The sequence below is a fragment of the Oncorhynchus mykiss genome, chromosome 13 (genome assembly GCF_057628025.1).
Source record: "Oncorhynchus mykiss isolate SJ-2025 chromosome 13, ASM5762802v1, whole genome shotgun sequence".
Lineage (NCBI taxonomy): Eukaryota > Metazoa > Chordata > Actinopteri > Salmoniformes > Salmonidae > Oncorhynchus > Oncorhynchus mykiss.
This window is the reverse complement of record NC_143034.1, coordinates 7,213,622-7,347,500: the sequence shown is the minus strand read 5'-3', so window position 1 is coordinate 7,347,500 and position 133,879 is coordinate 7,213,622. Positions and strand designations below refer to the sequence as shown.

At 42.5% G+C, this 133,879-nt stretch overlaps 9 protein-coding genes across 25 annotated transcripts in view; 5 read left to right on the top strand and 4 right to left on the bottom strand.

Moving 5' to 3' along the window:
- LOC110493365 (vascular cell adhesion protein 1) overlaps nt 1-1,286 on the top strand; it is a 5,440-nt gene extending 4,154 nt beyond the window's left edge. The window contains exons 4-5 of the mRNA XM_036942291.2: nt 1-71; nt 434-1,286. The exon at nt 1-71 is cut by the window's left edge and continues 169 nt beyond it. Coding sequence (XP_036798186.2) covers nt 1-71; nt 434-507 — 145 coding nt within the window. The 3' untranslated portion in view covers nt 508-1,286. The remainder of the gene's footprint in view (nt 72-433) is intronic.
- A 5,691-nt stretch (nt 1,287-6,977) lies between these two features.
- Nucleotides 6,978-11,161, top strand: LOC110493344 (uncharacterized). Of its 6 annotated transcripts, none has more exons than XM_090194896.1 (3): nt 6,978-7,187; nt 8,592-8,687; nt 8,796-11,161. In XM_090194896.1, exon 3 carries the CDS (start codon nt 8,870-8,872, stop codon nt 10,448-10,450), a length of 1,581 nt encoding a protein of 526 aa, XP_090051022.1. In that variant the 5' UTR covers nt 6,978-7,187; nt 8,592-8,687; nt 8,796-8,869; the 3' UTR covers nt 10,451-11,161. The 6 variants fall into 6 exon arrangements, with proteins under 6 accessions (XP_090051022.1, XP_021423287.3, XP_090051026.1 ...); XM_090194897.1 differs by having other exon boundaries at nt 6,998-7,187; nt 8,634-8,687; nt 8,751-11,161; XM_090194899.1 differs by having other exon boundaries at nt 7,006-7,187; nt 8,751-11,161.
- An 895-nt stretch (nt 11,162-12,056) lies between these two features.
- On the top strand, nt 12,057-44,928 carry LOC118938394 (uncharacterized). 7 transcript variants are annotated; one of them, XM_090194822.1, is made up of 5 exons: nt 37,249-37,477; nt 38,316-38,767; nt 40,399-40,815; nt 41,072-41,273; nt 41,477-44,928. In XM_090194822.1, exons 3-5 carry the CDS (start codon nt 40,405-40,407, stop codon nt 43,084-43,086), a joined length of 2,223 nt encoding a protein of 740 aa, XP_090050948.1. In that variant the 5' UTR covers nt 37,249-37,477; nt 38,316-38,767; nt 40,399-40,404; the 3' UTR covers nt 43,087-44,928. The 7 variants fall into 7 exon arrangements, with proteins under 7 accessions (XP_036798172.2, XP_036798173.2, XP_090050950.1 ...); XM_090194824.1 differs by lacking the exons at nt 37,249-37,477; nt 38,316-38,767 and adding an exon at nt 12,225-12,341; XM_090194821.1 differs by lacking the exons at nt 37,249-37,477; nt 38,316-38,767 and adding an exon at nt 12,228-12,341 and having other exon boundaries at nt 40,396-40,815.
- Nucleotides 24,330-34,366, top strand: LOC110495010 (uncharacterized). 2 transcript variants are annotated; one of them, XM_090194795.1, is made up of 5 exons: nt 24,330-24,564; nt 30,524-30,956; nt 31,633-32,657; nt 32,917-33,121; nt 33,307-34,366. In XM_090194795.1, the coding sequence occupies exons 2-5, from the start codon at nt 30,533-30,535 to the stop codon at nt 34,062-34,064; spliced, it is 2,412 nt and encodes an 803-aa protein (XP_090050921.1). In that variant the 5' UTR covers nt 24,330-24,564; nt 30,524-30,532; the 3' UTR covers nt 34,065-34,366. The 2 variants fall into 2 exon arrangements, with proteins under 2 accessions (XP_090050921.1, XP_090050922.1); XM_090194796.1 differs by having other exon boundaries at nt 24,333-24,564; nt 30,527-30,956.
- A 3,968-nt stretch (nt 44,929-48,896) lies between the features above and the next one.
- On the top strand, nt 48,897-55,940 carry LOC110495017 (uncharacterized). Of its 2 annotated transcripts, XM_036942210.2 has the most exons (4): nt 48,897-49,171; nt 52,470-53,301; nt 54,032-54,197; nt 54,437-55,940. In XM_036942210.2, the coding sequence occupies exons 2-4, from the start codon at nt 52,888-52,890 to the stop codon at nt 55,867-55,869; spliced, it is 2,013 nt and encodes a 670-aa protein (XP_036798105.2). In that variant the 5' UTR covers nt 48,897-49,171; nt 52,470-52,887; the 3' UTR covers nt 55,870-55,940. The 2 variants fall into 2 exon arrangements, with proteins under 2 accessions (XP_036798105.2, XP_090050974.1); XM_090194848.1 differs by lacking the exon at nt 48,897-49,171 and having other exon boundaries at nt 52,470-53,299.
- A 9,027-nt stretch (nt 55,941-64,967) lies between these two features.
- Nucleotides 64,968-68,396, bottom strand: LOC118938424 (uncharacterized). Of its 3 annotated transcripts, XM_090194964.1 has the most exons (4): nt 68,209-68,396; nt 67,471-67,530; nt 67,234-67,295; nt 64,968-66,370 (listed from the first exon to the last, which is right to left on the bottom strand). In XM_090194964.1, exons 3-4 carry the CDS (start codon nt 67,240-67,242, stop codon nt 66,074-66,076), a joined length of 306 nt encoding a protein of 101 aa, XP_090051090.1. In that variant the 5' UTR covers nt 67,243-67,295; nt 67,471-67,530; nt 68,209-68,396; the 3' UTR covers nt 64,968-66,073. The 3 variants fall into 3 exon arrangements, with proteins under 3 accessions (XP_090051090.1, XP_090051089.1, XP_090051091.1); XM_090194963.1 differs by lacking the exon at nt 67,234-67,295 and having other exon boundaries at nt 68,209-68,299; XM_090194965.1 differs by lacking the exons at nt 67,234-67,295; nt 67,471-67,530 and having other exon boundaries at nt 68,209-68,299.
- Nucleotides 68,397-76,264: 7,868 nt separating this feature from the next.
- On the bottom strand, nt 76,265-96,151 carry LOC110495385 (uncharacterized). Its single transcript, XM_090194582.1, has 7 exons — nt 95,606-96,151; nt 95,117-95,364; nt 94,127-94,313; nt 84,433-85,530; nt 81,783-82,171; nt 80,669-80,993; nt 76,265-77,351 (listed from the first exon to the last, which is right to left on the bottom strand). The coding sequence occupies exons 1-7, from the start codon at nt 95,889-95,891 to the stop codon at nt 76,402-76,404; spliced, it is 3,483 nt and encodes a 1,160-aa protein (XP_090050708.1). The 5' UTR covers nt 95,892-96,151; the 3' UTR covers nt 76,265-76,401.
- A 3,936-nt stretch (nt 96,152-100,087) lies between these two features.
- LOC110495386 (uncharacterized) lies at nt 100,088-105,056 on the bottom strand. Of its 2 annotated transcripts, XM_090194937.1 has the most exons (3): nt 104,980-105,056; nt 104,348-104,734; nt 100,088-101,507 (listed from the first exon to the last, which is right to left on the bottom strand). In XM_090194937.1, exons 2-3 carry the CDS (start codon nt 104,421-104,423, stop codon nt 100,732-100,734), a joined length of 852 nt encoding a protein of 283 aa, XP_090051063.1. In that variant the 5' UTR covers nt 104,424-104,734; nt 104,980-105,056; the 3' UTR covers nt 100,088-100,731. The 2 variants fall into 2 exon arrangements, with proteins under 2 accessions (XP_090051063.1, XP_036804469.2); XM_036948574.2 differs by lacking the exon at nt 104,980-105,056 and having other exon boundaries at nt 104,348-104,912.
- A 17,359-nt stretch (nt 105,057-122,415) lies between these two features.
- On the bottom strand, nt 122,416-127,988 carry LOC110495011 (uncharacterized). Its single transcript, XM_090194850.1, has 2 exons — nt 126,667-127,988; nt 122,416-124,147 (listed from the first exon to the last, which is right to left on the bottom strand). Exons 1-2 carry the CDS (start codon nt 127,448-127,450, stop codon nt 122,985-122,987), a joined length of 1,947 nt encoding a protein of 648 aa, XP_090050976.1. The 5' UTR covers nt 127,451-127,988; the 3' UTR covers nt 122,416-122,984.
- Between the last annotated feature and the right edge of the window lie 5,891 nt (nt 127,989-133,879).

Below are 133,879 nucleotides of genomic sequence, written 5' to 3'. Positions count from 1 at the left end.
GGCTTTGAACCGTATCGGAAGAGCCAATCACACAGTGGAGGTGGAGATCCTACATGGCCGTGCTGCTAGAGGTCTGTCTGTCTGTCTGTCTGTCTGTCTGTCTGTCTGTCTGTCTGCCTGCCTGCCTGCCTGCCTGTCTGTCTGTCTGTCTGTCTGTCTGTCTGTCTGTCTGTCTGTCTGTCTGTCTGTCTGTCTGTCTGTCTGTCTGTCTGCCTGCCTGCCTGCCTGCCTGCCTGCCTGCCTGCCTGCCTGCCTGCCTGCCTGTCTGCCTGCCTGTCTGTCTGTCTGTCTGTCTGTCTGTCTGTCTGCCTGCCTGCCTGCCTGCCTGCCTGCCTGCCTGCCTGTCTGCCTGCCTGTCTGTCTGTCTGTCTGTCTGTCTGTCTGTCTGTAATGGATTTTTAAGGTGTTGTTCAACTTCAGTTTCCCTCCACAGGAGCTTCCTGTCAGGCTGCTGGGAGTGCCACGGTGGCTGTGCTGCTCCACCAGCTCATTCATTGGCTATATTGAATGATTATTTTATTGATTGAACGGTTGAGTTATTCATTGACCAATCAGGATACCGATCTCTGTGCTGGAGCTTTGTGATTTGACAGTGATCTGTGAGGGCAGTCTTCAATAGATCTGAAATCAGAGTTAATAGAAAACCCTTTTTGCCTAAATGTGAAATGAGCTGTTTTGAAATGTGTTATTTTGAAGTAGTGCTATTGAACAGGTCTGTAATTAAGCAATAAGGCCCGAGGGGGTGTGGTATATGGCCAATATACCACGGCTATGGGCTGTTCTTATGCACAACACAACGGTATAAATGTTTATTTCAAATCCTAACCTTAAATGTTTATTACTAATAAACTATATAAATGTTTCGGCCTAATCCTAACCCAGTCTCTAGCAACAGATCTACCATAATCCTAACCCTAATCCTAACCCAGTCTCTAGCAACAGATCTACCATAATCCTAACCCTAATCCTAACCCTAATCCTAACCCTAATCCTAACCCAGGCTCTAACAACAGATCTACCATAATCCTAATCCTAACCCTAATCCTAACCCAGTCTCTAACAACAGATCTACCATAATCCTAACCCTAATCCTAACCCTAATTCTAACCCTAATCCTAACCCAGTCTCTAGCAACAGATCTACCATAATCCTAACCCTAATCCTAACCCTAATCCTAACCCTAATCCTCACCCAGTCTCTAGCAACAGATCTACCATAATCCTTATTGCAATGTGTTTGTTGTCCATGTCTTTTGTGACGAATACAAGTTGACCCATAAACTGTCATTGGTTTAACATATTTGTTATCAGGTTGGCTGCGATGATGATGATGATGATGATGATGATGATGATGATGAGTGTGGGTGGATGTGTTTGTGTGTAGGTGACGTAGCCGCGCCATGTTATGCATTTTCAAACCAGATCCACAGGAGAAGAGTCGTCACGAGATACCACAGGGTTTGTGCTAACCGGGATCCTTGGGATGTCACTAACCTAAATCCTAAAACCTAACCACTACCATTTGAAATGTCGACTTCAATGTGGTAGTGCGGTATGGACGTCCCAGTGATCCCGGATAGCATGGATCGTTACCACAGCCGTAAAGTAAAAAACCCTGCATATATTGTTACAATTCTCTTCTTAAAATCAGATGTTAAACCCCAACCACACAGAACGCACACTGCAACTGCCTCTGCAACGCAATGCTGCAAGGCGCAAGGCAGCGTTCCATTGGAAATGAATGTAATTCTGGTGTACCAAAATGCTATGACGCTGTCGGCGTGTGATGGAAGCGCTCGGCAGAATGATGGAGACGACGGGGTCAGTCCTGGTATAAGTAGAGCTACTCTCGGCGTGTGATGGAAGCGCTCGGCAGAATGATGGAGACGACGGGGTCAGTCCTGGTATAAGTAGAGCTACTCTCGGCGTGTGATGGAAGCGCTCGGCAGAATGATGGAGACGACGGGGTCAGTCCTGGTATAAGTAGAGCTACTCTCGGCGTGTGATGGAAGCGCTCGGCAGAATGATGGAGACGACGGGGTCCGTCCTGGTATAAGTAGAGCTACTGTCGGCGTGTGATGGAAGCGCTCGGCAGAATGATGGAGACGACGGGGTCCGTCCTGGTATAAGTAGAGCTACTGTCGGCGTGTGATGGAAGCGCTCGGCAGAATGATGGAGACGACGGGGTCCGTCCTGGTATAAGTAGAGCTACTGTCGGCGTGTGATGGAAGCGCTCGGCAGAATGATGGAGACGACGGGGTCCGTCCTGGTATAAGTAGAGCTACTGTCGGCGTGTGATGGAAGCGCTCGGCAGAATGATGGAGACGACGGGGTCCGTCCTGGTATAAGTAGAGCTACTGTCGGCGTGTGATGGAAGCGCTCGGCAGAATGATGGAGACGACGGGGTCAGTCCTGGTATAAGTAGAGCTACTGTCGGCGTGTGATGGAAGCGCTCGGCAGAATGATGGAGACGACGGGGTCCGTCCTGGTATAAGTAGAGCTACTGTCGGCGTGTGATGGAAGCGCTCGGCAGAATGATGGAGACGACGGGGTCAGTCCTGGTATAAGTAGAGCTACTGTCGGCGTGTGATGGAAGCGCTCGGCAGAATGATGGAGACGACGGGGTCCGTCCTGGTATAAGTAGAGCTACTGTCGGCGTGTGATGGAAGCGCTCGGCAGAATGATGGAGACGACGGGGTCAGTCCTGGTATAAGTAGAGCTACTGTCGGCGTGTGATGGAAGCGCTCGGCAGAATGATGGAGACGACGGGGTCCGTCCTGGTATAAGTAGAGCTACTGTCGGCGTGTGATGGAAGCGCTCGGCAGAATGATGGAGACGACGGGGTCAGTCCTGGTATAAGTAGAGCTACTGTCGGCGTGTGATGGAAGCGCTCGGCAGAATGATGGAGACGACGGGGTCAGTCCTGGTATAAGTAGAGCTACTGTCGGCGTGTGATGGAAGCGCTCGGCAGAATGATGGAGACGACGGGGTCCGTCCTGGTATAAGTAGAGCTACTGTCGGCGTGTGATGGAAGCGCTCGGCAGAATGATGGAGACGACGGGGTCCGTCCTGGTATAAGTAGAGCTACTGTCGGCGTGTGATGGAAGCGCTCGGCAGAATGATGGAGACGACGGGGTCCGTCCTGGTATAAGTAGAGCTACTGTCGGCGTGTGATGGAAGCGCTCGGCAGAATGATGGAGACGACGGGGTCCGTCCTGGTATAAGTAGAGCTACTGTCGGCGTGTGATGGAAGCGCTCGGCAGAATGATGGAGACGACGGGGTCCGTCCTGGTATAAGTAGAGCTACTGTCGGCGTGTGATGGAAGCGCTCGGCAGAATGATGGAGACGACGGGGTCCGTCCTGGTATAAGTAGAGCTACTGTCGGCGTGTGATGGAAGCGCTCGGCAGAATGATGGAGACGACGGGGTCCGTCCTGGTATAAGTAGAGCTACTGTCGGCGTGTGATGGAAGCGCTCGGCAGAATGATGGAGACGACGGGGTCCGTCCTGGTATAAGTAGAGCTACTGTCGGCGTGTGATGGAAGCGCTCGGCAGAATGATGGAGACGACGGGGTCCGTCCTGGTATAAGTAGAGCTACTGTCGGCGTGTGATGGAAGCGCTTGGCAGAATGATGGAGACGACGGGGTCCGTCCTGGTATAAGTAGAGCTACTGTCGGCGTGTGATGGAAGCGCTCGGCAGAATGATGGAGACGACGGGGTCCGTCCTGGTATAAGTAGAGCTACTGTCGGCGTGTGATGGAAGCGCTCGGCAGAATGATGGAGACGACGGGGTCCGTCCTGGTATAAGTAGAGCTACTGTCGGCGTGTGATGGAAGCGCTCGGCAGAATGATGGAGACGACGGGGTCAGTCCTGGTATAAGTAGAGCTACTGTCGGCGTGTGATGGAAGCGCTCGGCAGAATGATGGAGACGACGGGGTCCGTCCTGGTATAAGTAGAGCTACTGTCGGCGTGTGATGGAAGCGCTCGGCAGAATGATGGAGACGACGGGGTCAGTCCTGGTATAAGTAGAGCTACTGTCGGCGTGTGATGGAAGCGCTCGGCAGAATGATGGAGACGACGGGGTCCGTCCTGGTATAAGTAGAGCTACTGTCGGCGTGTGATGGAAGCGCTCGGCAGAATGATGGAGACGACGGGGTCAGTCCTGGTATAAGTAGAGCTACTGTCGGCGTGTGATGGAAGCGCTCGGCAGAATGATGGAGACGACGGGGTCAGTCCTGGTATAAGTAGAGCTACTGTCGGCGTGTGATGGAAGCGCTCGGCAGAATGATGGAGACGACGGGGTCAGTCCTGGTATAAGTAGAGCTACTGTCGGCGTGTGATGGAAGCGCTCGGCAGAATGATGGAGACGACGGGGTCAGTCCTGGTATAAGTAGAGCTACTGTCGGCGTGTGATGGAAGCGCTCGGCAGAATGATGGAGACGACGGGGTCAGTCCTGGTATAAGTAGAGCTACTGTCGGCGTGTGATGGAAGCGCTCGGCAGAATGATGGAGACGACGGGGTCAGTCCTGGTATAAGTAGAGCTACTGTCGGCGTGTGATGGAAGCGCTCGGCAGAATGATGGAGACGACGGGGTCCGTCCTGGTATAAGTAGAGCTACTGTCGGCGTGTGATGGAAGCGCTCGGCAGAATGATGGAGACGACGGGGTCCGTCCTGGTATAAGTAGAGCTACTGTCGGCGTGTGATGGAAGCGCTCGGCAGAATGATGGAGACGACGGGGTCCGTCCTGGTATAAGTAGAGCTACTGTCGGCGTGTGATGGAAGCGCTCGGCAGAATGATGGAGACGACGGGGTCAGTCCTGGTATAAGTAGAGCTACTGTCGGCGTGTGATGGAAGCGCTCGGCAGAATGATGGAGACGACGGGGTCCGTCCTGGTATAAGTAGAGCTACTGTCGGCGTGTGATGGAAGCGCTCGGCAGAATGATGGAGACGACGGGGTCAGTCCTGGTATAAGTAGAGCTACTGTCGGCGTGTGATGGAAGCGCTCGGCAGAATGATGGAGACGACGGGGTCCGTCCTGGTATAAGTAGAGCTACTGTCGGCGTGTGATGGAAGCGCTCGGCAGAATGATGGAGACGACGGGGTCCGTCCTGGTATAAGTAGAGCTACTGTCGGCGTGTGATGGAGACGACGGGGTCCGTCCTGGTATAAGTAGAGCTACTGCAGGACATGTTGTTAATGTTGTGGCTCCAGACACTGATACCAGACCTGTTCAGAAATCTTGTTCTCACACACAAATGTGTCACGCAAAAAAAATAGTTAATCCGATGGACTTGATAACCTTTCTAATGAAGGCTAGGTCAAAGGTCATCAACCTGGCTGCGTTTGTGGAAAGAAAAACGACCATGTTGAAGGTCATTGTGGAAGCTGCAACAGAGTTTTTAGGAGTAAACAGATGTTACTGTCTCCGTGATTGTTGATATGTAATACCAATGATGGAATGTCTCAGTATGATGATAATTAGAGTTGTGGTTTTTTTTTTGTTATCCTTCAGTGGAATACCAGAAGCCTTTTTGCTAACTGGCCAAAAGCCTTTTTGCTAACTGGCCAGAAGCCTTTTTGCTAACTGGCCAGGAGTTTAAGAAATGTGTAATAGATCTAGAGATCCAACCTGATGTGTTCAAGAAACATGGCTTAGACCACGTCTTGAATGTATTGTTCCTGGTTACTGTCCAATCAGATCTGATATATCATCTGGACATTGTGGTGGCTGTGCTACGTTCCTAAGGGAAGGTCTTGTATATATTGTAATATAACTGTCCCATCTGAATATCAATGATGTGATGGTGGAAATCTACAGTGCAGTTACAACCCCATGTCGTCGACTATCTGTAGCGATGTTTGATGAAATATCAGGAGGATTGGGCTATCTGTAGCGATATGGTGTGGCGACTAGTAGTTTATGGGAAAGCACACATACAGATGCTAATGCTCTTTCATTATTTGTTACTTTTATTTCTTATTTATCTATTTTTTTTACTTAACACAGTTTTTCTTAACTGCATTGTTGGTGAAGGGCTTGTAAGTAAGCATTTCACTGTAAAGGATCGACACCTGTTGTATTCGGCGCTTGCGACAAATTTGATGGTAATGGTATTATTGTGGAAGATACGATGGAAACAAGATCATTAGTGTGTCATGACGATGGATGTGGTGCAAGAGTTGATGTCGTTACAGGGTTTTTATTTTTTTAATTTGACCTTTATTTAAATAGGCAACAAATTCTTATTTTCAATGACGGCCTAGGAACAGTGGGTTAACTGCCTTGTTCAGGGGCAGAACGCCAGATTTGTACCTCGTCAGCTCGGGGATTTGAACTTGCAACCTTCCGATTACTAGTCCAACGCTCTAACCACTAGGCTACCCTGCCACCCCGGGTGCGGAAGGAAATGACATTGTAGACCAGTTAGCCAAAAGAGTTTTGAAATGAGATATAATTGATATTAATGTTCCACTGGGTAGAGATGAGGCCAAATGTAGGTAGGATGAGAACCATTTTGATAGATGTGTGACAGAAGAGATGGGACTCTGAGCCCAAGGCCTGGGATTTATATGCCCTCTAAAGAAAGGTTGTGGACCAAGATGCAAAGGAAGAGGTGGTGTTTGCTCGATTGCGCTTTGGACATTGTACATTGAACTCGTCATTACATCTGTTTGGCAAGCATGTGAATGGCTTGTGTCTCGAGTGTATGGCCGATGAAACGATGGAGTATGTGTTGTTATATTGTTGTAAGTGTGTTTTAAGAGAGGGACAGATTGAAGTATAGGGTCATTGAGGTTGGAAGGTATTTTGAGGATGGGGGAGGGTCTGTTAGAAGTTAGTAGGCTTTTTTTTCTCAGAAATACTGAGTTAGGTAGGATGATTTAGAGATGTAAACCGGGATTGTGCACCCACTCCAGCACAGTAGGTGGCGGCATGCACCTTTAACGTTGGTTTGCGGACCGCCGTTATATCATAGAAGAAGAAGTGGCCATAGGAAAGCGGAAGTCATTTCGCTTCCGGCCTACACTGGCGAGTCTTCACCAAATATTCCGTGCTTGGCATACTTTATACACTCGATCTATAAAGTACATCGACAAACTGACCTCAGAGCAACGACAATTCAATCTCAATGTCAACGAAAGTAACGGTCGTGGAAACTTTGGACTTGTCCTTTTACCGCTGGTGAGTTAGCATGCTATCGTTAGCTAACTGTAAGCTAAATAGGCAGCGCCAACTCAATGAATATGTGCGGTAAATGCATGTCTTTATAGAATAGTGGAAGGTTTATTTGTGTACATTTATTTGTGTCTTATTCAATCAAGGTTAACGTTAATTAAGGTTAACGTTTTTTAATGTATACACGTATGATATAGTCATGTTCTAGAGACGATTTGGTGAATTACGTCACGAAATGAGATGCGTTCCCTTAAAATGGTTCTCTCCACACACAACTTTTTAAATATTAGAATATACGATTACAACATAGCTTCACAGAATACAGTAGATGGTATTATATAAATAACATCTATGGTCCTCTCTTTATAACATCCTAAAATACACTGGAGACATTCAGAAACATAATTAGAATGCATCAATTTAACTTTTTTTTTATTTTTTGTTGTAAAAATGAGTTTTGTCTGATATGAAAGAAGAAGGTCCTTATGCTTCCTAACCTTACCACACGTGTTGTGTGTTAATGTTCTGACCAAGCATCGGGGCTATTAACAAAACTCCCCTGTACAGAAGATGCCTTCATCCAATTACTCGTATGTGTATTGCAACAGAGTCAGGATCAAGGGCTTGGGAGGGTGCAACTAAGACCCCAGAAATGACAAGGGTTTCAGTGAGAGGACTAACTGGTGTCTGTCTCCAAGTGGCCACACACCTCTTCAATGTGTGTTCTGATACTAAGTCATCTCATTGCACTTTGACACAGCGAAAGAGCCATCATCTTTAAGGTGTTTTTAAAAAAAAAAACTCTCCTAGCTTTGCCATTGAGGAACTGAAGATAGCACTTGTCGTTTTTTGGGGTTTGGAACCCAGTCCTGCATCTCCATCTCTACCCTGCATCTCCAAGATGCTTATATGAATGACATCAGAGTGGAATTTATTCTAATCCTTAACTCAGAACACATCGAGTCCTCTCTTACTCAGACAACACAATGCGCAGAAGTCCCAATTAGCAGGAGGGATGGGTGTGAGATCTTGTTGTGTGTGTGTGTGTGGTGCTCACGTTTTTAGAGCATCTATCAGTTGACTCTCATACAGCTCTGAGCTCTGACATCATGTGTAGAATGTTACTGTACAGCCACTGTGTTCCAATGTAATTCCCTTATCAGTGACCTAATCAGACATTTTCAACCCGTTTACGGGCTAGAGTGTAAAGTGTTGATTAATAGCCTCTAAATACTAATGTTAAATAAACATACAATGTACATAAAAAGCATTCATTGATATTACAACAGCATGTCGGTTTCACATCAAAAGTTGAAATGCCATGGAAATATTCAATCGGTAACATGTGAGCAGTAAACATCAAAGTATTGGATATATATATATTTTGACACTATCCTTCTACTACTACAGATCATCTAAAGTGTATGGACTTCCTGCTGTCTTCTACTACAGATCATCTAAAGTGTATGGACTTCCTGCTGTCTTCTACTACAGATCATCTAAAGTGTATGGACTTCCTGCTGTTTTTTTTACAGTTAATTTACTTCCTGCTCTCTTCTTCTACTACAGGTCATCTAAAGTGTATGGACTTCCTGCTCTCTTCTTCTTCTACAGGTCATCTAAAGTGTATGGACTTCCTGCTGGCTTGCCATTGACTGCATTGTTGTTGTTCCCAACAGCAGGACAACATGAGTCGGAAGAGGGACAAGCTGTTGGATGGACTGGAACAGAGTTTATACACTCTAACCAAGGACAACTTATGTTACCTGTGCGTTCGTTGTGGAATAGGCTCCGAGGATCGGTTCAAAGGTAAAGAAAACAGTGAACGCACGCTGCGGCGTCAAATCATGGAGGAAATCTGGGAAAATGAGGATTCAAAGTCTTGGTTACTCCGACTGAAAGAGGACATCCGAGGTATACAGGAGGATGGTAGACATGTAACCGTGAGCTCCAGTGCATCAAGCATCGTGTCCTCGAGTCCCAGCCAGTCTGATGGTGATGGGGACGCTGCAGACTGCCGTGAAGCTGGGAAGCCTCGACAGTCGGAAGTGACTCAGCGAACACACACTGGAGAGAAGCCTTACAGTTGTACTCAGTGTGGGAAGACATTCACACAGTCAGGAAGCCTGGCAACTCATCTGAGAACACACACTGGAGAGAAACCGCATAGCTGTGATGTATGTGGGAAGACTTTTAACGTAGCCTTCAATCTGAACCGACACCAGCGAACACACACTGGAGAGAAACCCTACAGCTGTGAGAAGTGTGGGAAGAGCTTTTCTCAGTCAGGCCTACTGGCCAGCCACCGTCGTTCGCACACAGGAGAGAAACCGTATGTCTGTGATCAGTGTGGGCAGAGCTTTGTCAATCCAGGATCCCTGGCAAAGCACAAGCGAAAACAACATGCAGGAGAGAAGCCTTATAGCTGTGCGGATTGTGGGAAGAGTTTCTTTGAATCACATACCCTGGCTAACCATCGGAGGACACACACAGGAGAGAAGCCTTACAGCTGTGATCTATGTGGGAAAAGTTTTGCTCTGTCAGGAACCCTGATTAAACATAAGCTGACTCATACAGGAGAGAAACCGTACAGCTGTGACCGGTGTGGGAAGAGCTTCCGTGAATCAGGCAGGTTGAAAGTTCACCAGAGAATGCACACTGGAGAGAAACCTTACGGCTGTGATCAATGTGGGAAGAAATTTGGTCATTCGCAACACCTGAAAGAACACCTGCGAACGCACACAGGAGAGAAGCCATTTAGCTGTGATCAGTGTGAGAGGAAATTCACTCAACCACAACACCTGAAATCACACATGAGAACACACACTGGAGAGAAGCCGTTTGTCTGTGATCAGTGTGAGAAGAGATTCGCTCATTCACAACAGCTCAAAGCACACCTGCGAATGCACACTGGAGAGAAACCTCATATCTGCGATCAGTGTGAGAAGAAATTTGCTCATTCACAACACCTGAAAGATCACATGCGAACACACACAGGAGAGAAGCCGTACATCTGTGGAGAATGTGGAAAGAGCTTTGCTAGAACGGGAACATTGAAAGTGCACCAGAAATCACACGCAGCAGGTGAAGTGTGTACAGATCTGCCTCCCCAGGATCAGTTCCAGAACCCTCAAATAAATCTGAACAGCACCAAGTTCCAGATCCATCTCCCTCCCCAGGATCAGTTCCAGAACCCTCAAATAAATCTGAACAGCACCAAGTTCCAGATCCATCTCCCTCCCCAGGATCAGTTCCAGAACCTTCCATGAACTCAGAAAAGTCCAAAGTTCCGCTGCTGGACTCCTCTAGCACTAGGCATTATGACACCTATCTGTTCTATATATATATATATATATATATGCGGTAAAGAGGTCAATGGAACTCGACCAAAACAATAGAAATGCCATGGACACAGGTGGGAGAAAGATCCCGAATCTCCTCATGGTCCCCTCACTACATGTTGAGGTAAGAATCAGAGTATAATGCTTGTATGGATGTCAACCCCCTAACACATGTTCATGTCATCATCATCACCAAATCAACTGCATTATAGTAACAAAAGGACTTTGACTAACACAAATAGTTGCTGGATGCTACAAGCTCATAAGAGCAGGATGTTAGCGTTTAGCAGTTACTTCTTCTCCACAGGGAAAGGGACAACTTCAAAAATGTGTCATGCAGAGGAAACAGACAAATATTTTGAAACCGGACTTCAGTAACCACTTTGTGGGCCTGTTACAGCCCATAAATCACACGGCGGATTTGACGAATATATCCACTTGGTTGGATCAGATTTGTTGAATGTGAGCCAACGACGCCGTCACAGCTTCCTGCGTTCCAGTGACCTCTTTTCCCGCATCTGTGCTTGAATCCAGTTCTACAGATTCTGAATTCGGGTTTTAATTGATTAAATATTAACCCCCCACCCATCCAAATTCACTGTGTACAGAAACATTGGTTCATTAAAATCATTGAGTTACGTGGTGTGTGCGTGACCTTTTTTAAAATTGTTTTGACTCCTCAGTTCAGTCACAGTTCAATCTTGGTACCACACCTAATATCATTAATGCATTTTATACTTGTACATTTCCTATGTGAATCACACCGTTGTTGTTGTAAAGAACCACACCATTCTATGTGAAGACTAGATACCCGTTAGAGATGACATCATCAACTACCATCACCCTGAGGCATATACACAGAGAGAGAGAGACCAGGTCAGGTTTTAGAACGGCTGCCATGTTGGTGCCTTTATTCAGCTATGGAGAATGTATGCAGACCGGAAGAATATCGTGTGCCAGCTGAGGTTATGCTGCAACTGTAAGTGGCGAACATGCGCCTTCATTTCCCGGATTGTCCAGTTAGGGGGAAGGAGACAGAGGTGGCAAGAGTGAGGGCTGTCCAGTGTGTCTCCTATCTGGAGGCGAGTGGAAGGGGCGAGTGGCGTTGAAGACGCCATGGTAATAGAGCCTGCGCCAGTGAATGTTTCTCGGCAACCAAGGAATCCTGATATATTGCACGTGAAAAAAAGTTGGTCTTTGTTGCATTTAGTGCCTCGTCATAAACTACGCAGCACATAACAAAGAAGAAATCAGAGAACATTTTAGTATTTTTTTAGTGCATACAGAACGCTCTTTTGTGACTGAGTTTACAGCCGAGGCCTTGCAAGAAATCCTGTCACAGAATGTTCTGTCCTCACGGGCCACTGAGCCGTTGTCAGGATGTGACTTGAATTGGACTGTGACAGACGGAGTAGGATAGGTTTTTAATGTTTATTTCCAACAATTTAGTTTTTTTCTTCTTCTATCGTTTACCACTTGTACAGGTGGCGGCGGAATGCACCCAACACTTGTTTGCGGACCGCAAAAATACCGTAGAAGAAGAAGAACAACAATGCCAGTCAAAGCGGAAGTTGCTACCTTGCAAGATAGTAGCTGAAACGTTCGTGCTTGGAGCCAACTATAAATATATCCTATTTTCAATCTCCGAAATGCAACAGCCACAGGACAACTTTGTTTGAAAGTCATAAAGGATCCTTAGCCAAAACTGACGAGATAAAGCTAGCTAGCTACCTCATTTTCCACGTGGAAAAAAAGGGAGGACAGGGACTTGCTAGCTACGTTAGCTTGCTAGCTAGCTGTCTTTTCTACAAGGGATTTGGTGAGTTAAATAGCTAGTTTATGTTCAACAACAGCTGTAGGTGGATTAATATTTTTGTGCATTTAAGAACGACGAATGTTGACAGTCTAGATATGACGATATCGTCAATAATTCCAGTTTAGTGGTTCGTGAACAAACACCGCAGTGCAGGCCCGGTCCTGGCCGTTCTTCCGCCCTGGACGAGACAACAACAACTAAATCCGCCCTACACAACTAGAATAGTGTAGCCAGTGTCTGCGTGGTACCGTTTGTAAAAACATACATTTGCATTGTGTTATTAGTCTTGATTCCTGTGACTAATCATTTTGGCTGTTTAAGCTCTGAATATCAGCTACCCAACTTGATCAGTGAGCCTATTTGCAATGAGTCAATGTATTTACACAGCAGGAAATGCTGAAGTATTGTATTTTTTGTTGTTGCTATGATCAGTTAGTCAAAAACCATTAAGGAATATAAACGTGTAATCACTGATTATCATGATTTAGCCCGCAGAGTGAAACTCCTGGACAGCAAGTGTGGGTAGCCTGGTTTTTAGGATGTCATATTTGTTAACATGTCATTCACATCGAATAGCTTTTTTTTTATGGCCTTCATTTTGTTTAGTCTATTTGATCGGAGAAGCGTGCTTGTATGATGTAAAAAGTGTCTGTTTCACGACATTGTCATAGATGATGTAGCCTACCGTAGGCTACATGATTTATGTAGATTATTTTTTGACCGGACGTTGATGGAGCGCCATAGCGGTTCATCTCTCCAACAGCACCCCGGAGAAACACGGACCAGCTAAATATTTTGCGAAAGTAATGAATTAGTTTGTCTGCCACCAATTAAGAATCATAAATGACTTAAAATGACTCCTTATAAATCGTAAAACTTCGATGTCCCAGTACCATGGCAACGGGTTTGAGCTGTTATACAAAACAACAGATGCATCAATTTGTTCTTTTAAATTTAAGCTATTCAATAAAATTCTCTCCAGAAATAATGCTCAGTATATATTGGGTATTGAACAGACAGACCGGTGCAGAATCAATAGCTTGTCTCTTTGGTACTGTTCTTTAGGGCTGGGCAGTATGGCTCAATAGCGTGTCTCTTTGGTACTGTCCTGTAGGGCTGGGTGATATGACTCAATAGCATGTCTCTCTGGTACTGTCCTTTAGGGCTGGGTGATATGACTCAATAGCATGTCTCTCTGGTACTGTCCTTTAGGGCTGGGTGATATGACTCAATAGCATGTCTCTCTGGTACTGTCCTGTAGGGCTGGGTGATATGACTCAATAGCATGTCTCTCTGGTACTGTCCTGTAGGGCTGGGTGATATGGCTCAATACTCATATCTCCGTTTATGTTCAAATTTTTTGCCAATTCACGATATGTCTTGATATTTTAAAAATGTTATTCTCTAAATAAACTTTGTTGTACAATTTAAGGTAAAATACACTTCATTTTTAAAAACGGTCAGCAATAATCTAATGGATTCAGAGCTTGTGAAATTATACCAAGGCTGATTATATGCCTTCCACAACCATAAGACCCACTAATAATTTAATAAAAATAGTTGTACCCCCTTTTTAATTATTATTATTATTTTTTACTATCACTGATCTGTCTTTCAGGTCTGTCTGTACAAATGCCCTTTTTGTTACAGCTTTAACCAGAACCATGCATGATGCACATTCACTAACAATGTAGCAGTCATTATAGGACATTTAACCCTGGTCTCATAAACAATCTCTCCAGCACAAGCCCACGTGCTAGTGAGTAGCCAGCTCATATTTTATATTTCAAGTTTAGAATCTATTTGCTAGCTAACAAGGCAGAACAGTTGAATTGTTATAAAAAAACACACCTTTCTGTCAGTCTCCAGCTGTTTGAACAGCAGGCTAGCCTGTACACTTTGTTCACATGTTGAAATCAAGTGGCCTACCTTATTTCTCAGAATGAGAACGATTTGCCAATTCCTTATATAATCGTTTTATGCTTATTGCACATTTTATAAAACACAGACTAAACAGTCTTTATTTGACTAAAATGCTGCTAGCGGTACGTGGTACTGTAATGCGCTCGCCACAAAATGAGCATTCATTTAGCATCTGTTTGAGTGGTGTCTGCTCTGTGTGTATAGTGTGTATAGTGTGTATAGTGTGGGTAGTGTGTATAGTGTGCATAGTGTAGTGTGTGTGGGTAGTGTGTGTGTGGGTAGTGTGTGTAGTGTGTGTATAGTGTGTGTGAGTGTGGGTAGTGTGTATAGTGTGTAGTGTGTGTGTGTGTATAGTGTAGTGTGTGTGGGTAGTGTGTGTAGTGTAGTGTGTGTGGGTAGTGTGTATAGTGTGGGTAGTGTGTATAGTGTGTGTAGTGTGTGTATAGTGTGTGTGCTCGGTTTGAAATGTGAGGAGTTGAAACATAGACAGGGATTGGTTAGAGAGGTTAACTTCTCTATTACAGTTACATAATGTCTCCATGTGTTTCAGGGTCCATGTGACCGAGTGTTAGATCAAACCTCAAATGAAAATAGCGAGTTGAACCTGCTTGTCAGTGACGAAGACGTGATCTCTCATCTTTGTTGTGAGTGGTAGGGACTTGGGAGAAAAAGAGGCCAAGAGAGAGAGGTTTCACTCTCGCCGAAATAAGCCCAATCTGTTTCATTGTGCTTATTTTGAACCTAAACTTGTCGCCTGCCTTCACTTTGGGACGACAACTCCTGTTGTTAGGGAGGAGACATGAGCATTTTGTCGTCATATACAGATATCTGATGTAAAATGGGGAAAGTGCACACAGCACAGAAGGAGCAAAGGAGACCAAAAAGACAACAGGGCGGCAGGGTAGCCGAGTGGTTAGACTAGTAACCGGAAGGTTGCAAGTTCAAATCCCCGAGCTGACAAGGTACCAATCTGTCGTTCTGCCCCTGAACAGGCAGTTAACCCACTGTTCCTAGGCCGTCATTGAAAATAAGAATTTGTTCTTAACTGACTTGCCCAGTTAAATAAAGGTAAAATAAATAAAAATAAAAAACATGAGAGCAAGTGGACATAAACCCTCATTAAAAACAAAAAACAAACAAAAAAACTTGATTCTGCAATACAGGCATTTTAATTTTTTTGCAAAAACATACATTCAAATTAATCAAATGTGTGTGTCTGCTGGTCCTGGTGGATTCATGCTGTGTGTCTGCTGGTCCTGGTAGATTCATGCTGTGTGTCTGCTGGTCCTGGTAGATTCATGCTGTGTGTCTGCTGGTCCTGGTAGATTCATGCTGTGTGTCTGCTGGTCCTGGTAGATTCATGCTGTGTGTCTGCTGGTCCTGGTGGATTCATGCTGTGTGTCTGCTGGTCCTGGTAGATTCATGCTGTGTGTCTGCTGGTCCTGGTAGATTCATGCTGTGTGTCTGCTGGTCCTGGTAGATTCATGCTGTGTGTCTGCTGGTCCTGGTAGATTCATGCTGTGTGTCTGCTGGTCCTGGTAGATTCATGCTGTGTGTCTGCTGGTCCTGGTAGATTCATGCTGTGTGTCTGCTGGTCCTGGTAGATTCATGCTGTGTGTCTGCTGGTCCTGGTAGATTCATGCTGTGTGTCTGCTGGTCCTGGTAGATTCATGCTGTGTGTCTGCTGGTCCTGGTAGATTCATGCTGTGTGTCTGCTGGTCCTGGTAGATTCATGCTGTGTGTCTGCTGGTCCTGGTAGATTCATGCTGTGTGTCTGCTGGTCCTGGTAGATTCATGCTGTGTGTCTGCTGGTCCTGGTAGATTCATGCTGTGTGTCTGCTGGTCCTGGTAGATTCATGCTGTGTGTCTGCTGGTCCTGGTAGATTCATGCTGTGTGTCTGCTGGTCCTGGTAGATTCATGCTGTGTGTCTGCTGGTCCTGGTGGATTCATGCGGTGAGCGGTGTGTCTGTTGGTCCTGATATGGGTGTGCTCACTTCCATGCCCGCCTGGGCGTACCACGTCCTGCCCTTGAAAAATCCCTTTGGGCCTGGGTGGGGCCTTGCCGAATGTCTCTGGGCGAGTGGGGGCACGAGCACCCTCTGACCAGAACACCCTCTGACCAGAACACCCACTGACCAGAACACCCTCTGACCAGAACACCCTCTGATGTGTGCGGCCATTGGTATTGTCTGTGTTTTGTTATTTTAAAGAAAATAAGAAAATCAATCTACATACAGTATCAGTCCTAAAGTTTGGACACACCAACCCATTCCAGGGTTTTTCTTTATTTGGACTATTTTCTACATTATAGAATAATAGTGAAGTCATCAAAACTATGAAATAACACATACAGTGGGGCAGAAAAAGTATTTAGTCAGCCACCAATTGTGCAAGTTCTCCCACTTAAAAAGATGAGAGACCTGTAATTTTCAGCATAGGTACACTTCAACTATGACAGACAAAATGAGAAAAAAAAATCCAGAAAATCACATTGTAGGATTTTTAATGAATTTATTTGCAAATTATGGTGGAAAATAAGTATTTGGTCACCTACAAACAAGCAAGATTTCTGGCTCTCACAAACCTGTAGCTTCTTCTTTAAGAGGCTCCTCTGTCCTCCACTCGTTACCTGTATTAATGTCTCGTTAATTAATCATTAATCAGAATGTCCAAATTCAAATTGAATGTCCAAATTCATCAATATGCTGAAATAATTTGTGATTTTGTTGAAGACCAAGACATACAAATTCCTCTCTACACACACACACACACGTGTCACACTTTGCTAAAATACTACCTTTTAAAAACTGCTCACACACCAATATTTACCAAGCGGTCACTCCAGACTGAAATAGATTAGTTTGTTCTACTGTAATAAATAGCATATTAATCACTCACATCGAAATCAATGAAAATGGGACAATAGCCGCGGAAACATCCGCCTTTTGTCCTCTTCTAAAAAAAAAACAACCACAAAGAACTTGGGAATACTTCCATACCTGTTGATAGATGGCAACCTGTAGTAGCCATTTATCAACTGGACTTCCTGCTGTCTTCTTCTTCTACTACAGGTCATCTAAAGTGTATGGACTTCCTGCTGTCTTCTACTACTACAGGTCATCTAAAGTGTATGGACTTCCTGCTGTCTTCTTCTTCTTCTACAGGTCATCTAAAGTGTATGGACTTCCTGCTGTCTTGCCATTGACTGCATTGTTGTTGTTCCCACCAGCAGGACAACATGAGTGGAGAGAAGGAGGCATTGCTGGAAGAAATAGAACAGAGTTTACACCCTCTAACGGAGGATAATTTACGACACCTGTGTGAACGCTGTGGAATAGATGGCTCCCAAGCTAAAGGAAAGAACCATCGCTCGTTGCGACGTAAAATCATGGAGGAAATGTGGGAAAATGCAGATTCAGTCAAATCGGAGGAGCAGGGAATGTCTTGGTTACTCCGACTGAAAGATGACATCAGAAAAATACAGGAAGAATCTAGCGTGGCACCCATGAGTCCCAGCCAGTCTGATGATGATGATGGAGCTACAGACTGCGACGAAGAATGGAACGTGGAGGACAACGATGGAGATTCAGATTCGATGTCATCAAGTAGGAACAATGGTGTGTATTAGACTACAATCTGCTTTTGTAACAGTTCATTGATCGATCAATATTTATTAATTGACCCATATTTGCTAAATTGAACTATTCAGTGTTGTATAGCAGCTCATCTGTGTTGTATGTGGAAGATACTTCAACACTAGGTCATTAAGTACTTTGGTGCATGTGAGGAACCTTAACTTCACGTCTTTGTTTCACAGGGGACAACCCTAACGGTCGCTCGCTCAGTGGGAGGGTCTTATCATCTGGGAAGGCTCCAGGGTTGAAAGTGATCCAGCGACCTTACAACTGTGATGTATGTGAGAAAAGTTTCCCACATTTAGGAGATCTAAAGAGACACCAGAGAATACACACAGGAGAGAAACCATATGGTTGTGATCAATGTGGGAAGAGTTTTCGTCAGCCAGGGCAACTGACGAAACACAAGCTAACACACACTGGAGAGAAATCTTATCGCTGTGATCAATGCGGGAAGAGTTTTGCTCGAGCTGATACCAGGACTGAACACAAGCGAACACACACAGGAAGGAAATCTTATGTCTGTGATCAATGTGGAAAGGGTTTCACTACCTTAGGAGCACTGACTATACACCAGAGAATACACACAGGAGAGAAACCATATGTCTGCGCTGTATGTGAAAAGAGATTCCGTCAGTCAGGACAACTGACTATACACAAGCGAACACACACGGGAGAGAAACCATATAACTGTGATCAATGTGAGAAGAGTTTTGCCGAAGCTGGTTCCCTGACTGAACACAGACGAACACATACAGGAGAGAAACCATATGTCTGTGATCAATGTGGGAAGAGTTTCACTACCTTAGGAACACTGACTATACACCAGAGAATTCACACAGGAGAGAAACCTTTTGTTTGTGCTATATGTGGAAAGAGTTTCCGTCAAACGGTACAACTGACAAGGCACAAGAGAACACACGCGGGAGAGAAATCTTATAGAAGCTTTGATCAATGAGGGGATTCGATCATCTCGCCTGGGTTGCACACAAACTCACAGTTGAAGATGCATCAGCGAACACACACTGGAGAGAGACATTACAGATGTGTGGTCTGCTGTGAGTTTTTAGTTTATTAGGATCCCCATTAGCTACAGGATTTTGGATCCCCATTCTTCACGGTTTTGGTACCGTGATGAAACTTGGTGGTGTGTCTGGTGGGGTATCTGCAGTCTATTCGGAAAGTATTCAGACCCCGGGGTAGAAGGACCTTGGTCAGGGCGGTGACCAAGAACGCAATGGTCACTCTGACAGAGCTCCACAGTTCCTCTGTGGAGATGGGAGAACCTTCTAGAAGGACAACCATCTCTGCAGCACTCCACCAATTAGGCCTTTATGGTAGAGTGTCCAGACGGAAGCCACTCCTCAGTAAAAGGCACATGACAGCCCGCTTAGAGTTTGCCAAAAGGCATTTGAAGGACTCTTAGACTATGAGAAATAAGCATCATGCTGTGGGGATGTTTTTCAGCAGCAGGGACTGGGAGACTAGTCAGGTTCGAGGGAAAGATGAACGGAGAAAAGTACAGAGAGATCCTTGATGAAAACCTGCTCAGGACCTCAGACTGGGGCGATGGTTCACCTTCCAACAGGACAATTACCCTAAGCATACAGCCAAGAAGTGGCTTCGGGACAAGTCTCTGAATGTCCTTGAGTGGCCCAGCCAGAGACCGGACTTGAACCCGATCTAACATCCCTGGAGAGACCTGAAAATTGCTGTGCAGCGACGCACCCCATCCAACCTGACAGAGCTTGAGAGGATCTGCAGATAAGAATGGGAGAAGCTCTCCAAATACAGGTTAGCGTCATACCCAAGAAAACCCAAGGCTGTAATCACTGCCAAAGGTGCTTCAACAAAGTACTGATTAAAGGGTCTGAATACTTATGTAAATGTGATGTCAGTTTTTTTTTTATTTGTATAAATTTGCAACAATTTTGGAGAAAAAAAAAATTGGTTTTTGTCTTTGTTTGTCATTATGGGGTATTGTGATGTCATTACGGGGTATTGTGATGTCATTATGGGGTATTGTGATGTCATTATGGGGTATTGTGTGTAGATTGACGATGGAAAACAATTGAATCCATTTTAGAATAAGGCTGTAACGTAACAGAATGTGGAATAAATCAAGGGGTCTGAATACTTTCTGAAGGCACTTTGTCTGTTCTGAAGTGTATACAAATACAATATACAAGTGGTTCGGTATTTTCAACACACAAATATTTCTTAAGACAAGACGTAGTCCATTTCTCCTCAACCCTCAACCATAAAAGACTATCATCCATGTTGTTGATGTTAGTTATATGTGTGTAGTTAAAGGGCAAGACGTGCTGTTTTGTTTTGAGACAGCTTTGCTAGGTCTTTCTTTTCTGCACCTGACCATATTACCAGACAGTCATCAAGATGGGACAAGACCAGAGTCTGGACAACTAGTACAGTGGATCTTTGTGTCAGAAACACAGAACATATTTTTATAAACAGACAATATCCCTCCCCATCTTCACAACAACCTAGTCTAACAGTTGACCATGATAACTTCTCCCCATCTTCACAACAACTTAGTCAATATGACAACTTCTCCTCATCTAAACAACAACTTAGTCAATATGACTAGACCATGATATTCACACCCCATCTTCACAACCCCAGTTGAGGTTTAGGTCTAAGAGAATGGTTGGAACCAAATACCTTATGCTTTTAGATGTATTTAAGTCCAGTTTATTCTGTAAGTCCTTTTACTAAGAGTCTCCGTGAGCTCCCTGGCTGTAGGTGCTGATGTGTAGAGTCTGCAGTCATTAGCATACATAGTAATTTTAGCTTCTTGTAAGACAAATGGCAAATCATTTGTAAAAAATAGAGCAGAGTAAGGTGTGTTGGTTTGATGACGTGTTGAGGGTTTCACACTCTGTGGGGTTATATTTACTTTACCACCTACTGTTAGTGCTTTCATAAGATGGCTGAGAGACCGTTACTTTAAAAACGGGCTCATATTGTCAATTAAAATGTTATAATGTAGAATGTTTTGCCAATGTTATAGGTAGAGTTTTCATATTGTAATTCAATGTAATTCAAATTGAACGCATATGTGCGTAGTTAATACATGCCACTGTATTTTGGTTTTTAATGAGAATAAATCCGAAGCTCCTATGAACCATGGCATTATTTTTTTCCAACTTATTCTTCTGAGAACAACTAAAAATACATTATTTTTTTTAACCTAAAGTAGGATTAGCTACACGAAACATCATCGACGTAGACATACAATAGTTTTGTATCTCCTATTGGGGAAAGACTAATGAACGGGCTGCACAGTCACTATGGGAGCTGTCTAGAACGCCCGTTAAATTGTGCATACAAGCAATTCTTTTTTTAAACTCTGCAAACGGTTAAACTCGTGAGAAAGAGGTTTTATGTATAGTGGGTAACATAATACTATCATCCTACATTGAAATGTTGATGTATTTGTACATATTAGATTATTTTATATTTCGCCGTCTTCCTTGATGTTTTGATCCAAATGGACGGCAGACTACATTACGCAAGCTCACGTTTTGACCGCATCGAATGGAAGGCATACGTTACGACTACATTACGCAAGCTCACGTTTTTACCGCATCGAATGGAAGGCATACGTTACGACTACATTACGCAAGCTCACGTTTTGATCACATGGAAATATGGTTAATTACACCATTTTTTTTTAAACCTCAGATTGGTGCTGTTACTGTAAAAGTTTATAGTTATCGCGATGACACAATCGATGGCTTCATAAAACAGATTAATATCTTTGGTTCTGGTCCGCTTGGCGGCTGCAGGACTTAGAACGCTGCTGTCAATTTCTAACTCAAACGGCATGAATAATGCGGGACACTGTATAAACTATCACTCAAATACAGCGCCTTCGGAAAGTATTCAGACCCCTTGACTTTTTCCACATTTTGTTATGTTACAGCCTTATTCTAAAATTGATTAAATTGTTTTTTTTCCCCTCATCTATCTACACACATTGCCCCATAATGACAAAGCAAAACCGGTTTAAAAAAAAACATTTTCGCTAATCTCTTAAAAAAACAACCGGAAATATCACATTTACATAAGTATTCAGACCCTTTACTCAGTACTTTTGTTGAAGCACCTTTGGCAGCGATCACAGCATCGAGTCTTGGGTGTGATGCTACAAGTTTGGCACACCTGTATTTGGGGAGTTTCTCCCATTCTTCTCTGCAAAAGGGCAATTCCTCATGGCTTGGTCTTTGCTCTGACATGCACTGCCAACTGTGGGACCTTATATAGACAGATGTGTCCCTTTCCAAATCATGTCCAATCAATTGAATTTATAACAGGTGGACTCCAATCAAGCTGTAGAAACATCTCAAGGATGATCAATGGAAACAGGATGCACCAGAGCTCAATTCTGAGTCTCATATCAAAGGGTCTGAATACTTATGTAAATAAGATATATCTGTTTACAAAAATGTCTAAAAACCTGTTTTTGCTATGTCATTATGAGGTATTGTGTGTAGATTGCTGATTTTAATTTTGATTTAATCCATTTTAGAATAAGGCTGTAATGTAATAAAATGTGGAAAATGTCAATAGGTCTGAATACTTTCCGAAGGCACTGTACTTTCCCAACCCTTGTCGGTTTTGATATCTCATGTCAAATTCAACAAGTTAAATACCAGAGCAACTTATTTGTCAGCCTTCCAGAATCTCCATCCGACATTCTAGAATTTAGACGACTGTCTTCAACTAACTATCTTCTAACCAGTGATGTAAAAGTTCTTCTCGGATTCCGTGTGGCTTTTGAGTAGTGCTAGTTTGATTTCAAGGTGATGTTGATCGGAGTGATGAACAAAAAAAGTGTAGCGGTTACACTTCTCGTGATGTGCGACCCACTTGAATCAAAACGCAACACATTGAAATGTGTCCTGCCTGTCTTCTCCAGGTTGTCCTCTAACCAGTGATGTAAAAAAATATCTCCAGTTTCCATGTGGGTAGGGAGGTGACCGAGAACCCAATGACCACTCTGACAGAACTACAGAATTCCTTTGCTGGGATGGGAGAACCTGACAGAAGGACAACAGTCTCTACAGCAATTCAACCAATCTGGACTTTATGGGAGAATGGCTAGATTGAAGCCACTCCTGAAGATGGAAGCCACTCCTGAGAAAAATGAAAAAGTTACATGACAGCAGGCCATAAATCAAAAATATTCTGTGGTCTGATGAGACAAAAGTATAACTCTTCAGCCTGAATGCCAGCGTTATTTCTGGAGAAAACCAGGCATAGCTCATCACACGTCTAATACCATCCATACCTTGATGCATGGTGGTGGCAGCATCATGCTATGGGGATGCTTTTCAGTAGCAGATTGGCAAGGATAGAGGGACAATGCATGGAGCCAAATACAGGCAAATACTTGATGAGAACATGCTTCAGAGTGACCTTCGACCTTAAGCTGGGGTGGAGATTTACGTTCCAACAGGACAATGACCCCAAGCATACAGCAATGCTGGAATGGCTTCAGAACAATCATGTAAAATAATGTAAAAGTCCTTGAGTAGCCCAGCCTAAAATCCCATTGAAAATCAGTGGAAAGACTTGAAGATTGCTGTCCACGTCGTGCCCCATCTAACTTAACTGAGCTTGAGAAGATATGCAAGCAAGAAAATCCTCAAATCCAGATGTGCAAAGCTGATACAGACATACCCAAGACAACTCAAAGCTGATCCAGACATACCCAAGACGACTCAAATCTGATCCAGACATACCCAAGATGACTCAAAGCTGATACAGACATACCCAAGACAACTCAGAGCTGATATACACATACCCAAGACAACTCAAAGCTGATCCAGGCATACCCAAGACGACTCAAAGCTGATATACACATACCCAAGACAACTCAAAGCTGATCCAGGCATACCCAAGACGACTCAAAGCTGATATACACATACCCAAGACGACTCAAAGCTGATCCAGGCATACCCAAGACGACTCAAAGCTGATCCAGACATACCCAAGACGACTCAAAGCTGATCCAGACATACCCAAGACGACTCAAAGCTGATCCAGACATACCCAAGACGACTCAAAGCTGATCCAGGCATACCCAAGACGACACACAGCTGTAATCACCACCAAAGGTGCTTCTACAAAGCATTGACCCTGAGGTTTGAATACTTATGCATTTCCTATTTCAATTTCAATAATTTAGCTAAAATTGCTAAAAACATGTTTTCACTTTGTCATGATGGGTGTAGATGGGTGAGACAAACATATATTGAATCCATTTTTGTAAGACAACTAAATAGGTAAAGGGGTGTGAATACTTTCTGAAGGCACTGTTTAAGTATAGAATAGATAGTAGATTTTTTTCCCTACCCGTTCTAATAAATCGATACTCGATTGCTCTAGCCTGAACGCAACAACGCCAGTAAAAGCGGAAGTTGCTATCCTGCTAAATATGGTAGCTGAACTTGTGCTCGTACTAGCCTTTAAGCAAGGTATCCTCCTCTGAATCCCCGAAATACATTAGCCACAGGACAACTTTGTTTGGACATCGTAAAGGACCATTAGCCTTAACTGAATAGATATAGCTAGCTACATACCTACCTCCCTTTCCACGTGGAAAAAAATACGTTAGCTGGGATTTTCTACAAGGAATCTGGTGAGTTGGCCAGTTTCTATGCACTTAAGGACGACTAATGTTTGCAGTCTAGCTATTTATGTCGACAATGTTACTCATTTGTGTTTTGTGAAGTTCAAGCAAACACGGCAGTGCGACTATCACCCGGAAGTTATGTTCCCGCCCAACTAGTCGTCGGTGCATGTTATGAATGTTGAAAGTTGCATTTCTAATTCATAAAACTTAAGTTGAAAATGATGCTGTCATTGCTTCCTGTTCACGAGACATTTTGATAAATAGCCTAATGTCTAACACCGTTTTAATGTCACTCCATAACCAATACGCAGGAACAGTTCGTGATGTATTGAAAACCTAAACGTACAATTTACTATCTAAACAAATTATAATGATGGCGCCGGAGGGGATGGCTTCCGTTTATGGACTCCTAACCATTTGTAGCGTTTGTTTTTTTCCGCGTTGTTTAATTAATACATTTTGTAAATATTGTTTCTGCCACCGGCTCTAATGACCATAAAGTGCTTATAGTTATCAGAATAGCGATTACTCACCTCGAACTGGAGGTGAGTCGTACGCAAAGGACTTACTGTTGCGCCCGGACCAGGCACAAATCCCCTTCATTCGCATGACGCCGATACAGGGGCCACAGATCCGGGTGTCTTGTGAGAGTCCTTCGGCGAGTGGGTAAACCGCCTCTACCATTCGTCCTATTGACGAACGTGCAATCATTGGAGGATAAACTGGATGCGCTCCGTTCGAGACTATCCTACCAACGGGACATTTAAAAACTGTAATATCTTACGCTTCACTGAGTCGTGGCTGAATGACGACATGGATAATATACAGTTGGCTGGATTTTCCGTGCATCGTATTTGTCAATAACAGCTGGTGTGCGATCTCTGATATTAAGGACGTCTCAAGGTTTTGCTTGACTGAGGTAGAGTACCTCATGATAAGCTGTAGATGACACTGTTTTCCATGAGTTTTCATTTCAAGTTTTTTTTATAGCTGTCTATTTACCACCACAAACCGATGCTGTCACTAATACCGCACTCAGTGAGCTGTATAAGGCCATAAGAAAACAAGGAAACGCTCATCCAGAATTGGTGCTCCTTGTGGTCGGGGACTTTAATAACAGGGAAACTCAAATCTGTTTGACTTAATTTTTACCAGCATGTCACATGTGCAACCAGAGGGGGGAAAAAAACACTAGACCACCTTTACGCCGCACAGAGACGTATACAAAGTTCTCCATTTCCCCCCATTTGGCAAATCTGACCATAATTATATCATACTAAAGCAGGAAGTACCAGTGACTCGCTCAATACGGAAGTGGTAAGATGACGCATATGCAAAGCTACAGGACTGTTTTGCTAACACAGATTGGAATATGTTCCGGGATTCACCCGATGGCATTGAGGAGTGTACCACATCAGTCACCGGCTTCATCAATAAGTGCATCGTTGACGTCATCCCCATAGTGACTGTACGTACATATCCCAACCAGAAGCCATGGATTACAGGGAAAAACCACATGAGATAAAGGCTAGAGCTGCCGCTTTCAAGGAGCTGGACACTAATCCAGACACTTATAAGAAATCCCGCTATTCCCTCTGTTGAACCACCACATGAAGAAGCACCTCCTCGTCCACACTGGCAGCAGACCACAGGACGTTGTGCGGCCCTAAGTGTTCCAGGCTATAGTTTAGGCAAAGCGTCTATACAGGACTAAGATTTCATCCTACTACACCGGCTCTGACGCTCGTATTACAAAGGGAAACCCATCTGCGAGCTGCCCAGTAACACAAGCCTACCAGACGAGCTAAATGACTTCTACGTGCGCGTCGAGGGAAGCAACACTGAAGCATGCATGAGAGCACCAGCTGTTCCGGATGACTGTGATCACGCTCTCTGTAGCCAATATCAGTAAGACCTTTAAACAGTTTAACATTCACAAGGCCGCAGGGCCAGACAAATTACCAGGACGTGTAGTCAGAGCATGCGCTGACAAACTGGCAAGTGTCTTCACTTCCTGTTCCTGACCGAGTCTGTACCTCCACATTTCAAGCAGACCACTATAGTCCCTGTGCCCAAGAAAACCAAGGTAACCTGCCTAAATCACTACCAACCCGTAGCACCCACGTCTGCAGCTTTGAAAGGATTGCCCCAACAGATCCACAGATGACGCAATCTCTATTGCACTCCACACTGCCCTTTCACAACCTGGACAAAAGGAACACCTACAGCTCAGTATTGAACACCATAGTGATCCTCAAAGCTCATTGCTAAGGACCTTGGAACTAAACACCTCCTCTGCAACTGGATCCTGAACTTCCTGATGGGCCGCCCACAGGTGGTAAGGGTAAGCAACAACCTATCTGCCACGCTGATCCTCAAAATGGTAGACTCTCAGGGTTGCGTGCTTAGTCCCCTTCTGTACTCCTTGTTCACCCACGATTGAGTGGCCAAGCACGACTCCAACACCATCATTAAGTTTGCCGATGGCACAGCGTTGGTAGGCCTGATCAACGATGAGACAGCCGATAGGGATGAGGTCAGAGACCTGCATCCGACCGCGATGCGCTACAGAGGTTGGCGCTTACAGCGCAGCACTTCCAGGACCTCTATACTAGGCTTGTGTCAGAGGAAGGTCTTAAATATTGTCAAAGACTCCAGCCACCTCAAGTCATAGACTTTTCTCTGCTGCTGCACGGCAAGCGGTACCAGAGCACCAAGTCCAGGTCCAAAAGGCTCCTTAACAGCTTCTAACCCCCCCAAGCCATCAGACTGCTGAACAGCTTCTACCCCCCCCCCCCCAAGCCATCAGACTGCTGAACAGCTTTTACCCCCCCCCCAAGCCATCAGACTGCTGAACAGCTTCTACTCCCCCAAGGCATTAGACTCCTGAACAGCTTCTACTCCCCCAAGCCATAAGACTCCTGAACAGCTTCTACTCCCCCAAGCCATAAGACTCCTGAACGGCTTCTACTCCCCCAAGCCATAAGACTCCTGAACAGCTTCTACTCCCCCAAGGCATTAGACTGCTGAACAGCTTCTACCTTCCAAACCATAAGACTCCTGAACAGTTCATCAAACTACTACCTGGACTATTTGACTGAACCCCCTTTTTTTGTGCTGCTGCTCCTCACTGTTTATTATCGATGCATTAGTCACTTTACTCCTACCTACATGTACATATTACCTTGACTAACCTGTTTATTATCGATGCATTAGTCACTTTACACCTACCTGCATGTACATATTACCTCGACTAACCCGAGCAGACATTGAAAATCCCTTTGAGCATGGTGAAGTTATTAATCACACTTTGGGTGGTGTACTTAAATGAAACTCTTAACCATTTTAGAGAGGTTTAACCATTTTAGAGATGTTTAACCATTTTAGAGATGTTTAACCATTTTAGAGAGGTTTAACCATTTTAGAGGGGTTTAACCATTTTAGAGAGTTTTAACCATTTTAACCAGGAGCTCTAGAAAGAGTTGTCATAGTGGCCACGCAAGCAGCCCGTGCGTTCGCCCTCCCTACAACATTTTTTAAATGTTCTTCTTCTGGAGAAGGTGTCTCAAGATGACATTTTCACGATTTCACTAATATCATCAAAGTCAATAAATCATCGCAGTTAAAAAAAAAAAACTGATTTTAAGTAGAAAAACTAGTTGACATTCATACTGTTGCTGCTTCCTGTAATTAAAGTGTCAAAAACACCGGTTTTAAATGTCCAAATCCATCATCAATATGCTGAAAGGAGTTGTGATATGTTGAAGAACAAGACATACAAATTACCCCCTACAAACACGTGTCACTCTTGTGCTCAGATTACTTGTATTTTGTTACTACACAATTCAAATCACATTTTATTTGTCACATACACATGGTTAGCAGATGTTAATGCGAGTGTAGCGACATGCTTGTGCTTCTAGTTCCGACCATGCAGTAATATCCAACGATTAATCTAACCTAACAATTTCACAACAACTACCTTATACACACAAGTGTAAAGGAATGAATAAGAATATGTACATATACAGATAGACACAGGCAAGATGCAGTAGAATAGAGTACAGTATATACATATGAGATGAGTAATGTAGGGTATGTAAACATTATATAAAGTGGCATTGTTTAAAATGACTAGTGATACACGTATTACATACATTTTTCCATTATTATTTAACAAAATACAAGTATCTTAACTACTCACACACCATCATTTACCAAGTGGTCACGCCAGACTGAAATTGATTAGCTTTTTCTAATGTAATCTATAGTGCGCAGAAATGAATCACTCGCATCAATACTGTATTGAAATCAATGAAACTGGGACAATAGTCGTGGCAGCACCTACCATTTACTCTCGTCTAAAAGACAAACCAACACAATCTTGGGTATACTACATATATACCTGTTGATAGATGAGAACCTCATACCCAGCCATTTACCTGTTGATAGATGAGAACCTCATACCCAGCCATTTACCTGTTGATGGATGAGAACCTCATACCCAGCCATTTACCTGTTGATAGGTGAGAACCTCATACCTAGCCATTTACCTGTTGATGGATGAGAACCTCATACCCATCCATTTACCTGTTGATAGGTGAGAACCTCATACCTAGCCATTTACCTGTTGATAGGTGAGAACCTCATACCTAGCCATTTACCTGTTGATGGATGAGAACCTCATACCCATCCATTTACCTGTTGATAGGTGAGAACCTCATACCTAGCCATTTACCTGTTGATAGGTGAGAACCTCATACCCATCCATTTACCTGTTGATAGGTGAGAACCTCATACCTAGCCATTTACCTGTTGAGGGATGAGAACCTCATACCCAGCCATTTACCTGTTGATAGATGAGAACCTCATACCCAGCCATTTACCTGTTGATAGATGAGAACCTCATACCCAGCCATTTACCTGTTGATAGGTGAGAACCTCATACCCATCCATTTACCTGTTGATAGGTGAGAACCTCATACCTAGCCATTTACCTGTTGATAGGTGAGAACCTCATACCCAGCCATTTACCTGTTGAGGGATGAGAACCTCATACCCAGCCATTTACCTGTTGATAGATGAGAACCTCATACCCAGCCATTTACCTGTTGATAGGTGAGAACCTCATACCCATCCATTTACCTGTTGATAGGTGAGAACCTCATACCTAGCCATTTACCTGTTGATAGGTGAGAACCTCATACCCAGCCTTACTGTGTATTAATACTGTGTTGTGATGTATCATTATTCTACTTCAGGTGTATGGACTTCCTGCTGTCTTCTACTACAGGTCATCTAAAGTGTATGGACTTCCTGCTGTCTTCTTCTTCTACAGGTCATCTAAAGTGTATGGACTTCCTGCTCTCTTCTACTACAGGTCATCTAAAGTGTATGGACTTCCTGCTCTCTTCTTCTTCTACAGATCATCTAAAGTGTATGGACTTCCTGCTGTCTTCTTCTTCTACAGGTCATCTAAAGTGTATGGACTTCCTGCTGTCTTCTTCTTCTACAGGTCATCTAAAGTGTATGGACTTCCTGCTGTCTTCTTCTTCTACAGGTCATCTAAAGTGTATGGACTTCCTGCTGTCTTCTTCTACTACAGGTCATCTAAAGTGTATGGACTTCCTGCTGTCTTCTTCTTCTACAGGTCATCTAAAGTGTATGGACTTCCTGTTGTCTTCTTCTACTACAGGTCATCTAAAGTGTATGGACTTCCTGCTGTCTTCTTCTACTACAGGTCATCTAAAGTGTATGGACTTCCTGCTGTCTTCTTCTACTACAGGTCATCTAAAGTGTATGGACTTCCTGCTCTCTTCTTCTTCTTCAGGTCATCTAAAGTGTATGGACTTCCTGCTCTCTTCTTCTTCTACAGGTCATCTAAAGTGTATGGACTTCCTGCTGTCTTCTTCTACAGGTGGACTTCCTGCTGTCTTGCCATTGACTGCATTGTTGTTTCCACCAGCAGGACAACATGAGTGGAGAGAAGGAAACATTGTTGGAAGAAATGGAACAGAGTTTACACCCTCTAACGGAGGATAATTTACGACACCTGTGTGAACGCTGTGGAATAGATGACTCCCAAGTTAAAGGAAAGAACCATCGCTCGTTGCGACGTAAAATCATGGAGGAAATGTGGGAAAATGCAGACTCAGTCAAATCGGAGGAGCTTGGAATGTCTTGGTTACTCCGACTGAAAGATGACATCAGAAAGATGCATGAAGAATCTACTGTGGCACCCATGAGTTCCAGCCAGTCTGATGATGACGACGACGATGCTACAACCTGCGGCGAGGAATGGGACAAGGATTGGTTTCCTAGCAACGGGCTGGAGGCGGAGTCATCTCCAGAGAGCCATACCCCAGAGAGTTCCAGCCAGTCTGATGATGACGAAACGGGTAAGAAGAATGGGGTCGCGGCAGGGGTCCATGTGGGTCACGGGATGAAAATAGCAATGATAAAAAATACATTTTATAAATAGATCTCCGGGATGGAAGAGCGCTGTTAGTGTAAACGACTGAAACCAAATAAAATATGTAGAAAAAAAGAATGGAGGAAAAGGGTTAGGGTTATATATATATATCTTTTTTTCTCCATATATACTTTTCAATAATAGGCTGTGATCTATGAAGAACTTTTGAAAGAGAAAAAGCTCCTAGACAATCGGGCCCTTTGATAGAGTTCTAATGTTGAGCATAAGAATACAGCATTAGCCCATGTCACAATGGGTAGAATTGTAGGAAATGATCTTAAAACGGCAACATGTTCTTTCAGTTCCATGGCAGTGTGTGTGTGTATATGTTTTCACTGCCCAACCCTTATTGGTTGGTTGTGACTCGATACATCTGTATTGGTGGGTCAAGAAGCAAAAAATAAATAAAAACTACAATCTGCTTCTGTAGCAGTTCATTGATTGGTCAATATTTATTAATTGACCCATATTTGCTAAATGTAACTATTCAGTGTTGTATAGCAGCTCATCTGTGTTGGATGGGGAATATACTTCAACACTAGGTCATTGTTAAGTACTTTGGTGCATGTGAGGAACCTTAACTTCATGTCTTTGTTTCACAGGGGACAACCCTAACGGTCGCTCGCTCAGTGGGAGGGTCTTATCGTCTGGGAAGGCTCCAGGGTTGAAAGTGATCCAGCGACCTTATAGCTGTGATGTATGTGAGAAGAGTTTCACTCAATCAGGAAACCTACGAAGACACCAAACGGTACACACAGGAGAGAAATCTTACAGTTGTGATCATTGTGGGAAGAGTTTTGCTCATCCAGGAGCCCTGACTATTCACAAGCATGTACACACAGGAGAGAAACCTTACAGCTGTGATCAGTGTGGGAAAAGCTTTTCTCATCCAGGAGCCCTGACTATTCACAAGCGTGTACACACTAGAGAGAAACCTTACAGCTGTGATCAATGTGATAGGAGCTGCAGAGATGCCACGGCCCTGAATGAACACATGCGTACACACACAGGAGAGAAACCTTTTCACTGCCATGTCTGTGGAATTAGTTTTTCTCGACAAAGCAACCTGAATGTACACATGCATACACACACAGGAGAGAGGCCTTGCATCTGTGATCAATGTGGGAAGAGCTTCACTCGGTCAACGGACCTGACCAAACACAGACGCATTCACACCAGCGAGAAATCCTACAGCTGTGACCAGTGTGGGAAGAAATTTGCTCAGTCAGGAAACCTGACGAGTCATCAGAAAACCCACACAGGCGGAAAGAGAACCCGCACAGGCGGAAAGAGAACCCGCACAGGCGGAAAGAGAACCCGCACAGGCGGAAAGAGAACCCGCACAGGCGGAAAGAGAACCCGCACAGGCGGAAAGAGAACCCGCACAGGTGGAAAGAGAACCCGCACAGGCGGAGAGAGAAATGAGGCGGGTGGAGAGGGAACCCACACAGGAAAGATACAGGAAGAATCTACTGTGGCACCCATGAGGCCCAGCCAGTCTGATGATGATGATGCTGCAGACTGCGATGAAGAATGGGACATGGAAAACAAGGATCGGTGTCTTAGCAACGGGCTGGAGGCGGAGTCAGCTCCAGAGAACCACACCCCAGAGCAGAGGCAGAGGGGTGTGAGTATTTTCCCAGAAAGTCTCAGCAGTATTTCCTTGATTCCTCTCATTCTCTGGACCTCCTGTTATAAATTAATTTCGAGGAGAAAGTCCAAGGAGGAACCCCAGGTAGTCTCCTTAATGCATTTTATAGCAGGAGGCCCAGAGAAGTGAGAGGAGTCAAGGAAATACTGCTGAGACTTGAGGTTTCTAAATGACTTGACCAGTAGGAGAGTGTTTCCTTCCTGATTTATACTGGGTCCCTTTTTGTGGTTTTCAGGACATGTCTCTCCCACCCGCCTACCCTCTCCCCGAGTCCCCAGGTCCTGCCTCTCCCGCTGGCACATTATTACTGGGTTTGAAGAGGGTGTCTGTGCGGCTGGTTGACTGCAGGAAAACACTGGGACTGAGTGGAACTACGAGAGTAGGAGGAGAAGAGAAGGAATATGGAGATTCAGATTCGATGTCATCAAGTAGGAACAATGGTGTGTATTAGACTACAATCTGCTTCTGTAGCAGTTCATTGATTGGTCAATATTTATTAATTGAGGCAAATTTGCTAAATGAAACTATTCAGTGTCGTATAGCGTCTCATCTGTGTTGTATGTGGAAGATACTTCACCACTTTGGTGCATGTGAGGAACCTTAACTTCATGTCTTTGTTTCACAGGGGACAACCCTAACGGTCGCTTGCTCAGTGGGAGAGTCTTATCATCTGGAAAGGCTCCAGGGTTGAAAGTGATCCAGCGACCTTATAGCTGTGATGTATGTGAGAAAAGTTTCCCACATTTAGGAGACCTAAAGAGACACCAGAGAATACACACAGGAGAGAAACCTTATAGCTGTGATCAATGTGGGAAGAGTTTTGCTCGAACTGATTACCTGGCTGAACACAAGCTAACGCACACAGGAGAGAAGCCCTACCTCTGCTCAGACTGTGGGAAGAGCTTCTATACACCAGCAAAGTTGAAAGAGCACGAGCGATCACACTCAGGAGAGAACCCTTTCGGGTGTGGTCTGTGTGGGAAGACCTTTGCTTGTTCAGGTTCCCTGACTAATCACAAGCGTGTACACACAGGAGAGAAACCTTACAGCTGTGATCAATGTGGGAAGAGCTGCAAAGATGCCACGGCCCTGAATGAACACATGCGTTCACACACAGGAGAGAAACCTTTTCGCTGCCATGTCTGTGGAATGAGTTTTTCTCGACGAAACACCCAGAAAGTACACATGCGCAGACACACCGGTGAGAAGCCTTACAGCTGTGACCAGTGTGGGAAGAGATTCGCTCATCCAGGTGATTTGAAAATACACATCAGAGTACACACCGGAGAGAAACCGTACAGCTGTGACCAGTGTGGGAAGAGATTCACTCAGTCAACAAACCTGACTAAGCACAGACGTGTTCACGCCGGAGAGAAGCCCTAAAGCTGTGATCTATATTGTATGAACTTCACACAGTCAACAAACCTGAATTAAACCTGACAAAGCACAGGCGCGTTCACACCGGAGAGAAACCATACAGCTGTGCTGTGTGCGTGCGATGAACTTTCGCTTATTTGTATCTCATTTCATGGGCTCATATTGTCAATTAAATCATGTAGAATATTTTATAAGTGTTATAATAAAAGTTAGTTTTGATTCTATTCAATTCAAATTGAATCCATATGTTAATACATACCACTATTTTACTTTTAATACGATTTCAATAAAAGCTCCTTTATTATAAATAGCTGTTTTGAACTTTGGCATTCCTTTTTCTTCACTTTGACCCTGCTGGTCATCTATGAACAGTTGAACATCTTGGCCGTGTTCTGTTATAATCTCCACCCGGCACAGCCAGAAGAGGACTGGCCACCCCTCATAGCCTGGTTCCCCTCTAGGTTTCTTCCTAGGTTCCCGTCCTTTCTAGGGAGGTTTTTCCTAGCCACCGTGATTCTACACCTGCATCGCTTGCTGTTTTGGGGGTTTTAGGCTGGGTTTCTGTACAGCACTTTGATATATATCAGCTGATCTAAGAAGGGCTTCGTGAAGTCATTCGATTGATTGACTTTACCTATTCTTCGGAGAACAAGACAAAATGCAGCAGGTTGTTTCCTGAAGTAAGACCACACAGCTACACACAGCATCACGTGTTAACTGAAGTGTTTCATCTCCTATCGGGGAAGTGTAATGAACGGGCTGCTACACAGTCACTTTCTATACTGATGTAGAGTTAAACAACAAGCTACATAACAAAAAGCAACTGATTTATTTTCCTTTCCAGGTTTTATCAGCCTTCCAGAATCTCCATGTTTAAAAAAAATGTAGGTGACTTGTCTTCAGCAAATTCTCTTCTAACCAGTGAAAATAAAAAAATGATTCTCCATATTGCGTCTGGCCTTTTGAACAGTTTTAGTTTGATTTCAACGGGATGTCGATGGGACTAATTAACGGAAAAGTGTTGTGTTACACTTATCGCGCTGGCGATCCACTTGAATCAAAATGCAACACTCAAATATAACTGGCTGTGTTCCGCAGGTTCCCCTCTAATAACCAGTTAACTGGCTGTGTTCCGCAGGTTCCCCTCTAATAACCAGTTAACTGGCTGTGTTCCGCAGGTTCCCCTCTAATAACCAGTTAACTGGCTGTGTTCCACAGGTTCCCCTCTAATAACCTGTTAACTGGCTGTGTTCCGCAGGTTCCCCTCTAATAACCTGTTAACTGGCTGTGTTCCGCAGGTTCCCCTCTAATAACCAGTTTTCCACAGGTTCCCCTCTAATAACCTGTTAACTGGCTGTGTTCCACAGGTTCCCCTCTAATAACCTGTTAACTGGCTGTGTTCCACAGGTTCCCCTCTAATAACCAGTTAACTGGCTGTGTTCCACAGGGGCCACTACTGGCTGTAAACTGGGGGACCACTACTGGCTGGGGGACCACTACTGGCTGTAACTGGGGGATCACTACTGGCTGGGGGACCACTACTGGCTGTAACTGGGGGATCACTACTGGCTGGGGGACCACTACTGGCTGTAAGCTGGAGGACCACTACTGGCTGTAAGCTGGAGGACCACTACTGGCTGTAAGCTGGAGGACCACTACTGGCTGTAAGCTGGAGGACCACTACTGGCTGTAAGCTGGAGGACCACTACTGGCTGTAAGCTGGAGGACCACTACTGGCTGTAAGCTGGGGGACCACTACTGGCTGTAAGCTGGGGGACCACTACTGGCTGTAAGCTGGGGGACCACTACTGGCTGTAAGCTGGGGGACCACTACTGGCTGTAAGCTGGGGGACCACTACTGGCTGTAAGCTGGGGGACCACTACTGGCTGTATGCTGGGGGCTTTGGATCACTACTGGCTGTGAGCCGGGGGACCACTACTGGCCGTAAGCTGGGGGTTTTGGATCACTACTGGCGGTAAGCGAACGTGTTTGAAGCAATACTGTCTGTATCCAAGGCTCAGCCAATCGTTCACATAACAGAATGCAACCCGCAACTGATGAGAGAAGAGACAACCAATGTGCTAGTTACAGCATCATCGGCTCTCTGGAAAGACCTCGGGAGAGTAGGAAAGACCCCGGGAGAGTAGGAAAGACCTCGGGAGAGTAGGAAAGACCTCGGGAGAGTAGGAAAGACCTCGGGAGAGTAGGAAAGGCCTCGGGAGAGTAGGAAAGACCTCGGGAGAGTAGGAAAGGCCTCGGGAGAGTAGGAAAGACCTCGGGAGAGTAGGAAAGACCTCGGGAGAGTAGGAAAGACCTCGGGAGAGTAGGAAAGACCTCGGGAGAGTAGGAAAGGCCTCGGGAGAGTAGGAAAGACCTCGGGAGAGTAGGAAAGACCTCGGGAGAGTAGGAAAGACCTCGGGAGAGTAGGAAAGACCTCGGGAGAGTAGGAAAGACCTCGAGAGAGTAGGAAAGACCTCGAGAGAGTAGGAAAGACCTCGGGAGAGTAGGAAAGACCTCGGGAGAGTAGGAAAGACCTCGGGAGAGTAGGAATGACCTCGGGAGAGTAGAAAGGCAGTTTGTCAGTTACAGCAGCATGTCCCCTGAATGATAACGAAGAGGTACTGTTAGTGAGAAGCCTGACCACGGGGGTGAGAAGGTGATTGAAAGCGTACTTCATGCGCTGTTACCAAAAAACAACTGGCATTTGGAAAGTTTGAGGTGAGGGACAAAGTGTGGTGGAACAAGTATTTGTTAGCATTGTTAAGTTTCTTGCTCACTGGATCGAATTCCCGTTAGCTAGCCAGAGAAATGTAGATCAACATTAGCCAACTTAACTGATCAATGAATAAAGTATGGTGGATAGAGTTCACTCAGGCCCCGTTTACAATTGAAAGCCATTTGGGGGGGAAATGATCCGTTCTGATCTACTTCACTCATGGACTTTAATTGAACCAGGAAAAAAAACGTGACTCGCTAAAAACACCCCACTTCAATTTAAGTGACTTCGTAGCAGGTAGGTAAAGCATTTTCATAACCTGCTACATTAATAATCCCAACCTGCTGGGTAAAGTCGCTGCTGTATTGAAGTGGCGTGTTTTAGGGAGTCCCACAAAAAACACACAGCGAATGTGATGTCTCTGATCTGACGATACTCGATTGGTCTGGCCTGTGACTGAACGCAACAAAACCAGACAAACCGGAAGTTGCTGCTCTGCTACTAAAGATGGTAGCCAGTTAAGAATCGAGCTAATTAGTAGCTTTCAAGCAAGATATTAATCTCAATATAAATCATACAGCGCCATAGAAAATGACCATTAGTCGAAACTGACGAGATATAGCCTACCTGCCTTTCCACGTGGAAGAATACGGAGGACAGAGACGTGCTAACTACGGAGTTGGCTTTTCTACAAAGAATCTGGTCAGTTGGCTAGCTTTTGTTCAACAACAGCTTTAGCCGGATGTATGTTTTTGTGAACGACGAATGTTTAGTCTAGTTATGGCGGTAATGTTACCAATTCTAGTTTTGTGAGGTCCAAACAACCCCTGCATTGTGAGTATGACACGGAAGTTTATGCTCAACTAGTACTTGGTAAAGGTAAAAAAAAAAAACGTTAGCAGGTCTGATATCGCTCCGTTTTAAAAGATACATAGCTCAAATGAACCATAACATTATTTTTTCTTCATGTCGATGCCTTTTAAACGTCGTTATGAATTGCTCCAAAATAATACCGGATGAAGTTTTGTACATGATTAGGTTGCGGCCATGTTGATGACGTCATTAGTCAGTCTGAGTTCAGTTCTTTACATCCGCGGAGTGTATGGAAGCGTTTAGCTGCCAAAACTCAATTGGAATTGCAAATGGACAAATTATCAATCAATATCATGTTTGCAATTCCTTTTCCTAACTGGGTATGCGTTTCCTAAAATGGGTATTTTCATGATTGAGTATGCATATTGTCTGCCAATTTGCTAAATAATTCGCAAAGTGTGTTTTGATATTTAAGTTCCATGGTACTATCCAGTACAACACGGATACATTTGAAAATCAAATGTAAATGACTTAAATGACAAATAATTGATCATGTTTTCCATTTCATTTCCTTGTTGTGATAGTATGAATTGTGACAAAAATAAAAATAATTCTCAATTGACAATGCTTTTCCATACTCTGTGGTTTAAGACTCAATTCTAATGATCAATCAAATTCGATAACTCAATTGCAATGCTTAATTTTGCTATTTTGTTTCCTCATTAAGTGTTATCGTATCGGAGGTGGTAGCTGTGGTGAAGTTCTCGGAGCCCGAGGCACTGAGGGTCAGGATAAAGATTCATCTGTGAAAGTAGGAGTGAAGTTTTAGAAAAAAATTGGACCCTTGCCTTTTGGCTGATCCATTAGTGGTTTCAGGGTGGGTGAAAACAGAGTTGGGTGCTGTGGAATCGGTGAGGATAAGCGGAAGTGGTCTTGTGATAATTTGTTGTGTTCCTGCTGGTCAGAGGGAGAAGGTGCTCCGCATTAAATGAATGGGGGGGCAAGAAATGTGAAATGTTTTGAGCTCAAGAAAAGGGCGCCATTAGGCCTCCGGAGTGGCGCTGTGGTCTAAGTCATCGCAGTGCTAGCTGCATCACTATAGATCCTGGTTCGATACCGGGCTCCGACTGCGACCGGGAGACCCATGAGGCGGCGCACAATTGGCCCAGCGTCGTCCAGGTTAGGGCTGTTTGCTCTATCATCATTTGAGATAGGTGTCGCATGGTTCATTCTGCGTTGTGTACTTTTAATTAGGACGCTGCCACAACTGAAGGTCTGCTAGTTGAATTATTTTTATTTGCACACGAAGAGACACATTATGTTAACCATTGGCGCAGTCCTAGCTCTCAGGCACCTGCGCAAGCACATGGACACTCGCTCAAACACTGTCCCAAGTACTCAGAAGTTACAATAGATACCCTAGTTAGCGAGCTTTGTGAAACTTGTTAACATACATCTTTATATTATCCACATTGTAACAAACTTATGGCAGCGTAACAGTACATTGTGTAACATTACCACGGTTTTATATTGAACCATTTCGGAGCCAAGGACAACATACCTTGCTCGCTGAAGGTCAGGCAAAAGAGAACAATAAGGGGGTACGGAAATACAGATACCCGCAATGGGCCAAACCAAAATATACACAACTTTTACAATTACATGTATGTACAATATTGATGTGAAAAAAGTGTTTGTACACCAAAGAAAAACATTAGCTATGCAGCTGTAATTAACACAAAAAAAATACACTGAATGATTATTATTATCAAATTATTATTTTTTAATTAAGAGGCCTGACGCTTGCTCTAGACATTAACACGCATCGCTTGCAATGCGTATTTGGGAACGTACTGTATCTTTCATATCAGCAAAGAAATATATATATTTTTTAAACGTTTAAATATGTACATATCTTTTTGTATGGTTATGGTTCCACACGGTAGTGTCTTCATGTTTACATCACTTGTTGTACTGAGGGTTCCCACACGGCCGTGTCTTCATGTTTACATCGCTTGTTGTACTGAGGGTTCCCACACGGCCGTGTCTTCATGTTTACATCGCTTGTTGTACTGAGGGTTCCCACACGGTAGTGTCTTCATGTTTACATCACTTGTTGTACTGAGGGTTCCCACACGGCCGTGTCTTCATGTTTACATCGCTTGTTGTACTGAGGGTTCCCACACGGCCGTGTCTTCATGTTTACATCGCTTGTTGTACTGAGAGTTCCCACACGGCCGTGTCTTCATGTTTACATCGCGGTGTCTTCATGTTTACATCACTTGTTGTACTGAGGGTTCCCACACGGCGCTGTCTTCATGTTTACATCGCTTGTTGTACTGAGAGTTCCCACACGGCCGTGTCTTCATGTTTACATCGCTTGTTGTACTGAAGACAGACGGAAGACATAGGTGGCCACCTGTGCTAATTAGCTATCTAACGTGCTCTGGACACCTGTGTGTAAGTAACTGGGGAGGAAGTGTAGTTCTTCAGCTGGAGGCACACGCAGCGTCTGGATCTGGGTCAAACTGCTACAGGAAGTCTAGCATTTTTTGTTGTTGAAAGATTCTTTCTCACTGATTAGAAGTAGTTGCATTAGGTAGTTGGATTAGGTGATGAGAAGAGTACACTGGTAAATAAATGTTGTAAATAATCATATTACACTGTCAATACTGTGTTGTGATGTATCATTCTTCTATTACAAGTGTATGGACTTCCTGCTCTCTTCTTCTTCTACAGGTCATCTAAAGTGTATGGACTTCCTGCTGTCTTGCCATTGACTGCATTGTTGTTGTTGTTCCCACCAGCAGGACAACATGAGTGGAGAGAAGGAAACATTGCTGGAAGAAATCGAACAGAGTTTACACCCTCTAACGGAGGATCATTTACGACACCTGTGTGAACGCTGTGGAATAGATGGCTCCCAAGTTAAAGGAAAGAGCCATCGCTCGTTGCGACGTAAAATCATGGAGGAAATGTGGGAAAATGCAGATTCAGTCAAATCGGAGGAGCAGGGAATGTCTTGGTTACTCCGACTGAAAGATGACATCAGGAGGATACAGGAAGAATCTACTGTGGCACCCATGAGGCCCAGCCAGTCTGATGATGATGATGCTACAGACTGCGATGAAGAATGGGACATGGAAAACAAGGATTGGTGTCTTAGCAACGGACTGGAGGCAGAGCCAGCTCCAGAGAACCACACCCCAGAGCAGAGGCAGAGGGGTGTGAGTATTTCCCAGAAAGTCTCAGCAGTATTTCCTTGACTCCTCTCATTCTCTGGACCTCCTGTTATATATTAATTTCGAGGAGAAAGTCCAAGGAGGAACCTCAGGTAGTCTCCTTAATGCATTTTATAGCAGGAGGCCCAGAGAAGTGAGAGGAGTCAAGGAAATACTGCTGAGACTTGAGGTTTTTAAATGACTCGACCAGTAGGAGTGTGTCCTTCCTGATTTATACTGGCTCCCTTTTTGTGGTTTTCAGGACATGTCTCTCCCACCCGTCTACCCTCTCCCCGAGTCCCCAGGTCCTGCCTCTCCTGCTGGCACATTATTACTGGGTTTGAAGAGGGTTTCTCTGCGGCTGGTTGACTGCAGGAAAACACTGGGACTGAGTGGAACTACGAGAGGAGGAGAAGAGAAGGGATATGGAGATTCAGATTCGATGTCATCAAGTAGGAACAATGGTGTGTATTAGACTACAATCTGCTTCTGTAGCAGTTCCTTGATTGGTCAATATTTATTAATTGAGGCAAATTTGCTAAATGTAACTATTCTATGTTGTATAGCAGCTCATCTGTGTTGGATGGGGAAGATACTTCAACACTAGTTCATTATGAAAATCTTTAGTACATGTGAGGAACCTTAACTTCATGTCTTTGTTTCACAGGGGACAACCCTAACGGTCGCTCGCTCAGTGGGAGGGTCTTATCATCTGGGAAGGCTCCAGGGTTGAAAGTGATCCAGCGACCTTATAGCTGTGATGTATGTGAGAAGAGTTTCACTCAATCAGGAAACCTAAGAAGACACCAAACAGTACACACAGGAGAGCGACCATATGTCTGTCCTATATGTGGAAAGAGTTTCCTTATGTCAGGAACACTGTCTAGACACGAGAGAACACACACAGGGGAGAAACCATACGGCTGTCCTATATGTGGAAAGCGTTTCCGTACGTCAGGACAATTGACTATACACAAGCGAACACACACTGGAGAGAAACCTTATCGCTGCGATCAATGTGGGAAGCGTTTTACTCAAGCTTGTTCCCTGACTGAACACAAGCGAACACACACTGGCGTGATGTTCCACTGCTCAGACTGTGAGAAGAGCTTCCCTACATCGGTGAAGTTGAAACGGCACCGGCAAACGCACACAGGAGAGAAACCTTATCGCTGTGATCAATGTGGGAAGGGTTTTGCGAGAGCTTATTCCCTGACTGAACACAAGCGAACACACACAGGAGAGAAATCATATGTCTGCGATCAATGTGGGAAGAGATTTACTAACTCGGGAACACTGACTTTACACCAGCCGACACACACTGGAGAGAAACCTCGTAGCTGTGCTATATACACCTGTAAGCACTGTGAGTGGAGTTTTGCTCATTCAGAAGACCTAGCAAGACACCACCAGAGAAAACACATGTGGGAGGGTATTCATGTCTGTGATGAATGTGGGAAGAGTTTTGCTAGTTCTGGAGACTTGAATATACACAAGCGAATACACACAGGTGAGAAACAATATGTCTGTGATCAGTGTGGAAAGACTTTTGCTAGTTCGGGAAACCTGAATATACACAAGCGAATACACACAGGCGAGAAACCATATGTCTGTGATCAATGTGGGAAGAGCTTTGCCTCATCTGGATTCCTGACTAAACACAAGCATATCCACACCGGAGAGAAACCTTACAGTTGTGAACGGTGTGAGAAGAGATGTGTTTCCAAAGGAGAGTTGAGAACGCACCAGCTTGTACACCCCAGAGAGAACTCTCTCTTCCTGTGTGATCGATGTGGGAAGAGCTTCACACACATGGGATCCCTGAATGTGCACATGCGTAGGCACACAGGAGAGAAACCGTACCGCTGCGATCAATGTGGGAAGAGCTTTATTCAGCCAGTAGAATTGAAAATGCACCAACGAGTGCACACTGGAGAGAAACCCTACAGCTGCGATCTATGCAGGAAGAGATTCGCTCAGTCAGGACTGCTGACTGTACACAAGAGAACACACACTGGAGAGAAACGTTATAAATGTGATATATGTGGGAAAAGATTCGCTCAGTCAGGAAACCTGAAGAGTCATCAGAAAACCCACACAGGCAGAAAGAGAACCCACACAGGCAGAAAGAGAACCCACACAGGCAGAAAGAGAACCCGCGCAGAGAAAATCCCCACAGGCGAAGAGAAAAGTCAAACAGACAGAGGACTGAATCACCACCACACCTCCATCCTCCCAGGCATCAGTTCTCATGATCCCTCTGTAGACTCTGGGTAAACATCACAGGATCCCCTCTGTAGACTCTGGGTAAACATCACAGGATCCCCTCTGTATTGACTCTGGGTAAACATCACAGGATCCCCTCTGTAGACTCTGGGTAAACATCACAGAATCCCCTCTGTAGACTCTGGGTAAACATCACAGGATCCCCTCTGTATTGACTCTGGATAAACATCACAGAATCCCCTCTGTAGACTCTGGGTAAACATCACAGGATCCCCTCTGTAGACTCTGGGTAAACATCACAGAATCCCCTCTGTATTGACTCTGTGTAAACATCACAGGATCCCCTCTGTATTGACTCTGGATAAACATCACAGAATCCCCTCTGTATTGACTCTGTGTAAACATCACAGAATCCCCTCTGTATTGACTCTGGGTAAACATCACAGGATCCCTGTATTGACTCTGGATAAACATCACAGGATCTTTGTATTGACTCTGGGTAAACATCACAGGATCTCTGTATTGACTCTGGGTAAACATCACAGGATCCCCTCTGTCGACTCTGGGTAAAATAGCCCACTCTGTATTTCATATACAGTGTACATTGGAGGTGGCAGAGTATGAAGTGCTGTTGGATATGTAAGACACACCAAGTCATACTGGTTAGTATTTTGTTACAATACGAATAACCGCAAGTGATTTTAATGTGCGTTTGTGTCTGACCACGTCCACCGGGAATTCTGATTGGTCAATAGTGGCCATGGTTTTTAAATTTACTAGCCTAGAATATATTGCCTTACGAGACTTTTGTCCATAGAGGGACACCATTATCAAGTTTCCTGCAGATCAGGTCATTCGGTTGCAGAGGAGTAACGGTTTTTAAGTGTTTTGGCAGAAAATCCATCATGGAGGCACTTCTGGTTCTGAGGCAAATGTGTTCCTTGTGAGGAGAAGGATATATATATATATATATATATACTGCATTTCATGACTTTAGGTCAAAACGGGGGTGAAGAGAGCGCAACCTTTTCAAAGTTTGCATTTTCAATCTCTTGTTATAGCGCCACCATCTGGTCAAATCAGTGTGTGTGTGATCTCTAAAAAGGGCAGGATGCATCATTCAGCCAAGTTTTGTCAAAATCGGGCCAGTAGTGTCAGATAATCGCGTGTGACAAACCTAAAAATGTACAAACGGGATAAACATGGTGCTTTCATGATAACTGGGAACTCTGGGAAGGGGGGGAGGGGGACGGGACAAGGTCAATATATTCCAGATGAGGTCATGACATTGGTGATCTGTAACGGCTGAACCGTGATGCAATAGGGGGGGGGTGTGTTCCTACGCTTAGACGTTGCTGACCACTGACAGCTCTTACAACGCCTGGATAGGTATTTCACCTATCAGCCAACCAACCACATATTGTTATAACCTGGTGAGGAGGAGGAGCTCTGCAGACCGTGTCCTGAAGTAGTTTAGCCGCGCTCTGTAGAGTAGCTATTTTCTCAAGGAACTTGTGACATTCCTGGATTACTCATTATATTAATGAAGTCTGATTCAATCAACAAATACGATTGTTTGTTTTATTAACAACAACAAAAAGGTTAAGGGTCCAAGACTGTGTACATATCTGGTGGCTGTGTTGGCAAAAATCACTACATATCCCCATCGTGCCAAGTAGGGAGAGGCTGCCCGTTGTCACAGTTCCAAGACCAGTCGGAAACGTCCAGCTAAACCCCTACGTCAATGACGTCGGTGGATCTTTAAACTGATCTTAGGTCTGTGTTAAGTAGCAGAAAAAAAAACAACAGATGGCTCGAACCAGTCATGACGATTCAACAAAACAATAAATCCTTTTCCTTTTCTTTCTTTGTCTCTGAACTTACAATAGCTAGCCCCAAGTCGTTATATGTTTAATTTTGCTCTTTGCCTCATGACTCCTGCATACTTTGTTGACTACAAACTTTCTTTACCCAACTGTGGGACAGGCTGTTTGTTCCCACACTCAGGACTCGGACTCTCTAATGGGTTACACAGACTTTTGGCCTCCCATCCTATTCTTAACCACCTCTCGCCAGTTTCGGTATTCATGTTACCTGATGAAATTGCTGTACAATATGATCTTGTTGCTATCTGATGCACATTCAGATGTCATAAATCAGCATTGCAGAGCTCTCCCTGTCCTCTGCCGTGCCTGGATTGTATTACTGCTGATGATATATCTGGAAATGTGCATGTACAGCCTGGCCCCTCTACTGTTGCTAGCCACAATTGTGCTCTGATATCTGCTTCACTGATTTCTGCTCTCGTAAAAGCCTGGGTTATCTGCACGTTAACACTAGAAGCTTATTACCTAAAATGGATCAATTGAAAGTGTGGGTTCACAGCTCCAAACCAGATGCGTTGGTCATTACTGAGACGTGGTTAAGGAAGAGTGTTTTGAATACTGATGTTAACCTTTCTGGTTATCACCTTTTTTGGCAAGACAGATCTTCCAAAGGTGGGGGAGTGCTCGGTTGTCTCCATCAAGTCTGTCCCCAAACAATCTGATTTGCTGGTTTTAAGCATTAAACTTTCAAATAGCTCTTTGTTGACTGTGGCTGGATGCTGTTGTCCTCCATCGGCATCGACCTGTACCCCACCTGCCCTAAGATCTCTCTTGGTCCCTTACACTAAGTTTGAATTTGTCCTGCTAGGTGACCTAAACTGGGACATGCTTTAACCACCACCTGTGTTTGTAATGGCTGCTCAGTGAAACGGCCTGTCCTGATTTGTCATAGATGCTTGCTAAAAAAAACTTCTTAATGAGCAAACCTTCCTTCATGAACTGGCCTCTGTAAAATGGTATAGAATCAGCTTGATCCCCTCTGTCGAAGACGCTTGGACCTTCCTTTTTAAAATATTTTCAATGGTATTGTTAATACATCCCCATACAGAAAATTAGAATTAAAAACAGTAACTGTGGCAAAGTTGCATACACCTCAAGAAATGGATTTGGCGACAGGCTCAGCACACGCATACTCAGGCTGACTGGCTCTCGTTCAGGCGAATGAGAAATAAGTGCACTCAGGCTATCCGGAAGGCCAAAGTTAGTTACTTTAAGGAGCAGTTCTCTCTCTGTGGGTTTAACCCCCAAGAAGTTCTGGAAAACAGTTAAAGACCTGGAGAATAAACCCTCCTCCTCACAGCTGCCCATGTCCCTTAATGTTGATGATGATGGTTGTTACTGACAAGAAGCACATGGCTGAAGCTCATTAATCACCACTTCATTAAGTCAGGATTCCTATTTCACTCAGCCATGCCTCCTTGCCCATCCAACATTTCCTCATCTCCCACCCCTTCCAATGCGACTATCCCCGACGCTTCTCCTTTTTGCCCTGCCCCGCTACAAAGTTTCTCCCTGTAGGCAGTCACTGAGTCCGAGGAGCTAAAGGGGCTCCTGAAACTTGACCCCCCCAGATGGTTTAGACCCTTTCTTCTATAAGGTTGCAGCCCTTATCATCACCAAGCCTATCTCTGACCTTTTTAACCCATCTCTTCTCTCTGGGGAGGTTCCCATTGCTTGGAAGGCAGCCACGGTTTGTCCTTTATTTAAAGGGGGAGATCAAGCTGATCCTAACTGTTATAGGCCAATTTCTATTTTACCCTGTTTATAAAAAGTGTTGGAAAGACTTGTCAATAATCAACTGACTGGCTTTCTTGATGTCTGTAGTATTCTCGCTGGTGTGCAATCTGGTTTCCGCTCAGGTTATGGATGTGTCACTGCAACCTTAAAGGTCCTCAATGTTGTCACCATTGCTCTTGATTCTAAGCATTGTTGTGATGCTATTTTTATTGACTTAGCCAAAGCGTTTGATACGGGAGGTCATTCCATTCTTGTGAGCTGGCTAAGGAGTATTGGTGTCTCTGAAGGGTCTTTGGCCTTGTTTGCTAACGACCTCTCTAAGAGTGCAGTGTATAAAGTCAGAAAATCTGCCACCGGTGTGATTACTACCTCTAAGGGTTTAGAGCTTGAACAAGTACTTGGGAGTATGGCTAGACGGTACACTGTCCTTCTCTCAGCACATATCAAAGCTGTAGGCTAAAGTTAAATCTAGACTTGGTTTCCTCTATTGTAATCACTCCTCTTTCACCCCACCTGCCAAACTAACCATGATTCAGATGACCATCCTACTCATGCTAGATTACGGAGACATAATTTATAGATCGACAGGTAAAGAAAGATCTCTTAGATGTTTTTTACCATTCGGCCATCAGATTTGCCACCAAAGCTCCTTATAGGACACACCACTGCACTCTATACTCCTCTGTAAACTGGTCATCTCTGTATACCCGTCGCAAGACCCACTGGTTGATGCTTATTTATAAAACCATCTTAGGCCTCATGCCCCCCTATCTGAGATATCTACTGAAGCCCTCATCCTCCAGTCTCTGCCAGTCACTTTCTGTTGAAAGTTACCAAAGCACTCACATCCCTGGGTCGCTCCTCTTTTCAGTTCGCTGCAGCTAGCGACTGGAACAAACTGGACAGCTTTATCGCAATCTCTTCATTCAAAGACTCAATCATATACGCATACTTAGTTGTCGTTGCTTTGCGTAATGCCCTTTGTGCTGTTGTCTGTGCCCAATAATGTTTGTACCATGTTGTGTTGCTGCCTTGCTGTGTTGTCTTTAGTCCTCTCTTTGTTGTTGTCTTAGGTCTCTCTTTGCTGTGTTGTTGTCTTTAGGTCTCTCTTTGTTGTGTTGTCTCTCTTATCGTGATGTCCTTTATTTTTTAAAATCCCAGCCCCCTACCTCCAGGAGGCCTTTTGGTAGGCTGTCATTGTAAATAAGAATTTGTTCTTAACTCACTTGCCTAGTTAAATTAAATAAAACATTTGCATATCCTTGCTTCAAGTCCTAAGCTACAGGCAGTTACATTTGGGTATGTCATTTATAGGCAAAAATTGAAAAAAAGGGTCCGATGTTTAAAAATGAACCTGAATCTAGAAAATGAATGGTGATGTCGCACACTGTAGACTCCACTCTGCAGCAATCTTCCAGTCGATGACATGCACACAGCCATTGGTTGACGCATGTAACATTATGATGAAAGTCGGGAACCGAATCTCATAGGTGAACGATATTGTTATGGGTGTAAGATGGCACAGTGATGCCATCTGTTGGTAAATGTTCATTACTGCAACTATTGTGTTTTACCGGGGTGCTTGAGATACCCGGATGTGTTGTGAGGTACTGAACAAGCCTGGTTACTCGCATCAATGCCTCTGTCTCGTCATTCAAACAGATATGTTCATTTGGCTCCCTGGTTTGCATGCTGCTGCTACTGCTTTAGGAGCTCAAAACAATTATATGCAGATAATTTACTAAATATTTATATAAAGAGGGTGAATCCTCACTGAGGAGAAGGCGCCAAGCTGATTTTTGTAGTGCTGTAAAAAGAGATCTAATTTGTCCAGGAACAAAATATATTTGAAGGCGCATTTCATGATCTGACATAATGGTAGCCTACTTTTTTTGCGCTTGACATTGGAGATAATAAATCAACCTAGAACCATAAGATTTAAGTATTTTGAAAGAAGAGCCGTTTCCAAGACACATGAGCTGGCTCGGAGCCAGTGTTTTATTAATAGTCCATGTTTTAATTAAAATCGAACACATACCACTTTATAATAAGATCAAATACACATCTCTTATGAACTTTGGAATACCTTTTTGTTTCACTTTACCAATTCTTCAGTGAACAAATAAAAATGCATCAAGTTTTACCTGAAGTGTAAGATTACAGTTACACGAAGCGTCATCCATGTATTTATTCATAATAGAATATAAAAACTCTCGATACTCGATTGCTGTGGCCTGCGTGACTGAACGTAATAACGTCAGTCAAAGCGGAAGTGGCTGCTAAAGATGGTAGCTGACAGTCGTGCTACTTATGTAGCTTTCAAGCGATATGTTATTCTCTTAATAAACAAAATACAATATCCACAGGTCAACTTTGTTTTGACGTAAAGGATCATTAGCTGAAACTGAAGAGATGTGGGTAGCTAGCTATCTACCTTTTCCACATGGGGGGAAAAAACGGTGGGCAGACGCTTGGTAGCTACCTAACGTTAGCTGTTTTCTACAAGGTACCTGGTAAGTTGGTTACTTATGTACTACAACCGGATGTTTTTGTGCATCTATGAACGACGTAGCTGGGTTTTCAGCGTTCATATGATACCAATTTCAGTTGTGTGACGCGCAAATAAACCCGGCAGTGTGACTGTCACACAAACATTGTTGTTACTAACTAGTCCTTGGTGAATTTAGCTTTACACGTTAGCTAGCCAGATAATGCGCCGTTGCAAAGATGAGTGGGTCATATCAACCATAGTTTTATTTTCATGTCGATGCCTTTGAAACGACATTGTGAAATGCCGCAAGCAGTTGATTTGGTTGCGGCAATATTGACGTGCCATGGGTGTGGCAACTATTTTTAAGGGAGATTAGCTGGAGTACTACCGTATACACATAAAACCTAGCGGTCAAACAAGGAAAGTTTTTTTTCACCATTCCCTTTCCCATAAGGGATTTTTTAGAAACACTTAAAATAAGGGCTTTGTTTCTTGTAGGCGTACCCTGGCGTAACATTTTTTGATAACCGTGTAAATCTCTTTAGGACAAGACGACTTATCAATATATTCTGCTCTATTTACTCTTAATTTCAAATAATAATTCGTATCAAAATAGATATACAGGACTACAAGTCCCTGCAAGCTAACTTCATGTCATAGCTAGCTGACACCTGTGCTAACAGGTATTGTGTCAATTTAAAACGTGCACAAGACAGTTCACAAAATGGTCAATTTAAAGAAATTACAATTTATTAATTACTACATTTAGCTAGCATTAGTTAATCCAGATATTATTACTTTTGCATCAATTCGGCAGGCTCGTCCAGATCACCATGGCATTTATAGTTCCTTATGATAGCCACATTAGCAGCTCACTAGCGTTAAATTTTTGGGGGGTAACTACAGGCGACTATATTGAAAGGAGTCTCCTTGTCCTAGAGAGACACTTATCAAAACGTCACGCCAGGGTAAGTCTACACAAAACACAACCCTTATTTGAAGTGGTTCTAAAATCCCCTGTGGGGGAAAATGAGTGGAACTATTTCCCTGTTTGACAACTAGGTTTTCTGGGTATTATGACTAATACTGTGGCACTCAGTCAAAACCCGGAAATTGTTTAATATATTTTTTCACCATGAATTTGTGCATTTTAGAACTACTTTGTGTAGTCTTACCCTGGCGTGACGTTTTATAACCTCACAAATATCTAAAGGATAAAGTCACTTTGATCAATAATTAGCATTTCTACTTTTGGAGAGCAAATTGAGGCTAATATTTTGATCAAATTCACCTTGCCCTAAGATAATTACAAAGTGTCATGCCAAGTTGAGCCTACACCAAACACACATTTACTTTTTATTTTTTATTCACCATGTGAAAACTGAATGGCGGAAAAACTATTGGAGCCATTTCTGTGTTTTTATGGTTATTATAACGTGTCAACTGTGCCGGACTATTGGCTCGTTGATTAGTCGCTAGATGACGTTTTAACGTTGCCAATTTTCCTTATTGTTGCACAACTGCGTTCCCCGACGTAGCGTTTTCTATCTCCGTTCCATTTGTTCTTTTCTGCTTCTCCAGCTCTCGTTTGCGGCAGAATTGAGTGGGAGAACTCGCTAAATGCTATCCAAACCATAGACATCTTCAAAAGCAGCCTGAAATGTAGCTGAATTTTGTCGCTAGCACCGTTTACCAATAAAAGTCAACTGGAGGGTTCTGAAAACTCATTGATGACGTTTTTTCACCTGCCCGTGTTCTGAGACAGGTTCATGAAATTGGTCCATTCTAAATCAAATTTCACATACATTATTTAGTATACGTAAAGACAACATTAAATCAAGAATAGTCTGATAGGTGACAATATTAGCATATCACTTGTTAATGATGCGTTATCGCTTGTGGATGGTGATGTATTATCACACCGCCATTGGACTCTGGAGCAGTGGAAACGCGTTCTCTGGAGTGATTTATTATGCTTCACCATCTGGCAGTGCGATGGACGACTCTGGATTTGGCAGGTGCCAGGAGAACGCAATGGTCTGGGGCTGTTTTTCATGGTTCGGGTCCCTTAGTTCCAGCGAAGGGAAATCTTAACGCTAAAGGGTGGATTCTTTGAACAATCTAAAATATTTAGATTTTGTGAACTTTTTTTGGTTACTACATGATTCCATACGTGCTATTTCGTAGTTTTCATGTCTTCACTATTATTCTACAATGTAGAAAATAGTCAAAATAAAGAAAAACCTTTTGAGTAGGTGTGTCCAAACTTTTGACTGGTACTGTATATGTATTTTAAATAACTCTGGGTTATCAACCCCTCCCGGTCTTGACGTAATCTCTCCAACACGTGTAAAGCAACTACTGGAGGTGGGTGTTCAGGATTTACATTTGACATTTCAGTCATTTAGCAGATGCTCTTATCCAGAGCGATTTACAGTAGTGAGTGGATACAATGTTCGTGCGGGTTGCAAGCACCATGCTTTACCAACTGAGCCACAAAAATCTCCCGAGTTCCCTTGAAATGTTTTCAGAAGAGGATGCCACAATACGCTATGGTAGACAGGCGGTAGTTCATGAATACCCCCTTTATAATTGAATTGTGTAAAATGACACGTTTCCAAAGGGTTCAAAATAAAGCCTTTTCCCTGCGCAGTTCTGTTTCTCATACGCATACGTCCGTTGTCAGAGAAGCTAACGTTGCTGTCAGGGAAGCTAACGTTGCTGCTGGCGGGTCCGTTGCCAGGGAAGCTAACGTTGCTGCTAGCGGGTCCGTTGCCAGGGAAGCTAACGTTGCTGGCGGGTCCGTTGCCAGGGAAGCTAACGTTGCTGCTAGCGGGTCCGTTGCCAGGGAAGCTAACGTTGCTGCTAGCGGGTCCGTTGCCAGGGAAGCTAACGTTGCTGCTAGCTAACGGGTCCGTTGCCAGGGAAGCTAACGTTAGCTGGCGAACGGTTCTTGTGGACTAGGAGACTAACTTTAATAATAAAAACATTACATAAACATACAGACTAAGGAAATACTGTTCTCTCTTACAAAGGGGCCTTGGACACTCACTTACCTTTGACATGAAGAATCTAAATGTATTAAACAAGTCCCTTCGTTGTGTAGTCGACAAACTTGGCAATTCTTCTTAATTAAAAATTCCAACCAAACATCTGAATCTCACAAATAGTGGCAGCCTCTTGTGGCTGATCTAGGATCAGCCTACACCTAGATCTACAGTAGTTGCATTAGGTGATGAGAAGAGAACACTGGTAAATGTCGTAAATAATCATATTACACTATCAATACTGTGTTGTGATGTATCATTCTTCTATTACAGGTGTATAGACTTCCTGCTGTCTTCTACTACAGGTCATCTAAAGTGTATGGACCTCCTGCTGTCTTCTACTACAGGTCATCTAAAGTGTATGGACTTCCTGCTCTCTTCTTCTACTACAGGTCATCTAAAGTGTATGGACTTCCTGCTGTCTTCTACTACTACAGGTCATCTAAAGTGTATGGACTTCCTGCTGTCTTCTACTACTACAGGTCATCTAAAGTGTATGGACCTCCTGCTGTCTTCTACTACAGGTCATCTAAAGTGTATGGACTTCCTGCTCTCTTCTTCTACTACAGGTCATCTAAAGTGTATGGACTTCCTGCTGTCTTCTTCTACTACAGGTCATCTAAAGTGTATGGACTTCCTGCTGTCTTGCCATTGACTGCATTGTTGTTGTTGTTCCCAACAGCAGGACAACATGAGTGAAGAGAAGGAAACATTGTTGGATGAAATCGAACAGAGTTTATTTACTCTAACTAAGGATAATTTACTTTACCTGTGTGAACGCTGTGGAATAGATGGCTCCCAAGTTAAAGGAAAGAACCATCGCTCGTTGCGACGTAAAATCATGGAGGAAATGTGGGAAAATGCAGATTCAGTCAAATCGGAGGAGCAGGGAATGTCTTGGTTACTCCGACTGAAAGATGACATCAGGAGGATACAGGAAGAATCTACTGTGGCACCCATGAGTTCCAGCCAGTCTGATGATGATGACGATGCTACAACCTGCGGCGAGGAATGGGACATGCAGGACAAGGATTGGTTTCCTAGCAACGGGCTGGAGGCGGAGTCATCTCCACAGAGGCATACCCCAGAGCAGAGGGAGAGTGGTGTGAGTACATCCCAGTCGGAAAGTATTTCTGATTCTCAACAGTCTGTCTTGGATTCTTCTTGATTCAGAATCCTTCTATACTGTACAGACATTGGAGGAGAAGATCTGAGGTTCCTCCTCCTTGGACTTTCTCCTCCAATGCTTTTTGAGGAGGCAGAATAGCCCGATTGAGGAATCAAGGAAAGGAAAGAATCAAGGAAAGACTTGAGATTTCAAAATGGAAAAAACAGCAGTGGACACCTTCCTTCTCTGAGTCAAGATTACGTTCAGTGCTAAAATGCCAGCCGAGATCTAGCGCTCAATTATTATTATTATTATTTTTTAAAACACGCCACCCCCCTAAAAATGTCCGCCTATGCAACATAAACCTAATAAAACCAGTTCTGTAGTCTGTGCAGTAGACTTAATACATTATCACAGCATATTGGCTATGTTTGGCCTGCCAATATTGTTCTTCTCAGGCCATATTATATTTCAGAACTTGAACTCTGATAAAATGGATCAGTTGATGTATTTACTTGCGAGGCACAGCTGAGCATAAATTTAAATAATGTGCTTTTTTTATATTACTTGACTGATGGTACCGGCATGGTTATCGTTGGCATGGTGACCACTTCTTTAAATAAACAGAAGTTACAAGGCTTTATCATTGGCATGGTGACCACTTATTTACATAAGCAGGAGTGTTTCCCTCCATGCTTCATCTAGTCTCTATTTTGGGGATTTCCAGGACAAGCCACCTTCCTCCCTCCAGTCCCTGGGTTGTACCTCTCCCAGGAGTGCCTTACTGCGGGGTCTGAAGAGGGCGTCTGTGTGGCTGGACGACTGCAGGAAAACACCCGGGCTGAGTGGAACTGTGAGAGGAGGAGATGAAGAGGGAGATTTGACTGATCAAAGTAAGTAGGAGGTTTTAGTGGTGTGTTAATGTGGTCTGGTGGTTAAGGGGTGTGTTGGTGCATTAATAATGTGGTCTGGGGGATTAAGGGGTGTGTTGGTGCATTAATAATGTGGTCTGTAGGAGGAAGTAATATTCTTTTGACAACACAGCTGTGTGATTCAACTTCTCTAGGACTGATAGTTTATGATGAAGACTTACACTGTATTCACTGTTTTATAAATTGTTTTGTTTACACAGGAGAGAGACATGACTATCCTGGATCCTCTGGGGCACCTCAACAACATCCTGATGCTCACAAGGCAGAGAAAAGTCTCTCCAGATCAGAACACCTCGAGAAACATGAATGGAGACCCACAGGGATGAAACCTCACCACTGCTCTGACTGTGGGAAGAGTTGCAAATCTTCATCAGCACTAAAAAAACACCAGACAATCCATACAGGGGAGAAACCTTATAGCTGTTCCCAGTGTAGGAAGAGTTTTGCTCAGTTACAAGAACTGAAAGTACACCAGAGAACACACACAGGAGAGAAGCCTTATAACTGTGATCAATGTGGAAAGAGTTTTTGTTATTCAAGCCAGTTTAAAGTACACCTGCAGAGACACACAGGCGAGAAGCCTTATAGCTGTTCAGACTGTGGGATACGCGTTTGTACCTCAAGTCAGCTGTTATTGCACAAGCGAACCCACACAGAAGAGAAGCCTTACAGCTGCTTACTGTGTGAGAAAAGATTTTCGTCAAAATATAGTCTGAAATTACACCAGCGGGTCCACACTGGAGAAACTAATTATGGCTGTGATCAGTGTGAGGAGAGTTTCACCTCGTCGGCAGACCTCAGAACTCACCAGAGAATCCACACTGGAGGGAAACCTCACCTCTGCTCCCAGTGCGGGAAGCGCTTCCGCCAACAATCTGGCTTGAAAAGCCACGAGAGGATTCACACAGGAGAGAAACCTTTCCAGTGCTCCCACTGTGGGAAGACATTCAGCCACAGGGCCACGTTTAAGGCACACCAGCGGACTCACACCGGAGAGAAGCCTTACCAATGCTCCCAGTGCAGGAGGAGTTTCTCCCAAATGGGCCACCTGAAAGTACACCAACAGACGCATGCTAAAGTGAGGTCTCACCTCTGCCCGCAGTGTGGTAAGGGCTACTACTCTCTAGACATCTACAATGCACACATGAGAACACACAACGGGGAGAAGACTCACCACTGCGCCGACTGTCCCAAGAACTTCCTCACCCTGACTCAGCTCAAAACACACCAGCGGACACACACAGGAGAGAAACCGTACGTCTGCGACCAGTGTGGGAAGAGCTTTGCTGAGTCGGGAAGCCTGACTCTACACCAGCGCTCGCACACTGGGGAAAAACCTTACCACTGCTCTGAGTGCGGGAAGAGCTTTGCTCGCTCCGGGGCACTGAAGAAGCACCAGCTTACACACACTGGGGAGAAGCCGTACAGCTGTGGTCAGTGTGGGAAGAGGTTTCCCAGGTCAGATACTCTGGCTACACACATGAGAACACATACAGGAGAGAAGCCCTATAGGTGTGATCCATGTGGTGAGAGGTTCTCCTATCATAGGTGCCTGGTGAAACACATGAAAACACATGTAGGAGATACATCAGCCCTCGAGCGACCAATCACCCTAGGCCTCGGGGTTGAATGACCTATCCATCAACCAATCACACCAGGCCTAGGGTAAAATGGAAATAAATGTCTTACAGGTTTAAATATGAACAGCATGGTAGCAATTGAAAGAAAACATGTTGAGCACACAACAGTTCACCTGACACAAGACTGAATCCAAACATTACTGTTGATTTGATATTTTTCTGTACTTCAGGCCACATTGATAACATGTTACTGAACAGCCATGGCGTTCCAATTTCAACCTGTATTCGGGTGTGAGTGTGAAGCGTTCATGGCATATAATAATATTATTAGTATTATTATTCAATATTGTTATTAATATGGGTTCGTTGCTGAGTGTTGTAACATGGTGCCAATTTCAAGGCTATATTTCTTCAATTGATTTCAGAATGTGTTGACCCTGATTTGTTAGATACTCCCCCTCCCCCCCCGCCCCCCCCCCCCCTCCCCAGCATTTACAAGCTGAATTGTTATGTTGTTGACTTGTTTAGATAATCCATACAAAATTAGCTGTTTCCAGCTACAATAGTCATTTACAACATTAACCATGTCTACACTGTATTTATGATGAATTTGATGTTATTTTAATGGACAAAATGTGCTTTTCCTTCTAAAACGAGGACATTTCTAAGTGACCCCAACCTTTTGAACGGTAGTATATGTTTATATATAAAGCTACAGTCATAGTCCCAAATGGAACCCTATTCTCTAGAACATATAAAGCTACAGTCATAGTCCCAAATGGAACCCTCTTCACTAGAACATATAAAGCTACAGTCATAGTCCCAAATGGAACCCTCTTCACTAGGACATATAAAGCTACAGTCGTAGTCCCAAATGGAACCCTCTTCACTAGAACATATAAAGCTACAGTCATAGTCCCAAATGGAACCCTATTCTCTAGAACATATAAAGCTACAGTCATAGTCCCAAATGGAACCCAATTCACTAGGACATATAAAGCTACAGTCATAGTCCCAAATGGAACCCTCTTCACTAGGACATATAAAGCTACAGTCATAGTCCCAAATGGAACCCTATTCACTAGGACATATAAAGCTACAGTCATAGTCCCAAATGGGACCCTATTCACTAGAACATATAAAGCTACAGTCATAGTCCCAAATGGGACCCTATTCACTAGAACATATAAAGCTACAGTCATAGTCCCAAATGGAACCCTATTCACTAGAACATATAAAGCTACAGTCATAGTCCCAAATGGAACCCAATTCACTAGGACATATAAAGCTACAGTCATAGTCCCAAATGGAACCCTATTCACTAGAACATATAAAGCTACAGTCATAGTCCCAAATGGAACCCAATTCACTAGGACATATAAAGCTACAGTCATAGTCCCAAATGGGACCCTATTCACTAGAACATATAAAGCTACAGTCATAGTCCCAAATGGAACCCTATTCACTAGGACATATAAAGCTACAGTCATAGTCCCAAATGGGACCCTATTCACTAGAACATATAAAGCTACAGTCATAGTCCCAAATGGAACCCAATTCACTAGGACATATAAAGCTACAGTCATAGTCCCAAATGGAACCCTATTCTCTAGGACATATAAAGCTACAGTCATAGTCCCAAATGGGACCCTATTCACTAGAACATATAAAGCTACAGTCATAGTCCCAAATGGAACCCTATTCTCTAGGACATATAAAGCTACAGTCATAGTCCCAAATGGAACCCTATTCACTAGGACATATAAAGCTACAGTCATAGTCCCAAATGGAACCCTATTCACTAGAACATATAAAGCTACAGTCATAGTCCCAAATGGAACCCTATTCACTAGGACATATAAAGCTACAGTCATAGTCCCAAATGGGACCCTATTCTCTAGGACATATAAAGCTACAGTCATAGTCCCAAATGGGACCCTATTCACTAGAACATATAAAGCTACAGTCATAGTCCCAAATGGAACCCTATTCACTAGGACATATAAAGCTACAGTCATAGTCCCAAATGGAACCCTATTCTCTAGGACATATAAAGCTACAGTCATAGTCCCAAATGGAACCCTCTTCACTAGAACATATAAAGCTACAGTCATAGTCCCAAATGGAACCCACTTCTCTAGGACATATATATAAAGCTACAGTCATAGTCCCAAATGGAACCCTCTTCTCTATGACATATATATAAAGCTACAGTCGTAGTCCCAAATAGAACCCTCTTCTCTAGGAGATATATATAAAGCTACAGTCATAGTCCCAAATGGAACCCTATTCACTAGAACATATAAAGCTACAGTCGTAGTCCCAAATGGAACCCTCTTCACTAGAACATATAAAGCTACAGTCATAGTCCCAAATGGAACCCTCTTCTCCAGGACATATATATAAAGCTACAGTCATAGTCCCAAATGGAACCCTATTCACTAGGACATATAAAGCTACAGTCATAGTCCCAAATGGAACCCTATTCACTAGGACATATAAAGCTACAGTCATAGTCCCAAATGGAACCCTCTTCACTAGGACATATAAAGCTACAGTCATAGTCCCAAATGGAACCCTCTTCACTAGAACATATAAAGCTACAGTCATAGTCCCAAATTGAACCCTCTTCACTAGAACATATAAAGCTACAATCATAGTCCCAAATGGAACCCTCTTCTCTAGGACATATATATATATAAAGCTACAGTCATAGTCCCACATGGAACCCTATTCTCTAGGACATATATATAAAGCTACAGTCATAGTCCCAAATGGAACCCTCTTCTCTAGGACATATATATAAAGCTACAGTCGTAGTCCCAAATAGAACCCTCTTCTCTAGGACATATATATATAAAGCTACAGTCATAGTCCCAAATGGAACCCTATTCACTAGGACATATAAAGCTACAGTCATAGTCCCAAATGGAACCCTCTTCACTAGGACATATAAAGCTACAGTCATAGTCCCAAATGGAACCCTCTTCACTAGAACATATAAAGCTACAGTCATAGTCCCAAATTGAACCCTCTTCACTAGAACATATAAAGCTACAATCATAGTCCCAAATGGAACCCTCTTCTCTAGGACATATATATATATAAAGCTACAGTCATAGTCCCACATGGAACCCTCTTCTCTAGGACATATATATAAAGCTACAGTCGTAGTCCCAAATAGAACCCTCTTCTCTAGGACATATATATATAAAGCTACAGTCATAGTCCCAAATGGAACCCTCTTCACTAGAACATATAAAGCTACAGTCAGTGTCCCAAATGGAACCCTCTTCACTAGAACATATAAAGCTACAGTCAGTTGTAGTCCCAAATGGAACCCTATTCTCTAGAACATATAGTGCACTACATCTGACCAGAGTCCTATGGGAACAGTATCTTGTTACTTTGGGTTTCATCAAAAGACTACATTTTCTTTATTGCTGTGCCGGTGTACAAGTAGAGTTAATCAATTATCTATTACCTCCAAGTTGTCAATAAAAAAGACATTGACTAACAATATGAGTGAAATGTGTTTTTACCTCAATTTGACTAATTGTTTTGCGATTGGGCATCAGCTAGATTATTACCTGTGACCTTACCCTATCCCAGCGCCAGTCAGAAGGTAGATTAGTAGTTTAGTCCACCTCCCAGCAGGAGGGAGGCTCCACACCTGTGACCTTACCCTGCCTATCCCAGCGCCAGTCAGAAGATAGATTAGTAGTTTAGTCCACCTCCCAGCAGGAGGGAGGCTCCACACCTGTGACCTTACCCTGCCTATCCCAGCGCCAGTCAGAAGGTAGATTAGTAGTTTAGTCCACCTCCCAGCAGGAGGGAGGCTCCACACCTGTGACCTTACCCTCCCTATCCCAGCGCCAGTCAGAAGGTAGATTAGTAGTTTAGTCCACCTCCCAGCAGGAGCTTCACACCTGTGACCTTACCCTGCCTATCCCAGTGCCAGTCAGAAGGTAGATTAGTAGTTTAGTCCACCTCCCAGCAGGAGCTTCACACCTGTGACCTTACCCTGCCTATCCCAGCGCCAGTCAGAAGGTAGATTAGTAGTTTAGTCCACCTCCCAGCAGGAGGGAGGCTCCACACCTGTGACCTTACCCTGCCTATCCCAGCGCCAGTCAGAAGGTAGATTAGTAGTTTAGTCCACCTCCCAGTAGGAGGGAGGCTCCACACCTGTGACCTTACCCTCCCTATCCCAGCGCCAGTCAGAAGGTAGATTAGTAGTTTAGTCCACCTCCCAGTAGGAGGGAGGCTCCACACCTGTGACCTTACCCTCCCTATCCCAGCGCCAGTCAGAAGGTAGATTAGTAGTTTAGTCCACCTCCCAGCAGGAGGGAGGCTCCACACCTGTGACCTTACCCTCCCTATCCCAGCGCCAGTCAGAAGGTAGATTAGTAGTTTAGTCCACCTCCCAGTAGGAGGGAGGCTCCACACCTGTGACCTTACCCTATCCCAGCGCCAGTCAGAAGGTAGATTAGTAGTTTAGTACACCTCCCAGCAGGAGCTCCACACCTGTGACCTTACCCTGCCTATCCCAGCGCCAGTCAGAAGGTAGATTAGTAGTTTAGTCCACCTCCCAGCAGGAGGGAGACTCACACCTGTGACCTTACCCTGCCTATCCCAGCGCCAGTCAGAAGGTAGATTAGTAGTTTAGTCCACCTCCCAGCAGGAGGGAGGCTCCACACCTGTGACCTTACCCTCCCTATCCCAGCGCAAGTCAGAAGGTAGATTAGTAGTTTAGTCCACCTCCCAGCAGGAGGGAGGCTCCACACCTGTGACCTTACCCTCCCTATCCCAGCGCCAGTCAGAAGGTAGATTAGTAGTTTAGTCCACCTCCCAGCAGGAGGGAGGCTCCACACCTGTGACCTTACCCTGCCTATCCCAGCGCCAGTCAGAAGGTAGATTAGAACAGAGGTAGATTTGACAGGGGATTAGTTTTAAGAACGTTCGATCAGGTTGGAAAACAAAAAGGTGTAACTGGGAATTGGAACTGACAAGCTTGTTGGTTTCAACCTGTGTATATTTGGTATTTTATTAGGATCCCCATTAGCTGTTGCAAAAGCAGCAGCTACTCGTCCTGGGGTCCACACAGAACATGAAACAACACAGAACATTAATAGACAAGACAAGCTCAAGGACAGAACTACATACACACATAGAAATGTAATAGCAGCATAGTATACCATTACTGTAAGGCAAAACACCACTGCATTCAATGGTGAATTATAAAGTTTTATGGATAAAACATCCATTTAGCATCTGCATACCAACCATGCAGTTAATGTACAGTGTTGTTCTGAATGATGTACAGTGTTGTTCTGAATGATTTACAGTGTTGTTCTGAATGATGTACAGTGTTGTTCTGAATGATGTACAGTGTTGTTTTGAATTATGTGCAGTGTTGTTCTGAATGATGTACAGTGTTGTTCTGAATGATGTACAGTGTTGTTCTGAATGATGTACAGTGTTGTTCTGAATGATTTACAGTGTTCTGAATGATATACAGTGTTGTTCTGAATGATGTACAGTGTTGTTCTGAATGATGTACAGTGTTGTTTTGAATGATGTACAGTGTTGTTCTGAATGATGTGCAGTGTTGTTCTGAATGATGTACAGTGTTGTTCTGAATGATGTACAGTGTTGTTCTGAATGATGTACAGTGAATTTTAGAGCAGACGTGTGTTACTGTACCAAAGCCTACCTGTGTATTTTGCTGTGTATCATAATGTGATCTTGCAGACATGGATTCAGCTTTGATCTAACGTCATTAAAGGAGCACCATTCATTAAAGGAGCGCCATTCATTAAGGAGCGCCATTCATTAAGGAGCACCATTCATTAAGGAGCACCATTCATTAAAGGAGCATCATTCATTAAAGGAGCGCAATTCATTAAAGGAGCGCCATTCATTAAAGGAGCGCCATTCATTAAAGGAGCATCATTCATTAAAGGAGCGCAATTCATTAAAGGAGCGCCATTCATTAAAGGAGCACCATTCATTAAAGGAGCGCCATTCATTACAGGAGCACCATTCATTAAAGGAGCACCATTCATTAAAGGAGCGCCATTCATTAAAGGAGCACCATTCATTAAAGGAGCGCCATTCATTAAAGGAGCGCCATTCATTAAAGGAGCACCATTCATTAAAGGAGCACCATTCATTAAAGGAGCACCATTCATTAAAGGAGCACCATTCATTAAAGGAGCACCATTCATTAAAGGAGCACCATTCATTAAAGGAGCATCATTCACCTTTTTTATTTATTTTTATTTTTTTACCTTTATTTAACTAGGCAAGTCAGTTAAGAACAAATTATTATTTTCAATGACGGCGTAGGAACAGTGGATTAACTGCCTGTTCAGGGGCAGAATGACAGATTTGTACCTTGTCAGCTCGGGGATTTGAACTTGCAACCTTCCGGTTACTAGTCCAACGCTCTAACCAGTAGGCTACCTTTGATCTAACTTTATTAAAGGAGCACCATTCATTAAGGAGCACCATTCATAAAGGAGCACCATTCATTAAGGAGCACCATTCATTAAGGAGCACCATTCACATTAAGGAGCACCATTCATAAAGGAGCACCATTCATAAAGGAGCACCATTCATTAAGGAGCACCATTCACATTAAGGAGCACCATTCATTAAGGAGCACCATTCATTAAGGAGCACCATTCATTAAGGAGCACCATTCATTAAGGAGCACCATTCATAAAGGAGCACCATTCATAAAGGAGCACCATTCAGCTGTGATCTAACCAATATACACAGGCAGTTAGAAAAGCCAAGGCTAGCTTTTTCAAGCAGAAATTTGCTTCCTGCAACACAAACTCAAAAAAGTTCTGTGACATTGTAAAGTCCATGGAGAATAAGAGCACCTCCTCCCATCTGCCCACTGCACTGAGGATAGGAAACTCTGTCACCACCGATAAATCAACTATTATTGAGAATTTCAATAAGCATTTTTCTACGGCTGGCCATGCTTTCCACCTGGCCACCCCTACCCCGGTCAACAGCACTGCACCCCCCACAGCAAGCCTTCCCCATTTCTCCTTCTCCCAAATCCAGTCAGCTGATGTTCTGAAAGAGCTGCAAAATCTGGACCCCCACAAATCAGCCGGGCTAGACAATCTGGATCCTTTCTTTCTAAAAAATTATCTGCCGAAATTGTTGCAACCCCTTTTACTAGCCTGTTCAACCTCTCTTTGAATCTGAGAATCCCAAAGATTGGAAAGAAGCTGCGGTCATCCCCCTCTTCAAAGGGGGGACACTCTTGACCCAAACTGCTACAGACCTATCCTACCCTGCCTTTCTAAGGTCTTCGAAAGCCAAGTTAACAAACAGATCACCGACCATTCCGAATCCCACCGTACCTTCTCCGCTATGCAATCTGGTTTCAGAGCTGGTCATGGGTGCACCTCAGCCACGCTCAAGGGGTCTATAGCAGTAAGAGACAGAACAAACGATATCTTAACCGCCATCGATAAGAAACATTACTGTGCAGCCGTATTCATTGATCTGGCCAAGGCTTTCGATTCTGTCAATCACCGCATCCTCAGCGACAGACTCGACAGCCTTGGTTTCTCAAATGATTGCCTCGCCTGGTTCACCAACTATTTCTCCGACAGAGTTCAGTCTTAAATTTGAGGGCCTGTTGTCCGGGACTCCGGCAGTCTCTATGGGGGGTGCCACAGGGTTCAATTCTTGGGCCAACTCTCTTCTCTGTATATATCAACGATGTCGCTCTTGCTGCGGGTGATTCCCTGATCCACCTCTACGGAAAGGACACCATTCTGTATACATCTGGCCCTTCTTTGGACACTGTTAACATCCCTCCAAAGGAGCTTCAATGCCATACAACTCTCCTTCCGTGGCCTCCAACTGCTTTTAAATACAAAACTAAAGGCATGCTCTTCAACCGATCGCTACCTGCACCTGCCCACCCGTCCAGCATCACTACTCTGGACGGTTCTGACTAGAATATGTGGACAACTACAAATACCCAGGTGTCTGGTTAGACTGTAAACTCTCCTTCCAGACTCACATAAAACATCTCCAATCCAAAGTTAAATCTAGAATTGGCTTCCTATTTCACAACAAAACATCTTTCACTCATGCTGCCAAACATACCTCGTAAAACTGACCATCTTACCGATCCACGACTTCGGCGATGTCATTTACAAAATATGCAGTCTATCACAGTGGCATCCGTTTTGTCACCAAAGCCCCATATATCAATATCTTTGCAGTTTTGCCCACTTGATTGTGAAAACTTATTTCCAGTCTGAGCAGTGTTAAGGCTTCTCTGCAGTGTCTGTTCTCTCATCTTTAATGCTTATGATTGTGAAAAGTGGTTCCCACATTCAGAGCAGAAGTAAAGCTTCTCTCATCTGTGTTTCTGAAGTTGATACCTTATGCAGGTGAACCTTAAGCTCACTTGTTTGTGAAAAACTCTCTAGAGTGTGTGTTGTCTGGTGAACTCTCAGGCTTCTTGAGTTAGCAAAACTTTTTCCACAGTCAGAGCAGTGGTATGGCTTCTCTCCAGTGTGTGTGTCCGCTGGAGTCTTTTCAGACTTGCCAATTGAGAGAACATCTTACTACAGTGGTCGCCGACTGGTCGATCTCCAAGGCATTCCTAGTTGATCATTAAAAATTTCTGTAAAAAAAAACTTCTGTTCCTATTTAGTTATTTTTGATTCGTTGCGCGCTGTTGGTTGTTTGTGCACTCAAATTCAACAGCCCTAGCACGGAGAAGGCAAAGTGTTCCCATTTTTAACCATTTAATGTGTTTGAAGGTAGAACTACGCCTACCTGACAGGCCCAGAGAGCAAATCAAGTGCACCTATAGGCCTACAGCTGGCCAATCAGATAGCTCAGATCACTGTGTCTGCAGTTTCCACGAGCCACAGACTGTAAAAAGAAACCTCGAACGCACAGCAAAGTGGATACTGTGAGATTTCAAAACGTTTAAAAACATGACTAGAGAACGACTCCAATGAATACAGCAAAGAGCTTTTGTTTAAGTTATTCAGAACTGTCCAACAATTTGTTCCAACACTTTTATAAGCCATAAAAAAAATGCACGTTCTCCCTATTTCCATAAAAGGATAAAAGCCAACGACAGAAGATACGTTCATCCCACCGTCGTTGTTCCCTTTATTGCCACCTGTCACAATGGGACTATGGAAGCCCAAAGTGATGACTGCGAAAACATGTTTCTGATCGTTTATAAACCTACGTACCCAGGCATCACAACCGGACTATGGAAGCCCAAAGTGAAGACTGCGTAAATATGTTTCTGATCGTTTATAAACCTACGTACCCAGCCATCACAAGTTGAGAAATCTTGAGACGCTTCAAGACATAGATACTTTAAAAAAAATACATCCTTAAGATGCCATTATGTATCAAGACATGTCTTCCGAATGTGTCTGAAAACATTTTATGGTAGCTCTCTCAAACCACTAATATATAAACAACGGAGAGGCTACAGATCCGACTGTTCCGGAACCCTCTTCCCGACAGCTAAATGTCCTGAAGCTTCTGCACATGTGGGTGTACGGGATTCTCTGCTTTACACACACACACACACAGTGTGTTCTGTTTATATTCGGTTCTGTTATGTAGAATCCTATCATTATGTAATCTTGAGGACAATGATTGAGCTTTGATTTAACCCCCCCCCCCCCCCCTATAGCCTGTTCTCTGATTAGCCAAATGAGTAGAGCAGAGACTGAGCGTAAAGTAAAGAATCCCTTTAGCTGTCGGGAAGAGAGGTCCAGAAAAGTTGGCCTAGAAAATGTCTTGAAGATAATTCCCTAAATATAGTTTTATTGTGTCTTGACGTGTCATGGTGCCTCAAGACAATGTTTTTACGACCTGTACTTCCTGTAAGACCTGTTGGGACCAGATTCCACTTCCTAATCACGTTTATGTTGAATGAGGATTCTCACCACTGGACCAGATTCCACTTCCTAATCACTTTTAAGGATTATTTAAGATCTACGACACAATGAAGTTATTCATAATGGTCAGAATATTTGTATTTTGTTTAAATGCTAGTGCAGAATATTTATTATAAAAACATTTAATTTTAAATGTTGTGTGTGCCACCAGGAGATGAGTCGTTTTTCATGCTCCTAGGATAGCAGCTGCTTCTTCATATTATTAATGTGTAGGTTGAAGTCCAAAGTAAACACATTCTGCTCCTACATAACCCTCCTACTTATTTTGATCAGTCAAATCTCACTCATCTTCTTCTTCTTCTTCTTCTCCTCCTCGTCTCATAGTTCCACTCAGTCCCGTTGTTTTCCTGCAGTCGACCAGCCGCACAGACACCCTCTTCAGACCCAGCAGGCTTTTACTTTGATCAGTTAAATCTTCCTCTTTGTCTCCTCGTCTCGTAGTTCCATTCAGCCCCGTTGTTTTCCTGCAGTCGACCAGCTGCACAGACACCCTCTTCAGACCCAGCAGTAAGGCGCTACTCGGAGAGGCACGACTCGGGGATTCCGGGAGGGCGGAAGGGTGCGGGCTAGCGTTGTCCTGGAAACCACAGAAGGGGAGGAATGTTTAACGATAATTCACATTCCATACAGCCCCCATGGACACTCACCACAGAATGTACTGCATCTCAATGCTTTGATTGTGTTTCTGCGCATGAGCTTAGGTAGCCAACGTCGCCCTGATATTGTCTATAAGCACGATCAAGGATTTCTAGTGGATAAGCAGTTTCTACATATCTTCATACTAAACCATCTTTGATGATACTGTAGACAAACAAAATGTTGGTTTTATTAGAGTACTTTTTGAACGGCCATTTAGGGGTATTCTATTGACTGTAGCAGTGTGGGACAAAATGGAGCTCTAAAGTTGTCCTGGGTTATACAATAGGCTAGTTGACGTTCGCGTTTCTACTGCGAGATTTGAGTGGAGACAAACAGATTCTGTTCATTCAGCTGTCCTGATGAGCCCTTCCCAGCTAGCTAGTTTTTAGTTGTGGGTAGCAACTTCAGCCATAATTTGAAACTTCTCTGTTGAAGTTGGGACTTGGAAGCGTGTTTAAATCGGAGTAATTGTTCGTATGTATTTATTTTAATAGACATTGATGCCGTAGTTTAACATTTTCAGTGAAAATCATTACAATAAATGCACTCCACCCTGGCCTGATATACTACCAATATTACAAGTTATTTATCATGTAAGCTGTTATCAAGCACCTCCGAAAAGCCCCATTGCACTACTGATTCACACCGGATTGTCGTTACATTAGCTAATTGGTCATGGTGACACCTATATGGTTACTAGCGAACAGAAACTAGCTTGCTGGGAAGTGGGGAAGGGCTCTTCAGGACGCCTGACTGAACCCGAATCCAATCGTCTCCACGACTTTCAGCTGCACGACATACGTCATTCATTTGGCCAGCAGGCGTGTCCGTATAGCCTCTCCCTTTCCCACTAGATGGCCAAGCTGCAAAGTCAAAGGGTAGATCATAGAAATGTATGGAAACAAACATTTGGGTTTAGGTCTTTTAAAGATGCTACACATATTTATAAAAAATAAAAACATGCATTCTAATTTCTGAAAATGTCTTTCGTATATCTGCCGTAATAGTGGAATGATAGTGTTTCACAATGTTACTTACCCACAGTGTTGTGATTGGCTGTGATATTCGCCTATTAAATTTCTCCCACCCGTCCTGCATCTGTTGTCAAAATGGGAAAGCTGTTTTGTGTTTGTGTTATATAGTGGAAATCGGGTCAAGCGCCCAATGTCGAAAAAGTAATTTCCTGGTTGGTAAAATTCAACACTGTTTGCTCAATTTCAGTTTGTGCGTGAATTCAAGCACTGAATAACATAGGGAATCATTGTACCATGAAATATCTTTTCAATAACAGATGTTTGAAGCTGGTGGACCAAAACCGAAAGGAAAAGGCTCAAGAGCAAGTCTCCGCCATGTTACAGGGGAAAAGGGAGATTTGTTTTGAATGAAGCCTCGTGCTGTTGTAACCCACCTAGTTTCCACATATGGGATAAATGAGGTGTAGCGCCTTTAATTAAAGGTTAGGGTTAGCAGTGTGGTTAAGGCTTTTTTTCTGATTTTAAGAAAATAAATAGTTGAACTAAATGGGGCTTCTGTCTTTGCCACTAGGCCAGATAGTGAGCGAGCATCTGTTCCACATTCCAGGGGTATAAGCTAAATGCCGAGATAACTAGTAAATCGGTCAGATGCATAAAATGGCGATGTAATGATAAGATAGCTACCCTAACTATGGGTGATTATTTTGACACTAACTTTTCATTTAAGTAAATCTATCGTCAGAGCAGAACCCACAACATAATAAACGAGTAACATTGCTAGATAGCATGCTAGTTAACTCACCTGATCCATGGCTATATTTAGCTACGAGCAAGTCTCTGTCCGACGTTCCACGTATCAAATAACTACCGTGCGTAGCTAGATCATTCACGACGTTCAGTTAGTTGTCCTGGGTTTTGTAGTTTGAGAGCTGAGTCCTCCGTTAGAGAAGGTTATACTTTTTAGCGAGGCAATAACGTCTGCTTTGACTCACTGCCCCTCCACCCAGAAGAGGACTGGTCACCCCTCATAGCCTGGTTCCTCTCTAGGTTTCCTCCTTGGTTCCGGCCTTTCTAGGGAGTTGTTCCTAGCCACCGTGCTTCTACACCTGCATTGCTTGCTGTTTGGGGTTTTAGGCTGGGTTTCTGCACAGCACTTTGATATATCAGCTGATGTAAGAAGGGCTATATAAATACATTTGATTTAATATAATTTACATAGTTTCCTATTCCATGTGCATAGTGGGAATGCGAAGTAGGGGTCGCCAGGAAGCCTAGTAGTTAGAGCGTTGGGCCAGTAAGGTTGCTGGATCAAATCCCTGAGCTGACAAGGTAAAAAAAAATCTGTCGTTCTGCCAGTGAACAAGGCAGTTAACCCACTGTTACCATCATTGTAAATAAAAATTTGTTATTAACTGACTTGCCTAGTTAAAATGTTTTTAATGTTAGAGGTTACAGCTCCTCTTTTCTATTGGCCACATCGGGTAAAGGACGTTCCCTTTGACCTTATAACCGAAGAGAACGGAACGTTATTCACCCGTTGACCTTATAACCTAAGAGAACGGAACGTCATTCACCCGTTTACCTTATAACCTAAGAGAACGGAACGTCATTCACCCGTTGACCTTATAACCGAAGAGAACGTAACGTCATTCACCCGTTGACCTTATAACCGAAGAGAACGTAACGTCATTCACCCGTTGACCTTATAACCGAAGAGAACGTAACGTCATTTTTTATTTATTTATTTTTTATTTATTTTACCTTTATTTAACCAGGTAGGCAAGTTGAGAACAAGTTCTCATTTACAATTGCGACCTGGCCAAGATAAAGCAAAGCAGTTCGACAGATACAACAACACAGAGTTACACATGGAGTAAAACAAACATACAGTCAATAATAAAGTATAAACAAGTCTATATACAATGTGAGCAAATGAGGTGAGAAGGGAGGTAAAGGCAAAAAAAAGGCCTTGGTGGCAAGGTAAATACAATATAGCAAGTAAAACACTGGAATGGTAGTTTTGCAATGGAAGAATGTGCAAAGTAGAAATAAAAATAATGGGGTGCAAAGGAGCAAAATAAATAAATAAATTAAATACAGTTGGGAAAGAGGTAGTTGATAGGGCTAAATTATATGTGGGCTATGTACAGGTGCAGTAATCTGTGAGCTGCTCTGACAGTTGGTGCTTAAAGCTAGTGAGGGAGATAAGTGTTTCCAGTTTCAGAGATTTTTGTAGTTCGTTCCAGTCATTGGCAGCAGAGAACTGGAAAGAGAGGCGGCCAAAGAAAGAATTGGTTTTGGGGGTGACAAGAGAGATATACCTGCTGGAGCGTGTGCTACAGGTGGGAGATGCTATGGTGACCAGCGAGCTGAGATAAGGGGGGACTTTACCTAGCAGGGTCTTGTAGATGACATGGAGCCAGTGGGTTTGGCGACGAGTATGAAGCGAGGGCCAGCCAACGAGAGCGTACAGGTCGCAATGGTGGGTAGTATATGGGGCTTTGGTGACAAAACGGATTGCACTGTGATAGACTGCATCCAGTTTGTTGAGTAGGGTATTGGAGGCTATTTTGTAAATTACATCGCCAAAGTCGAGGATTGGTAGGATGGTCAGTTTTACAAGGGTATGTTTGGCAGCATGAGTGAAGGATGCTTTGTTGCGAAATAGGAAGCCAATTCTAGATTTAACTTTGGATTGGAGATGTTTGATATGGGTCTGGAAGGAGAGTTTACAGTCTAACCAGACACCTAAGTATTTGTAGTTGTCCACGTATTCTAAGTCAGAGCCGTCCAGAGTAGTGATGTTGGACAGGCGGGTAGGTGCAGGTAGTGATCGGTTGAAGAGCATGCATTTAGTTTTACTTGTATTTAAGAGCAGTTGGAGGCCACGGAAGGAGAGTTGTATGGCATTGAAGCTTGCCTGGAGGGTTGTTAACACAGTGTCCAAAGAAGGGCCGGAAGTATACAGAATGGTGTCGTCTGCGTAGAGGTGGATCAGAGACTCACCAGCAGCAAGAGCGACCTCATTGATGTATACAGAGAAGAGAGTCGGTCCAAGAATTGAACCCTGTGGCACCCCCATAGAGACTGCCAGAGGTCCGGACAACAGACCCTCAGATTTGACACACTGAACTCTATCAGAGAAGTAGTTGGTGAACCAGGCGAGGCAATCATTTGAGAAACCAAGGCTGTTGAGTCTGCCGATGAGGATGTGGTGATTGACAGAGTCGAAAGCCTTGGCCAAATCAATGAATACGGCTGCACAGTAATGTTTCTTATCGATGGCGGTTAAGATATCGTTTAGGACCTTGAGCGTGGCTGAGGTGCACCCATGACCAGCTCTGAAACCAGATTGCATAGCAGAGAAGGTATGGTGAGATTCAAAATGGTCGGTAATCTGTTTGTTGACTTGGCTTTCGAAGACCTTAGAAAGGCATGGTAGGATAGATATAGGTCTGTAGCAGTTTGGGTCAAGAGTGTCCCCCCCTTTGAAGAGGGGGATGACCGCAGCTGCTTTCCAATCTTTGGGAATCTCAGACGACACGAAAGAGAGGTTGAAAAGGCTAGTAATAGGGGTGGCAACAATTTCGGCAGATAATTTTAGAAAGAAAGGGTCCAGATTGTCTAGCCCGGCTGATTTGTAGGGGTCCAGATTTTGCAGCTCTTTCAGAACATCAGCTGAATGGATTTGGGAGAAGGAGAAATGGGGAAGGCTTGGGCGAGTTGCTGTTGGGGGTGCAGTGCTGTTGACAGGGGTAGGAGTAGCCAGGTGGAAAGCATGGCCAGCAGTAGAAAAATGCTTATTGAAATTTTCAATTATGGTGGATTTATCAGTGGTGACAGTGTTTCCTATCTTCAGTGCAGTGGGCAGCTGGGAGGAGGTGTTCTTATTCTCCATGGACTTTACAGTGTCCCAGAACTTTTTTGAGTTAGTGTTGCAAGAAGCAAATTTCTGCTTGAAAAAGCTAGCCTTGGCATTCACCTGTTGACCTTATAACCTAAGAGAACGACAGTCGGCTAGGCTACGGCTACTAATGAAGACAACTTTAATAAACATGTAAAATGCTTCTTGTTGTAATGAGGTCTGTTACTGTTGGGCTGGAACAAAAGTCTACAAATCCAGTAAATATCCAGGACCAGAGGCTGACAATATGTTTTATATTCATGTGGATTTTTAAATGTCTGTGTACAGTGTAAGGACAACGTTACGTTTATCAAAGCAACCAGCGAGGGAACAGTATCTGGTTTTGTCCCAAGACAGTCATTTCCTGTTCAACACCAAATATTTGGTGGCCTTATCCGCACGTTAGTCTAGAACCATCAGCCATTAGACGGGACAGAATTCAGGGGGGGATGATTAACTTCTGGTTTCATGAACACATTTCTAGGAGCTTTAATAAACTCATTTGAAAATAAAGGTCTCTATTCAATCAGATCCACTTTAGCCGACATCTGCATACCGGTGGTTTTGACGGTGCTCATTGGCTGCACGGAATTGCATGAACAGAAATCACATGCAGCCTCGTTAACAAGTTCGAACACTGGAATGTGAGATGTAATCTACACCTCGATTAGGATGACACAAATCCTAATTATTATTATTTTTTTTTTTCAATTTGAGCTGAATTATTTCTCAGACTGGTCTCATAGATTAGATGCAACATAGTAAACTTAAAACCTAAGAACACTCAAATTAGTATATGTTATGTTTCGTATGGTTACATAAGACAGATGGTTACCTAAGGCAAAAATAAAAGGATGCATAACGTCTAGCAATCCAAAGGTTGTCCGTTCGAATCTCATCACGTACAACTTTAGCATTGTAGCTAATTAGCAATTTTGCAATCACTTAGCATGTTAGCTAACCCTTCCTCTAACCTTAACCTAACCCCCAACTCCTAGAGCTAGCTAATGTTAGCTACAACAAATTGGAATTCGTCATATATCATACGTTTTGCAAATTCATAACATATTGTATGAAATGGATGCTGGACATCCACAAATTAATCCACACCATACGTAACATATCATACTAAATGGAGTGTCTTGGATTTACGTAAAGAATAATACGAAACGTAACACACAGTATCATACTAAATGGAGTGTCTTAGATTTACGTAAAGAATAATACGAAACGTAACACACAGTATCATACTAAATGGAGTGTCTTAGATTTACGTACAGAATAATACGAAACGCTCCGAGACCATGTTGTTATTTCTATATAACCTACACTGTCTCATTCTTAACTTCTAAAGCAAGTGGGGCGGTTGTGGCTTTTGTGACAATGGTCGTAAGAGTAGCTGCTCACCGATTTGAGGCTCCAACGCAGTTCCACCACCACATCCGCTATGTGGGTGTCTGCTATCACCAGTTAAGACTTTATCTGATTGAATCAAAGTAATAAATTAGAAAAGCAGATGGTGCATCACCTCTCCTAAACAGGTGTTCTACTCTGCTAGCCAGCTCCTCTCCTAAACAGGTGTTCTACTGCCCTAGCCAGCACCTCTCCTAAACAGTTGTTCACCTCTCCTAAACAGGTGTTCTACTCCCCTAGCCAGCACCTCTCCTAAACATGTGTTCTACTCCCCTAGCCAGCACCTCTCCTAAACAGGTGTTCTACTCCCCTAGCCAGAACCTCTCCTAAACAGGTGTTCTCCTCCCCTAGCCAGCACCTCTCCTAAACAGGTGTTCTACTCCCCTAGCCAGCACCTCTCCTAAACAGGTGTTCTACTCCCCTAGCCAGAACCTCTCCTAAACAGGTGTTCTACTCCCCTAGCCAGCACCTCTCCTAAACAGGTGTTCTACTCCCCTAGCCAGCACCTCTCCTAAACAGGTGTTCTACTCCCCTAGCCAGCACCTCTCCTAAACAGGTGTTCTACTCCCCTAGCCAGCACCTCTCCTAAACAGGTGTTCTCCTCCCCTAGCCAGCACCTCTCCTAAACAGGTGTTCTCCTCCCCTAGCCAGCACCTCTCCTAAACAGGTGTTCTCCTCCCCTAGCCAGCACCTCTCCTAAACAGGTGTTCTACTCCCCTAGCCAGCACCTCTCCTAAGCAGGTGTTCTACTCCCCTAGCCAGCACCTCTCCTAAACAGGTGTTCTACTCCCCTAGCCAGCACCTCTCCTAAACAGGTGTTCTACTCCCCTAGCCAGAACCTCTCCTAAACAGGTGTTCTACTCCCCGAGCCAGCACCTCTCCTAAACAGGTGTTCTACTCCCCTAGCCAGCACCTCTCCTAAACAGGTGTTCTACTCCCCTAGCCAGCACCTCTCCTAAACAGGTGTTCTACTCCCCTAGCCAGCACCTCTCCTAAACAGGTGTTCTCCTCCCCTAGCCAGCACCTCTCCTAAACAGGTGTTCTAGTCCCCTAGCCAGCACCTCTCCTAAGCAGGTGTTCTAGTCCCCTAGCCAGCACCTCTCCTAAACAGGTGTTCTCCTCCCCTAGCCAGCACCTCTCCTAAACAGGTGTTCTCCTCCCCTAGCCAGCACCTCTCCTAAACAGGTGTTCTCCTCCCCTAGCCAGCACCTCTCCTAAACAGGTGTTCTCCTCCCCTAGCCAGCACCTCTCCTAAACAGGTGTTCTCCTCCCCTAGCCAGCACCTCTCCTAAACAGGTGTTCTCCTCCCCTAGCCAGCACCTCTCCTAAACAGGTGTTCTCCTCCCCTAGCCAGAACCTCTCCTAAACAGGTGTTCTCCTCCCCTAGCCAGAACCTCTCCTAAACAGGTGTTCTCCTCCCCTAGCCAGCACCTCTCCTAAACAGGTGTTCTCCTCCCCTAGCCAGCACCTCTCCTAAACAGGTGTTCTCCTCCCCTAGCCAGCACCTCTCCTAAACAGGTGTTCTCCTCCCCTAGCCAGCACCTCTCCTAAACAGGTGTTCTCCTCCCCTAGCCAGCACCTCTCCTAAACAGGTGTTCTCCTCCCCTAGCCAGCACCTCTCCTAAACAGGTGTTCTCCTCCCCTAGCCAGCACCTCTCCTAAACAGGTGTTCTCCTCCCCTAGCCAGCACCTCTCCTAAACAGGTGTTCTCCTCCCCTAGCCAGCACCTCTCCTAAGCAGGTGTTCTACTCCCCTAGCCAGCACCTCTCCTAAGCAGGTGTTCTACTCTGCTAGAAAACCCATCTACTGTCATAAAAAAAATCATATCAAAATAACCAGACATGTTTTCTCTTACATCTTACAGGTAATGTGTTCTACTCCGATGTAGACGCTGAATAGGAATACATATTATTAATAAATACTGTTATGAACAGGTAGTGTGTTCATCTTTTTGGGGTACTCTATAGTTGTAAACTTGCTATTTTTCACATCCAAAGTTTTAGTTTTTTTATCAAGATGAGACCATACTATTCCTTTCTAGATGAGACCATACTATTCCTTTCTAGATGAGACCATACTATTCCTTTCTAGATGAGACCATACTATTCCTTTCTAGATGAGACCATACTATTCCTTTCTAGATGAGACCATACTATTCCTTTCTAGATGAGACCATACTATTCCTTTCTAGATGAGACCATACTATTCCTTTCTAGATGAGACCATACTATTCCTTTCTAGATGAGACCATACTATTCCTTTCTAGATGAGACCATTCTATTCCTTTCTAGATGAGACCATACTATTCCTTTCTAGATGAGACCATACTATTCCTTTCTAGATGAGACCATACTATTCCTTTCTAGATGAGACCATTCTATTCCTTTCTAGATGAGACCATTCTATTCCTTTCTAGATGAGACCATTCTATTCCTTTCAAGATGAGACCATTCTATTCCTTTCAAGATGAGACCATTCTATTCCTTTCAAGATGAGACCATTCTATTCCTTTCTAGATGAGACCATACTATTCATTTCTAGATGAGACCATACTATTCATTTCTAGATGAGACCATTCTATTCCTTTCTAGATGAGACCATTCTATTCCTTTCAAGATGAGACCATTCTATTCCTTTCAAGATGAGACCATACTATTCCTTTCTAGATGAGACCATTCTATTCATTTCAAGATGAGACCATTCTATTCCTTTCTAGATGAGACCATTCTATTCCTTTCTAGATGAGACCATTCTATTCATTTCAAGATGAGACCATACTATTCCTTTCAAGATGAGACCATTCTATTCCTTTCTAGATGAGACCATTCTATTCATTTCAAGATGAGACCATTCTATTCCTTTCAAGATGAGACCATTCTATTCATTTCAAGATGAGACCATTCTATTCCTTTCAAGATGAGACCATTCTATTCATTTCAAGATGAGACCATTCTATTTCTTTCAAGATGAGACCATTCTATTCCTTTCGAGATGAGACCATTCTATTCCTTTCAAGCCACACTGGAAGAACCATCTTCCAAGTGGGGGACCGACGATGCAGATGTCGACCATGGAGCACGTGCATCACGTGCAAACACAAACAGATTATCTGTAGAGGAATGACACACACACACACACACACACACACACACACACACACACACACACACACACACACAGAGAGAGAGAGAGACAAGAGTTTGAAAATAACAATTTAATCACATAAAGCATACAAATGGATTCTGATGTGCTCTATACTCAAGAATTCATGTCTTGAGATTTGTTTTAAAACATACCAATTCTTTTTTTTAGTAGACTTTATCCAATTAGATTTCATATGGCAAAACAAAAAGCACACATTTTCTGTAACAAATATGAGACAAAGGGAGCACTTGTTCTCTCATGAATTCTAAGTATGTGTGATGTACTAGAGCTCTTTCCACACTGGGAGTAGTGGTAAGGCTTCTCCCTTGTTCTCTTCTCCCCTGTGTTTGTTACCTCATGGTCCTTCAGGTACCCTAACGGGGTAAATATCTCTCCACACTGAGAGCATTGATATTGTTTCTCTTTAGTGTGCATTCTTTCATGCTCTGTCAGTTGCCTTCACAAGGTAAATCTCATTCCACAGTAGGATCAGTGGAAAGGCTACTCTACAGAGTTTGTTAGCTCATGTTCATTTTATTCCACAGTGGGAGTAATTCCAAAAGGCTTCACGCTTGTGTGTACTTTCTCATGCTGTTTCAGTTTGCCTAATTTCTTAAAACTCTTTCCACACTGGGAGCAGTGGTAAGGTTTCTCCGCTGTGTGTGCTCGCTCATGTATTTTTAGACTCCCTAGCTGGTTAAAACTCTTTCCACACTGGGAGCATTGATAGGGCTTCTCTCCTGAGTGTATTCTCTCATGTGTTTTCAAGTTACATGACATGGTGAAATTCTTTCCGCACTGTGAGCAATGGTAAGGCTTCTCTCCCGTGTGTGTTCTTTCATGGTATTTCAGGTATGCAGGCTGGGAAAAACTATTTTGACACTGGGAACATTGGTAGGGCTTCTCTCCAGTGTGTATTCTCTCATGTCGTTTCAGGCCGTTTAACCGGCTAAATCTCTTCCCACAGTCTGAGCAGTGGTAAGGCTTTTCTCCAGAGTGTAAACCTATATGTCTTTTCAGGGAATCTGATGAGGTAAAACTATTTCCACACTGGGAGCATTGGAAGGGTTTTTCTCCTGTGTGTACACTCTTATGCAATTTAAGATGCGATGACCGGGAGAATCTCTTTCCACACTGGGAGCATTGGAACGGCTTCTCTCCTGAGTGTATTCTCTCATGTGATTTCAGGGAACCTGATGAGGAAAATCTCTTTCCACACTGGGAGCATTGGAAAGGCTTCTCTCCTGAGTGTATTCTCTCATGTGATTTCAGGGAACCTGATGAGGAAAATCTCTTTTCACATTGAAAGCAGTGATAAGGCTTCTCTCCTGTGTGCGTTCTCGTATGTTTTTTCAGGTGTCCTAACTGGATAAATCTCTTTCCGCACTGAGAGCAGTGATGTGGTCTTGCTGATTTGGACATCACTGGGTCTGGTTCCTCGGCGGGACACGTCCTACCTTCAGAGTAAGAGTCTGGTCTCTCTCCTGCCAAAGACAGAGTATTTTTCAGTTTAACAGAGAATTTCCAGAGTGGGCTCTCTGTTACCTTTGAAGTAATGACAATTGTACACGTAGAAATTGACATTATAGGCCATTAACCTCTCTAGGGGGTGTGGGACGGTAGCGTCCCACCTGGCCAACATCCAGTTAAATTGCAGAGCGCCAAATTCAAAAACAGAAATAATCATTATAAAAATTCATAAAACATACAAAGTGTTATACATCGGTTTAAATATTAACTTCTTGTTAATCCAACCACAGTGTCAGATTTCAAAAAGGCTTTACGTCGAAAGCATACCATGCGATTATCTGAGATCAGCGCCCAGCAGACAAATCATTACAAACAGTTACCAGCCAAGTAGAGGAGTTACTGCACTCTGTTATGTAATGTTCTGTACTGAACTGTTACACAAGTCAGAAAAACAATAAAATGAATCACTTACCTTTGATGATCTTCACATGGTTGCACTCACAAGACTCCCATTTACTCAATAAATGTTTGTTTCATTCGATAAAGTCCCTCTTTATATCCAAAAACCTCCAAAAAAGTGTTTTGTTCAGTAATCCACAGGCTCAAAGGCAATCACAACAGGAAGACGAAAATATAATCAATCCTCAAGTTGTTTTTAGTCATAATAATCAGTAATATTTCAACTGGACAAAAGCTTCGTTGATATAAAAGGAAAACAAGAAAGGCACGCTCTCTCTGGGACACTGAATGGTCCACTCATTCAGAGTGGTCTTACTCCCACATTGTTCAGAATACAAGCCTGAAACCATTTCTAAAGACTGTTGACATTTAGTGGAAGCCATAGTTCTGTACTGCACTCTACTGTTCTGTACTGAAATCTACTGTTCTGAACTCCACTGTTATGTTCTGTACTACACTCTACTGTTATGTTCTGTACTGCACTCTACTGTTCTGTACTGCACTCTACTGTTCTGTTCTGTACTGCACTCTACTGTTATGTTCTGTACTGCACTCTACTGTTATGTTCTGTACTGCACTCTACTGTTATGTTCTGTACTGCACTCTACTGTTATGTTCTGTACTGCACTCTACTGTTATGTTCTGTACTGCACTCTACTGTTATGTTCTGTACTGCACTTTACTGTTATGTTCTGTACTGCACTTTACTGTTATGTTCTGTACTGCACTCTACAGTTATGTTCTGTACTGCAATCTACAGTTATGTTCTGTACTGCAATCTACAGTTATGTTCTGTACTGCAATCTACAGTTATGTTCTGTACTGCAATCTACAGTTATGTTCTGTACTCTACAGTTATGTTCTGTACTGCACTCTACTGTTCTGTTATGTACTGCACTCTACTGTTATGTTATGTACTGCACTCTACTGTTATGTTATGTACTGCACTCTACTGTTATGTTATGTACTGCACTCTACTGTTATGTACTGAACTCTACTGTTATGTTATGTACTGCACCCTACTGTTATGTTATGTACTGCACTCTACTGTTATGTTATGTACTGAACTCTACTGTTATGTACTGCACTCTACTGTTATGTACTGCACTCGACTGTTATGTTATGTACTGCACGCTACAGTTATGTACTGCACTCTACTGTCATGTTATGTACTGAACTCTACAGTTATGTACTGCACTCTACTGTTATGTTATGTACTGAACTCTACAGTTATGTACTGCACTCTACTGTTATGTACTGCACTCTCCAGTTATGTACTGCACTCTCCAGTTATGTACAGCACTCTCCAGTTATGTACTGCACTCTACTGTTATGTTATGTACTGCACTCTACTGTTATGTACTGAACTCGACTGTTATGTTATGTACTGCACTCTACTGTTATGTTATGCACTGAACTCTACTGTTATGTTATGCACTGAACTCTACTGTTATGTACTGCACTCTACTGTTATGTACTGCACTCTACTGTTATGTACTGCACTCTACTGTTATGTACTGCACTCTACTGTCATGTTATGTACTGCACTCTACAGTTATGTGCTGCACTCTACTGTTATGTTATGTACTGAACTCTCCAGTTATGTACTGCACTCTACTGTTATGTTATGTACTGAACTCTACAGTTATGTGCTGCACTCTACTGTTATGTTATGTACTGCACTCTACTGTTATGTTATGTACTGCACTCTACAGTTATGTACTGCACACTACAGTTATGTACTGTTCTTTACTCTACTGATCTGTTCTCTTCTCTACTGTTATGTACTGAACTCTACTCTACTGACCTGTTCTCTACTCTACTGTTATATACTGTTCTCTACTGATCTGTCCTGAACTGTGCTGTCCTTTGATGTCCAAACTTCAGATTTGGTCCGGACCAACCAAATGTGGTCTTGTTTGGGGGCAGAAGCTCATTAAAATAATAGCCAGTGTATAGAACAATACCCAAATATGCAAAGTAGGACAGTGCATATTTCTACCTTTTTTTATACCTATTCAGGATACATCACCACGAAAAGAGAACCCACTTCCCTTACTGTACTTCAATAACCAAAACAGATTTTTTTCAAAGTCAGTGTGTGATGTCATAGATGACACCTCATTCTTTCTGCAGACATCGTCGATTATTAATTCAGAGATCGTCGATTATTAATTCAGAGTGAATATTTAACAGGGTTTTTTTTGGAATGTACACAAACTGAGGGAGATGGAACCGACATTCTGTAACCAAATTTTGCATCTGCACAGTTCCCGACAGTATAAGTGTTTTGTTGTTGTTGTCAAATGTTAAAAGTAGTGATTGTGCATAGAGTGGAAAGGTTTGTTCAGCTTTGAAATCAAAGTTTTTGTTGTTGTTTGGCATACATTTAAAGTGAGACATCTGAGTCTCGGCGATTCCATACCTTTAACAATTCCTACTACAGAACAAATTACTCAACGTGTAGAACTTCAGTAGAATGCCCATTTAATAAAGGGGAAATCTGCAGTTGCTACGTCCACTTTTTTGGGCTTATACATGAATTATATGTACCCATTGATTCTTGAAAATATAAGTTATTAATGCCTCATGAGCTTAGTTCAACTGTCATACCCCATCAGAACCCACTATATACAATCAAAACAAGGTTAAAACTATCGTTTTGGATGGTCAGTCTTTGCATCCATAGTTCGGTCTATGAATTTGAGAGTGGTTACATTTCATCAGCCCCATCCCTCAGATTTTTACAGGAACAGGGGCGGGGATCTCGCTTTGATATTGTTTCAACTGCAGATTTCCCCTTAAAAAACACTCATTTGGATCAACAACTGCGGCGCTTGTGCCCATGTTTTTAAGATAGTACACTACTCACTGGTGTTAATCAGATCTCCATTCTGCTCTTCTTCCTCCTCCAATGTGACAGTAATCTCCGCCTCCTCTTCTTTCACTGTGATAGTCATCGCCTCTTCCTCCCCTTTCACTCCGAAAACGTCATCCTCTTCCTCGTAGTCTTCCTTCACAGTAACATCCTCCTCTTTCACTCTGAAAGCTTCTTCTTCTTCTGTCAATGTATCAGCTTCATCTTTTTTAACTGTGACAGCCTCCTCTCCCTCCTCCTCTTTCACGAGAGCTTCTTTCTCTGTCCAGCAGACCTGCTCTTCTTTAGCAAGGGACAAGCTCATGGTCGAATATGTTAGCTAGCTAGTTAGCGAATAGCCCACTAACGTTACTAGGCTAAGTTAATAAGTAATCTTACCGACAACATAAATATGAAATTTTATGAAGTTTAGTAAATAAGCAGATGGTGTGTTTAAAACACGGAGGTTAATATACACCAAAAAAATGGTCAATGAGATCCAATGTTTCGGTGTTATGTTGGCTAGCTAGCTGTAAAGATGGCTGAATCAGTAGCAGTGTTGTAGCTGTTGTTGAAGAAGCGTCCCGCACCGTCCATTAGATTATACGTCACGCAAGAGGCACCAGCTGAAAGACTCGTATTGCCATCTGCTGACTCATGTGGGTAAACGCAATTTAACAAAAATAATATTCTTGCAATTAATTAAACACTAGGCAGGTTTTAATTTACCCAGGATAATTCGAAAAGCAATGTCGCAGAAAGAAAATCATTGCGACCTGTGTAACAGAAACGGCAGGAGAAATCTTCAAAAGATACAATTTTAGTCTCAGTTAAGCAGGGCTGGAATGGTCTTCTGTATTACTTTCTTTATTGCAACAAAAGATGATGGAAAATGTGCAGTTGGGGCTGTAACACAGGGTTATAAACTGGATGTTTCATCTAGTATAACATCCAGAGTTACATCCAGCATTCGGCTCAGAGTTACATCCAGCATCCGGCTCAGAATTACACCCAGCATTCGGCTCAGAGTTACATCCAGCATCCGGCTCAGAGTTACATCCAGCATTCGGCTCAGAGTTACATCCAGCATCCGGCTCAGAGTTACATCCAGCATTCGGCTCAGAGTTACATCCAGCATCCGGCTCAGAGTTACACCCAGCATTCGGCTCAGAGTTACACCCAGCATCCGGCTCAGAGTTACACCCAGCATCCGGCTCAGAGTTACACCCAGCATCCGGCTCAGAGTTACACCCAGCATCCGGCTCAGAGTTACACCCAGCAACCGGCTCAGAGTTACACCCAGCATCCGGCTCAGAGCTACACCCAGCATCCTGCTCAGAGTTTTACCCAGCATCCGGCTCAGAGCTACACCCAGCATCCGGCTCAGAGTTACACCCAGCATCCGGCTCAGAGTTACATCCAGCATCCGGCTCAGAGTTATACCCAGCATCCGGCTCAGAGTTACACCCAGCAACCGGCTCAGAGTTACACCCAGCATCCGGTTCAGAGTTACAGTGCCTTCAGAAAGTATTTATACCCCTTGACTTACTCCACATTTTGTTGTGTTAAAGCCTGAATTCAACATGGATTAAATAAATACAAAATTCTCATTGATCTAAACACAATACACCCGAATGACAACGTGATGTGATATGTTTGCAAATGTGTTGAAAATGCAAAATAGAAATATCTAATTTACATAAATATTCACACCACTGATTCAATACATGCTAGAATCACCTTTGGAAGAGATTACAGCTGTGAGTCTTTCTGGATAAGTCTTATATTTGCACATTATTATTCCATAAAATTCTTTAAGATTTGTCAAGTTGCTTGTTGGCTTTGTGTTTCAGCTGATACACTTTGGGTGGTGTATCCATACACCTAGTCACTACAAAGATACAGACGTCCTTCCTAATTCAGTTGCCAGAGAGGCTGGAAACTGCTCAGGGATTTCACCATGAAGCCAATGGTGACAGAGTGACAGTTACAGAGTTTAAATGGCTGTGAAAAAGGAGAAAACTGAGGATGGATCAACAACATTGGAGTTACTCCACAAGACTATTTGAAGTTACTCCACAAGACTAACCTAAATGACAGAGTGAAAAGAAGGAAGCTTGTACAGAATACAAATATTCATCAAAAAGTTTGGTAAAGTAAATCTGCAAAAAATGTGGCAAAGAAATTAACTTCATGTCCTGAATACATAGTGTTATGAATACGTCATGTCATGTGATTTAAAACTAATCACGGAATAGAAATGAACTAGGGAGTCAGGGGCACCACAGGAAAATGTTGTTTAAAGAGTTACAATTTCCCGAATGGAACTCTCTTCAGATATTTTCATATCTTATCGATTAGTCACTTATTTATGTATTATTACCTCAGTCATGTTCAAAATTTCGCAAAACCCTTGGATATCTGCACGAACCCTAGCATAAATTATGAATCAGCGATATTCAAATTGGCGTAATTATTTATTTACTAACTAACTAAATAAATCACACAGAATTACATAAAAGACACACAGGACAGGTTATACATTGGTTACTCACATGATGCACTGAAAAGTCCCTAGTGGACTAAACCGGTATGACGGCTTGGTAGACAAAGGAAAGAGGTGGGGACCGATAAAGAGTGGGGGAAACAAAGTGGACCCATGTACATACGGTTGATAACCACGCTCATGGAAATGCCAACCCTTTTGCACATGAACAGCCGCTCATTCGAAAATAAATTGCAATTTACATATTTACGAGTGTATAGCTTTGTTGTCACCCTCTGTGATCGCCGGTCCGTCTGCAGAATCAGTCGACAGAAAGTCTCTGGTTTGTCCACCAGAGATAAAAGTCTTTCGTAGTTGTAGCTTGTTATAATGGATACATCAGGCGTACCAATGGTTGTTCGATAGTGAAATGTTCTCCAGAATGGGGGGGGGGGGGGGGGGCGTGGCCACTGCCTGATCATAAGTTATGAAAAACAATTCTCATTTAGAACACTAAAATCAAATTGTTATCTTTTCAAAAGTATTCTTATGCTTAATCATTTATTTTATACAACATTCAGATACAAACCCCATAGTTGAGAAGTGTATACAAACAAACATACAGTAATGTGGGTCTCCTGTCTTTCATGAGGTCGCCAAATGAAACAAATTCGACATGGTCATTCCTTGATTTCCCACCGACCATTCGAACCGTCCGGATTTACAGAAATACGGTTTCATCATTCAACCTTTTGAATGAAGAAGTTTGGCCAAGTCTCTCCCTGTGTCCCACAGTCACATATTCCAATTCCAATTCTACAGACCCAGAAACAGAGTACTTAAGACCGTCATAGAACTGTGTAGAGAGAGAGAGCAAGGGGGGGGGGGGGGGGGTTATGATCCCCCCTCCTCCCAAGGGCACGTCATGACCTCTATACCAGGCGGTGGACCTCTATAGCAGGCGGTGTCAGAGGAAGGCCCAAAAATTGTCAAAGACTCCAGGCACCCTAGTCATAGACGGTTCTCTCTGCTAGCTAACTTAACTACCTAGCCAGCTTAACTACCTAGCCAGCTAGCTAGTTTAATTACCTAGCCAACTACCTAGCTAAACTGCCTGTGTTTATGTGAAATCTCTCTTTCCACACTGGGAGCAGATGTAAGGCAACTCCCCAGTGTGGGGACCGTGGTCTTTCAGGTTCCCTAACTAGGTAAATATTTTTCCACACTGGGAGCAGTGGAATAGCTTCTCTCTTTCAAGGCTTCTCTGCATAGTGTGTTAGCGCATGCTTTTTTCAGGTATCTTGACTGGGTGAAACTCTCCACACTGGGAGCAGTGGAAAAGCTATTTTCCTGTGTGTCATCTCATGTGTTTGCAGTCTCCTTAACCTGTTAAAACCCTTTCCACAATGAGAGCATTGGAATGGATTTTCTCCTGTGTGTATTCTTGTGTGCTCTTTCAGATGTGATGACTTAATAAATCTCTTTCCACACTGGGAACATTGGAAAGGCCTCTCTACAGAGTGTGTTTTCTCATGTTTTTTCAGGTCCCCTGGTGAGAAGAATGTATTTTCACACTGGGAGCATTGATATTGTTTCTCTTCAGTGTGCATTCTTTCATGCACTTTTAGATACCCTGATCGTCCGAAACCTTTCCCACAATGAGAGCATTGATAAGGCTTCTCCTCCCCTGTATGTATTCTCTCATGCTTTTTCAGGCCCCGTAATGTAACAAAACCCTTTCCACACTGGGAGCAGGTGTGAGGCTTTTCTTCTCTGTGTGTCCACTGATGTGTTTTTAAAGTCCATAACTGAGTAAAACTCTTTCCACACAGGGAGCAGTGGAAAGGCTTCTCTCCTTTGTGTATTCTCTTATGTTTGATCAACCCCCCTACCTGAGTAAAACTCTTTCCACACAAGGAGCAGTGGAAAGGCTTCTCTCCTGTATGTGTCCTCTCGTGAGTTTTCAGGTTCCCTATCCAGGCAAAATTCTTTCCACAATGGGAGCAGGGGAAGGGCTTTTCTCCTGTGTGCATTCTCTTATGCATTTTCAGGTGACATGATTGGGTAAAAGTCTTTCCACAATCGGAGCAGCCGTGAGGCTTCTCTCCTGTGTGCATTCTCTCATGCATGTTCAAGTGCCATAAACGGGTAAAACTCTTTCCACACTGGGAGCAGTGGAAAGGCTTTTCTCCTGTGTGTGTCCTTTCATGTCTTTTCAGGCTACATAATCTGGTAAAACTCTGTCCACAATGAGAGCAGTGGAAAGGCTTTTCTCCTGTGTGTGTCTTCTCATGTCTTTTCACGTGTAATAGCCGGGTAAAACTCTTTCCACACTGCGAGCAGTGGTGTCGTCTTGCTGATGTCTCTGGTTCCTCTGAGTCTGGTCTTTCTCCTGCCAAAGACAAACCCAGAGTGTTTATTTAAATAGAGACCTCAATTAAACCTCCAGATGATACAACTGTCTTGCTATGAAGTTGAATCTAAATCAGATCCCTCAATAACCTGGGGACAGTAAAAAAAATATGATAAAAAAAAAACAACATTATGTAGAGTTCCAATGTTCCGTCATGGAATGTCATGTTTACAGGCTGAGCAGAGCTCCATAATAATAGATAAGAGGACTACAGTATTTAAATCAATGTCATAGGCTGCATTTGATCCATTGATAATAATGTTTTGTTGGTGGCCCACTCTTTGATGGTAAACACATCTTACACTGTGGCTTTAAAGGGATATTGTGAGATTCTGGCAACTATGCTGGAAGTCATATCCTGGTTAGAATTGGCTCCTGAAACTACCTCCAACTTCCTTCACATCACCCGCTGAGACATAAAAATGGTATCCACGTGTTCATCTGGGAAAGTAGAAAAAAAATGCCAGGATCCTTTTAACAATTCTTATACTGGACAAAAAATATGAATAGGAAAACTTGTTTTTTTATGAAGCTGAACATGACAGAATACAACATTTTTGTAAAAATCATATATTTATTTATTTTTATACAAATTATACTTTATACTTGGGGCGGCAGGGTAGCCTAGTGGTTGGAGTGTTGGACTAGTAACTGGAAGGTTGAAAGTTCAAACCCTCGAGCTGACAAGGTACAAATCTGTCGTTCTGCCCCTGAACAGGGCAGTTAACCCACTGTTCCTAGACCAGTTAACCAGTTAACCCACTGTTCCTAGACCAGTTAACCAGTTAACCCACTGTTCCTAGACCAGTTAACCAGTTAACCCACTGTTCCTAGGCCGTCATTGAAAATAAGAATTTGTTCTTAACTGACTTGCCTGGTTAAATAAAGGTCAAATAAAAAGGCCAAAAAATGGTGGTATGGCCAGTAGGCCATGTAACCAATCATAGCCCTCCATTTACTTGTATCATTAAAACATCTTGCAAATCACCAGCAGAAGGTGAACTTTTTGAATTCATTTTCACATTAATTCTGTTGGTAAAGCTTTACAAATTGAATCGTACAGTGCCTTGCGAAAGTATTCGGCCCCCTTGAACTTTGCGACCTTTTGCCACATTTCAGGCATCAAACATAAAGATATAAAACTGTATTTTTTTGTGAAGAATCAACAACAAGTGGGACACAATCATGAAGTGGAACAACATTTATTGGATATTTCCAACTGTTTTAACAAATCAAAAACTGAAAAATTGGGCGTGCAAAATTATTCAGCCCCTTTACTTTCAGTGCAGCAAACTCTCTCCAGAAGTTCAGTGAGGATCTCTGAATGATCCAATGTTGACCTAAATGACTAATGATGATAAATACAATCCACCTGTGTGTAATCAAGTCTCCGTATAAATGCACCTGCACTGTGATAGTCTCAGAGGTCCGTTAAAAGCGCAGAGAGCACCATGAAGAACAAGGAACACACCGGGCAGGTCCGAGATACTGTTGTGAAGAAGTTTAAAGCCGGATTTGGATACAAAAAGATTTCCCAAGCTTTAAACATCCCAAGGAGCACTGTGCAAGCGATAATATTGAAATGGAAGGAGTATCAGACCACTGCAAATCTACCAAGACCTGGCCGTCCCTCTAAACTTTCAGCTCATACAAGGAGAAGACTGATCAGAGATGCAGCCAAGAGGCCCATGATCACTCTGGATGAACTGCAGAGATCTACAGCTGAGGTGGGAGACTCTGTCCATAGGACAACAATCAGTCGTATATTGCACAAATCTGGCCTTTATGGAAGAGTGGCAAGAAGAAAGCCATTTCTTAAAGATATCCATAAAAAGTGTTGTTTAAAGTTTGCCACAAGCCACCTGGGAGACACACCAAACATGTGGAAGAAGGTGCTCTGGTCAGATGAAACCAAAATGGAACTTTTTGGCAACAATGCAAAAAGTTATGTTTGGCGTAAAAGCAACACAGCTGAACACACCATCCCCACTGTCAAACATGGTGGTGGCAGCATCATGGTTTGGGCTTGCTTTTCTTCAGCAGGGACAGGGAAGATGGTTAAAATTGATGGGAAGATGGATGGAGCCAAATACAGGACATTCTGGAAGAAAACCTGATGGAGTCTGCAAAAGACCTGAGACTGGGATGGAGATTTGTCTTCCAACAAGACAATGATCCAAAACATAAAGCAAAATCTACAATGGAATGGTTCAAAAATAAACATATCCAGGTGTTAGAATGGCCAAAGTCCAGACCTGAATCCAATCGAGAATCTGTGGAAAGAACTGAAAACTGCTGTTCACAAATGCTCTCCATCCAACCTCACTGAGCTCGAGCTGTTTTGCAAGGAGGAATGGGAAAAAATGTCAGTCTCTCGATGTGCAAAACTGATAGAGACATACCCCAAGCGACTTACAGCTGTAATCGCAGCAAAAGGTGGCGCTACAAAGTATTAACTTAAGGGTGCTGAATAATTTTGCACGCCCAATTTTTCAGTTTTTGATTTGTTAAAAAAGTTTGAAATATCCAATAAATGTCGTTCCACTTCATGATTGTGTCCCACTTGTTGTTGATTCTTCACAAAAAAATACAGTTTTATATCTTTATGTTTGAAGCCTGAAATGTGGCAAAAGGTTGCAAAGTTCAAGGGGGCCGAATACTTTCGCAAGGCACTGTAACTCTAAAAGTAGCAGAGATGCCACTCTATAACATTGATTTGCCCGTATAGTATATTATGTTCAACAATATATATATTTTAATGTGCTAAATCAAACCTGTTATATTTTCAATGTGTATTTCTATTTTTCAATGTTCATAAATAACACCTCACATATTCTAGTAAAGCTTCATATTACCCGCTTTTCTCTCTCTCTTTGTATCACCTGCAGATGAAACATGATGGAGTCTTAAAGGAGGCCTGTACCATCTAATGATGAAACATTATGGAGTCTTAAAGGAGGACTGTAGCACCTAATGATGAAACATTATGGAGTCTTAAAGGAGGACTGTAGCATCTAATGATGAAACATTATGGAGTCTTAAAGGAGGACTGTAAACATCTAATGATGAAACATTATGGAGTCTTAAAGGAGGACTGTAGCATCTAATGATGAAACATTATGGAGTCTTAAAGGAGGACTGTAGCATCTAATGATGAAACATTATGGAGTCTTAAAGGAGGACTGTAGCATCTAATGATGAAACATTATGGAGTCTTAAAGGAGGCCTGTAAGCACCTACAGATGAAACATTATGGAGTCTTAAAGGAGGCCTGTAAGCACCTACAGATGAAACATTATGGAGTCTTAAAGGAGGCCTGTAAGCACCTACAGATGAAACATTATGGAGTCTTAAAGGAGGCCTGTAAGCACCTACAGATGAAACATTATGGAGTCTTAAAGGAGGCCTGTAAGCACCTACAGATGAAACATTATGGAGTCTTAAAGGAGGCCTGTAAGCACCTACAGATGAAACATTATGGAGTCTTAAAGGAGGCCTGTAAGCACCTACAGATGAAACATTACGGAGTCTTAAAGGAGGCCTGTAAGCACCTACAGATGAAACATTATGGAGTCTTAAAGGAGGCCTGTATCACCTACAGATGAAACATTATGGAGTCTTAAAGGAGGCCTGTAAGCACCTACAGATGAAACATTATGGAGTCTTAAAGGAGGCCTGTAAGCACCTACAGATGAAACATTATGGAGTCTTAAAGGAGGACTGTAGCATCTAATGATGAAACATTATGGAGTCTTAAAGGAGGACTGTAGCATCTAATGATGAAACATTATGGAGTCTTAAAGGAGGACTGTAGCATCTAATGATGAAACATTATGGAGTCTTAAAGGAGGACTGTACCATCTAATGATGAAACATTATGGAGTCTTAAAGGAGGACTGTACCATCTAATGATGAAACATTATGGAGTCTTAAAGGAGGACTGTAGCATCTAATGATGAAACATTATGGAGTCTTAAATGAGGACTGTAGCATCTAATGATGAAACATTATGGAGTCTTAAATGAGGACTGTACCATCTAATGATGAAACATTATTGAGTCTTAAAGGAGGCCTGTAAGCACCTACAGATGAAACATTATGGAGTCTTAATTAAAGCAGGCCTAAAAATCTAAAAATATTGTAACTTCAAGTAATTCATTTCTCAATGATGCTTTAAGATACAAATGCCAAATAGATGTCACCAATCCTTCCTCCAAAGAACCCTTCTATGGATTAAATGTTGTGAGAAATACAGGGTAGGCCAGGTCTCCAAAAAGCCTCTCTGGAAATTAAATGTAACATACAAGAAGAGTGTATTATTTAAAACAATATGTCTATTATTTAACTAAATCAAAAAAAGGGTACTTCTGAGCCTACTAATATGTTGAATAAATGAATGTGAAAAATTCATTGCATTTCTGAATCTAGACATACTCCATATTTTAGGGCCCGTTATAAGGAGAATAATGACAACAAGACGTTGTCTGTATCATGTCTGGTTTACAGATCCCAGGTCTGACAGTATAACGACAACAAGATGTTGTCTGTATCATGTCTGGTTTACAGATCCCAGGTCTGACAGTATAATGACACCAAGATGTTGTCTGTATCATGTACGGTTTACGGAGGGTCTCACAGGAGGGGTTGGGGTTAATTTGGAATTACTGAATAGTAATTCAATTCAACCAATGAATTGAAATTCTAATTTCAATTGGCTACACCCCACAATAAGCATAATTTGAATTAAATTTGAATTGAAGGAAGTGGAATGTAATTCAAATCAATTCAAAGAAATTCAGACATGAAACATTTTGCCACTTATTACTACAAGGAACACAGACATCCTTTCAAATATTAGCTGGGCTAGAACTCAAACATGTCTAACAGGCTTGTGTTTGTAATGTTGCTATGAGATGTTAGGTTGCCCTCTGTTATAGGCTTTGGGGTTGTGTTTGTATTTCTGCTATGAGATGTTAGGTTGCTCCCTGTTATAGGCTTGTGTTTGTATTTCTGCTATGAGATGTTAGGTTGACCCCTGTTATAGGCTTTGGGGTTTTGTTTGTATTTCTGCTATGAGATGTTAGGTTGCCCCCTGTTATAGGCTTTGGGGTTGTGTTTGTATTTCTGCTATGAGATGTTAGGTTGACCCCTGTTATAGGCTTTGGGGTTGTGTTTGTATTTCTGCTATGAGATGTTAGGTTGCCCCCTGTTATAGGCTTGTGTTTGTATTTCTGCTATGAGATGTTAGGTTGACCCCTGTTATAGGCTTTGGGGTTTTGTTTGTATTTCTGCTATGAGATGTTAGGTTGCCCCCTGTTATAGGCTTTGGGGTTTTGTTTGTATTTCTGCTATGAGATGTTAGGTTGCCCCCTGTTATAGGCTTTGGGGTTTTCTTGTATTTTTGCTATGAGATGTTAGGGCTTTGGGGTTGTGTTTGTATTGCTGCTATGAGATGTTAGGGCTTTGGGGTTGTGTTTGTATTGCTGCTATGAGATGTTAGGGCTTTGGGGTTGTGTTTGTAATGTTGCTATGAGATGTTAGGGCTTTGGGGTTGTGTTTGTATTGCTGCTATGAGATGTTAAGGCTTTGGGGTTGTGTTTGTAATGTTGCTATGAGATGTTAGGGCTTTGGGGTTGTGTTTGTATTTTTGCTATGAGATGTTAAGGCTTTGGGGTTGTGTTTGTATTGCTGCTATGAAATGTTAAGTTGCCCCCTGTTATAGGCTTTGGGGTTGTGTTTGTATTTCTGCTATGAGATGTTAAGGCTTTGGGGTTGTGTTTGTATTTCTGCTATGAGATGTTAGGGCTTTGGGGTTGTGTTTGTATTTCTGCTATGAGATGTTAAGGCTTTGGGGTTGTGTTTGTATTGCTGCTATGAGATGTTAAGGCTTTGGGGTTGTGTTTGTATTTTTGCTATGAGATGTTAAGGCTTTGGGGTTGTGTTTGTATTGCTGCTATGAAATGTTAAGTTGCCCCCTGTTATAGGCTTTGGGGTTGTGTTTGTAATGTTGCTATGAGATGTTAGGTTGCCCCCTGTTAAAGGCTTTGGGGTTGTGTTTGTATTTCTGCTATGAGATGTTAGGGCTTTGGGGTTGTGTTTGTAATGTTGCTATGAGATGTTAGGGCTTTGGGGTTGTGTTTGTATTTCTGCTATGAGATGTTAGGGCTTTGGGGTTGTGTTTGTAATGTTGCTATGAGATGTTAAGTTGCCCCCTGTTATAGGCTTTGCTCCATTTCATTTTTCGAGGTTGATTCTGTTTGATTAATTGGAATCATTCTTGTTGGTCAGGATGTGTTGCACCTGTTGTCTCGCTAGTCAGTCGTTAGATTCACCTGTGCTGACACAGCTGATATTTAAGAGCGGCTGGCCCAGCGCTCCAGTTGGCGTGAGAGATGTTGGAAGTGCTTTGCCACGGTTGAGCTCCTCCTCTTCCTCTGAGTGTGATCAAAACAAATATTTTCCCATTGTGTTCTCCTCTGTGGTTTGCTCCACCAGCGTTCTCCTCTGTGGTTTGCTCCACCAGCGTTCTCCTCTGTGGTTTGCTCCACCAGCGTTCTCCTCTGTGGTTTGCTCCACCAGCGTTCTCCTCTGTGGTTTGCTCCACCAGCGTTCTCCTCTGTGGTTTGCTCCACCAGCGTTCTCCTCTGTGGTTTGCTCCACCAGCGTTCTCCTCTGTGGTTTGCTCCACCAGCGTTCTCCTCTGTGGTTTGCTCCACCAGCGTTCTCCTCTGTGGTTTGCTCCACCAGCGTTCTCCTCTGTGGTTTGCTCCACCAACGTTCTCCTCTGTGGTTTGCTCCACAAGCGTTCTCCTCTGTGGTTTGCTCCACCAGCGTTCTCCTCTGTGGTTTGCTCCACCAGTGTTCTCCTCTGTGGTTTGCTCCACCAGTGTTTACCTCCACATTATATAGTTGTGTTCTCCTCTGTGGTTTGCTCCACCAGCGTTCTCCTCTGTGGTTTGCTCCACCAGCGTTCTCCTCTGTGGTTTGCTCCACCAGCGTTCTCCTCTGTGGTTTGCTCCACCAGCGTTCTCCTCTGTGGTTTGCTCCACCAGTGTTTACCTCCATATTATAAGTTGTGTTCTCCTCTGTGGTTTGCTCCACCAGCGTTCTCCTCTGTGGTTTGCTCCACCAGTGTTTACCTCCATATTATAAGTTGTGTTCTCCTCTGTGGTTTGCTCCACCAGTGTTCTCCTCTGTGGTTTGCTCCACCAGTGTTTACCTCCATATTAATAGTTGTGTTCTCCTCTGTGGTTTGCTCCACCAGTGTTTACCTCCATATTAAAGTTGTGTTCTCCTCTGTGGTTTGCTCCACCAGCGTTCTCCTCTGTGGTTTGCTCCACCAGTGTTTACCTCCATATTATAGTTGTGTTCTCCTCTGTGGTTTGCTCCACCAGCGTTCTCCTCTGTGGTTTGCTCCACCAGCGTTCTCCTCTGTGGTTTGCTCCACCAGTGTTCTCCTCTGTGGTTTGCTCCACCAGTGTTCTCCTCTGTGGTTTGCTCCACCAGTGTTCTCCTCTGTGGTTTGCTCCACCAGTGTTTACCTCCATATTATAGTTGTGTTCTCCTCTGTGGTTTGCTCCACCAGCGTTCTCCTCTGTGGTTTGCTCCACCAGCGTTCTCCTCTGTGGTTTGCTCCACCAGTGTTTACCTCTGTGGTTTGCTCCACCAGCGTTTACCTCCATATTATAAGTTGGTGTGGGTTTTTAGTTTGGCTTGCCTTTTCTGGGACACATTTAGTGGGCACTTATGGTGGGTGTCTATTAGGACCCCTGATTCTTGTTGCTTTTCAACTTCCAGCTGACACTCCCATGAGTGTCTTTGAGAACCCCTCCTAAAAGCCCACCTGTTTCCTACTGGTTGTTCAGGGCTTATTTGTTAGTTCCCCATTTCTGTTGAGCGGTGATATTCCCCCCCCCCCCCCCCCCCTCTCCTTCGTAATAAATGAACTGTAACAGAAGCAGATTGGAGTCTAATCCAGTGGGGTCGCGGGACTTTAAAGGAACTCAGTCCGGCTTTAAACGTACTCTTGAAAGTGGTAATAGTAAAATACACAAAGTGCAATGTAGAAATTGGGCAGTGCATCATCAGTTCCTCTTGTCATGTCAGTCATTACATGAATTATAAATAGCGTTCTAAGGTGTCAGAAATGTCCAGGTCAACTAGCCCATGTCAGCTGACATATTTTTATATTCTCTCCTTTCACTGTAATATCACCATGTTCCTCTTTTATATTCTATATCCCCCCCCCCATATATTGTTATTGTAATTAATTATTATTATTGTAATTTTCTAATCATTTGAGTGCACATTAGACATGGAAAAATGTATAGAATTTCAAGAAAATGTGCTTTAAAACAGCTACATTTTCTCTGCACCCCATGATAACATGCATAGCTTGAAACCTGCAAAATTCTCTCAACCAAACAAGAGGGGTGTGAACAGTTTGTGCCCATAGAAAGGCGTGGCGTGTGCGCGCAGGGAGGGGGCGCGGGATGTTCCCCATTAAATGGAAGGGGGCACCGGCCAGAGTGAAAAAGTTTGGGAACCCCTGGTCTAATCCAATCTAATCACACACCGTTGTTCTTACTTGATGACATTGAATCACCCTCTTCTCCTCCTCTCACAGTTCCACTCAGCCACGTTGTTTTCCTGCAGTCCACCAGCCGCACAGACACCCTCTTCAGACCCCACATTAAGGCGCCACCGGGAGAGGCACGACCCGGGGACTCGGGGACAGGGGAGGGGTGTGGGAGAGATGTGTTCTGAAAACCACAAAAAAATAAAGACAATCAATTTAAGGTGGGAAAAACTCTCCTACCTGACAAGGAATTTAAAAATTCTCAAAAGTCTTTCCCTTGAATCCTCTCATTCTCTGAACCTCCTGCTGTAAATGGAGGAGAAAGTCCAAGGGGAGGAACCTCTATTTACCAACTACATTTACATACAGTGAGCTCCAACAGTAATGGGACAGTGACACATGTTGTTGTTGTTGTTGTTTTGTCTCTGTACTTCAGCACTTTGGATTTGAAATGATACAACGACTACGAGGTTAAAGTGCCGACTGTCATGTCTAACTTGAGGGTATTTTTCATCCATATCAGGTGAACCATTTAGAAAGTACACCACTTTTTGTTCAATGTCCCCCTGATTTTAAGGGGACCAAAAGAATTGGGACAAATTCACCTTTATGTGTGTTAAAGTAGTAAAAAGTGTCGTATTTTGTCCCCTATTCCTAGCACACAATGATTACATCAAGAGTTTGACTCTACAAACTTGTTGGATGCATTTTCTGTTTTGTAGTGTTTCAGATAATTTCGTGCCAAATATAAATGAATGGTAAATAGTGTATTGTATCATTTTGGAGTCACTTTTAATATAAATAAGAATAAAATATGTTTCTAAACACTTCTACATTCATGTGGATGCCACAATGATTACGGATCATCCTGAATTAACGGTGAATAATGACGAGTGAGAAAGTTACAGAGGCAAAAAAAAATATCAACCAAAAAGCACATAGTTAGTTTTCATTAATTTATAGGATAAGCCTATATCCTATACTCACACCACCCTCCCTCTGCGCTGGCTTGTGCTTCTCTGGAGCCGACTCCGCCTCCAGTCTGTTGCTAGGAAACCAATCGGTGTCCTTCATGTCCCGTTCTCCGTTGCAGTGAATGGCGTCGTCATCATCACCACCAAACTGTCTGGGACTCACGGATGCCACACTAGATCCTTCCTGTATCTTTCTGATGTCCTCTTTCAATGTAGAGCTCTGGGAGGGCCAGAAAGGAGCATATTGCCTCGTGTTGGGCTCTGTAAAGGGAAGAGTTTGACCAACGGTAAAAAAAACACAGAGGGTGTAGCTTGCTCTCTACCGTCATATGATTTCAGACATATCACTCATCATCCTAGGATCTTCCGTCGGAGAGGAATTGACGAGAGAACTCTGATTACAAACGACACTAAAATGGAGGTCAACAGAATGCCTCTTTAAAACCACACATTAGTTCAACAACTGCGTAGTTTCTGTCCCTGTTTTTAAGACAGTACTCACTTGTGTTAATCAGATATTCAGTCTCCTCTTCTTTCAATGTGACAGCCTCGATCCCCTCTTCCTTTTTCACAACAAACAGTATTTTCTCTTCTTTCACTTTAACATCCTCTTCTTCTTTCAACGTGATAGCCTCCATTTTATATTTTTTCATTCTGAATGTTTCTTCCTCTCCTTTCACTGTAATATCACCATCTTCCTCTTTTACGACAACGTTCAGCCTAAGAGCTTCTTTCTCCATCCAGCAGACCTCTTCTTCAGCAGGGGAGGAATAACTTTGTGAGTTCATGGTCGGGGATGTTAGCTAGCTAGCTTTATCGACTACCCTGGTGCTAGGCTCCGTAGCACATTTAGCAAGCGAATTAAGTTTAAATCAACTAGTACATACATTAACAGCGCTGTGTTTAAAACACTGAGATTCGTGTAGTTATACAATTATTCAGAGATTCAATGTTTCAGTTTTATGTTGGCTAGTAAGCTCCCGAGGTGGTTGAATCAGTAGCCGTGTTGTTGTTGTTGATGAAACATCCGGTGCCGTCACACAGGATTAGACGTCACGCAAGAAGCGCCACCTAAAATACTCACATCGCCATCTGTTGACTGGAATTTGGTAACACAGTTTAGAATAAATATTCACCACACTATTTATTCTGGCAAACAATGTCTGAATGACATAACAAATAATTCCAAATAAGCAAATATGTTTTCTCTTTTGTTACAGCCAATACATTCCTCTAAGTCCTGGATATGAATATGTACATACTGAATATATACTGAACACATCAAATCAAACTTTATTGGGTTTTTTTTTCAAACTTTTTTGCGCCAATTACAACAAGTGTAGACATGACCGTGAAATGCTTTACTTACAAGCTCTTAACCAACAGTGCAGTTCAAGAAGATTTAAGAAAACATTTACCAAATAAACAAAAAATTATTATTATTATTATTTTTTAAGTAACACAGTAAAATAACAGTAACGAGGCTAGGTTAGTCGAGGTAATTTGTACATGTAGGTAGGGGTGAAGTGAGTATGCATTGATAATCAACAGCGAGTAGCAGCAGTGTACAAAACAAACAGAGGGGGTCAATGTAAATAGTCCGGTGGCCATTTGAGTAATTGTAGGTAGTCTTATGGGTAGAAGCTGTTAAGGAGCCTTTTGGTCCTAGACTTGGCGCTCCGGTACCACTTGCCATGGGGTGACAGGAAGCTCGGCCTCAGTGATGTACTGGGCCGTACACCTGTATTTTATTTTTTATTTAACGTGGCAAAACAGTTAAGAACAAATTCTTATTTACATTGATGGGCTACCGGAGAACAGTGGGTTAACTGCCTTGTTCAGGGGCAGAATGGCAGATTTTTACCTTGTCAGCTCGGGGATTCGATCTAACAAGCTTTCGGATACTGGCCCAACACTAACCACTAGGCTACGTATCGGCTTATGGCCAGATGCTGAGCAGTTGCCATACCAGGCGGTGATGCAACCACACAGGATGCTCTCGATGGTGCAGCTGTAGAACATTTTGAGGATCTGGGGAACCATGCCAAATCTTTTCAGTCTCCTGAGGGGGAAAAGGTGTTGTCGTGTCCTCTTCACGACTGTCTTGGTGTGTTTGGACAATGATAGTTTGTTGGTGATGTGGACACCAAGGAGCTTGAAACTCTTGACCCGCTCCACTACAGCCCCGTCGATGTTAATGCAGGCCTGTTTGGCCCACCTTTTCCTGTAATCCACAATAGCTCCTTTGTCTTGCTCACATTGAGGGAGAGGTTGTTGTCCATCATTGTCAGTGATCAGGCCTACCACTGTTGTCATCAGAAAACTTAATGATGGTGTTAGAGTCGTATTTGGCAACTCAGTTGTGCGTGCACAGGGAGTACAGGAGGGGACTAAGTACACACCCCTGAGAGGCCCCAGTGTTGAGGATCAGCGTGGCAGACGTATTGTTGCCTTCTCTTACCACCTGGGGGCGGACTGTCAGGAAGTCCAAGATACAGTTGCAGAGGGAGGTGTTTAGCCCCAGGGTCCTTAGCTTAGTGATGCTATGGGCACTATGTTGTTGAACGCTGAGCTGTAGTCAATGAACAGCATTCTTACATAGGTGTTCCTTTTGTCCTGGTGGGAAAGGGCTGTGTGGAGTGCGATTGAGATTGCATCATCTGTGGATCTGCTGGGGCGGTATGCAAATTGGAGTGGGTCTAGGGTATCCAGGAGGATGCTGTTGATGTGATGACCAGCCTTTCAAAGCACTTCATGGCTGCCGACGTGAGTGCTACGGGGCGGTAATCATTTAGGCAGGTTACAGACAAAAATACTCCTCAGCACCCGCCACCCTCAGACAATCCCACAGGTGAAGAAGCCGAATGTGGAGTACCTGGGCTGGTGTGGTTACACGTGGTCTGCAGTTGTGAGGCCGGCTGGACGTACTGCCGAATGCTGTAAAACAACGTTGGAGGCGGCTTATGGTAGAGAAATGAACATTAAATTCTGTCAACAACTCTGGTCGGCATTCCTGCAGTCAGTGTGCCATTTTCACGCTGTGGTTTGTGACAAAACGGCAGATTTTAAAGTGGCCTTTTATTGTCCTCAGCACAAGGTGCACCTGTGTAATGATCACACTGTTAAATAATCAGCTTCTTGAAATGCCACACCTGTCAGGTGGATGGATTATCTTGGCAAAGGAGAAATGCTCACTAACAGGGATATAAACACATTTCTGCACACAATTTGAGAGAAATAAGCTTTTTGTGCTTTTTAGCTTTTCGCTATTACAAGGTGGACACTTATCCGACCAAGCTATTTCAACTTAAATGTTTTTTTATTGATTTTCAAAAAATAAATAATAATAATTTTTAAAAATTCACTAGGAAGTTGTGGGGTAGGAAGATCAATGGAGAAAAAATAAATATTTGAATGCATTTTAATTCCAAATCAAAACAAATACATTTTAATTTGTCACATGCGCCGAATACAACAGACCTTACAGTGAAATGCTTACTCACGAGCCCCTAACCGACAGTGCAGTTTCAAAAAATACAAGTAATTAAAGAGTAACAAGTAATTAAAGAGAATTCCAAGCAATAAGGCAACAAAAGGTGAATAATTTGAAAGGCGTTGCAGACTCTCCATAGGTAATATAAGACAATGGACTCTGTGTTTTCTGTTGGACTCACGGGGGCTACATTCATTCTATATGTTATTATCTCCATTGTTTATATTTTTTTTGGTGGCTCACTCTGATATTTGTGTGTTACAGAGTGTGATTTTAAGGGAATACTGTGTTCACATCTAACAGAGTGTGACTTTAAGTCAATACTATGTTCACGTCTAACAGAGTGTGACTTTAAGGGAATACTGTGTTCACATCTAACAGAGTGTGACTTTAAGGGAATACTGTGTTCACATCTAACAGAGTGTGACTTTAAGGGAATACTGTGTTCACATCTAACAGAATGTGACTTTAAGTCAATACTATGTTCACGTCTAACAGAGTGTGACTTTAAGGGAATACTGTGTTCACATCTAACAGAGTGTGACTTTAAGGGAATACTGTGTTCAGAGATGTTGGCTTTAAAGGGGCAATCTGCCGTTGCTACATCCATTGTTGGACTGATACATTAATGATATGTACCCATTGATTCTTCAAGAATATAACTGACTTGTAAAGGTGGCATCCTATGAACTGATACATTAATATATATCTATTGATTCTTGACAAATATAACTGACTTGTAAAGGTGGCATCCTATGGACTTATACATTAATATGTATCTATTGATTAGAAGCAATGTTCCAACATCTAGTGGAAAGCCTTCCCTGAAGAGTGGAGGCAGTTATAGCAGCAATGTTCCAACATCTAGTGGAAAGCCTTCCCTGAAGAGTGGAGGCTGTTATAGCAGCAATGTTCCAACATCTAGTGGAAAGCCTTCCCTGAAGAGTGGAGGCAGTTATAGCAGCAATGTTCCAACATCTAGTGGAAAGCCTTCCCAGAAGAGTGGAGGCAGTTATAGCAGCAATGTTCCAACATCTAGTGGAAAGCCTTCCCTGAAGAGTGGAGGCTGTTATAGCAGCAATGTTCCAACATCTAGTGGAAAGCCTTCCCTGAAGAGTGGAGGCTGTTATAGCAGCAATGTTCCAACATCTAGTGGAAAGCCTTCCCTGAAGAGAGGAGGCTGTTATAGCAGCAATGTTCCATCATCTAGTGGAAAGCCTTCCCTGAAGAGTGGAGGCTGTTATAGCAGCAATGTTCAAACATCTAGTGGAAAGCCTTCCCAGAAGAGTGGATGGAGGCTGTTATAGCAGCAAAGCGGGTGCAACGCCATCTGCCCCTTTAAAGCCACACTCTGTTAGATACAAATGTCAGAGTGAGCCACCATAGCAAATATCAACAACGGAGAAAATACCACATAGCACACGATTATGTGTAGTGCTGGAGGAATGACGCACACAGATACAAACACACACAGAAAGAAAACACAGCCAGAGTTTGAAAATTAGAATTTAATCACAGAGCATCTACATTCAAACAGACAAACTCTACTTTTAAACTGACATACGCAGCCAGAGGTTAAAAAAGTTTAAATCAGGTCTACATTCAAACTCTACTTTCCAACTGACAGACTGTCACGCCCTGGTCTTAGTATCTTGTGTTTTCTTTATTATTCTGGTCAGGCCAGGGTGTGACATGGGTTAATTATGTGGTGTGTTTTGTCTTGGGGTTTTTGTAGGTATTGGGAGTGTGGTATAGTGGGGTTTTCTAGAAAAGTCTATGGCTGTCTGGAGTGGTTCTCAATCAGAGGCAGGTGTTAATCGTTGTCTCTGATTGGGAACCATATTTAGGCAGCCATATTCTTTGAGTGTTTCGTGGGTGATTGTTCCGGTCTCTGTGTTAGTTTGCACCAGAATAGAAGGTTTAGGTTTTGTATTGTTCATATATTTATATTTTATTAAACATGTATTGAAATAACCACGCTGCATTTTGGTTCGCCTCTCCTTCGACGGAAGAAAACCGTAACACAGACACCATATTCAGTTCATGAGTTTAAATAAAAAAAACATACAAATGTAATTTGGAATGCAGTTTATACGGTTTGATTTCATGTAGCATAAACACAAAAGCACAATTTCTCAGTCAAAAATATGAGACAAGTGTGGGAGCAGTATGTGTGTTCTCTCATGAACTTTCAGTCCATTTGATGTGTTATATTCCTTTCCACACTGGGCGCAGTGGTAAGGCTTCTCCCCTGTGTGTGTTACCTCGTGGTCTTTCAGGTGCCCTAACTGGGTAAATATCTTCCCACACTGGGAGCATTCATAACGTTTCTCTCCGCTGTGGATTTTTTCATGCTTTTTCAGTTGCTGAAACAAGGTAAATTTAATTCCACAGTGGGAGCAGTGAAAAGTCTTCTCCCGCGTATGTCTTTTCTCGTGCCTTTTCAGGTACTGTAAATTCCTAAAACTCTTGTCACAATGTGAACAGCGGAAAATCTTTTCTACGGAATGTGTTTGCTCATGGTTTTTCAGGGACCCTGATGTGGAAAAACTCTTTCCACACTGGGAGCAGGGGTAAGGCTTCTCTCCTGTGTGTGTCCTCTCATGTGATTTCAGGTCCCATAACCGGGGGAAACTCTTTTCACACTGGGAGCATTGGTGGGGCTTCTCTCCTGTATGTTTTCTTACGTGATCTTTCAGGGTCCCTAAAGAGGTAAATCTATTTCCACATTGAGTGCAGTGGTAAGGCTTCTCTCCTGTGTGTATTCTTTCGTGTGATTTCAGGCTTCCTAACCTAGAAAAACTCTTTCCACATAGGGAGCAGTGGTGTCGTCTTGCTGGTTTAGACGTCTCTGGGTCTGGTTCCCCTGAAGGACTCTTCCCGCTGTCAGGATGAAAGTCTAGTCTCTCTCCTGCCAAAGACAGACAGTATTTAGTAAACAGGGAGACCTGGGCCCATATTCACAGAGCGTCTCATTGTAGGAATGCTGATCTTTCCATACAATCTAATTCATTATTATATAAAAGTCAATGCGCTTTTCAGCACGCTTTGTGGATATGAGCCCCGAATAAAACCTCCACATCTTCACAACATATCTAACTGTCTTCTCTGAGGTTTAATCCAGACTAGATCGCTCAATAACCTGAGGTCATTAAAAAAATAAAAATAAATATCCAGAATAATCAAATGAGCAATATGATTCTGAATGGTCTTAATTCTGTCCCCTGAAAAGGCAAGACTTCAACCAAATGTCATGAAATCAGACATGAGATGGTTGTAATTAAAGGATATATGATGCAGTACCATAGAGATTTCAATCAGATCAGTCTGTCTTAGCTTATAGCTAAAATACGAAGGATCTAACAATACCATTGAGATTTAAAAAAACAAATAACGCAGAATTTCAAACCTGTTTGTAAGATTTCAAATATCGATCAAAATCAAACCTTTTTGTCTTTTGATCAATGACCAAGATATGTCTGTCTCATGGTAGAGTGGGGTATGATTGGCAGAAAGAGTAAACTTGGATCTGATTCTAGACATGCCACTCTCATCATCCTATGACCTTCATTGAAGAGGTATGCTAAGACGTGGTCTTCCTGTCCGGGTTGGCACCCCCCCTTGGGTTGTGCCGTGACAGATCTTTGTGGGCTATACTCGGCCTTACCTCAGGATGGTAAGTTGGTGGTTGAAGATATCCCTCTAGTGGTGTGGGGGCTGTCCTTTGGCAAAGTGGGTGGGATTATATCCTGCCTGTTTGGCCCTGTCTGGGGGTATCGTTGGATGGGGCCACAGTGTCTCCTGACCCCTCCTGTTTCAGCTTCCAGTATTTATGCTGCAGTAGTTTATGTGTCAGGGGCTAGGGTCAGTCTGTTATATCTGGAATATTTCTCCTGTCTTATCCGGTGTCCTGTGTGAATTTAAGTATGCTCTCTCTAATTCTCTCTCTCTCTCTTGGAGGACCTGAGCCCTAGGACCATGCCTCGGGACTACCTGGCCTGATGACTCCTTGCTGTCCCCAGTCCACCTGGTCATGCTGCTGCTCCAGTTTCAACTGTTCTGCCTGCGGCTATGGAACCCTGACCTGTTCACCGGACGTGCTACATGTCCCAGACCTGCTGTTTTCAACTCTCATGAGACAGCAGGAGGGGTAGAGATCCTCTGAATGATCGGCTATGAAAAGCCAACTGACATTTACTCCTGAGGTGCTGACCTGTTGAAACCTCGAAAACCACTGTGATTATTATTATTTGACATTGCTGGTCATCTATGAACATTTGAACATCTTGGCCATGTTCTGTTATCTCCACCCAGCACAGCCAGAAGAGGACTGGCCACCCCTCATAGCCTGGTTCCTCTCTAGGTTTCTTCCTAGGTTCTGGCCTTTCTAGGGAGTTTTTGCCTAGCCACCGTGCTTCTACATCTGCATTGCTTGCTGTTTGTGGTTTTAGGCTGGGTTTCTGTACAGCACTTTGTGACATCAGCTGATGTAAGAAGGGCTTTATAAATAAATTTGATTGAAGTAGCAGACACCGCAAGCTCCCAGCTACTATCTAAACAACACAACATTATCCCCACCTCTGGTTAGACACTATTGGCTTTAAAAGCCAAGCCTTATACAATATCTGCCAATTAATTTCCAGCAATATCGCCCCTCTCTGTCTCTGTGGTACGCGTGTTTGTCTATCACTCTGCCTGAAGCAAGTTGATGTCATAACCGTTTTGTGGGTTGATGGAAATACTTTCCCCAACATTTTCTCAGTTAAACGTTAACTGCAAATATGCAAATAGTACCTGGCAGAAGTATATCATGAGGAAGTGTATAATTTGTATCCATTATTTGCATAACTTTGTCATGAAATGAGTAGCAGCAGTACAGAACCATCTGTAGAACGGCTCATTAGATGGAACATTCCTCACTCGCTCGACAGGCAATTAAAGGGGCAGATGAACAATTAAAGGGGATGTCAGTTTTCTTCCAGACCTATTTTTTTTTTATTCTAACGTGATTTAACCATTGACAAATTCTCAGAACATCCAGTTTCGTTGTTTCTCTATAAAACAATTGTAATTTTGAATGAAAAAACAAACAAATTTAAAACCAGAAAAGTAAAACAGAGAAAAAATAATTTGGGAAAGTAAAAAACAAAATCACAGATTTTATAGGGCCCATTAGAGTTGTTAATTAACAAATATTTTACCCGGTATATTGACAGAAAACATAGTGCACTACAATCTCTTGTACACTAAGGACCTGGGGGAAGAGTTGGCAACATAGTGTACAAGAGAAAGTAGGGTACTAAAAACACAGGAAGAGCTGCAGCTTCCCCAGTGATTTTACCAACACGCTGCTCCAAGACAGGAGAGGGGAAGTTTCCTCAGTGGTTTTACCAACACGCTGCTCCAAGACAGGAGAGGGGAAGTTTCCTCAGTGGTTTTACCCACACACTGCTCCAAGACAGGAGAGGGGAAGTTTCCTCAGTGGTTTTACCCACACACTGCTCCTGGTCAGGAGAAGGGCAGCTTCCCCAGTGGTTTTACCCACACACTGCTCCTGGTCATGAGAAGGGCAGCTTCCCCAGTGGTTTTACCCACACACTGCTCCTTGTCAGGAGAAGGGCAGCTTCCCCAGTGGTTTTACCCACACACTGCTCCTGGTCAGGAGAAGGGCAGCTTCCCCAGTGGTTTTACCCACGTGAGAAGAAGAATGTGCCTAATTGGAAGCTAGAAAAACATTAAGACTGTACTCACTGGTGTTCATCAGAACTCCAGTCTCGTCTTCTTCCTCCTCCTCCAATGTGACAGTAATCTCCCCCTCTTCCTTCATTTCAAAAAGTTGCTCCTCTTCTTTCAATGTGACAGTCACCTCCTCCTCCTCTTTCACTACAAACACGGCACCCTCCTCTTTCTGTTCATTCCCCTCCTCTTTCACTCTGAAAGCTTCTTCCTCTTCTTTCACTGTAACATCCTCTTCTTCTTTCAATGTTGATGCGTCCTCTTCCTTCACTGTAACGTCCTGTTCTTCTTCTTTCACTGTGATAGCTTCCTCCAATTCCTCTTCTTTTACAGTAAATTCTTCTCCTTTCACGTAAATGTTCAGCCCTGGAGCTTCTTTCTCCGTCCAGCAGACCTCATTTTCTTTAGCAGAGGAAGAGTACTTTAGTGAGCTCATGTTCGGGGACGTGAGCTAGCTAGCTAGCTATTTAGCATTAGCGACTAGCCTAGTGCTGGGCTAACTTAACAAGCCAGATAGCTGATAACGTAAATATGAACTTAAACGGAGTAACTAGTACATACATATACAGTGTGTTTAAAACACTGTGATTAATATACACTAAATTAGTCCAAAGAGCTTCAATTTATCATGTTTGCTAGCGAGTTACCGAGATGGTTGTTGAAGAAACCTCCCGTCCCGTCCACTAGATTTTACGTCACTCGAGAAACATCACCTGAAAAAGAAATCACATCGCCATCTGCTGACTGGAGTTGGAAACGCAGTTTAACAAACAAAAATAATTCTGCAAACAACGTCAAAACAAATAATTGTAAAAACAACCAGACGTGTTTTCTCTTTAGCTCTTACAGATAATAATTTTCTCTAGGTGCGCGTAGAAGCTGAATGTATGGTGGCTAGTGGTGCGCGGGTCAGCTGATTGTTCACCCGCAATTGATAATCGCTCATCCGCAACCGCCCGACTACATGTGAAAAAAGTGAACATCTGAGGCACGTACACAACCCTAACCCGCTAATATTAGGAAATACGCCGTAGACTACAGTCAGATTATTTTTTTAATTGACAGGGGGTACATTATTTTTGTTTGTTTGCCTGATTGATATTGTAATGAAACAGGCAGGGAGCAGGTCTCGAACCTTCGACCTTCTAGCCCGAAGTCCGGCGCGCTATCGAAGCTTGCTCGAACGGCGGTGTCAATTTCCGCGATTATAAACCCAGGGTCGTTACAATATGTTCCGGCTTACAATTCTCAACATTTTGGTAAGCTATTTATTAGGCTCGTCAACTTGTCTATAATTAGATACATCAAATCAAATACAATCACATACAGATATTTAGCAGATGCTATTGAAGGGTGTAGCGAAATGCTTGTGTTCCCTAGCTCCAACAGTATAGTTGTATCTAACAATTCACACATCTAAAAGTAAAATAATAGAAATAAGAAATATATAAATATTAGGAAAAGCGATGTCAGAGTGGCATCGACTAAATACAGTAGAATAGAATACAGTATATACATATGAGATGAGTAATGCATTGACTAAATACAGTAGAATAGAATACAGTATATACATATGAGATGAGTATTTTTTTATTTCACCTTTATTTAACCAGGTAGGCTAGTTGAGAACAAGTTCTCCTTTACAACTGAGACCTGGAGTAAAGCAGCATGCAAACATTATTGGAAGTGGCTTGTGTTCCATTATTAGAAGTGGCTCGTGTTCCAGTGGCTCGTGTTCCATTATTAGAAGTGGCTTGTGTTCCATTATTAGAAGTGGCTCGTGTTCCATTATTAGAAGTGACTCGTGTTCCATTATTAGAAGTGACTCGTGTTCCATTATTAGAAGTGACTCGTGTTCCATTATTAGAAGTGGCTTGTGTTCCATTATTAGAAGTGGCTTGTGTTCCATTATTAGAAGTGACTCGTGTTCCATTATTAGAAGTGGCTCGTGTTCCATTATTAGAAGTGACTCGTGTTCCATTATTAGAAGTGACTCGTGTTCCATTATTAGAAGTGGCTCGTGTTCCGTTATTAGAAGTGACTCGTGTTCTGTTATTAGAAGTGGCTCGTGTTCCGTTATTAGAAGTGGCTCGTGTTCCATTATTAGAAGTGGCTCATGTTCCATTATTAGAAGTGGCTTGTGTTCCATTATTAGAAGTGGCTCGTGTTCCATTATTAGAAGTGACTCGTGTTCCATTATTAGAAGTGGCTTGTGTTCCATTATTAGAAGTGACTCGTGTTCCATTATTAGAAGTGACTCGTGTTCCATTATTAGAAGTGGCTCGTGTTCCATTATTAGAAGTGGCTCGTGTTCCATTATTAGAAGTGACTCGTGTTCCGTTATTAGAAGTGGCTCGTGTTCCGTTATTAGAAGTGGCTCGTGTTCCATTATTAGAAGTGGCTCGTGTTCCGTTATTAGAAGTGGCTCGTGTTCCGTTATTAGAAGTGGCTCGTGTTCCGTTATTAGAAGTGGCTCGTGTTCCGTTATTAGAAGTGGCTCGTGTTTCATTATTAGAAGTGGCTCGTATTAGAAGTGGCTCGTGTTCCATTAATAGAAGTGGCTCGTGTTCCGTTATTAGAAGTGGCTCGTGTTCCGTTATTAGAAGTGGCTCGTGTTCCGTTATTAGAAGTGGCTCGTGTTCCATTATTAGAAGTGGCTCGTATTAGAAGTGGCTCGTGTTCCGTTATTAGAAGTGGCTCGTGTTCTGTTATTAGAAGTGGCTCGTGTTCCATTATTAGAAGTGGCTCGTATTAGAAGTGGCTCGTGTTCCATTATTAGAAGTGACTCGTGTTCCATTATTAGAAGTGACTCGTGTTCCATTATTAGAAGTGGCCAGTGATTCCATGTCTATGTATACAGGGAAACAGTCTCTAAGGGTTTGAGTTGCCAGGTGGTAGCTGGCTAGTGATGGCTGTTTAACAGTCTGATGACCTTGAGATAGAAGCTGTTTAACAGTCTGATGACCTTGAGATAGAAGCTGTTTAACAGTCTGATGACCTTGAGATAGAAGCTGTTTAACAGTCTGATGACCTTGAGATAGAAGCTGTTTTTCAGTCTCTCGGTCCAGCTTTGATGCACCTGTGCTGACCTCACCTTCTGGATGATAGTGGGGTGAACAGGCCGTGGCTTGGGTGATTGATGTCCTTGGTGATATTTTTGTCCTTCCTGTGACATCGGGTGCTGTAGGTGTCCTGGAGGGCAGGTAGTGTGCCCCCCGGTGATGTGTTTGGCAGACTGTACCACCCTCTGGAGAGCCCTGCAGTTGCGGGCAGTGCCGTTGCCGTACCAGGTGGTGATGAAGCCCGACAGGATGCTCTCAATAGTGTATCTATAATAGTTTGTGAGGGTCTTAGTGGCCAAGACACATTATTTCAGCCTCCTGAGGTTGAAGAGGGGCTTTTGCGCCTTCTTCACCACACTGTCTGTCAGGGTGGACCATTTCAGAGTGTCAGTGATGTGTACGCCGAGGAACTTGAAGCTTTCTACCTTCTCCACTACTGTCCCATCGATGTAGATAGCGGCGTGCTCCCTCTGCTGTTTGCTGAAGTCCACGATCAGCTCCTTCGTTTTGTTGACGTTGAGGGAGAGGTTAATTTCCTTGCACCATTCTCACTTCCTCCCTGTAGGTTGTCTCGTCATTGTTGGTAATCAGGCCTACTGTTGTTGTGTCGTCTGCAAACGTGATGATACAGTTAGAGGTGTGCATGGCCACACATTCATGGGTGAACAGGGAGTACAGGAGAGGGCTGAGCATGCACCCTTGTGGGTCCCCTGTGTTGAGCATCAGCAAAGTGGAGTTATTTTCCCCTCAATCTACACACAATATCCCATATTGACAAAGCAAAAACAGGTTTATATACATTTTTGCAAATGTGCAAATAAAACCCCCCTGACATATCACATTTACATAAGTATTCAGACCTTTTACTCAATACTTTGTTTGAGGCACCTTTGGGAGCGATTACAGCCTAGAGTTTTATTGGGTTTGACGCTACAAGCTTGACACACTTGTATTTGTGGAGTTTCTCCCATTCTTCTCTACAGACCCTCTCAAGCTCTGTCAGGTTGGATGGGGAGCATCCCTGCACAGCTATTTTCAGGTCGCTCCAGAGATGTTCGATCGGGTTCAAGTCTGGGCTCTGGCTGGGCCACTCAAGGACATTCGGAGACTTGTCCCGAAGCCAATCCTGTGTTGTCTTGGCTGTGTACTTAGGGTTGTTGTCCTAAGCAGTCTGAGGTTTTCATCAAGATGCTTTCTGTACTTTTCTCCGTCCATCTTTCCCTCGATCCTGACTAGTTTCCCTGTCGCTGAAAAACCTCCCCACCGCATGATGCTGCCACCACCATGCTTCACCGTAGGGATGGTTCCAGGTCTCCTCCAGACATGATGCTGCCACCACCATGCTTCACCGTAGGGATGGTTCCAGGTCTCCTCCAGACATGATGCTGCCACCACCATGCTTCACCGTAGGGATGGTTCCAGGTCTCCTCCAGATGTGACGCTTGGCATTCAGGACAAAGAGTTCAATCTTGGTTTCATCAAATGTTATTGGTCACATACACATGGTTAGCAGATGTTATGTGTAGCAAAATGCTTGTGCTTCTAGTTCCGACAGTGCAGCAATATCTAAAAAGTAATCTAACAATTCCACAACTACCACCTTATACACACAAATCTAGGTAAAGGGATGGAGTAAGAATATAGCCATATAAATATATGGATGAGCAATGAGCGAGCGACATAGGCAAGATGCAATAGATGGTATAATATACAGTTGAAGCCGACTTCAAGTTTACATACTTATGTTGGAGTCATTAAAACTCGTTTTTCAACCACTCCACAAATTTCTTGTTCACAAACTATAGTTTTGGCAAGTTAGTTAGGACATCTACTTTGTGAATGACACAAGTCACTTTTCCAGCAATTGTTTACGGACAGGTTATTTCACTTATTATTCACTGTATCACAATTCCAGTGGATCAGAAGTTTACATACACTAGGTTGACTGTGCCTTTAAACAGCTTAGACAATTCCAGAAAATGATGTCATGTTTTTAGAAGCTTCTGATAGGCTAATTGACATAATTTGAGTCAATTGGAGGTGAACCTGTGGATGTATTTCAAGAACTAACTTCAAACTCAGTGCCTCTTTGCTTGACATCATGGGAGAAAAATCTAAAGAAATCAGCCAAGGCCTCAGAATGTTTTTTGTAGACCTCTAGAAGTCTGGTTCATTTCTAAACACCTGAAGGTACCACGTTCATCTGCATAAACAATGGTACACAAGTATAAACACCATGGGACCACACAGCCGTCATACCACTCAGGAAGGAGACGCGTTCCGTCTCCTAGAGATGAACGTACTTTGGTGTGAAAAGTGCAAATCAATCCCAGAACAACAGCAAAGGACCTTATGAAGATGCTGGAGGAAACAGGTACAAAAGTATCTAAATCCACAGTAAAACGAGTCCTATATCGACATAATCTGAAAGGCCGCTCAGCAAGGAAGAAGCCACTGCTCCAAAACAGCCATAAAAAAAGCCAGACTACGGTTTGCAACTGCACATGGGGACAAAGATCGTACTTTTTGGAAAAATGTCCTCTGGTCTGTTGAAACAAAAACAGAACTGTTTGGCCATAATGACCAACTTTATGTTTGGAGGAAAAAGGGGGACGCTTGCAAGCCGAAGAACACCATCCCAACCATGAAGCAAGGGGGTGGCAGCATCATGTTGTGGGGTTGCTTTGCTGTAGGAGAGACTGGTGCACTTCACAAAATAGATGGCATCATGAGGCTGGAAAATTATGTAGATATATTGAAGCAACATCTCAAGACATCAAAGCTTGGTCACAAATGGGTCTTCCAAATGGACAATGACCCCAGCATACCTCCAAAGTTGTGGCAAAATGGCTTAAGGTCAACAAAGTCAAAGTTTTGGAGTGACCATCACAAAGCCCTGACCTCAGTCCTACAGAACATTTGTGGGCAGAACTGAAAATACATGTGCGAGCAAGGAGGCCTACAAGCCTGACTCAGTTACACCAGCTCTGTCAGGAGGAATGGGCCAAAATTCACCCAACTTAATGTGGGAAGCTAGTGGAAGGCTACCTGAAATGTTTGACCCAAGTTACATAATTTAAAGGCAATGCCACAAAATACTAATTGAATGTATGTAAACTTCTGACCCACTGGGAATGTGATGAAAGAAATAAAAGCTGAAATAAATAATTATCTCGATTATTATTCTGACATTTCACATTCTAACAATAAAGTGATGATCCTAACTGACCTAAAACAGGGAATTTTCACTAGGATTAAATGTCAGGAATTGTGAAAAACTGAGTTTAAATGTATTTGGCTTAGGTATATGTAAACTTCTAACTTCAACTGTCCATATGGGATGAGTAATGCAAGATATGTAAACATTAAAGTGACTTGTGATCCAATTGTTAAACCTGACAATGATTTAGTCTGCAGCCTCTTATTTTTTTATTTTATTTCACCTTTATTTAACCGGGTAGGCTAGTTGAGAACACCTTTATTTAACCAGGTAGGCTAGTTGAGAACAAGTTCTCATTTACAACTGCGACCTGGCCAAGATAAAGCAAAGCAGTGCCGCAAAAACAACAACACAGAGTTACACATGGGATAAACACACGTACAGTTAATAACACAATAGAAACATTTATATACAGTGTGTGCAAATGAGGAAAGATAAGGTGGTGGTGAAATAATTACAAATAATCTCTGTTAGTGATGGCTGTTTAACGGTCTCATGGCCTTGAGATGGCCTTTAATGACCTTGAGATGGTCTCCTGGCCTTTAATGCACCTTGTACTGACCTTGTCTTCTGGATGGTAGTGATTCAGAGAATCTTGTTTCTCATGGTCATAGTCCTTTTGGCAAATTCCAAGCGGGCTGTCATGTGCCTTTTACTGAGGAGTGGCTTCTGTCTGGCCACTCTACCATAAAGGCCTGACTGGTGGAGTGTTGCAGAGATGGTTGTCCTTCTGGAAGGTTCTCCCATCTCCACAGAAGAACTCTGGAGCTCTGTCAGAGTGACCATCGGATTATCAGTCACCTCTCAGACCAAGGCCCTTCTCCCCCGATTGCTCAGTTTGGCCGGGCGGCCAGCTCTAGGATGAGTCTTTGTTCCAAACTTATTCCATTTAAGAATGATGGAGGCCACTGTGTTCTTGGGGACCTTCAATGCTTTAGACATTTTTTGGTACCTTTCCCCAGATCTGTGCCTCGACACAATCCTGTCTCGGAGCTTTACAGACAATTCCTTTGACCTCATGGCTTGGTTTTTACTCTGACATGCACTGTCAGCTGTGGGACCTTATATAGATAGGTGTGTCCCTTTCCAAATCATGTCCAATCAATTGAATTTGCCACAGGTGGACTCCAATCAAGTTGTAGAAACATCTCAAGGATGATCAATGGAAACAGGATGCACCTGAGCTCAATTTCGAGTCTCATAGCAAAGGGTCTGAAAACTTAAGTAAATAAGGTATTTCTGTTTTTATTTTTAATACAGTTGCAAACCAGTATAAAAACTTGTTTTTGCTTTGTCATTATGGGGTATTGTGATGTCATTATGGGGAATTGTGTGTGTAGATTGATGAGGAAAACATTTATTTAATCCATTTTAGAATAAGGCTGTAATGTAACAAAATGTGGAAAATGTCAAGGGGTTGGAATACTTTCCGAACACACCATATAAACAAAAGTTGTAGTGTATTTGGCCAGAACTGTATATATTTAATTTCAAGTTTGAAAATGGATGTAGCAATCACAGATTGCCCCTTTAAAGCCACACTCTGATGTGAACATAATAATCCCTTAAAGTCACACTCTGTAAAGCACAAATGTCAGAGTGAGCCACCAACACAAATATAAACAATGGAGAAAATGCTATATAGCACACGATTATGTGTAGTGCTGGAATGACGCAGATACAAAAACACACAGAAAACACAGAGTTTGAAAATTATAATGTAATCAGTATCTACATTCAAACTCACATACTCCATCTTCAGTTCAGGTGTTTAAATAAAAAACAAAATGTATTTTGGAAAGTGCTTTATACAATTTGATATCAAGTGCCATTAACAAAGGCAATATTTCTCAGTCAAGTGTGGGAGCAGTATGTGTGTTCTCTCATGAACTTTAAGTCCATTTGATGTTTTATATTATTTTCCACACTGGGAGCAGTGGTGTGGCCTCTCCCATGTGTGTGTTACCTCATGGTCTTTCAGGTGCCTTAACTGGGTAAATATGTTTCCACACTGGGAGCATTAATAACGTTTATCTCCGCTGTGGATTCTCTCATGCTTTTTCAATTGCTGAAACCAGGTACATTTCATTCCACAGTAGGAGCAGTGAAAAGGCTTATCTTGTGTATGTCTTTTCTCATGCCTTTTCAGGTACTGTAAATTCCTAAAACTCTTGTCACAATGTGAACAGCGGAAAATCTTTTCTACGGAATGTGTTTGCTCATGGTTTTTCAGGGACCCTGATGTGGAAAAACTCTTTCCACACTGGTAGCAGTGTATTTGTATTTGTGTCATGTGATTTCAGGTCTGATCACTGGGTAAACTATTTTCAAACTGGGAGCAGTGGTAGGGTTTCTCTCCTGTATGTTTTCGTACGTGATCTTTCAGGGTCCCGGAAGTAGTAAATCTCTTTTCACATTGAGATCAATGTTAAAGCTTTTCTCCCGTGTGTATTTTCTCATGCTTTTTCCATTGCCCTGACCAGCGAAAACCCTTTCCACACTGGGAGCATTGGTAGGGCTTCTCTCCTGTGTGTATTCTTTTATGAGTTTGCAGATGCCCTAACTGAGAAAATCTCGTTCCACACAGGGAGCATTGATAGGGCTTCTCTCCTGTGTGTGTCCTCTCATGTGATTTCATATCCCTGGATGCAGAAAATCTTTTTCCACACTGAGAGCACTGGTAGGGCTTCTCTCCTGTGTGTATTCTTTCATGTGATTTCAGGCTTCCTAACCTAGAAAAACTCTTTCCACACTGGGAGCAGTGGTGTCTTCTTGCTGGTTTGGACATCTCTGGGTCTTGTTCCCCTGAAGGACTCTTCCCGCTGTCAGTGTGAGAGTCTAGTCTCTCTCCTGCCAAAGACAGACAGTATTTAGTAAACAGAGAGACCTGGGCCCATATTCACAAGAGCGTCTCATAGTAGGAATGCTGATCTTTCCATACAATCTCATTCATTGTTATATTAAAGTGAATAGTGACGATGGTTCAGCACGCTTTGTGGATACGAACCCTGAATAAAACCTCCACATTATCAAACTGTCTTCTCTGAGGTTTAATCCAGAATAATCAAATGAGCAATATGATTCTGCATGGTCTTAATTAATTCTGTCCCCTGAAAAGGCAAGATTTCAACCAAATGTCATGAAATCAGACATGAGATGGTTGTAATTAAAGGATGCTTCGTAAGAAGCATTTCAAGGTCCTGGAGTGGCCTAGCCAGTCTCCTGATCTCAACCCCATAGAAAATCTTTGGAAGGAGTTGAAAGTCTGCGTTGCCCAGCAACAGCCCCAAAACATCACTGCTCTAGAGGAGATCTGCATGGAGGAATGGGCCAAAATACCAACAAGTGTGTGAAAACCTTGTGAAGACTTACAGAAAACATTTGACCTCTGTCATTGCCAACAAAGGGTATATAACAAAGTATTGACATAAACTTTTGTTATTGACCAAATACTTATTTTCCACCATATTTTGCAAATAAATTCATTAAAAATCCTACAATGTGAATTTCTGGATTTTTTTTCTCATTTTGTCTGTCATAGTTGAAGTGTACCTATGATGAAAATTACAGGCCTCTCATCTTTTTAAGTAGGAGAACTTGCACAATTGGTGGCTGACTAAATACTTTTTTGCCCCACTGTATATGATGCGGTATCATAGAGATTTCAATCAGATCAGTCGGTCTTACCTTATATATTTTTATTTTTATTTTACCTTTATTTAACCAGGTAGGCAAGTTGAGAACAAGTTCTCATTTACAATTGCGACCTAACAACACCATCGAGATTTTGAAAACAAATTACGCAAAGCTTCAATCCTGTTTGTAAAATATAAAATAATGAAATTAGCAGCAGTACAGAAACATCACTAGACCAGCACATTCCTCACTCGCTAGACGGGAAGTTAAAGGGCCAGATTCACAATTAAAGGGCCAGATTCACAATTAAAGGGCCAGATTCACAATTAAAGGGGAATTACACTCAAAAATAAATGCCCCCCCCCCCCCCCCACACCCCCCCAAAAAAAGTATTCTAATGTGATGGAACTATTGACAGACTCATTGCGGTCACGACAATGCCGAAAAATATTCCAAATTAGATCCATAATATCGACAGAAACATGGCAAACGTTTTTTTATAATCAATCCTCAAGGTGTTTTTCAAATATCTATTCGATAACATATCAACCGGGACAGATGGCTTCTTAGTAGGAGCGAGAGAAACAATAGCCGCATTTGACTATTACGCACATATCACTCTGAGAGCCACCAGCTGACCACTGATGCAATGTTGTCGCTCACGCTCATTTTTCAAAATAAAAGCCTGAAACTATGTCTTGTGACACTAGACACATTAGGGAAGCCATAGAAAAAGGAATCTGGTTGATATCCCTTTCAATGGTCAATAGGGATGCATAGGAACGCAGAGGTTTCTAAATAAGAGTCACTTCCTGATTGGATTTTCTCAGGCTTTCACCTGCAATATCAGTTCTGTTATACTCACAGATAATATTTTTTACAGTTTTGGAAACTTTACAGTGTTTTCTATCCTAAGCTGTCAATTATATGCATATTCTATTATCTGGTCCTGAAAAAATTGCCTGTTTACTTTGGGAACGTTATTATTCCAAAAATGAAAATAGTGCCCCCTAGTTTCAAGAGGTTATTAACAATTGTAATTTAGAGAGTAAAAAAATAAACTAACCCTAAAATAAAACAGAAAACATTATTTAGGAAAATAGAAAACAGAAAACATTGTTATATAATTATTATTTTACCAGGTATATTGACAGAAAGCAGTGTACAGTATAAAGGACCAGGGGAAGAGTTGACGATCATAGTTCACTACTTGCTCTTGTACACTAAGGACTTGGCGAAGAGTTGACAACATAGTGTACTACTTTCTCTTGTACACTAAGGACTTGGGGAAGAGTTGACAACATAGTGTACTACTTTCTCTTGTACACTAAGGACTTGGGGAAGAGTTGACAACATAGTGTACTACTTTCTCTTGTACGCTAAGGACTTGGGGAAGAGTTGACAACATAGTGTACTACTTTCTCTTGTACACTAAGGACTTGGGGAAGAGTTGACAACATAGTGTACTACTTTCTCTTGTACACTAAGGACTTGGGGAAGAGTTGACAACATAGTGTACTACTTTCTCTTGTACACTAAGGACTTGGGGAAGAGTTGATAACATAGTGTACTACTTTCTCTTGTACACTAAGGACTTGGGGAAGAGTTGACAACATAGTGTACTACTTTCTCTTGTACGCTAAGGACTTGGGGAAGAGTTGATAACATAGTGTACTACTTTCTCTTGTACGCTAAGGACTTGGGGAAGAGTTGACAACATAGTGTACTACTTTCTCTTGTACACTAAGGACTTGGGGAAGAGTTGACAACAGAGTACAAGAGAAAGTAGTACACTATGTCATCAACTCTTCCCCAGGTCCTTAGTGTACAAGATACATTTATATTTCGTCCCTCTGTGTTTCATCATTTTCTTTCACTTCGCAAGAGACTGAATGTATCTCACAGGAGAACGCATCCGAGGGAAACAGCGCCCCTCTGTCTCTGTATGTGTAGGCCATCTATCTGATGCTGTCTGGTCAAAAAAAAGAGTACGACATTGTTGCCGCTCCGTAGCATAAAATGCAAGTGAAGCCAGCGAGCATTTGGTCACCCTTGATTAAAAGAAAAGTATACAAATAATAGAAAATCAGCATTGATCTGAACTGAGTTCAACTGCTCCTGGCGCACCAAAAACAAGTGTCAAGTGGAGCCAGTTTGGATTTGGCATCACACCTATCAAATCGCATCAAGAGCATATGTCATTAACAGACAACATTACATTTTTGCATCTCGTTGTGTTCTTGTCCTCCAGTCAGTGGCTGGCAAGCTAGCAAAAAAAATGGTCCCTTTCCTAAATTAGCTATGGATGGAGATAGGGATTTGTCCTTGTGGTTTTACTTAAATTCTCCGTACTGGCCAGTGATTATAACGTTTATTCTGATCCAACTATTCATTCAAACATTGTGCCCCCTGGCACAAGGTTTGTAGCTAGATGTAGAAGGCTAATGTTAACTAGCTAATGTTGCCCATGAATGAAGTTAGGCTAGCGAGAAAACATTTTAGACAGGTAACCTAGGACAACCAAAAATACAAATGTGTATTGTATTACAGAGTGCTAGATGATTTAGTCTACATGAAAAGAGGAGGAGGATGGCATTTGTGTTTCTCTACAAGTAGGGTGAGTCAACATGTTTTTCCTACTTGAACGAACGCCAACCATGATGTCTTTGCCGTGTCTGAATCCTGGCTTAGGAAGGCCGCCAAGAATTCTGAGATTTCCATCCCCAACTATAACATTTTCCATCAAGATAGAATTGCCAAAGGGGGAGGAGTTGCAATCTACTGCAGAGATAGACCTGGAAAGTTCTGTCATACTTTCCAGGTCTATGCCCAAACAGTTTGAGCTTCTAATTTTAAAAATGAATCTCTCCAGAGATAAGCCACAAACAGACAGAGCTGAAACCTCCCTGCTTGACATGTATGAGGAAATCCTAGTTGAGAATTAAACGACTGAACAAATTAACAACGAAACAGCACAGCAAGTAAGTGAAATAATTCGTTTTTGATTTTTTTTTACTGGTAAAGGGGACATACGTAAATGCCAACAAAATAACTGTTTGTGTCAGTGTGTTTCACCTATTTAACTACAACGCTTAAAAGGCAGATACAATTTTAAATATCACTTATCGGTATCAGGTTTTTTGGCAAGGAAAATATTGGATATCGGTATCGACCAAAAATGTTTTACCCACGCACCACTCCTAGACAGGAGAAGGGCAGTTTCCCCAGTGGTTTTACCCACGCACCACTCCTAGACAGGAGAAGGGCAGTTTCCCCAGTAGTTTTACCCACGCACCACTCCTAGACAGGAGAAGGGCAGTTTCCTCAGTGGTTTTACCCACGCACCACTCCTAGACAGGAGAAGGGCAGTTTCCCCAGTGGTTTTACCCATGCACCACTCCTAGACAGGAGAAGGGCAGCTTCCCCAGTGGTTTTACCCACATGAGAAGAAGAATGTGCCTAATTGAAAGCTAGAAACAAAAAAAATAAGTAGCTCGTTACATGTGTAATTTCACGCTAGAAAAGGTTGGAGACCCCTGATCTAACGTGAAAACACATTTACGGTGGTAACTGTAGAACATCAGTAGAATGTGCATTTAAAACCACACATTGGTTCAACAACAGACAGTACTCACTGGTGTTCATCAGATCTCCGGTCTCCTCCTCCTCCAATGTGACAGTAATCTCCCCCTCCTCCTTCATTTCAAAAAGTTCTTCCTCTTCGTTCAATGTGACAGTCACCTCCTCCTCTTTCTGTTCATCCCCCTCCTCTTTCACTCTGAAAGCTTCTTCCTCTTCTTTCACTGTAACATCCTCTTCTTCTTTCAATGTTGATGCGTCCTCTTCCTTCACTGTAACATCCTCTTCTTCTTTCAATGTTGATGCGTCCTCTTCCTTCACTGTAACGTCCTGTTCTTCTTCTTTCACTGTGATAGCTTCCTCCAATTCCTCTTCTTTTATGGTAAATTCTTCTCCTTTCACGTAAATGTTCAGCCCTGGAGTTTCTTTCTCCGTCCAGCAGACCTCATTTTCTTTAGCAGAGGAAGAGTAGTTTAGTGAGCTCATGTTCGGGGACGTTAGCTAGCTAGCTAGCTATTTAGCATTAGCGACTAGCCTAGTGCTGGGCTAACTTAATACCAAACCAGATAGCTGATAACGTAAATATGAAATTAAATTGATTAACTAGTAAATAAATATACAGTGTGTTTAAAACACTAAGGTTCATATAAAAATGGAAGAGCTTCAATGTTTCGGTTGTATGTTTGCTAGCAAGTTACAGAGGTTGTTGAAGAAGAATCCCGTCCACTAGATTATACGTCACGCAAGAAACATTACCTTAAAGACTCACATCGCCATCTGTTGACTGGAGTGGGTAACGCAGATTGCCCAAGAAGACTAAATAAACCCTTGCTCACCAGAATGTCATCCATCGACAATGCTTCAATCTAATTGACGTCGGTAAAATTCTCTGTAATCTCTGCTTCTTTCGCAGATCAAAGACGTTTAGAGACTTGAGAGGATATACAATAAAAAAAGAAAGATTTTCTGTGCAACATTTCCAAATGTCATCAGTTTGGTCGGTTTTAAGGAAACAGAAAGCTGTGAAAACGACCAAACATGTTTCTGATAAGATTACAGTTCGGCTGGGATGCATATTGTATGTGGTTGAAATACATTGTTGTCTAGGTCACTGATTAGTAAGGAACTCCCCTCACCTGGTTGTCTAGGTCACTGATTAGTAAGGAATTCCCCTCACCTGGTTGTCTAGGGCTTAATTGAAAAGAAACATCTGAAATTCTGGAGCCCTATTTTGACAGTAAAATATAACAAAAAATAACCTAATTGTCAAGCCAAAATTCATGACAATCACTGAGTGAGCTTTCATATCAATATTTTCTGAATCATGCATTCCTGCGTTGACTTGTTAGATGTAAAACGTATTTATTAAATACCATCTCGGTATTTAATAGCTGTTAAGCAGGGGGTCACCAGGGGGTCACCAGAGTTTCATGCATTTAAAAAAATGCCTTCTCTAAAATAATTTAATGCATTTTCTATGTCATTTTACACAACTGGAGACATTAGAATTATATATTTTTTAATACCACACAAAATAAAGAAGTTCCCACTGAAGAAAGAGTTTTATCCAGTTAGCACACACACAGGAGAAATGCCTTTCCAATGTACTGCTCCTACATGGTGTAACAATAACCAGCTGGGTCTATACTGCTCCTACATGATGTACCAATAACCATCTGGGTCTATACTGCTCCTACATGGTGTAACAATAACCATCTGGGTCTATACTGCTCCTACATGATGTAACAACCATCTGGGTCTATACTGCTCCTACATGGTGTAATAACCATCTGGGTCTATACTGCTCCTCCATGATGTAATAATAACCATCTGGGTCTATACTGCTCCTACGTGATGTAACAACCATCTGGGTCTATACTGCTCCTACATGATGTAACAATAACCATCTGGGTCTATACTGCTCCTACATGATGTAACAATAACCATCTGGGTCTATACTGCTCCTACATGGTGTACCAATAACCATCTGGGTCTATACTGCTCCTACATGATGTAACAATAACCATCTGGGTCTATACTGCTCCTACATGGTGTAATAACCATCTGGGTCTATACTGCTCCTACATGATGTATCAATAACCAGCTGGGTCTATACTGCTCCTACATGATGTAATAATAACCAGCTGGGTTTATACTGCTCCTACATGGTGTAATAACCATCTGGGTCTATACTGCTCCTACATGATGTAACAATAACCATCTGGGTCTATACTGCTCCTACATGATGTATCAATAACCATCTGGGTCTATACTGCTCCTACATGATGTAATAATAACCATCTGGGTCTATACTGCTCCTACATGATGTAATAACCATCTGGGTCTATACTGCTCCTACATGATGTAATAACCATCTGGGTCTATACTGCTCCTACATGATGTAACAATAACCATCTGGGTCTATACTGCTCCTACATGATGTATCAATAACCATCTGGGTCTATACTGCTCCTACATGATGTAACAATAACCAGCTGGGTCTATCCAAAAACATTAAATAGATATAGATGTATAATGAATGTCCACTAATGACTAACACAGTTAAACAAATACTCATTTAGACTTTTATTCAGATATAAATGTTGCAAAGTCATTACATTTTCAGCTTGATGTCTCCTACACAAATTAACTCAATGAAATGGAACTCAATTCGAGAGTTTTCAAGGTTAAACATCAAGAAACGCATTTTATTCATCTGGAAAATATCCAAATCTTACAATAAACATCTAAGTGTTTATACATGAAGACAATCAATCAAAACTCATAATTAAAAACATGTCTTGAGAAGAAAAAAACAACAAATGAAGGTATATTTTTGAGTAATCTTTCATACATACAAACCAAAAAAACACAAATTCTTAGTAAAAAAATATCAAATATACAGTTGAAGTCAGAAGTTTACATACACCTCAGCCAAATACATTCAACTCAGTTTTTCCACAATTCCTGACATTTAATCCTGGTAAAAATCCCCTGTCTGAGGTCAGTTAGGATCACCACTTTATTGTTAGAATGTGAAATGTCATAATAATAGTAGAGAGAATGATTTATTTCAGCTTTTATTTCATTCATATTTCATTCATCACATTCCAAGTGGGTCAGAAGATTACATACACTCAATTAGTATTTGGTAGCATTGCCTTCAAATTGGATAACTTGGGTCAAACGTTTCGGGTAGCCTTCCACAAGCTTCCCACAACAAGTTTGGCGAATTTTGGCCCATTCCTCCTGACAGAGCTGGTGTAACTGAGTCAGGTTTGTACAGGCCTCATTGCTCACACATGCTTGTTCAGTTCAGCCCACACATTTTCTGTAGAATTGAGGTCAGGGCTTTGTGATAGCCACTCCAATACCTTGACTTTGCTGTCCTTAAGCCATTTTGTCACAACTTTGGAAGTATGCTTGGGGTCATTGTCCATTCGGAAGACCCATTTGCGACCAAGCTTTAACTTCCTGACTGATGTCTTGAGATGTTGCTTCAATATATCCACATAATTTTCTTACCTCATGATGCCATCTATTTTGTGAAGTGCATCAGTCCCTCCTGCAGCAAAGCACCCCCACAACATGATGCTGCCACCCCCGTGCTTCACGGTTGGGATGGTGTTCTTCGGCTTGCAAGCATCTCCCTTTTTCCTCCAAACATAACGTTGGTCATTATGGCCAAACAGTTCTATTTTTGTTTCATCAGACCAGAGGACGTTTCTCCAAAAATTACGATCTTTGTCCCCATGTGCAGTTGCAAACCGTAGTCTGGCTTTTTTTATGGCGGTTTTGGAGCAGTGGCTTCTTCCTTGCTGAGCGGCCTTTCAGGTTATGTCGATATAGGACTTGTTTTACTGTGGATGTGGATACTTTTGTACCTGTTTCCTCCAGTATCTTCACATGGTCCTTTGATGTTGTTCTGTGATTGATTTGCACTTTTTACACCAAAGTACGTTCATCTCTAGGAGACGGAACGCGTCTCCTTCCTGAGCGGTATGATGGCTGCGTGGTTCCATGGTGTTTATACTTGCGTAATATTGTTTGTGCAGATGAATGTGGTACCTTCAGGCGTTAGGAAATTGCTCCCAAGGATGAACCAGACTTGTGGAGGTCTACAATGTTTTTTTCTGAGGTCTTGGCTGATTTATTTAGATTTTCCCATGATGTCAAGCAAAGAGGCACTGAGTTTGAAGGTAGGCCTTGAAATACATCCACAGGTATACCTCCAATTGACTCAAATGATGTCAACTAGCCTATCAGAAGCTTCTAAAGCCATGACAACATTTTCTGGAATTTTCCAAGCTGTTTAAAGGCACAGTCAACTTAGTGTAAACTTCTGACCCACTGGAATTGTGATACAGTGAATTATAAGTTAAATAATCTGTCTATAAACAATTGTTGAAAAAATGACTTGTGTCATGCACAAAGTAGATGTCCTAACTGACTTGCCAAAACTATAGTTTGTTAACAAGATATTTGTGGAGTGGTTGAAAAACGAGTTTTAATGATTCCAACCTAAGTGTATGTAAACTTCTGACTTCAACTGTATACAGTATCAGTCAAAGATGTTGACACACCTACTCATTCAAGGGTTTTTCTTTATGTTCTACTATTTTCTACATTGTAGAATAATTGTGAAGACATCAAAACTATGAAATAACACATATGGAATCATGTAGTAACCAAAAAAAAGTGTTAAACAAATCAAAATATATGATATATTTGAGATTCTTCAAAGTAGCCACCCTTTGCCTTGATGACAGATTTGCACACTCTTGGCATTCTCTCAACCAGCTTTTCCCCTCATCGATCTACACACACACAAAAATATATTACATTTATAAAAATATTCAGACCCTTTACTCAGTACTTTGTTGAAGTACCTTTGGCAGCAATTACAGCCTCGAGTCTTCTTGGGTGTGACGCTACAAGTATTGGCACACCTGTACTTGGGGAGTTTCTCCTATTCTTCACTGCAGATCCTCTCAAGCTCTGCCAGTAAAAATAAAGAAAATCCTTGAATGAGTAGGCGTGTCCAAACGTTTGACTGGTACTGTATGTCAACACACAGCCTCTCTATTCTCTCATGTGATTGCAGGTCCTCTTACTGGGAAAATGTCTTTCCACAATGAGAACATTGGAGAGGCTTCTATCCTGTGTGTGTTCCTTCATGCCTTTTCAGGTTCACTAACTGGGTAAAACTCTTTCCACATTGGGAGCATTGGAAAGGCTTCTCTCCTGTGTGTATTCTCTTATGCATTTTCAAGTTCCCTAAGCAGGCAAAACTTTTTCCACACTGGGAACATTGGAAAGGCTTATCTCCTGTGTGTGTCCGCTCATGTGATTTCAGGTCCCCTTGCTGGGTAAAGCTCTTTCCACAGTCTAAGCAGTGGTAGGGCTTCTCCCCTGTGTGTGTTCTCAGATGCCTATTCAGGTTCCCTAACCGGGTAAAACTCTTTCCACACTGAGAACATTGGAAATGCCTCTCTGATAAGTGTGTTTTCTCATGTGATTTCAGGTCACGTGATGAGAAAAATGTATTTCCACACTGGGAGCATTGATATGGCTTCTCTCCAGTGTGTGTTCTTTCATGCCTTTTCAGGTTCACTAACTGGGTAAAACGCTTACCACACAAGGAGCAGTGGAAAGGCTTCTCTCCTGTGTGTGTTCCTTCATGCCTTTTCAGGTTCACTAACTGGGTAAAACTCTTTCCACATTTGGAGCATTGGAAAGGCTTCTCCCCTGTGTGTGTCAACTCATGCTTCTTCAGTGTCACTAAATAGGTAAACCTTTTTCCACACAGGGAGCAGTGGAAAGGCTTCTCTCCTGTGTGTATTCTCTCATGCATTTTCAAGTTCCCTAACCAGGTAAAACTCTTTCCACACAGGGAGCAGTGGAAAGGCTTCTCCCCTGTGTGTGTTCTCAAATGCATATTCAGATTCCCTGACCGGGTAAAACTCTTTCCACACTGAGAGCATTGGAATGGCCTCTCTCCTAAGTGTGTTCTCTCATGTGATTTAAGGACCCCTGATGAGTAAAAGAAAAAATCGCACTGGGAGCATTGATATGGCATCTCTCCAGTGTGTTTTCTTGCATGCACTTTAAGATGGCCTGAGTGTCTAAAACTCTTTCCACACTGGGAGCAGTAGAAAGGGTTCTCTCCTGTGTGTGTTTTCTGATGTTCTTTCAGGTGCCCTAACCTGATAAATCTCTTTCCACACTGGGAGCAGTCATGTGGTCTTACTGGTTTGGATGTCTTTGGGGCTGCTTCTTCTGAAGGACTCTTTCCGCTGTGAGAGTCTGGTCTCTCTTCTGTCAAAGACAAATAGTATTTGGTTAAAATGAGACCTGAATGAAACCTCCACATGATAAAACTGTCTTCCTATGAGGTTTAATCCAGACTAGATCCCTCAATAAAAGAGCAGAGCACGTCATCACAGAGTGGCTGTAGTGCTTTGTTGGCAAATAAAAACACTATTACATTTAAGGTGGGTTTCACCAACATGGGTTAACTCAAACTGGGTTAAATCAAGGTTTTAATATGTAATCTTCTTGCACCAAACTTAAAACCTAGATTTGAAGTAATCCTAGATATATGTAATCCTGCTAGACTAACTTTAATTTGGAATTTTAATCCAAGATCAAATGTAATCTTGTTGCTCCATTGTTTTAAAAGTTTAATTTAAACTGCTACAGATTGAAGAAGTTTAAACGAATCAAATGTCCATGCATGTGCTTTATTTTAGGTGCGATACACAATGTTAGCTCCTGTGGCTTATCCGTGAATGTACAATTCAACTAGCCAGCTAACTCATTAACATTTTTTTTAATCATTAGCCCGAAGTGAAAGCTCACTTTGCTAGCTATCTAGTAAGCTAGCAATGACCCATGCTGGTTTGTTTCCAAAGAAAAATAATTAGAACATGTTGCTATGGTGAATCCATTGACACGTGTCACTAACCATAGTTTAGTTGATTTAACCTTACATGAACTAATCCAGGGTGAAAATTAAGTGGTGCAACACATCTCTGATTAATTATAAATCTAGATGTATAAACTTTAGATTAGGTTGCTCTGGATAATAGCATCTGCTAAAAAAATGTATATGAGGAGACTTTGTACAGTCGGCTAAAAACAGTGGCGAGTAGACAGACCTATGGTATTTTTTTCCTCCAACCCACGTAGGCCTACCTAGCGAAATGATCTCACATTAGCCCCTTTTCAGCATTGTCTTTAAAACACTCCTGAGTCCATTTCCACAGTCCAGCGGAAAACTAATTAGCATTAAACAAATCCCCATAAAAACGTGTTTAAACTAGATACTGGATCTTAATGGTGTTTAATCAGGATGGCTCCTGACAAAACATGAAAGGCTACATTGATTTATTGACCACATCAAATTGGCTAGCTAGCTAGCTAATAACAGATCATGTCAATATGTAATAACAGTTTACGTCAATGTGGCTAGTTAACTAGCTAATAACAGATCACGTCAGTATGGCTAGTTAACTAGCTAACTTTCAGGGGATAAACTAGATGGCTATATTTGCTTGACATCTATAGTGGTGATGACAGTTGGTCTGACTGACAACTTTACCAGAAGGAGGACTTGCCGATGTCAAACTCTTTCCAAAAGCCTAATCTCTGATGAAGCAAGCTAAATGACACGTTGTTTGCTTAGCTAATGGTTCTGGCTGCCCTCGCGCATCTGAAAATACATGATCCATCGATGTTTACTGATCACGAAAAGCATGCAGTTCCTTGTTGTATAACTCTGATAGAGATACATGTGGAATAATCAGAAATGTGTAGTTATGACTATGAGCTTAAAAGAGGATGATGATATTTAAACCAAATAGTTTCAAACATTTATTTAACAATCCCCTGAAAACGGCACGTAGATGTCAAGGGTTTTATTGGAGCTGAGGTCTCCTTACCCCCCAGCAGCCAAATGGAACGATCAGCACCGTATTGTGACGTTTTATTGATCACGACCTATTAAATTACCAGAGAGGCTATTTCATAAACCCTCAAAGCTCCAGATTTATATTGAATCAGTCCGTCTGCCTTATAGGCCTGACTCAAATATTAGGGACCTAATAACACCATAGAGATTTTAAAATCAAATAATATAGTGCTTCAAATCATGTTTGTTTTAAAAAATAATAATAATGTTCTCATGGGATGTTGAGTTGAGACTGAACAAAGAACTACAAAAATAGATATTCAGAGATGTTTTGGCTTAAATGGGAAAATATATATCCAAAATAGGAGCATTAGATCCATTGTTAACGTTTTGTGAATGGCCCCTAGCCCTGGATCATGATTCAGTTCCATTACATTACACATTAGAGTCATTTGATCATGACTCAGTTCCATTACATTACACATAAGAGTAATTTGATCATGACTCAGTTCCATTACATTACACATAAGAGTCATTTGATCATGACTCAGTACCATTACATTACACATAAGAGTCATTTGATCATGATTCAGTTTCATTACATTACACATAAGAGTCATTTGCTCATGACTCAGTTTCATTACATTACACATAAAGCGTCATTTGATCATGACTCAGTTCCATTACATTACACATAAGAGTCATTTGATCATGACTCAGTTCCATTACATTAACAGAGCATGTCCTTGGACTGTAAGGAGTAACAGACTGCTTTAGTTCATTATTGGGATAGGTTGCCCCCAGTCTTTCTAGCTTTAACAATTCCTACAGAATATAATTATTAAAGTGTATAACTTCAGTAGAATACCCCTCTAAAACCACACAACTGCAGAATTTATTCCTTTGTTTTTAAGACAATACTCACTGGTGTTAATCAGATATCCAGTCTCCTCCTCTTCAACCTCCCCCCTGAAAGCTTCTTCCTCATCTTTCACTGTTACATCATCTTCTTTTTTCAATGTGATATCTTTCTCCTCCTCTTCATTCAATGTGATATCTTTCTCCTCCTCTTCATTCAATGTGATATCTTTCTCTTCTTCTTCTTTCATTCCAAAAGCTTCTTTCTCCTCTTCATTCAATGTGATATCTTTCTCCTCCTCTTCATTCAATGTGATATCTTTCTCTTCTTCTTCTTTCATTCCAAAAGCTTCTTTCTCTTCTTCATTCAATGTGATAGCTTTCTCCTCCTCTTCTTCTTTCAATGTGATATCTTTCTCCTCCTCTTCTTCTTTTAATGTGATAGCTTTCTCCTCCTCTTCTTCTTTTAATGTGATATCTTTCTCCTCCTCTTCTTTCAATGTGATATCTTTCTCCTCTTCATCTTTCATTCCAAAAGCTTCTTTCTCCTCTTCATTCAATGTGATAGCCTTCTCCTCTTCTTCTTTCAATGTGATATCTTTCTCCTCTTCATTCAATGTGATATCTTTCTCCTCTTCATTCAATGTGATATCTTTCTCCTCTTCATTCAATGTGATATCTTTCTCTTCATTCAATGTTATATATTTCTCTTCATTCAATGTGATATCTCTCTCTTCATTCAATGTGATATCTTTCTCTTCTTTTAATGTGAAATCTTTCTCTTCATTCAATGTGATAGCCTTCTCGTCTTCTTCTTTCAATGTGATATATTTCTCCTCTTCTTCTGTCATTCCAAAAGCTTATTTATTTTCTTCTTTGACTGTGACAGTCATCTCCTCCTCTTCCTCTTTCACGACAATGTTCAGTCCCAGAGCTTCTTTCTCCGACCAGCAGACCTCTTCTTTAGCAGGGGGGAAGTAGCTTTTTGAGCTCATGGTCTGGGATGTTAGCTAGCTAATAAGCATTACTGAAAGGGAACGGGGGATACCTAGTCAGTTGTACAACTGAATGACTTCAACTGAAATGTGTCTTCCGCATTTAATCGACATCCACGTCTTTTGCGCCCGGGGAACAGTGGGTTAACTGTCTTGCTCAGGGGCAGAACTGCGATTAGCCTATAGTGCTAGTGCTATCTTAACCAGAGTTGACTAACAACGTCAATATGAAATGAATCAACGTTATACGCAGACGGTGTGTTTAAAACGCTGAGGTTAATACCTATATAATGGTCCAAAGAGCTCCAATGTTTTGGTTTTATGTTTGGTAGCAAAGGTACGGAGGTGGTTGAATCAGTAGCCATGTTTAAAAAAAGTAAGCACCCGGTCCACTAGATTATACGTCAAGCAAGAAGCATCACTTTAAATACACCCATCGCCATCTGCTGACTGGAGTGAGTAACGCAGTTTAGGAAAAATATTCACTACATTGTTTATTCTGGCAAATAATGTCATAACAAGTCATTTCATAACAACCAGATGACATGTGTTCTCTTACTTCTTACAGATATGCTTTCCTCTATGCAGATTAGACCTGAAAGGGATTCAACAAAGCAAGAACAATTAGATATTTAGCTAACTTGCCTAATTATTATGGAGGGGATGGGGGATGGGGGGGGGGGGGGGGGGTGTATGTTTAAATATATTTTTCCTTATTATTATTGAGCCTTGTGAAGCTATCAATTACACTTTGTATGTTGTATTAATACACCCAGTCACCACAAAATACAGGCTTCCTTCCTAACTCAACTGGGGCGGCAGCGTAGCCTAGTGGTTAGAGCGTTGGACTAGTAACCGGAAGGTTGCGAGTTCAAACCCCCGAGCTGACAAGGTACAAATCTGTCGTTCTGCCCCTGAACAGGCAGTTAACCCACTGTTCCCAGGCCGTCATTGAAAATAAGAATTTGTTCTTAACTGACTTGCCTGGTTAAATAAAGGTAAAAATAAAAATAAAAAAAACTGCCAGAGAGAAAGGAAACCACTCATGGATTTCACCATGAGTCCAATGGTGACTTTAAAACAGTTAGAGTTTAATGGCTGTGATGGGAGAAGGATGAATCAACAACATTGGAGTTACTCCCCAATACTAACCGAAATGACAGAGTGAAAAGAAGGAAGCCTGTACAGAATAAATAATATTCCAAAACATGCATGCTGTTTGCAATAAGGCACTAAAGTAATACTGCAAACAATATGGAAAATAAATTAACATTTTATATTTTGGGCAAATCCAACACATCACTCAGTAACACTCATGGTGCTGGCCGCATCATGTTATGGGTATGGGTGTCATCGGCAAGGACTCAGGAGTTTTTTAGGATAAAAAGAATAGGAATAGAGCTAAGCACAGGCAAAATCCTAGAGGAAAACATTGTTCCGTCTGCTTTCCAACAGACACTGGGAGACAAATCCACATTTCAGCAGGATAATAACAGCCAAATATACACTGGAGTTACTTACCAATATACACTGGAGTTACTTACCAAGAAACACTGGAGTTACTTACCAAATATACACTGGAGTTACTTACCAATATACACTGGAGTTACTTACCAATATACACTGGAGTTACTTACCAATATACACTGGAGTTACTTACCAAGACACACTGGAGTTACTTACCAAGACACACTGGAGTTACTTACCAAGACACACTGGAGTTACTTACCAAGACACACTGGAGTTACTTACCAAGACACACTGGAGTTACTTACCAAGACACACTGGAGTTACTTACCAAGACACACTGGAGTTACTTACCAAATATACACTGGAGTTACTTACCAAATATACACTGGAGTTACTTACCAAGATACACTGGAGTTACTTACCAAGACACACTGGAGTTACTTACCAAATATACACTGGAGTTACTTACCAAATATACACTGGAGTTACTTACCAAATATACACTGGAGTTACTTACCAAATATACACTGGAATTACTTACCAAGACAACATTGAATGTTCCTGAGTGGCCTAGTTACAGTTTTGAAAATCTATGGCAAGACTTGACAGAGCTTGAATAATTTAAAAAAAATTATAATGTGCAAATATTGTACAATCCAGGTTTGCAAAGCTCTTAGAGACTTACCCAGAATAACTCACAGGTGTAATCGCTGCCAAAGGTGATTCTATCATTTATTGATTGAGGGGGTTGAATACTTATCTAATCAAGACATTTATTGATTGAGGGGGTTGAATACTCATCTAATCAAGACATTTATTGATTGAGGGGGTTGAATACTTATCTAATCAAGACATTTATTGATTGAGGGGGTTGAATACTTATCTAATCAAGACATTTATTGATTGAGGGGGTTGAATACTTAACTAATCAAGACATTTATTGATTGAGGGGGTTGAATACTTATCTAATCAAGACATTTATTGATTGAGGGGGTTGAATACTTATCTAATCAAGACATTTATTGATTGAGGGGGTTGAATACTCATCTAATCAAGACATTTATTGATTGAGGGGGTTGAATACTTATCTAATCAAGACATTTATTGATTGAGGGGGTTGAATACTTATCTAATCAAGACATTTATTTTTTTCTCTTCCACTTTGACATTACAGAGTATTTCGTTGAAAACTAAAAAGACAATTAAATAAATGTTTATTCCACTTTGTAACACAACAACATGTGGAAAAAGTCAAGGGGTGTGAATACTTGCTGAAGACACTGCATGTGATTTGCAAAATCTCTTTCCACACTCTTCCCTGGTGATAGTTCAGGGTAAATATTTTTGGGGAGAAAGATATATTTCTCTGCTGTGTGGATTCTTTCAAGGCTTATCTCCTGTGTGTGTCAACTCATGTGTTTTCAGGCTCCATAACTCCATAATAAAATGATTTCTCTGGGAACATTGGAAAGTCTTCTCTTATGTCTTCTCTTATGTTTATTCTCTTATGTGATTTCAGGCCCCCTAATGGTTAAACTCTTTTCACACTGGGAGTGGTGGTTTCGTCTAGCTGGTTTGGATGTCTCTGGCTGGGGTTTCACTGAGTCTGGTCTTTCTCCTGCCAAAGACAAACAGTGTTTGTTTAGACAGAAAGACCTGAATGGAAACTCTACATGATCCCTCCCGTAAATGTTTGCATTTTATGTGTTTTCTGAGTGAGGGGGATGCTGTAAATCAAGAGGCATGCTGTAAATCAAGAGGCATGCTGTAAATCAAGAGGCATGCTGTAAATCAAGAGGCTTGCTGTAAATCAAGAGGCTTGCTGTAAATCAAGAGGCATGCTGTAAATCAAGAGGCATGCTGTAAATCAAGAGGCTTGCTGTAAATCAAGAGGCATGCTGTAAATCAAGAGGCATGCTGTAAATCATGAGGCATGCTGTAAATCAAGAGGCATGCTGTAAATCAAGAGGCATGCTGTAAATCAAGAGACATGCTGTAAATCAAGAGGCTTGCTGTAAATCATGAGGCATGCTGTAAATAGTGAGGCATGCTGTAAATCAAGAGGCATGCTGTAAATCAAGAGACATGCTGTAAATCAAGAGGCATGCTGTAAATCAAGAGGCATGCTGTAAATAGTGAGGCATGCTGTAAATCAAGAGGCATGCTGTAAATCAAGAGGCATGCTGTAAATCAAGAGGCATGCTGTAAATCAAGAGGCATGCTGTAAATCATGAGGCTTGCTGTAAATCATGAGGCATGCTGTAAATCAAGAGGCATGCTGTAAATCAAGAGGCATGCTGTAAATCATGAGGCTTGCTGTAAATCATGAGGCATGCTGTAAATCAAGAGGCATGCTGTAAATCAAGAGGCATGCTGTAAATCATGAGGCTTGCTGTAAATCATGAGGCATGCTGTAAATCAAGAGGCATGCTGTAAATCAAGAGGCATGCTGTAAATCATGAGGCTTGCTGTAAATCATGAGGCATGCTGTAAATCAAGAGGCATGCTGTAAATCAAGAGGCATGCTGTAAATCAAGAGGCATGCTGTAAATCAAGAGGCATGCTGTAAATCAAGAGGCATGCTGTAAATCAAGAGGCATGCTGTAAATCGTGAGGCATGCTGTAAATCAAGAGGCTTGCTGTAAATCAAGAGGCTTGCTGTAAATCAAGAGGCATGCTGTAAATCAAGAGGCATGCTGTAAATCATGAGGCTTGCTGTAAATCATGAGGCATGCTGTAAATCAAGAGGCATGCTGTAAATCAAGAGGCATGCTGTAAATCATGAGGCTTGCTGTAAATCATGAGGCATGCTGTAAATCAAGAGGCATGCTGTAAATCAAGAGGCATGCTGTAAATCAAGAGGCATGCTGTAAATCAAGAGGCATGCTGTAAATCAAGAGGCATGCTGTAAATCAAGAGGCATGCTGTAAATCGTGAGGCATGCTGTAAATCAAGAGGCTTGCTGTAAATCAAGAGGCTTGCTGTAAATCAAGAGACATGCTGTAAATCATGAGGCATGCTGTAAATCATGAGGCATGCTGTAAATCAAGAGACATGCTGTAAATCATGAGGCATGCTGTAAATCAAGAGACATGCTGTAAATCAAGAGGCATGCTGTAAATCATGAGGCTTGCTGTAAATCATGAGGCATGCTGTAAATCATGAGGCATGCTGTAAATAGTGAGGCATGCTGTAAATCAAGAGGCATGCTGTAAATCATGAGGCATGCTGTAAATAGTGAGGCATGCTGTAAATCAAGAGGCTTGCTGTAAATCAAGAGGCATGCTGTAAATCAAGAGGCTTGCTGTAAATCAAGAGGCATGCTGTAAATCAAGAGGCATGCTGTAAATAGTGAGGCTTGCTGTAAATCAAAGCCCTCACACTGTAAGACCCTCTTTTATATATTAGCTGGTCATGTTGGCAATAGAATAAGTTGTCAATAGTGGCCCACCGGATTACGATTTCATAATGGAATTTTTGTTGGGATTCCGTAAACAACAGATACTGTGTGTTTGTGGGGACGTAGGGCTGTGTTCCAAACAGAAAACTACAACCTTTCAGTTCCTCAACGGCACAACTAGGAGAGCTCCAAAAAGCTCAATTTCATATAGTTGAAGGCTCTTTCCTTGAGTCATAAAAGTGCAATGGCATGACTTAGGAACTGTGCACAGTTTAGAGAAGTGTGTGGCCACTTGGAGACAACAGGTAGACCTCTCAATCAAACGCTTGCAGTCTAGTTTTTATTTATTTAACGTTGCAGCTCCCCCCCCAAAAAATGTTCAGGAATATTATTATGCTACTGACTGGTATCCACAGTATTTCAGAGGTTGTTATTGACAAATGCTGCAAAAAACTACAGTAAATGTAAAAGGCACACGAAATCACCAGTGTGGAGTCGTCACCTCTCTAATGTTAGGATTCAGTCTTGTGTCAGGGGAAGTGTTGAGTCCTCACCTCTCTAATGTTTGGATTCAGTCTTGTGTCAGGGGAAGTGTTGAGTCCTCACCTCTCTAATGTTTGGATTCAGTCTTGTGTCAGGGGAGGTGTTGAGTCCTCACCTCTCTAATGTTTGGATTCAGTCTTGTGTCAGGGGAAGTGTTGAGTCCTCACCTCTCTAATGTTTGGATTCAGTCTTATGTCAGGGGAGGTGTTGAGTCCTCACCTCTCTAATGTTTGGATTCAGTCTTGTGTCAGGGGAAGTGTTGAGTCCTCACCTCTCTAATGTTAGGATTCAGTCTTGTGTCAGGGGCAGTGTTGAGTCGTCACCTGTAATGTTTGGATTCAGTCTTGTGTCAGGGGAGGTGTTGAGTTGTCACCTGTAAGGTTTGGATTCAGTCTTGTGTCAGGGGAAGTGTTGAGTCCTCACTACTCTAATGTTAGGATTCAGTCTTGTGTCAGGGGAGGTGTTGAGTCCTCACCTCTCTAATGTTTGGATTCAGTCTTATGTCAGGGGAAGTGTTGAGTCCTCACTACTCTAATGTTAGGATTCAGTCTTGTGTCAGGGGAAGTGTTGAGTCCTCACCTCTCTAATGTTTGGATTCAGTCTTATGTCAGGGGAGGTGTTGAGTCGTCACCTCTAATGTTTGGATTCAGTCTTGTGTCAGGGGAAGCGTAGAGTCCTTACCTTTGGTCTGATAATTTCCCAATGCTCTCCAAATTGTTATCTTTTAATTGCTACCATGGTCATGTGCTTTTTATATTTCTTCTGTTAGAAACATTGACATCTTGGCCCAATCCACACAGGACAATTTGCACCAGTCTAAACGGTTGACCCAACTTTGTATTTTTCCCCAGAACAATCACATGATGCTATTT

Bases quoted from the DNA above. Each gene is read 5' to 3' on its own strand.
- LOC110493344 (XM_090194896.1), top strand. From the start codon at position 8,870: ATGAGTCGGAAGAGGGACAAGCTGTTGGATGGACTGGAACAGAGTTTA.
- LOC110495010 (XM_090194795.1), top strand. From the start codon at position 30,533: ATGAGTGGAGAGAAGGAAACATTGTTGGAAGAAATGGAACAGAGTTTA. The intron at 32,658-32,916 runs GTGAGTATTTTC...TGTGGTTTTCAG, and splicing joins CAGAGCAGAGGCAGAGGGGT to GACATGTCTCTCCCACCCGC. The intron at 33,122-33,306 runs GTGTGTATTAGA...TTTGTTTCACAG, and splicing joins GTCATCAAGTAGGAACAATG to GGGACAACCCTAACGGTCGC.
- LOC118938394 (XM_090194824.1), top strand. From the start codon at position 40,405: ATGAGTGGAGAGAAGGAAACATTGCTGGAAGAAATCGAACAGAGTTTA. The intron at 40,816-41,071 runs GTGAGTATTTCC...TGTGGTTTTCAG, and splicing joins CAGAGCAGAGGCAGAGGGGT to GACATGTCTCTCCCACCCGT. The intron at 41,274-41,476 runs GTGTGTATTAGA...TTTGTTTCACAG, and splicing joins GTCATCAAGTAGGAACAATG to GGGACAACCCTAACGGTCGC.
- LOC110495017 (XM_036942210.2), top strand. From the start codon at position 52,888: ATGAGTGAAGAGAAGGAAACATTGTTGGATGAAATCGAACAGAGTTTA. The intron at 53,302-54,031 runs GTGAGTACATCC...GGGGATTTCCAG, and splicing joins CAGAGCAGAGGGAGAGTGGT to GACAAGCCACCTTCCTCCCT. The intron at 54,198-54,436 runs GTAAGTAGGAGG...TTGTTTACACAG, and splicing joins GGGAGATTTGACTGATCAAA to GAGAGAGACATGACTATCCT.
- LOC118938424 (XM_090194963.1), bottom strand. The intron at 66,371-67,470 runs GTAAGTAACATT...TGTGGTTTCCAG, and splicing joins AGCCAATCACAACACTGTGG to GACAACGCTAGCCCGCACCC.
- LOC110495385 (XM_090194582.1), bottom strand. From the start codon at position 95,891: ATGAACTCACAAAGTTATTCCTCCCCTGCTGAAGAAGAGGTCTGCTGG. The intron at 82,172-84,432 runs GAAAAAAGCATG...TACTTTCTGAAG, and splicing joins TTCACCCAGTCAAGATACCT to GCACTGTAACTCTGAACCGG. The intron at 80,994-81,782 runs GTAACTCTGAGC...CTAACTAGCTAG, and splicing joins CTCTGAGCCGGATGCTGGAT to CTAACATATTCGACCATGAG.
- LOC110495386 (XM_036948574.2), bottom strand. From the start codon at position 104,768: ATGAGCTCACTAAAGTACTCTTCCTCTGCTAAAGAAAATGAGGTCTGC. The intron at 101,508-104,347 runs GTGAGTACAGTC...TGTCTTTGGCAG, and splicing joins TGGAGTTCTGATGAACACCA to GAGAGAGACTAGACTTTCAT.
- LOC110495011 (XM_090194850.1), bottom strand. From the start codon at position 127,450: ATGACAGAAGAAGAGGAGAAATATATCACATTGAAAGAAGAAGACGAG. The intron at 124,148-126,666 runs GTGAGTATTGTC...TGTCTTTGACAG, and splicing joins TGGATATCTGATTAACACCA to AAGAGAGACCAGACTCTCAC.